At 40.0% G+C, this 128,306-nt stretch overlaps 26 protein-coding genes across 26 annotated transcripts; 14 read left to right on the top strand and 12 right to left on the bottom strand.

Annotated features, from left to right (window-relative positions):
- Window positions 1-10,704: 10,704 nt before the first annotated feature.
- BDR25DRAFT_358443 (uncharacterized protein) lies at window positions 10,705-12,058 on the top strand (the record flags this gene model as incomplete). Its single annotated transcript, XM_033695952.1, has 7 exons — window positions 10,705-10,800; window positions 10,884-11,057; window positions 11,108-11,118; window positions 11,149-11,278; window positions 11,329-11,525; window positions 11,562-11,947; window positions 11,988-12,058. The coding sequence occupies 7 exons, from the start codon at window positions 10,705-10,707 to the stop codon at window positions 12,056-12,058; spliced, it is 1,065 nt and encodes a 354-aa protein (XP_033544592.1).
- A 2,792-nt stretch (window positions 12,059-14,850) lies between these two features.
- On the bottom strand, window positions 14,851-15,450 carry BDR25DRAFT_155924 (kinase-like protein; the record flags this gene model as incomplete). Its single annotated transcript, XM_033683968.1, has 1 exon — window positions 14,851-15,450. A coding segment is annotated over one exon (600 nt), but the record flags the coding sequence as incomplete, so codon positions are not given.
- A 208-nt stretch (window positions 15,451-15,658) lies between these two features.
- Window positions 15,659-17,664, top strand: BDR25DRAFT_395198 (uncharacterized protein; the record flags this gene model as incomplete). The annotated part of the gene is made up of 14 exons (XM_033698358.1): window positions 15,659-15,705; window positions 15,812-15,952; window positions 15,987-16,055; window positions 16,118-16,206; window positions 16,265-16,316; window positions 16,377-16,474; window positions 16,526-16,560; window positions 16,593-16,639; window positions 16,692-16,780; window positions 16,810-16,926; window positions 16,964-16,986; window positions 17,035-17,144; window positions 17,176-17,269; window positions 17,304-17,664. 14 exons carry the CDS (start codon window positions 15,659-15,661, stop codon window positions 17,328-17,330), a joined length of 1,038 nt encoding a protein of 345 aa, XP_033544590.1. The 3' UTR covers window positions 17,331-17,664.
- A 1,242-nt stretch (window positions 17,665-18,906) lies between these two features.
- BDR25DRAFT_266747 (cytochrome P450) lies at window positions 18,907-21,016 on the bottom strand. Its single transcript, XM_033687008.1, has 5 exons — window positions 20,073-21,016; window positions 19,701-20,021; window positions 19,541-19,651; window positions 19,317-19,483; window positions 18,907-19,186 (listed from the first exon to the last, which is right to left on the bottom strand). The coding sequence occupies exons 1-5, from the start codon at window positions 20,871-20,873 to the stop codon at window positions 19,009-19,011; spliced, it is 1,578 nt and encodes a 525-aa protein (XP_033544589.1). The 5' UTR covers window positions 20,874-21,016; the 3' UTR covers window positions 18,907-19,008.
- A 2,648-nt stretch (window positions 21,017-23,664) lies between these two features.
- BDR25DRAFT_305465 (terpenoid synthase) lies at window positions 23,665-25,387 on the top strand. Its single transcript, XM_033690418.1, has 8 exons — window positions 23,665-23,967; window positions 24,024-24,147; window positions 24,197-24,215; window positions 24,280-24,465; window positions 24,511-24,667; window positions 24,719-24,811; window positions 24,856-24,889; window positions 24,939-25,387. The coding sequence occupies exons 2-8, from the start codon at window positions 24,142-24,144 to the stop codon at window positions 25,233-25,235; spliced, it is 792 nt and encodes a 263-aa protein (XP_033544588.1). The 5' UTR covers window positions 23,665-23,967; window positions 24,024-24,141; the 3' UTR covers window positions 25,236-25,387.
- A 698-nt stretch (window positions 25,388-26,085) lies between these two features.
- On the top strand, window positions 26,086-26,842 carry BDR25DRAFT_305464 (glycoside hydrolase). Its single transcript, XM_033690417.1, has one exon. The coding sequence runs from the start codon at window positions 26,144-26,146 to the stop codon at window positions 26,813-26,815; it is 672 nt and encodes a 223-aa protein (XP_033544587.1). The 5' UTR covers window positions 26,086-26,143; the 3' UTR covers window positions 26,816-26,842.
- Window positions 26,843-28,915: 2,073 nt separating this feature from the next.
- On the top strand, window positions 28,916-31,531 carry BDR25DRAFT_358437 (uncharacterized protein; the record flags this gene model as incomplete). The annotated part of the gene is made up of 7 exons (XM_033695951.1): window positions 28,916-29,059; window positions 29,137-29,225; window positions 29,252-29,508; window positions 29,557-29,584; window positions 29,631-31,175; window positions 31,227-31,414; window positions 31,476-31,531. 7 exons carry the CDS (start codon window positions 28,916-28,918, stop codon window positions 31,529-31,531), a joined length of 2,307 nt encoding a protein of 768 aa, XP_033544586.1.
- A 3,933-nt stretch (window positions 31,532-35,464) lies between these two features.
- On the bottom strand, window positions 35,465-35,821 carry BDR25DRAFT_358434 (uncharacterized protein; the record flags this gene model as incomplete). Its single annotated transcript, XM_033695950.1, has 2 exons — window positions 35,465-35,738; window positions 35,793-35,821. The coding sequence occupies 2 exons, from the start codon at window positions 35,819-35,821 to the stop codon at window positions 35,465-35,467; spliced, it is 303 nt and encodes a 100-aa protein (XP_033544585.1).
- Window positions 35,822-39,087: 3,266 nt separating this feature from the next.
- On the top strand, window positions 39,088-39,516 carry BDR25DRAFT_157711 (uncharacterized protein; the record flags this gene model as incomplete). Its single annotated transcript, XM_033683986.1, has 1 exon — window positions 39,088-39,516. A coding segment is annotated over one exon (429 nt), but the record flags the coding sequence as incomplete, so codon positions are not given.
- Window positions 39,517-56,919: 17,403 nt separating this feature from the next.
- BDR25DRAFT_291722 (uncharacterized protein) lies at window positions 56,920-58,062 on the top strand (the record flags this gene model as incomplete). Its single annotated transcript, XM_033688609.1, has 3 exons — window positions 56,920-57,400; window positions 57,540-57,744; window positions 57,800-58,062. 3 exons carry the CDS (start codon window positions 56,920-56,922, stop codon window positions 57,990-57,992), a joined length of 879 nt encoding a protein of 292 aa, XP_033544583.1. The 3' UTR covers window positions 57,993-58,062.
- A 251-nt stretch (window positions 58,063-58,313) lies between these two features.
- BDR25DRAFT_395189 (uncharacterized protein) lies at window positions 58,314-60,120 on the bottom strand (the record flags this gene model as incomplete). The annotated part of the gene is made up of 8 exons (XM_033698357.1): window positions 58,314-58,422; window positions 58,475-58,561; window positions 58,618-58,718; window positions 58,747-58,898; window positions 58,939-59,310; window positions 59,365-59,476; window positions 59,501-59,665; window positions 59,691-60,120. The coding sequence occupies 8 exons, from the start codon at window positions 60,118-60,120 to the stop codon at window positions 58,369-58,371; spliced, it is 1,473 nt and encodes a 490-aa protein (XP_033544582.1). The 3' UTR covers window positions 58,314-58,368.
- Window positions 60,121-60,184: 64 nt separating this feature from the next.
- Window positions 60,185-61,582, top strand: BDR25DRAFT_358428 (uncharacterized protein; the record flags this gene model as incomplete). The annotated part of the gene is made up of 10 exons (XM_033695949.1): window positions 60,185-60,281; window positions 60,355-60,386; window positions 60,440-60,485; window positions 60,517-60,715; window positions 60,779-60,961; window positions 61,017-61,080; window positions 61,113-61,168; window positions 61,195-61,307; window positions 61,378-61,438; window positions 61,474-61,582. The coding sequence occupies 10 exons, from the start codon at window positions 60,185-60,187 to the stop codon at window positions 61,580-61,582; spliced, it is 960 nt and encodes a 319-aa protein (XP_033544581.1).
- Window positions 61,583-61,608: 26 nt separating this feature from the next.
- Window positions 61,609-62,281, top strand: BDR25DRAFT_358427 (uncharacterized protein; the record flags this gene model as incomplete). Its single annotated transcript, XM_033695948.1, has 6 exons — window positions 61,609-61,758; window positions 61,806-61,855; window positions 61,900-61,980; window positions 62,007-62,111; window positions 62,158-62,182; window positions 62,216-62,281. The coding sequence occupies 6 exons, from the start codon at window positions 61,609-61,611 to the stop codon at window positions 62,279-62,281; spliced, it is 477 nt and encodes a 158-aa protein (XP_033544580.1).
- A 193-nt stretch (window positions 62,282-62,474) lies between these two features.
- BDR25DRAFT_266735 (uncharacterized protein) lies at window positions 62,475-63,592 on the bottom strand. Its single transcript, XM_033687007.1, has 2 exons — window positions 63,137-63,592; window positions 62,475-63,084 (listed from the first exon to the last, which is right to left on the bottom strand). The coding sequence occupies exons 1-2, from the start codon at window positions 63,437-63,439 to the stop codon at window positions 62,536-62,538; spliced, it is 852 nt and encodes a 283-aa protein (XP_033544579.1). The 5' UTR covers window positions 63,440-63,592; the 3' UTR covers window positions 62,475-62,535.
- Window positions 63,593-64,456: 864 nt separating this feature from the next.
- BDR25DRAFT_374590 (MFS general substrate transporter) lies at window positions 64,457-66,291 on the top strand (the record flags this gene model as incomplete). The annotated part of the gene is made up of 4 exons (XM_033697337.1): window positions 64,457-64,932; window positions 64,983-65,371; window positions 65,425-65,784; window positions 65,837-66,291. Exons 1-4 carry the CDS (start codon window positions 64,496-64,498, stop codon window positions 66,289-66,291), a joined length of 1,641 nt encoding a protein of 546 aa, XP_033544578.1. The 5' UTR covers window positions 64,457-64,495.
- Window positions 66,292-67,178: 887 nt separating this feature from the next.
- Window positions 67,179-69,224, top strand: BDR25DRAFT_374584 (FAD-binding domain-containing protein; the record flags this gene model as incomplete). Its single annotated transcript, XM_033697336.1, has 2 exons — window positions 67,179-67,961; window positions 68,010-69,224. The coding sequence occupies 2 exons, from the start codon at window positions 67,179-67,181 to the stop codon at window positions 69,159-69,161; spliced, it is 1,935 nt and encodes a 644-aa protein (XP_033544577.1). The 3' UTR covers window positions 69,162-69,224.
- Window positions 69,225-69,350: 126 nt separating this feature from the next.
- BDR25DRAFT_171319 (uncharacterized protein) lies at window positions 69,351-69,635 on the bottom strand (the record flags this gene model as incomplete). Its single annotated transcript, XM_033684135.1, has 1 exon — window positions 69,351-69,635. A coding segment is annotated over one exon (285 nt), but the record flags the coding sequence as incomplete, so codon positions are not given.
- Window positions 69,636-71,461: 1,826 nt separating this feature from the next.
- Window positions 71,462-73,077, top strand: BDR25DRAFT_291713 (epoxide hydrolase-like protein). The gene is made up of 4 exons (XM_033688608.1): window positions 71,462-72,157; window positions 72,216-72,398; window positions 72,454-72,549; window positions 72,603-73,077. The coding sequence occupies exons 1-4, from the start codon at window positions 71,545-71,547 to the stop codon at window positions 72,848-72,850; spliced, it is 1,140 nt and encodes a 379-aa protein (XP_033544575.1). The 5' UTR covers window positions 71,462-71,544; the 3' UTR covers window positions 72,851-73,077.
- A 12,754-nt stretch (window positions 73,078-85,831) lies between these two features.
- Window positions 85,832-86,662, bottom strand: BDR25DRAFT_316718 (uncharacterized protein; the record flags this gene model as incomplete). The annotated part of the gene is made up of 1 exon (XM_033691623.1): window positions 85,832-86,662. One exon carries the CDS (start codon window positions 86,660-86,662, stop codon window positions 85,832-85,834), a length of 831 nt encoding a protein of 276 aa, XP_033544574.1.
- Window positions 86,663-88,113: 1,451 nt separating this feature from the next.
- Window positions 88,114-89,362, bottom strand: BDR25DRAFT_327268 (uncharacterized protein; the record flags this gene model as incomplete). The annotated part of the gene is made up of 2 exons (XM_033692321.1): window positions 88,114-89,127; window positions 89,360-89,362. 2 exons carry the CDS (start codon window positions 89,360-89,362, stop codon window positions 88,114-88,116), a joined length of 1,017 nt encoding a protein of 338 aa, XP_033544573.1.
- Window positions 89,363-102,389: 13,027 nt separating this feature from the next.
- BDR25DRAFT_374575 (GroES-like protein) lies at window positions 102,390-103,729 on the bottom strand (the record flags this gene model as incomplete). Its single annotated transcript, XM_033697335.1, has 3 exons — window positions 103,328-103,729; window positions 102,672-103,253; window positions 102,390-102,554 (listed from the first exon to the last, which is right to left on the bottom strand). The coding sequence occupies exons 1-3, from the start codon at window positions 103,655-103,657 to the stop codon at window positions 102,390-102,392; spliced, it is 1,077 nt and encodes a 358-aa protein (XP_033544572.1). The 5' UTR covers window positions 103,658-103,729.
- A 238-nt stretch (window positions 103,730-103,967) lies between these two features.
- On the top strand, window positions 103,968-106,894 carry BDR25DRAFT_358419 (uncharacterized protein; the record flags this gene model as incomplete). Its single annotated transcript, XM_033695947.1, has 20 exons — window positions 103,968-104,237; window positions 104,302-104,478; window positions 104,534-104,543; window positions 104,582-104,718; window positions 104,793-104,851; window positions 104,921-105,000; window positions 105,072-105,157; window positions 105,214-105,370; window positions 105,409-105,490; window positions 105,534-105,541; window positions 105,583-105,624; window positions 105,654-105,745; window positions 105,777-105,841; window positions 105,904-105,943; window positions 105,989-106,078; window positions 106,168-106,278; window positions 106,319-106,391; window positions 106,447-106,470; window positions 106,523-106,805; window positions 106,831-106,894. The coding sequence occupies 20 exons, from the start codon at window positions 103,968-103,970 to the stop codon at window positions 106,892-106,894; spliced, it is 1,950 nt and encodes a 649-aa protein (XP_033544571.1).
- An 86-nt stretch (window positions 106,895-106,980) lies between these two features.
- BDR25DRAFT_374571 (uncharacterized protein) lies at window positions 106,981-109,127 on the bottom strand. Its single transcript, XM_033697334.1, has one exon. It carries the CDS (start codon window positions 108,915-108,917, stop codon window positions 107,226-107,228), a length of 1,692 nt encoding a protein of 563 aa, XP_033544570.1. The 5' UTR covers window positions 108,918-109,127; the 3' UTR covers window positions 106,981-107,225.
- Window positions 109,128-109,917: 790 nt separating this feature from the next.
- Window positions 109,918-111,065, bottom strand: BDR25DRAFT_61962 (uncharacterized protein). The gene has a single exon (XM_033698833.1). It carries the CDS (start codon window positions 110,917-110,919, stop codon window positions 110,047-110,049), a length of 873 nt encoding a protein of 290 aa, XP_033544569.1. The 5' UTR covers window positions 110,920-111,065; the 3' UTR covers window positions 109,918-110,046.
- A 147-nt stretch (window positions 111,066-111,212) lies between these two features.
- BDR25DRAFT_233907 (uncharacterized protein) lies at window positions 111,213-112,421 on the bottom strand (the record flags this gene model as incomplete). Its single annotated transcript, XM_033685457.1, has 2 exons — window positions 111,213-112,033; window positions 112,103-112,421. The coding sequence occupies 2 exons, from the start codon at window positions 112,419-112,421 to the stop codon at window positions 111,213-111,215; spliced, it is 1,140 nt and encodes a 379-aa protein (XP_033544568.1).
- Window positions 112,422-113,319: 898 nt separating this feature from the next.
- Window positions 113,320-113,676, top strand: BDR25DRAFT_358416 (uncharacterized protein; the record flags this gene model as incomplete). Its single annotated transcript, XM_033695946.1, has 3 exons — window positions 113,320-113,333; window positions 113,399-113,599; window positions 113,661-113,676. 3 exons carry the CDS (start codon window positions 113,320-113,322, stop codon window positions 113,674-113,676), a joined length of 231 nt encoding a protein of 76 aa, XP_033544567.1.
- Between the last annotated feature and the right edge of the window lie 14,630 nt (window positions 113,677-128,306).

The following is a 128,306-nucleotide window of genomic DNA, read 5'->3' as shown; positions in this document are numbered from 1 at the left end:
CTAGAGATACAAGAAGACTAACTTAAAAGCTAGAAAGTATTAAGAGTTAAGGCAGCTGCATTGCTAGCTATAGTTAATTTAAACTAAAACAGATATCTGCTAAGAGAATTATTTATCCTTAACTTAGGCTTAACATGCTACATTATAAATAATTCTAATTAGATTTATAACTATTGTTTACTAACACTAAAAGACTTTATCTAGTCTAGAAACTCTTGCATATAAATTTAAAGCTATAAATTAATTATACTAAGCTTAAAAAGCAAGCATAGAACACATAGTTAAGCATACAGTCTTGTACTTTATAACGCTGCACTGTGCCTAGACCTGCTGTGCAACCTAGTCTTGTTCTGCCTACTGCAACAGAAAGGAATCTAGTAGGACACACAAGCAGAGCTAACTACTTTAAAGGCCCTAGATAAGATAATAATTAGAGATCTTATAAAGATCTATAGCTAATAAGTGTTAAAGTACTATCTACTACAGAAGGGCTTATATTATACACACATAATTAACATAAGAACTAAACATAGTCTATAAAAGGCATTAGCAGAGCTATAGCATAAGCGTCTAGGACACTCTAGACTAGCTACACTTTAACACCTTATATAGTAAGCTAAGGGGGTGTGAATTAAAGAAATTATAACAGTCTAATGTAACTTATATAGCAGAGCTAAGATACAACAATAAATTAGCTGCGCACTATAAATTAGTAATAGTAGACCTAGTAAGAGACTATTAATTAATTTCTATGCATATAAAGCACAGAGCATTATAAAAGAGTAAAGTTAAATGCTAATTACTAACAAGTATTCTAGCCTCTAGTAAGACCTCTACTTTAAAGATAATAGGCCTACTAAATTAATTATTTAAGCTTTTATAATCTTTATCCTCTTTCTAAAGAACTATTATAATATTACTATAAAAGTTATTAAAGCTAATAATAAGATTACAATAGTAAAACTAGAGGTAAAACGCTAGCTAGCATTACATAGAATAACTATTAAGCCTTTAGCACTAGATACACAAGCCTAGAATAGAGAAGCTAAACACTTAGAGGGTGTAAATAAGAAGAAGTTATAGGCTATGCAACTAGATGCTAACCTACTATAGAATGTATAGCCATACATTACTAGAGCCGGCGTATACCTATACAATTAGACGCTAAACTATGCTAATAACTAGAAGACACTATATAAAATCTTCTTTACATAAGTAGCTTTAAATAATAAAGTTGTTATATTAATTTAAAAGCTAAGCTTTACACATCTAAGAGCTTATAGCTGCAAAGCATTTATAATAACTAATAACACACATTAGAACAAATCTAGGCTATAAAGGCTAGACCTAAAGGCGTGGATTAGATATCTAGTTAGGTACTAATTATTAAACATTTACTGCGTATAGATACTACTGCTAGTAAAAGTAATCTATACACATAATATTATTTTTAACAAACACTTAATCTTTAGTAGTAAGCCTAAAGACCTAATAGATAACCTTATGTATAACATAGTAAAAAAAATTACTATATATATTAAAATAATTAAGCTTTTAACACCTAGTTATTAGCTAAAAATAAAGTTATTCTATAAAGACAATACTATAGATAATACATTAAATTTTAATAAAGTAGACCTACTAGGCTACTATTAAGAAAAAAAGATTAGAGATAACTATCTATCTTCTCTAAACACTCTGCTACCTACAGCATTACTTATGCAGTTAATAGCTAAAGCAGCACTAAAGCTAAGCTAAATAGAGTTATTAAAGACTGTACTATAAGCTGTAGCCTTTATAGCTAGCATAAGATTTAGAAGTGTAGAAAAGCATAGCAGCAAGACACTAGATAAAGCAGCATTAATAAAAATACTATTTAAAAGAAAGACACCTTATAAAAGCTAGCTACTACCTCTGCTATTAACTTAAAAGCAACTAGAGGAGCACTCTCTACATAAGATGTTTAAGGTAGCAGAAAGAACGCACCTAGATAGTTATTAGACAATAAAATCTTAGACAGAGGTCTAGACAAAGCTAATTAAGGCAGCTAGACAGCAGATTCTAGATTATATGTAGGTGTACACCTACAAGCTTAACAAGCACTATAGATTGCAAAGATGTAAGGCGTAACTAGTAGTCTACAGCAATTAACAGAGAAACATTACTACACAAGATACCTACACTGCCACTCTAGCAGGACGCTTATTTTAAATGCTAATAGCAATATCTGCACGCTTTAACCTAGAGCTTAAATAATATAATATAACTAACATGTTTGTACATGCAGCAATTAACCGCAATATCTACATGCAGATGCTAAGAGGCTATTAGAAACTAGGTATAATACTAAAGCTTTAAAAAGCACTATATAGCCTATAAATTTTTTCTCTACTCTAGTAACACTATTTTATAATAACTTTTAAAGGCCTTAGGTTCTTAGCTGTTCTACATAAACTCTACTACATAACTAAAGCTAGAATATTTGTCTTCTTCTATGTAGACAACTTTATTGTTACATATAAAAAAGGCTCTAAAGCAGATGCACAGCGTGTAGTAGACTAGTTACAAGAGAAGTATACCCTAATAGGAGGTAAGAACCTATAATAGTTCTTAGGAGTTAAGATTATTAGAGATTAACAGCAATAAATAATTTAGCTATTATAGGCATTATATATTAACAAAATAGCTAGGCTAGCTAATAGAAAGAACCTGCAGCACGCTACACCTATAAGTAGGATTAAACTTATGCTGCAATCTAGTTTTACAACCCTATTAGAAGTAAATTAATATTAGCAGAAGATTAGATCTCTGCTCTTTACAGCAGTTACTATAAGACTAGACATTGCCTTTACTACATCACGCCTTGCACAGTTTCTTACAAATCCCGCATCTAACCATTAGGATGCAGCTAATTAAGTCATCCTGTACCTACATGCAACACAGACGTACGCACTCTAATTAGGAGAAGAAGACTACCTTGTAGTAGCAAGTAATGCGTTATTTATAGATAATACACTAAATAAAAAGAGCTTTTAGGGCTATATTATTTAACTATTTAGCAGATAGATTGCATAGTAAGTAAATAAACAAGATATAGTTATAACGTTAATAATAAAAGCAGAATTACTTGCACTGTTCTAAGTTGCTAAGGAAGCTATGTTTATAAAAATGCTTCTTAACAAACTACAGGTTAAGCTGCCTAATTTAACTATTATAATTTAGTGCAATAACAAGCAGATAATTTAACTAGTAAATAAAGAGATATCTTAACTTTAAACTAAGCTTTAACATGTTAACATCTATAACTACTAGCTCTAACAGGAAGTCTCTTAACAAATAATTAAGGTTGTCTATGTCCCCTCTAGTAAGATGCTTGTGGATAGACTTACTAAAGCACTTCTAGCTAGCAAATAGCTAAACTTTCTTTAGCAAATTTAGCTAGTTAACGTTAGGGAGAGGATAGTTAGTTAGAAAGCAGATATAGAAGAGATTAAAGCAAGAATAAAAGCCCTAGAAGCATACTAAGGTTGCGCAATTAGGGACTAGCTTAAAGCATGTCTAAGCTAAGGGGGTGTGTCAGATATGCGCACCTACTGTCAAGACAGGAGGAACGTTTGACAAAAGCTGCTATATAGTACAAGCAATAAGCTTAAACAGTATGTTGCTGCAAATTGCTGCATTTTACAGCATGTTGTAGGCTAGTCGCGCATAGGGCTAGTGCGCAAGGGACTTGGATTGGCAGAACAAAAAGCCAAGCAACACAAGTAGAGCAGAAAAAGGATTAATAAATAAACACAATTAATACAATTAATTAATCATCCATACATCACATCCAAACCCATCATTCATCTCAGGAAGCCTAGAAACAGTGCTTCAATCTGACAGCAATGTTTACACTGTGCAAACCTCTCTGTCTTGTACACATTTGCTAACACTAAGTGCTAGCTAGCAGAGAGTCTATTTAACACTAATTAGTAGTTTAAATACTATAAAAAAGGAAGCTCTTCTTATACTTTTCTATTTAAAAGTTTATGTATAAGAAGAATTTTTTTCTTTACTACTTTAACTATAAATTAGTAAGAGTAAAGACAGAGTCTAATTTACATGTAAGTAGCTGTAAATCTCTGTTTAGTTACCTAAGCAAAAGTAAGAAACCTGTCTGTATAATACTATTTAAAGGTATTATACAAATAGTAGTGCTTATTTAACGCTAAGAGGTCTGTTTTATCTTTTTGCATAAGGCTGTTTAGAGGCAGCGTACAACAAGAAGTAAGACAGCGCGCAATAACGCATAACTAACCACTATAGAGCAACAAGCAACGCTAGCTTTATCTATAACTAGCTAGCATAACATATTAACATATAACTAATACATACCTCTTATAGGCATCTTAGCAAAGACTCTAGCAAAGCAGATAAATATTAAAGATTAAGTAGATAAGATTAAACTATTAAATAACACACTTAAAAATAAGCTTAATTTATACACAGCTAACTTAATTATAAAACTCTGCGTGTTAAGTATAATAAATGTATAAACTTTTAAGAACTTCTAAGACAACTTTATAAAGTAAAAGCTTATACACTTTAAAGATCTTAGCTAATTATTTTTACAAGAACTTATTACTACCTTATAGAATAAGAGCATTAGCTTTAAAAAGAACAAAACAGAGGCTATTACACTATACAGACTTATAAAAAAAGAACATGCTTTTACTATTTTATTAGACTACTGTACTAAACTATTACTACTAGCGCTAGTTCTAACGCTATAGAGGATGTCTCTATATAAATTACCTATAGACTTAATACTTTCTCTATAATTAGTACAACTACTTTATAATAGCTTACTGTACAAGAGCACAACTAGGCAGCTACATATTCCTGTAGCTACAGCTCTGCATAAGATTCCCTAAAGCTTGTACTTACTATATACAATTTAATTACTGTATAATCTATACTAACTTCTATCTACACAAAATATTACAGTAGAGAACTTTACGCCTAAGAAGGTTGTATAATTCTAGAAGGCATAAAGAAAAGAGAACAACTATATAAAGCAACTATATAATATCCTAGCTAATAAGGCTATAGTATTTATTAAGCTCTGCTAACACCTTACTATCTTTAAGGCATTATACGTAAGCATTTTTCCTAATATTCTTAAAAGGCACGCACACATGTTCTACCTTTATAATATTAGTCTAGGATAATTATAGAAGTTACTGTACAAGTAGCTTAGTAATTACTTTAATACTAACATAAACTATAACTAGTATTAGATAGATTAGACAATAATAAGCTTTACATAAAGTAAGTAGAAAAACTTTATAAAAACTTTATATAAAGCTTTTAAAGCTATAATTAATAAACTTACTTTTACATAAAAAGCTCTTAGTCTATAATTTTAAAGTAAGATACTACTTTACACTACTATTATATAAGCATGCTAAGGGCAACTTAAACTTAAATAAGCAATGTTCTTAATTAAGCCTATATATAAGGCACTATATAGTGACCTCTGTTTAGCACTTTAGGTTATAATTAATTAATAGAATAATGCATTTATAAATAAATCCTAGGACGCGTACTACACTAATAGGCAATATAGCTTACTATGTATATATAGCTATTAACAATGTAGAAGAAGCTTAAAAGGATATAGAGAATTATTTAGACTATAGTCCTCTATATAATTAAAGCAATGCTTTATTTGTTATAAGGAACAATGTTAGTTAATAAATTATCTTTATATAAATTAATTTTATATAAAATGCTAATATATCTTTTTATATAAAGAATTCTATAACAAGACACTAATATGTAAGGAGGTAAATATGTACATTTAAAAGTTTAAAAGTAAACTAAAGTAAAAAGAAAAGAAGTTGCACAATAATAATAACTTAAATAAAAAAAAAGGTAAGAAAATTATTAACTACCTTACTAATGCTGCATTTCTCTACTACGCAACTGCAGAGGACATATACAGCCTAGAACCTAAAGGATACGCAGAATAGTTTATTCTTAAGGATTAATATTATACAGTATACTAAGGTAAACTATAGAATACTAGCACTATAAGGATTTCTACTGTAGGAAAGTTATAACTTAAAGTATAGCTGTAAAAATTCCCTTATATAAAAGTAGATTAGACACTAAATAAGAAGAGTATTAGCTTTAAAAAATAAAAATTAATAAAATTAATTAGTACTATATAAATTACTAATCTAGTTAGTAGTGTTACATATTACATACTAGATACGCTAACACCCTTCTTACTATCTCTTGCTAACGCAGACTAGATAAATGCGTACTTTAACAACATGCAGAATGTAATTGTATAAAGTAATAAGAATACTGTTCTAGTTATATAAAAATAAGGTTATCTATTTTTTAATATATAAAAGAAGGAATTAATGTTTTTTTTTACTAAACATAAACTTTAATAACTGCATAGAAGATTTAGCTATTCTTATACAGAATAACTTTACATAATGCTTAAAAACGCTAGACATAATGTTAATCTCTTTATACTTAAGAAGATTAAAAAGTTCTGCTACATATATTAGCTACATAACCTAGCACTATAAAGATTTAAGTTTATAATTAAGAACAACTTACACTTTAACTATAAGATAGTAATTAACATTATATAAATTAGCAACTAAGACATACTATATATAATTAACATAGATACATTATTCTAAGCAGTAACCTTCTTAAAATTAATGTCTACACAAGATACCTAGAACGCGCTTTATAAGTGTTAGATTAACACATACTAAGGCTTACCTAATTATATTATATATAACTTTAGTACAAACTTTGCATCTAAAGACTTCTAGAATTACGCAAAGATTGTAAGAGCAACATGTTAACAGATGCTAGTAGAGGCCTATTAGGCTCTAGGGAAGATTAAGCGCGCGCACGCACTACTGCAACATGCGTATAATATCCTTTATACAGAATTAGATAATTGTATAAATAATAAGTTAGTGTTATAGATAGCTGTTAAAGCTCTAAATAATATAGTAGAACTAAACAGTCTTATACCTATATTACTTATGTTTAGAATGTACCTAAAAATTAACATAGATTCTGCACTATCCCCTAATATTATTACGCAAGCTAATGCTGTATAAAAGGTAATAAAAATGCTTTAAAGCAAAAAAGTAAAAGTTAATATTAATTATATAATTAATACTTAAAATAGCTTAACTTTATATAAAGTACTAAATCTCCTACTTAGTTCTAAAGTAAAGACATAGCAAGAAAAGAAAGAATAAATAAAACTACACATAGTAAAAGAAATTAAGGCCCTAGATGTTATTATTAAGATAAAAAACAGTCTAGTAAAACTCTACTACACATAAGTTATACTATATTATTATATAAAAGATAAGAATAAACTTACATAAAAATTGCTAGATCTAGACAAACTAGCCCTAGTACAAAGGGATCCTCTACAGGCATAAAAGAGAGGTTGCCTACGCAAGCAACTAACTCTAGTTAATAGACTGCATAAAACAGCCTTTTAAGCAGCATTAGATTTATTGTATAAACTAGAACTAGAACTACAGCTAGCTAAAAAAGACTAAAGAAGACTATGTAAAAATCTATAGGCTACAACATTCTTAACTTAAAAAAAAAAGAAGACTACACGCTAGCAATTAAGCTCTGTGTAGACAGTATAATTACAACACTTAAAAGACTATTTAAAGAATTAGACTATATAGAAATAGAGAGTCTAATTATAAGTAGCATATTTAAGGTACTTTTATATAATTTATTAATTTACAAGAGACAAATCTTTAACTTTTAACTTATATATAAAGTTAAAGGGAAATTAATAAAACTATATAAAAAGTTATAACTTATGTTTACAAAATATTTAAATAAGAAGAAGAAAAAGATCCTTATATAGTTTTCTATAATTTAGAAAATAAGTTAGAGGTTAATTTTAGCTATTAGCTTATTACTAATAGCTTTATATAACATGGACTATAAACTACATAATATTACTTAGGCATATATATAATTAATAGACAAGCTTGTTTACACTCTTTTTACATAACTACTAAAAGAACTTTATAAAAGCTTTCCTCTACACATAATATTTAGAGTTGTATAACTACTATACAGCGTAGTAGAGTTAGGCTTATATTAGTTTAAAACATACTATAACTATTATAAGAATAAACTTTTTATAAAAACTTTATTATATAATTTATGCTTATTAATTACACATAAAGGCTTAATAGTGTTTAGTATTATAGGACTATAAATAGATAATACTCTTAGTATTATTACAGCTAATTTTGCATAAAAAAAGGAAAAAAAATTACTTAAAGCTAACTTCTAAGCAAAGCCTAAAACTATACTATTACATAATTAGGCTATTAAATTTAATAAAGAAAAGATTTACTTTATATAAAATAATATTATTTTTATATAAAAGGGTTAAGCTAGGAATCTACACATAATAGAGTCTAAGGTAGAGGATGCTGCGCAGAAGTACGTCAAACAGCGCGCGCAAGGTGCTTATATTGCATTAGTATGTTAACCTAAGGCAGCATTTAACTTGTCTACTGCCGCTTAAGTTGTGTTACTGTTGTACAATAATATTAAGGCATTAAATGTATAAATCTAATAGCAAATTAATAACTAGAATAAAAAATTATTATATATACTACTTAATCTCTCTTATACAAAGTTGTTTATCTTTACTAACAAATTATTTATAAATAATAAGAACTTAAGTTTATAGCTTAGCTTTTTTATTATTCTTAGAACTAAGCAGTAAACTAGGAACTTATATAACTTTAAAATTATAAGTAATATTATACACTAAAACTTTTCTAAGTGTAAACGCGTTACCTGCTCTGTCCTAGCTAGTAAGCTGTACAGAATAGTAGAAGGATTTAACTATGTAATTGCACTAAGTACAACTATTAACTAGATTACACGTATGCTTAGAATACCTCCTATACCTATTGTACTATGCATAGATTTAAGATCTCTGTATAAATATTTTATAAAGCTTAAGACAATAAATAAGAAAAGACTTATAATTAATATTATATTAATTTAAAAATTATATAAAAAGAGGGAGATTATAGAGATTAAGTAGATTAATAGAAAAAATAACTCTATAAATGCCTATATAAAAAAGGCGCTAAACTTTACTCTTAAAAAACTAATTTTATACAACTAACTAACTGTTAGAGTTTGTGACGGCGTGTACCGCCTCACATGCTCTGCGGCATCAGCTCCCTCGCTTGCGCAACGAGTAGCACGCTAGTGCTACGAGTAGCGCCTTGGCAGGGGGCACACATGTATATTAAACTCGCAGAGCAGCTCCTCTGCTCCTTAGTTTAATCTAGTTGAGTTACACCACCTCTTGCTTGTAGCTTGAGCATGCTGACTGTGACAGAGTTAAAGTGTTAGTTAACAGACTTAAGCCTGTACAAGATAGGTAAAAAGGGCCCTATAGCAACCTGTCTACTGTATGTGTAAATAAGGCAAGTCTTATATAAAGGAAAAATAAAAGGTTGCTAATGTCTAAATAGTAATATTTAGGCGCCTAGTTAATAGTCACGTGGCTTAGATGCGCCTAGATCCCTGTGCACAGAGATCTGTGCGCAGAGTTTAGGACTATATTAACCTCTTTCCTTTGTACAATAGAAATAATAAGAAGCAATTAACACTAGTTACCTAACACCCCTGTGCGATGTTTACACCGTGCAAACCTCTCCGTCTCGTACGCATTTGCTGACACCAAGTGCTAGCTAGCAGAGAGTCCATTCAACAATTTTAAACAAAATATAACTTTACTATATAGCAGTTTTACTACTATAATCTTTAATTAAGATAAGTTATTTATAAGTTATTTCTAGTAAGCAGCTATAAGACACATAAACATAAAACATTAAATGTCTACAGCCTATTACCTGTAAACAGATAGGCAGACAGAACAAATAAACACTAAAATAAAAAAGTACTTATATGTAACAACCGGCTATCCAGGTGTTTCCTAGGCTGTCGTAGACTGGCCTAGACTGCACTAGGCAGTCCCGGACGACTCCCGAACCGTGCCGTTAACCCCGCACTTCCCAGACAATGCCTACCTCGCCTAAAAAGCCGGGCATCCTAGACAGGTAATACTTTGAACTGGACCTACGGCATACTAGATCTGTCGCTACCAGCGCTGCCGTGCCTGGCTCTCTGGAGAAGTATATAGCCAGTTGTAGAAGCCCTCTTTAGATAGCAGAGGATCGCCTTAGGAATTGGGCGGGTACCAATCGTACTCCTATGTCACAGTCACGCCCTTGTTGGTCAATACACCTCTTGATTGCGAAGTGTATACCCTGTTTTTTACATTATAAAAGTATATCTTTTACAAATAAAATAACTAAGTAGAGTAGCTTCCTATAGCCTAGCTAGCTATAAACACTTAAAAAGTCTTGTCTATAAAAAAACCTTATAACATACTTTATAGGCAAGTTACTTACTTACCTAAGTTACTTACTTTTACTAAGACCCTACTAAACTACTTTTCTTACACTAATGTATTTTTAATAACACTACTTAGATGTGCTAAAAAAATGTTAGATATAGCTTATACTCTAAGCTTTTAAATAAAATATAAAACTTTTAAAGAAACATGCTATAGCTATAGCGCATTTCCTTGTAGTGCTATGCAACATGTGTCCAAATGTGAGAATGGAGTACATACTGAACCGAAACTCTGGATCTAAAAATAGGGGAGTAGATTCGATCGAGTTTGTTGGCATTGCTTGGGTTCGGATTCTAGAGTGCTGTGAGTTGTGACGGTTTTGAATGAGTTCGAATGCAGCTTACCACCGGCCATCCTTAGAACGTAGGGGAGTATCTCTGGCGGAGGAGACCATCACCCCGACGCACCATTTACTAGACGAGGCGCACTAAAGAAGGCGAAAAGAAATACAGCGTATAGCAAATCCAACTATGTCTTCGACAAACATTTCACGGTTTGCAGTCGACTCTCAAGGGCAGGGCATCCTATCCGCGTCGCAATTGTGCCATATTAAATTCTAGTTGGAGAACCTAAGTGGGTGCAGGGATTCAGCTACACGCCAAGTCGCTGTGCTTCTTCAACTGACCGATCAGGCGTTCTCGGACCTGCATTTTTGGCCTTAAGGCGGGACTGAGCCGCGTCATTCATTTTCTCCTCATGCGGCACAAATTTCAAGCTTCACCAATATTATCAGTCAATAACTCGTCACGAGCACTAGAACTCGTAGGCGCACAGTATAGCCTCCTAACTAAGCGATCAAATTGCGTCCTAAGGCCTCCTGTCGGTTTCAAGGTGTAAACTCCATCTCTGCATCTAACGTCAGCTACACCACAACATCACATTCTGCTTTATTTGACACGCGAATTCAACTCCGCTGTTTCCGGGACATTCAATCTAGTACTCCAAAGTGTTTCGACAGGCGGGCCGATCCGAGACCCGGCGACCATACCAGGCAGGGAAGCATTTCAGGGTGATGTCTCCAATTAGGTCCATCTGGACTATAAAGTGCGCTTCTTTTCTCAATGGCTAGGGCTCTAGACGACATTGGCCCAATTTCCTCTTTACCTCTCACTCTACCAGCACTCCTAACCAGCAATCAACTTCCGATTTCGATTTTCGATTTCACCAACATGATTTCTTTTATTTCAACAGTTAGCGTCCTAGCGCTCTCCTTTGCGTTAACCGATGCTCGCGCCCTTGCCGTACATCCTCTGCAAACTAGACAAGGAGGTCTGACCTGTGCTAATGGGGAAAGAATGGCCGCCAACAGATTTCATCAGGCTGCCCGGGAGTTTTGCCGCATTACTGTTGGACACACCATTCCAGACTCTATTGTTGTCAACGGCGGTATTTTCGTCGTTGGAGGGAAGGGAATCTTAAAAGAAGACAAATGTAATTCCGCTTTTGCTACTATTATTGATGGGTGTGCGAGCAGCAGTATCCAGTAAGTCAAATCTGCCCCTAGATTGCTTGCGGAAACTTTTTGACATTTTGGTGAACTAGAAAACCTGGCGGGTGGCTTCAAACTGGTGATATTACTTGGCAGGCAGGTGTGGTCTTAAAATAATAGTGGAAAGGGGCATGTAGCTTTTTAAGTGGTTGTAGAATTCATCTACCCTTTTATGTCACAAAGCTAGCCCGAGGATAGAGGGTGTTAGAGGCGAGCTATCAATTAGGTGGTGAGGGCCAAACTAGGTAGGTTGGGCAATCCTGGGAAGTCTGAGGAGCGAGAGAGAGTCTCGAGGTGAAAATATAACGTACAAAAATTCGTGGCCTCCGTCCCTGCAAGCCGAAGCCCTACGTACCAAGAACCGGCCGCACATAATACCCGCTATGTTAATCACAGCCGCCTTAAGATGAGGCCAGTCATCAAACAGCGCTAACTGGAAGCATTCAAAGCCTGTATCTGTCTAGTTAATGTAGAATTACGATTGCTAAGCGGCCTTAACTCTTCCCGCTTGACCGCACGAAACGCGGGCTTAAAATTTGCAGCATATATTTATCATCCTTATAGCCAGTCATTAGTAGGGAAATTATATTTCGAAGACAGGCATATCCTAATTCCCTCTTCCCACTGTGCTGTACACATTTTCGACCTGTGCCGAGCTGGGCGCTGGTTTTTAACATTTTATGGTTCATATGTTGAAAAGTCTTCAACGAGGCGTGTTGAATCATTCTTATAGGACCTTCGCTAGTCGCGTTGCTTATTTGGCTAATACTGGCACAGTAGCCTACAGGCGGCAAGCTAGGCTTACGCGGACTAGGGTCGAACGAATAGTCCAGCAAAGACGCTTTATTGGTAGCTTTTAGGTAGGGTATCTGTGAAGCTTGTGGTAGCACCAGAGGCATGAAGAACTAGATTGATTGGCAAAGGAGTGTACCTAAGGGTCTATATATATGCAAGAAAAGGGGTAAATCTTGGGAACATGAGACTATCGTGTGAGCCATGCGTGACTCTGTAAACACCATCTAAAGCTCGAACACTCCGGCTACTATGTCTAGTAAATCACTACCACTTCAGCCCCATGACTTGCCACAATACAAGAGGTACTTCTTAACCGCAGTTCAATCTCGCAAGCCTGTGGCCTGGGTAGGTCGTTCGTCCGCTTCTAGTAAGGTCAAAGGGTGGCAGATCTTTAAGCTTAAAGGCGTTCTATTACTACAGTGGCCGCCTTGTCACCAACCTAGAGGGTTCTCGAAGCTTCGCTGTGGCAAATTACCTAACCATATAGACAGTCTTATTCCTGGGTCCCGTTATAAAGTTGGAGGGAAAAAATTGGTCGCCTCTACCTAGGGCTGTCAGTTGATAAGATTAATCGAGCCCCACATTCGTATATTCGTACCTTTCTAGAACATACACAAGATTGTCTTTCCTGACATCACCGAACAGAATGGCAGAAGCTTTAAGAGAAGTCACACCAAGTTCTCTAAACTACGTGTTGTCCATCCTCGATCTAATCCCAAACCCACACCTTGATATATAGGATTTTGAGGATTCGTAACGATAGGTATGATATTTGTAACCAATGACGCATCATATTTATCAACAACGATAGCACCAATTTCAGTGTGATACGAGCCAGTGGGATCAACCTAACCAAATCGTTATGGTGGCAGACCCTCACCTCTGCTCGCAGTGTGTCCAACCGTTAGTTACGGAGCCTTTTGGAGGCTGTATAGTACAGTTACGGAAGAGGAGGCTGTTACTAACTAACTGTACGGAGGAGATGACGTCAGTGTACGGTTAGGATACAGTAACTGAAGTATATTGAAGTATTATGAAGTAATTGCGCTGAAGCTAAAGACTATACCCAATTAGGAAGTTGTGATACCCCTTGTGAGATCTACTGTTGTTGATCTCACTGTTTTAATGTACTCTGTAAGCTCAGTCAGCTCACTAGTAACAGCGTTGTTACGTAACTAATTCTTCTGCAGTTGAAGAGCCTCTATTGTCGACCGCGTCGTTGATTGGGATAGGAATTAGGACATCGTAATGGGCAAAAGAATAACGTAGATGGCATAGTTGCTGAATTTGTTAGAAGATTGCTAACAAAACAGGCAATAACGGCATTCTCCGCATTAATCTCCGAACACGAGCCCCCTGGCCCTCAGCAACCTGCCTTCAACCGCCCAAAACCACCAAAAATCCTATATAACTACCGTAAACGGTTAGTACAGCAGCCTCATGTATAGTACAGTATACTGAGTAGATGCCCTGTACGTACGTACGTGACCAAAATCAGTGTACTGCAGTACTGTACTATTAGGTGTACTAACGGTTGGACACACTGTCTGCTCGCATCCTGGATCTTAACCGTGTAGTCGTACGAAGCCTACGCGAGCTGGGCTAAGTCGTGAGAGAAGGTGATTAAATAAGCTGGGCTACATTGTTACTATTGTTGTGCATAGCCATCTCTCAAACTCATCTCACCAACTCATCTCACCAGTGACCAAAACCTACCGGAAAGAGAACTCTGTAGTGAGTCCAGTATAGTAGCGTGAGAAAGCTAGTACAAATCAACCATCTCGAACTGGAAATCTCCACCGTCCTGCCCATTATCCTCCATATCCCTCCGCAACAGCCTTATCTCATCGTCGTCTGAAAAACCACTGAAACTAGAGTCAGCGAGCTGCCAGTGATCGGGTTCACTGCTGCTGGCAACGAATTCAGGATCTATGAAGACCTTTGTGAGGAATGGGGTTGTTTTGACGAACAGCGTGAGCTCATTTTTCAAGTGGGGTAATTCGGCGACATCGTCATCTTCATAGCCAGGTAGCACAGTTCTCATATGAGGCGGGGTGAAAGGGGGAGTTACTACCTTTCTTCCCAGCGCATCCCAATCGATGTCACTGAAAAACCAATGGTCCATTAACTGTTGTGAGCCACCGGCTGCTCCTGGGCGATGCTCCTGGTTTCGATTGAGCAGGCGCTTGATCAGATCCTTTCCGTCACTTCCCCAAGCGTCCGAATGAAATCGCGTCTTGCCAAAGGGAATGTTCTTGCACATCTGTTCAGTACTTCCAGAGTAGGAAGAGCTCCATCCGCAACCCATGTCGAATGGGAGGACTCCTAAGCTCCAGAAATCAACCGTCATTATGTATTTTTCATCCGTAAGGACTATCTCTGGGGAAAGGTAATCGAAGTAACTATCATCCGCTCTGTCCAGTTTTGATACGGAAAGACCAAAATCAGACAGAACGATGTGGCCGTAGTTGTCGAGAAGGATTTTCCCTGGGCCGAGATCGCGATAGACGATATCGTTATCATGCAGGTGACGAAGCGCGAGAATGATTTCGGCGATATAAAACCTTGCTTTCGGCTCCGAAAATCTACCTTCCTTCTCTAAATACCAGAAAATCAAGCCACTATTCTTGTAATCTGATAAGAAATATAAAATTTCTTGTCTCTAGAACCAGAACTTCCTGTCGACCCAGAAGTTAGATGGACCTATACGTTTTCATACAAAGACCTTGTGTTTCGAAGTTGTTAGAACGTGTTCGGTGTCATAAATCAATTTCTTTTTGCTGATAGCTCTCACAGCGTACATCTTCCCCGTGTCTAGCTTCCGCATAGAGAATAAATCTCTATTGATATCTTTACCCATGAGCTCGATTATCTCAAAGCCCAGGGACCGAGCCGGCTGGCATTAGTGGCCTTGATAGAGAGGTCATATTTTCATCCGATAGAACCTTCTTTTCCAGGCTAAGAGGTAGTCATTGCTGCTAGTCTCATGAATAGGTCCATTAATTCCCTAGCCTAGAAACCTCCCGGGAACGGTACGATCTCGGCACGAGAGAAATCGACGTGGTTGCCTCGTTGAGCTCCTGTCCAGTCAAAATCAACGAAGCCTGGTCAGACGGCGCAGATGATGCCGTGGGTATGCATTTTTGCATCTTGTGGAGGTTGAATATGACCGCCTATCGGCGTTAGTGCAATATTGGAGAGGTCCGATGTGAGAACTGAAGCTGCAGGTGGAAATCACACCGTGCTTATGTGGATGTGACGTTCTTGCCTTATTCGTAATTCGGAAACATCGGCAAGTGCGTTCGAAATTAAAATAGAGTTGGCACATGGAGAGACTGTGTGTTGACAAGTTTGAGGTCAAAATATGCTGGGAAGGCTGAGTTTTGGGTGAACCTGGGAAGCCGAAGTACCAATCTATGCTGTTTAAGCTGAGGTTATGGTAATTCGCATGCAGGACAAATGAGGGTCGTACACGGCCTCGCCACTACTGGCAGGGACGACGGCTGACCTACTTTGGTAGCAGAATCTTGAGGTTGAACCGTAAGTAAGAAAGAAGAGCCTCTGAATCGTGACTAGTCATGTACCAGAGTGGTGGCGCCTTACATTTCGCTTCCGAAAATTAGCTTTTGGGCTTTCCGCCGAGGCCTTAGCGCATCTGACCCTCCGCCTGAAACGTACTATTAGAGAGGTTTAAACAGTATTGCTGACGATTACACCGAATTTAGGCACGAAGCACAAACTCTATGCACAGCTAGCCACAGTGAGGTGTTCTTTGTAAAATCGTTTTAAAAGCCCCAAGTCCAAACCATGTTCAAAGACCGAATACAAATACCCGTGCTGTGAGTGACACAAGCTGAAAATGCTTATGAGACTTTGCAGGTGATTCTCCAGTCTCAAAAGTATAATTTTATTATGGACGGATTTCAGTGCGAGCGATGAACACAAAATACAAGCGCCGATCTTACGTTTCGCAAAGAATCGTAATTATAGATGGACTTGATGGACACAGATTTTGCCTCTAGCACTGAGCATTATTCTCCCCGCTGGCTTCATCTTCTGGCACCAATAACAGAGGCTGTGCGCAGAGAGCGTGAAATGCTTCTTGGCACGCAGGGAATGGAGAGACGTTAGTCCTAATAAAGACGGATCTAGTCCTAAATTAGTTACTACCGACCCAAATTTCCACGTGATTTAGCCTCCCTTCCAAAATTTTAATCAACCCAACCCCAAATAGACCCTCTCTCAACGCACATTCCAAACCCCTTTTGCAAAAAGGCGAACGGTCTTCCCCAACAATTCTCGCCTAGCCACTCCTCGCCGCCAGCCCCGCGCGTCATCCTCACTGTCAAACTTGTTTCACCCGCATCCGTCCCAGTCGCCTGATCATTTTCAACGCTTCGATCAACATCGAAATCCCTCATGGAGTAACACTCGCACAGAGGCCTCCACCAATACTCCAGATATTTAAGGTCGCGTAGCTTTGGGTCTCGTGGCCCTCTAAAGCCAGATGGGTTTCGATGGCTGCGGTAAGGGAGACTGTTACTATATCAACGCGGCATCTTAGGCAAGAGGGCGTAATTCAGATGGTAGCAAATCCTGAGCGCGGAGACCATCTAGATAAATGGGAGCACTGAGGCTATTCTTAACACCCGTGCGAACAATGTATACAAACCGCGCTCGCGAATCATCATGCAGACTGTTGCGTCTATCAGAATCAAGAGGCGGATACAACTCCTCTATCGAAACGCTCCAATACGGCAGAAAACTCGGAATAGAGCGGCTGGAGGATGTAATTTATTCCTCTCAAATCTTCCTTGCGATATTGGGGTTCAATGATTGTATCAGCTCTGTCCTCCTATCTCACTAATAATTCCCATCACTTGTTTCCAAATCTCCCGACGCGCCTTGAGAACTCATTGTATCCTACTCGGCCCCATTGCAGTAATCCTGACCGGATTCACGAAGGAATGGCCGAATTCGATATCTGTCGCACGTCCATTTCTTCCGCCTATATATATTCTTCTGCTGTGCATGGTAGAAGATTGACCTTTTGCCCCTTGCAACAATATCAACCCTGCCAGAACAACCTCCCCACCCATCCTCATAAATAGCCACGGGAATAGTACCCTGCGTTTCCTTTTTTCCCTCCATCCTACGTCCCGTATTGCATCATCTGCATTCAATGCACCGCCGTTGGTTTGCTACGCAGAAACTCAAGCTTTGCAAGAGAAATCGTACCCGCCGCCCGGACGTCTTCTAGGACTACACATTAGCCGTCGACTGTTGACCAGCGAGATTGTATATGCCAACGGAATTCTTCTTCAAGTCAGAAATGCCATGCTTGGTGGAGGTTTGCGCGGACCGATACTTTCATGTAGTTATATAAGGGCTCTGGTGCGATGCTCTTGTGCGATGACCATGGCCGAGTGTTTGTCGGTTTCGAGACGTTTATGGCGGGCGCTTTCGGGGGATGGGTCGTCCGGATATGGAGAAGCGAATGGTGTAGGTATCAGATCGAGAGAGAGGGATAGCTATGATGAAAAGCGGGTTAGCCGAATGCCCTGAGCGGTGTCTCTGTAGCGACTTTAGGCTCGTGAGATGTGATGGATGGATGCAGTGTAGATCGTCTGAAGACGGATGTTGGTTGTTCAAAATCGAGTTGTTTCTGCAGCCTGCTTTCAAGCGTTCGGAAAGGTTGCGAGAGCAAGTTAGGATTTGACCTTAATGAGCAATCGTGGTGAGAGGAATGAAGAGACTTAGCACCGAAGTCAACAAAGATCTGAAAATAGTGACTCACCTTCCATGGTACCGGCTTGATCATGGACGGGTTGCGACTTTACCAAACAGCACCTAGAGATTATGGTAATTGCCGCGTTAGGATGAACGCATCTGATCTGATCTATGTCAACCCCCTTTTGCAAGTATTGTCGACGAAGCAGTTAATTTTATCACCATGACTCTCACATATTTGCCGCTTATTCGAAATTAGCGAACCTTAATGATAAAAGCTTCCTATTCCAAGCCCCTCTCCAGTGACCCGGGGGAGGTTATTTGCTTACAAGGACTTTAATTTGGATGTTTTCTAAGCGGTAGTATGATTTAGATCCGGACCTAGGTCACCTTGGGATCAACCATGCGCAACCCACTCGTCCAAAACTACCATCGACTCTTCACAGCGCGTGCTCATGCGGCCCTGCTATCGAAAGTTTTACCGGGCCTCCTCCGCAACAACCTTCATTCTCACGCCCAATGAATCATCCCTTGGCTCACCCAAAAAGCAATCCCGATAGTTATCGATATCTCTCTCCCTCACAACATCGTACAGCTCAAAGTCAAATCTGCGAATCAATTTCGCAAGTGTCAGGTACATTTGACACCAGGCCAGACTAAGAATGTCAGCCGCACATACAGCAATATGCACGATACTAAAGAATAAAGAAGCATGCAGGGAATGGTAGGAGGAAGACATTAAGACGCGAGTAAAGGAAAAAGAAGAGAGATGGACTGCCGACTTACTTAATTCCAATACAATTCCGATGTCCGCGATGAAACGGGACAAAATACCCCATATTGCGCTTATACTCCGAATTCTCTTCCATCCATCGCTCAGGGATAAATCTCATGGGCTCAGGCCAGGTTTTCGCATCCAAAGCCATGGAGCTAAGCGTCATGCTCACTGGAGTCTGGCACAGTCTCAGTAATAGTTAAGTGGCAAAGAGTGGAGAGTAGGGGATGCCTACATTTGGCGGAATCGCCCATTCCTGATATCGCATCCACTCAGTTGGCGCTTGGAGAGGAGCGCGTGTGGTTATGAGTGCGGCAATGCGGAGAGATTCTTTGAGGACTGCAGTCTGTATTCGAGGATCAGGTATAGCCGAAGTCCGAGTTTGATTAACTTACCAACCAAGGCAGCGCTTCCAACGTCGCCAAATCTACGTGCGCATATGGATTAGGCATTGCTTGCTTCAACTCCTCTTTTAACCGCTTGAGCACTGGAGGGTTTGCATGAAGGTGATACATGGCTGCGGTCATAGATCTTGCAATGGTGTCGCCAGATGCCGATAGAATGGAAAAGCCTTCTTGTGCCATGCGTTTGACCTCCTTGTCATGGGCTTCCAGGTTGCTAGAAAGGATGGTATGGAAGACATTCGCTCGGACCTTTTGCTCACCCTCCAACGAGTCATGTTCTGCAATTGCTGCTGCGGCTTGAATCCGGAGGTCCTGTCACGAACTGGTTAAGCGTTCGCATTGCGTTTACTGCGGAGTGCTTACCCTGAAGATTGACACTACTAGTGCTAGCTCTTGACTTATGGCTTTAATGATCCACATCGGAAGCTCCACCGCAAAAGGCATAACCCACGAAAACTGCCGAACAACGGGCGTCCAATGTAGAAGCGCAATGATGCTCGCCCTCCAAGTAGCCGCTCTATCCCAATCTTTCAGCAAATCCATACATCCTCTTGGCCCTAATGTGTGCTGACAAAAGACATCCGTCCCCAGTGCAAGCAACGGGACCCTGATATTAAGTTCTTTCCCCTCTCTTTTCGCTTTAGAAAAGACATCACACAAAAGTTCAATCTTCTCATCCACAATCCCCTGGTCCTGAAGAATACTCTGCTTGGAGAAATAGCCACTGATCGCCGCCCTTCTCTTTCGATGTGTTTGGTGGTCAACTGTACCGAAAATCCCCTCTGGCGTCCCCTGTACATGTGCGGCGGGAGGATACTTGTCACGTCGTGCGCTGCCACCAGCATACAAAGTATCGAAGAAATCAGGGTCTGAGACGTGGATCTCGTGAGGATTGATGCGCACGATTGACCCGTAGCGCTCGTGCATGCGTTCAATAGCAAATGCAAAGGTTTCTCCGGGGCCAGCAAAGAAGTCTAGAAAGCATTCATACCAGCCAGTTACCGCCGTTAGTTTAGGACCAGGGAAACGCGCGAGAGGGTGCAATGTGACACGATAGATTGCTAGTACAAGGGCATAAAGGATCGATATGGCGACGAAGGCGGCGAGGAGGATTGGGATGGAAGGAAGAGACTGCCACAATGCTAAGAGAGGAAAAGCTCCCATCGCGCAAATCTCTAGCAATCAATGACCGATCGTCGAAAGTGGTAGAAGAATCTGGCTGGGATGGTGAAGTGTGAAGTATTACCTGACAATTGACCGTGAATTGGGGAATACCCTAGACCCCAACGCGTGCATGGAAGCTAAAGGCTCAGGCTCGCTTTCAATTTTTGGTGGAGCAAGGTAACGCGCGGTTCATTTTTAGAGTACCAAGGAGTCCATCGAGACCGGAGCTCAAGGCTACTTCCGGCAAAACGTCGTACCCACTTTTTCGGCCATTTCCAGCTAATGATTAGCTGATAAACAACTGAATTCACATGCACGTTCTATCCCAAGTTGGTAACAAACGTTTTAGACGGCTTCGTTGCAGGTCGAATTCTGGTCGCCGACTCCCATCATCTGCAATTGATGAGGATGCATTGAGATAGCGGCAATTCAGCTGAATCGCGGGCCGCGAGGCACAGATGCCGTCCCGGCAAAAAGAAATCTTTGACACATTCCCCTCGCATTCCCCGCCAATTGCCAGGCCGTCTCTCCTGATATTCTGCAAGCCAGTTGAGACGAGGGGTAAAACGGGAAAACATTCCGTGGGGGTGGAGCCGAAAGTTCCGGCGCTTCCTCGGGCGAAGAACGAGCCGCGGCTTGGGGATCTTTCCCAGGTGGAAGGGTGAGAGTTTCATGGGTTCTCACGCTAGACGAGGATCCCCTTCAGAGTACAGCTGGTATCACGTGTAGGAGTCAACATGGAGTCGACATGGAGTGTCGGAGGTCTAGGCTAGAGATGCAAGCGTGGGGGCGAAAGAGGAATCGTGAAAGTCTAGTAGAGACAAGGATTGAGAAGGGAAGAAGCGCTGTTGCGGTGGTGCGCATGCCTCAGCGCCTTCCGAATCGAGGAACTAGATGTTGGCCCACAGCTACTAGGGTATATCTAACACATCTAAGAAGGTAGAAAGAGACCAAATCGAGCACGAGCACACTTCAGTGCAGGATATGAGTGCTTCGAAGTCTGCAGATACAAGGCTTGGAAGCCTCGGTGGTTCGTCATCCCGCTAAGGGCGGTGAGCAATGATCAACCATTGTCAGATGAGTGACAAACCTCAACCCAAATTGAAGAGCTTCGTCGGTGATAGTATCCACCGTGAGCAAGGTGAAACTGGGCTGCGAATCATGACCCTTGCCTAAGTCCCTTGGGGCTTCGGTTTCTGCGGAACTATCTCCATTTTGTTGGTGTCAGATAGATAAAACAATGGGAGGAGGTATTAAGAGCGTTTACCAGGAGGAGAGTCATGGACATATCATCTGAGCCATCTAGCTTAGTTGTGCTACAGCGAGTACCAGTGGCCAGAATTTTGCGTCAGACGCACGAGCATATTGTGGACCATCAATCTGAACTTGTTTCTGAGGACCTCACACGGTTCAGCGGGTGATGTGCAGCAACGGACGGAGCGAAGAGAGTGAAAACGTCCCGCGCTGCAGATGCGTAGCACACACGCAACCAATGGCGGGGTTACACGATATTTGCCTCTTCGGCTCGTGTCTCCAAGGATGCAAACCTCATGCAGTGCCAAACCCAAACGTCAAGCGCGGCCTCAACCGTGCGCTAACCGCTGCAAGCGCGAGCTGTGGCAAGATAACAAAGAAAAGCGAACGTCTAATATAGCTAGTAGAATCCAAGGTGCTTTGGCTGGAAGTACGACAGGGATGCGTCTAGCGGCAGGTCCTGACTCTGTTCCAGAGTGCATCGTGTTTCTTCCATGCCATTGGGCCTCTCAAAGAGCATTAGATCAATTTGGAAGAAAAGGTTGGTTCGGCAGGCGCAGAAGACGTTCGCGGCACAGCAATGGTAGGCTGAGCATGGGGTGACAGTTCGAGAGAGGGAAACCGAAAGTCGTTTGTCATGAAGAGGTTGCCAAAGTTCGCTGTCGTCCTGACTTCTATTCAGCTGAATGGGGTTTTCGAGATTAGATACGAAGCACTGGCGGATAGGCGATCACAGAGGAGGAGGTTGGAGATCTGGTTATCCACAGACACGGTCGGTCCGCGCGTCTACCTCAGCCCTGCAGGTCGCAATCACCCAGATGTCTGATCAATAGTGAGACCACAGCGCGTGTGAAGCTCCCGCGTGTCATATTCCTAGTTCTTGGAAATCAAGCTTGGAAGTCTAGAGGGAGCTTCCAACCCTCAACTAGATTTTCCATGTAATTTCTTGCGCAAATAACTTTGTCGAAGATATTAACGTGGCGTTTTTGAACATCCAACACGGATGTACTATCCTCAATGCGGGGCTAAATGTCATCGCGTACAGTACTGCAATGATGAACCAAACACCAATCGCGTCATTCCTGTACCTGGTCCGTGGAAGCAATATTGCCACCTGCGAATTGTGATATGTCGTTGATCTTAATCTCATGAAAGGCATTTGCGAGAAAAGAACGTGAGCCCCGTTGTCGTTTGCACTACGCAACTACTTGAATCAAAAGCTCCATGGTGTTATATCTTGTCGCAGTAATGCGCCGAGATTTCTAAAGACGAGGACCTTCCAAGATGGCCGCAGTAGAGTGGTGGCGAGATATGACGACGGGGAAGTGTTACAGCCGGTGATCCAGCACAGATATCTTGCAGGGTCGAGGTTCTAAAATACCGTGCTCGAAGCGAAGGGAGTTAGCGGCCTCGCAACGTCCAAGCGCAGCGGAGGTGAGTTCCATATCGATAGGCAGGATTGACCATGCAGCTAAGCCTGCTAAATCCTAAGCTCCGGGTAACTAGACCAGGATAGACACATCCGAATAAAGAGTCACTGCGGAAGCCCGTGTTGATGGTCGAGCTAGGATGATAGACGTCTTGAGCCCCAATCCAAACACCCATCAATCGAAGTCTGCATCTTGACATCCTCCTTCCATCCATCCACTTGGGTTCTACGAGTTCGGGTGCGCTTCGGCGAGATGGCAGCTCTCTCAGATTCGCGACAGCAGTTGCTTTCGTCGCTCAAAGGCCAGCAACTCCACATTCCGGATCTCCGGATAATCTTTCAGCATTGGCCGCAGGCTGTATCTCCACACCTCGAAGGATTGAGACTTGATGTGCCAAACAGGCTTCTGAGGTAGAGCCCAAAATGTGGTGACGGATAGTTCGAAAGCTGAGCAAATGGAAATATAGCCTAACGTCCTCGTCGAAGAAGCTTGCGAAGTTGCATAAGGCGGAGTTTGGGCTATTTTCTGCAACGTGGTGGCCAACAGCGACACTCGAACACGGAAAGATTTTGGCTTGTCTAGTGATGTGGGCAAGTTCTTCCCTCCAGTGCAAGATGACGTGAGACTGACCTGGGTTAGCTTTTCATCTGGGATGATGGTCAGTGATACAAAAACTTACAACTCGAGTCGATTCGTAATAGCATGTACTGACGAGCAGTTAGAGATCGATGCTGAGGTTGGACGGCTATCAAGTGACCTCAAGGCCGCACAGAACTTCCGTAATGACACGATCCGATATATGCAGTTTTGCTTAGGACTGGGCGACGACGACTGTCCTGCACCAGAAAACCCCATCATTGCGTTCTTTAAGGTCATCGGGGATGCTGCGCTCGAATCGTACACACTTGGTGAGTTACAGGTGGAACCCACCAGGCTGCAGCTGACAGGCGCAGAACAACGAGAACTGCTCTTCAAGGAGCTGGAATTCTTCATGGAGACGTCGGAAGTCGAACAACGGCGCCGTTTGAGCGAGGAGCTCCCAACTTTGGATGAGTATATTACTTGCCGAATGGGGACGAGTGCGGTTGGTGTTACGTCGGCGTTTAATGAGTATGCGGCAGCAGCTTGAATTTTGAGCATCTTACAGACTTACAAAAACAGGTTCGCCCAAGGGATGGCACCTTTGCCTTCCCATGTGATAAATGACGCCGATATGCGAACTCTCTGGGATGAGACAAATATCATCATTTGGGCGTAAGTCGGCTGTCCCTTCACATCCAAGACTAACAAATTCCCAGCGTCAATGATCTATTGTCCCTCAAGAAGGAGGTTGTAAGTGTAATATTCATTGCAGCAACCTACTTTTGCTTATGCGACGTAGCAACAACAAACGGTGGACAGCCTAGTGCCGCTGCTTTACCACAGATTCGGAAACCTGCAGCTAGCAGTGTCGCTCATTGTGGAAGCGGTCGAGAAGGCAGTCCAGAATTTCGACAGTACCGCCGAGACACTCATGCGGAGGTACTCCGCTGATGAGAAAATCGCTCGGAAACTGAAGGCACATATCGAGGCAAACCAATACAACTGCACCGGAAATCTGTTCTGGAGCCTACGGACCGGACGATATGGCGTTTGCCAGAAATCAATCGTTGGAGGCGTCGTCATTCCCCTCGAATAAATGTTGTTCGATGTTGAATGCATGCACGGGAAAAGGCTGTCTCTTCACGGGTGAGGGTTGTCCGAGGATTCATTACCTGATTCAAGTGATACCTAGCAGGTGTTGCATGCAAGGCGGCGCGATTGATCAACAAACATCTTGCTACTTCAAGTATCGTTCTAAGCCTAGATATAGATCATGTTGCTTGCATCGTGGTCGATATATGCGGGGAATGCGAAAACACGAGCGCTGTGTCCAAACAGGAGCCTTCGCCAAGATCTCAGCTGGTCGTTGTGTAAGATTCTTGGCATATCAATCTTGGTGTTTCAGCCCAATCATGAAGAGCGTTTCCGCCAATGTGTAGCGATTTCGCTTGAAAAAGGCTTAGAAAATGTGGTTGATTGAAGGCATTTCCCGGTTTCTTTTTGGCCCCTGAATTCAGCAAATGTTTTTAAAGACCCTCCATTTCTCATTTCACCCCCGGCCTTCAGTATTCTTGTCGCTCTTTATTCCACAAAATTTTTTTTACCATGCGAATTACGACCGTTTTCGCCATTGTGGCGTCACTTGGTGTGGCGTTAGCCGATCAGGCCTATCTCGGCTTCAACTCTGGGGCCACTACGGACAGCAAAAAAGCAAAGAAGCAGGCGGATTTCGAGAAGGAATTCCAGACTGCACAGAAACTCCAAAACTCCCCCGGCCTCTTCAATAGTGTTCGCTTATATACCAACATCCAAGCCCAGACGACTGACACACCTATCGAAGCGTTTCCCGCTGCAATCAAAACCAATTCGAAGCTCCTACTCGGCATCTGGTGCTCTGGAACTACATCGATCAAGAATGAGCTCAGTGCGCTGTCGAAAGCCGTCACTCAGTATGGCGCCAACTTTACAAACCTCGTCATTGGCATTTCGGTGGGCAGCGAAGACATGTATCGCATTTCGGACAGCGGCATAAAGAATAAAGCTGGTGTCGGCCAAGGCCCCACGACAATGGTCAAGTTCATCCAAGAAGTCCGTGATAACCTAAAGGGGACCCCGCTCAGCAAGATCCCCGTTGGCCATGTTGATACGTGGAGCGCGTGGGGAAACAAATCGAACAAGGCGGTGATTGACGAAGTGGACTTTGTCGGGACGAACCTATTCCCCTACTACGAAGACGACAAGGGCAACGCCATCTCCAACGCAACAGCCGTGTTCAACTACGCCCTCAACAGCACGAAGAGTGCGGCGGGGAAGAAGCCCATCTGGATCACCGAAACCGGGTGGCCTCTCACCGGTCCAGACTTTGGGCAGGCCAAGGCCTCACTCGATAATGCACGAGAGTTCTGGAATACTATTGGGTGTACGCTGTTTGGTCGAACAAACGTCTGGTGGTACGAACTGCACGATTCGAATCCGGACAATGCGGCCAAGTTTGGTATCACCAAAGACCTATCCACGACGCCGCAATTCAACCTAACGTGCTCTGCAAACTCTGGGGCTCCCGCCTCGATTAACAACAAACCCACCTCTGTGGGGAACATTTCTACGGTCACTCTTGTGAACTCCCTGGTGGTTGGACTATCGATGCTCTTCGCTGTCGCAGCCTGGGCTGTGTAGAAGTGAGTTGGGGGATTTGGCGAACAATGATACCGGATGCTTGCCTATAACACAGGTTCCCAGTGTTGATTAGGGGTTTCCTGGTGCCATTTATTATAGCAGACCGTTACCAGGTGAAGGGGCAAAACTTATATAGTACTCTGCTAACTATAGTAAATATAAAAATACTATAATTTGTTAGCAAAATCTAAGTAATTTTACATTTATAATATAACGTGTTTTGTATGCGAGCGTCGCACCCAAACGAGTGTCGCAGCATCCCTGCTAAAAAACCTACGCAGCAACCTTGCGCAACAGTACAACAATTTTCCATGCTATGTAGTATAGTATAGCATTACTTACAGCTATTACTATTCTTTATATTTCTAATTTCTACTTTAACGTATTTCACAAGCAATCAGTCTACACAAGTAAATAGTTTACTCTAATAAAATTTTAGTACTTAAATTCCATTTTACTCTAGTTATAACACCTACATTAACATAATCTACTATTAAGTAACTTAAAGTCTCTTAGAACTACTAGCTTATTTTAAAGAACATTAAATTAATTACTATAAAATAAAAAACTTGTAGCTAATATAAACTATTACTACGCTAGATAAAATCTCTTAGCAGAGACTAAAACTATAAATAAAAACAAAATTGTATTTACAACTAACTGTAGAACTTTTACATAATAACTTTATATTTAATTCTAATGTTTTTTTTGCTTATTATACTTATAAGTGTTATGCCTAGCCTTTGTATAGTTCTTATAGCGCTGTTAACCTAGCAAAGTTAGCTTAGAATAATTACTACTATAAGTCTTCTTAGATAATTAAAACACTGCTTACACTTTAGAAGCTACGTGTAATACTATAATATCTTTACACTGTGCTTTATTATTTTACTTTACTAAATTATTTTTTTTTATACTTTTATATATACTTAATTTTACTACTTACTTTTTAAACCTTTTAAGTTTAGGTGTTTTAATAAGCTATAAGAAACTCTCTTAAGATAAAGTTAATAATTATATAAAAAAATTATACAAAAGCTTTGATTATAATTTAAACTTATATAAATTACTTAACATCTTTTCTTATTATAGCGTTTCTAGGAAAGTTGCTAGTAGTAAAGTATATAGCTATATGTTAAAAGAATTGAAAACCACTTCTGTAAAGATAGAATATGTCACAGTTATGTTACAGCTAGCCAACCCCTGAGTACCCCAAGGGCTTGGAACGGGGTATATAGGCTCCTCGGCCTCCTTACCTCTGCCTCTGACCCTAAGGTTTACTCTCTCTTTTGTAGCTCTGCTACACACCCCCTATCCTACATTCCCTCCCTGTACCTCGTGCTTCCCGCTCGACACCTCTTACATAAGATCTGCTGCTATCTTCTCTACTAACTAATCGAACAACTTAATTAGGCCTACTATGTTCTCATGCTTCTTAAGTCTACTCGCGCTTATATCTAGACTAACCTAAATTAAGCTCTAGTTTTAGCTTGTTAAATAGGAATACAATGTGATAGGAAGGATATAAGTTAAGATAGGGTGCAGCAGGTGCTTTAGCAACTAGGTTTAAGTGCTACGAGTAAAACGCTGTTGTTGCAAGTGTATATAAAGGTGAAAAGGCCCTGCGTGCTTTTATGATACATCCGTTGTACAGTTAAACAACAAATAGCGTCTTGTATGAGCACTACAATCGTTGGGGTCAGGGAGAGGTGCTTCAGTTCGACCTCTGAGAGTCGTGGGGAGTTTTGGGTTGTTCATGTTCATACGGGATAAGTACTAGCAGACCTGTGGTGGCTCCGCAATCTAGAGCTTCATACAGTACTCTCCTCTTTAGTCATATCTACAAATCGTCGCCTCCAGTACAAGATCATGGCTGGAGCGGTTCGGCCGCCCTCCCTGCTTGTGGTGGCCATTTGTAGCGGCAATTGACTCCTACTACTGTTATATAACACTAGTTAGCATCCTTACATACCTTAACCTGTTCTGCAGATGGGTTAGCTTCGTTTCTTCACACATAAAAGCGGCATTAGATTCCTCTCTCTATATTCTTAATTTGCAATCTATTAGAGCCTCAAGCAAAGCTACTGTGTTAGGATGATGATGGCCAAGGATGGGCTGCTGTTGCACGTGATAGTGGGCCTGAACCCGTCCAACGACATGCACAGCCTTTACACAGCCTTGCCCTCTACAACAGATGGTGGCTGTAACGGGTCTCGTGGGAGGATGTTTCAATTGAAATTTTCGGTCAAATAATATTTCCAGAGGTAGAGGTAGAGTCTCGAAAATACCTCTGGAGAATTATTTAAGACAATTGCAGTTAGATAGTGGGACTAAAGTTAAGTACCCGCAATGCTGGTCCCCGCGGCAGAGCGAGAGATCTTCCTTCTCCCTCACTACTGAAGCCAGATAAGTATCATTTCTGAGGTTTAATTCGAGGTCTCTTTTGGGTTTCGGTCACTTACTGCCAACCACTGGGAAATTTATGGGTTTATGGGCGCGTCACCATTTGCGGGACATCTTTCACCGGCTTCTCCGGCCCAGCTCATCTAGGCATCAGGGGGCCAAATTGAACCGGGATCCCCTCGAATGGTCTCTCAAATCTCAACGCTTTCACCGGAGCTGCACTGGTGGCGGTGCGAATGTCTGCACCGCCGATCGTCTTGGCGGGCTCGAAGAAGTAATTACGGCCGGAAGTCGACCGCGCTAGGTGGCCAATGATGGGAGAGGGACGTAAGGCTGAGAACGACACATCTTCAGGTATTGGTTATGGTGAGTTGTACGCGCTTACTTGCTTACGTTGCTTTCTGTTCCACAGGTTGTGCACTTCGACCTTGCCACCGATAAGCAGCTATCAAGCTGTGCTTGTCTGCAGAAGCCTAAATGGACTAATTCTTATATATACGTCCTGTATTGGTCGCAAAATTCGCATACTGGTTCTTGGACATCTCAAATTCGCTTCACAGCTTACAATGGCCACAAAATCGTTCACGAACCACCTGATCACAGATGAGCTCTCGTACAATCTTTCGAGAAAATACCCTTTCGGCCGAGCCTTTAAATGGTGGGTTCTTGGAGTCTTCACCTTCTTCATGGTGCTTCTCACCGTGTTCAACGTTGCCGTGAACGGGTTCGACAAAGACTTCAGATACACCACGGATCCGAACACAACAGTCAGCGACACCCACTGGTATAACAGTTTAGTTTTTACGTGGGGCTCCAATAGTCTCACTCCGACATGCCAGAGTTTACAAATCCCGGTTGGTTACCGATTCATCACCACGAATCTGGGCTTTCAGTATACAGTATCGAAGATAGCAGGATCAGGCGCGAAACCAAAACAACAAAGAGCTTCTGTGTCATATCATAATAACACTTTGGAGAATTGCAACATCATCAACATCAGCATATATCTGAAGAAGTCCGATTCGTCCCCACCTAAGCGGAACCAGGAAAATTTTGCTCGCTGGAGCTGGATGGAAAGTAATGCCATTGCCATCGTTCATTGCCAAATCACGAACGACGACGACAGATTTACACTAGAGTTTCGAGTTGAATATACCCCTCAGATCTATGACCACTCCTTCATCGCGTCTGATGATCTCGAAACGAACGCAGCTCTCTGGTGGGGCGCTCGGCTGTTGAACGCGTATTTTGCCGGTATACAACATACTATGTTGGGATATCTACCAGACGATTACAAGGACACTCCGATATACACGCGAGCGAAAATAGACTTTCACACTAGATCCGGCGGAAGTAACAGATCGATCCATGACTCACAACTTTACAACCTAGATTATAACTTTCTTCGTTCAGATGGGGTAGCGATCTCGACAAACTTTCTTGGACATGACAGCAGCTCAGTATACAACAACGCGAGTGTCCCACTGTCCCGCCCGCTGACCGAGGCTCTCATGTGGAACAAGATCTTTCGATCCGCCATCCTCGCTGACCTCGGAAATACGGAAGCGGAGAACCTGCTCACTAACGAAACTCTGTTACGATATGCTCTCGATCCGGACGATGATTTCAACAGAGTGTCTGGCGCGCCGCTGAAGCCCGACGAGATGGGAAGTTGGAGGTGGATGTTCGCCGCCATGCCCTACCCTGGTAACTATTCTAAGCAGCCTGTCTTTCTAAACGAGTCTTTCGACATATTTGAGGGCCACGCTCACCCTCTGAAGACAAAGCCTGCATTTATATTTGCAGAATATATCTGCAATGTTCCGGGAATGAGAAATCCGTTGGCTATGGTTATGTTCACGCTTGTTGCGAATTTGGCGCTTTTCCACTCGGCTTGGGCGCTGTTCAAGTATGTGGCTGATAGGCGCGTGTCGTGGATCGATCAGGAAAGCAACTGGTGTGAGGGGTGTATAGACATGCGTAGGGTCCTTCATGGTCGCGAAATGAGTAAGAGCGCCGAAACACTTCAGGGAAGGGAGATGCAAGAAGGAATTGAGATGATTGAAGGGGAAGAGCTTTCTAGAGAGGGGAAAATCCCTAAAGAAGACCAAACGCACAAATACAGCTTCTCTGAAGAGGAAGACGATGCAGAGGCTTCGATCAATATGGGAGGCTTGCTGCGTTCGGAGTCAAGCAGTACTCAGAGGCTAATTCCGGACTAGTGTTTTACGCCTAGATTGGGGTTCAATGATCATAGAAGATATGAAGCAGGAGAGACTTTACAAAGACCCTAATACATGCAAGGCAGAATAGGCAGGAGGGAGGGTAGTTATCTACGTTCTACTCTTGCTGTTGCAGGGAATATGCCCAGGTGTAGAAATAATAAGCGCAGTATTTTGCAATGAACCCCCGGGGATCGTCCTGTCACTTTCTCTATACACACGTTACGGAAAATCTAGGCGTTATCATGGACTACGGAGAGACCATCTCTGCGCTTTCATACACAGGACCTTTCGAATTTGTCCTAAACTCTCGCAATCGACCAGGGAACCACCACCAACATTCGACGGGCCATCATCTCTACTGTACACCCGCCTGGGACCCTGATCTAGGCCAACCTAGCACACACGTGGAAGGCCCAAAGCCAGAACGAAGAAGCTATCCCGCTGATAGAAAAGTGCTTCGAACTACAAAAGCGGATACTTGGGACTCACCATCTAAACACAGAGACTTCACTAGAAACTTTAGACTAGTGGCGAATGAACGATAGGGATGAGATCTAACGCTGCTATTATTTCTGAGAATATGAAGCTGGTGAACATGCCGAACAGGTCAAGCTGTGTAAGCATGCTTATTAGTGATAATTTAGAGTAATATGAGAAGAGTAATATAAGAAGTTGCCACTAGATATCTCCATGACGGACAAGGAGGACAGCTGACCCGCTCTGGCTAGGATCTTGTACTGGAGGCGACGATTTGTAGATATAGCTGAAGAGAAGAGTACTGTATGCAGCTCTAGATAGTGGAGAATCTTGCCAAGCATGGCCACCACCATACCTCTGCTAGTACTCATTCCGCATGAACATGAACAATCCAGAAGCACCTCTCTACGATCCCAGAGATTGTGCTAGTTGTTTGACCGTACGACAACTGCATCACCAAAACATGTACACCCTTTCCACCTTTGTATGCGCTTGCAGCGACGGTGTTTCGATAGTAACGCCTTGTTGAACCCACCCGCCGAACCGCAGGCTTCGATTTCCAAGGTCGCCGGGTCCTATCCTATCCAATATCCTTTCCATCACATCGTATTCCCCTCCAACGAGCCAAGACTAGAGCTCGCTGCGGCTTGGTCTAGGAATCGGCGCCGGCGGACTCGGGATGTAGAAGGATATAGTGGGCTCGCGTTCTGCATCGCGACGTGAGTGGGATTGCTGTGTCGAAGCTGGTTTCGAAGCTGGAAGAGCGTTAGCTGACTAGATAAGCACCTGGCCATTCTTAGTTATTACTGCTCCCAACCCCAAGGCAGATTTATTAATAATCCGAGAGCTTATGACATCCGCGCAGCCCCCCATCTTACGGTAGAAACCCACAGGTGTATGAGGTCATCGCGCATTAGCCATGATTAGTGGTTCGCTTCCGCTGGAAGTACCAATCAACAGGACGACGCTGTATAGAATCGCGCCCCGCAGCGAGCATAGGGCTGCGATGACTTCCTGATAGCGGGGGAAGATTTCAAAGTAGGATAAAGCTATTCTGCAAACATATAGAGTGAAAAATGCTTAAGGTTAGCGCTATAGAAAGGGAAGCCTATTATATTATAACACAAGACGTTGTACAAACTAGAGGTAGTGGCGACAGTTTAAATGTTATTTTTAGGAAGAAGTGATTAGAGACATTTAGCATTATCTATAGCGGATTATTTTTATAGAATTATAGCTAATTTATTCTACTACTAAGCTAGCAAAACTACTAAAACAGCTAAAGTCTTTTAGCCTAACTAACTCTATATATAAAACATAATACCTAAATAATAAAACACTATACACACTTAGTAAAAAAGTAGAATTAGCTTTAGACTTTAGACTTACTGCTTAGGCTATTTTAAGTGTATATAACATACTGTCGCATACAATTATCCGCCTATATATATCCTTTTACTATGCTAGCTAGAAGATTAACCTTTTAGCAACGCAACATATACTTTATTAATAGCTTTTTAACTAGCTTAGTAAAATTATGTTTTAACTTAAAATAATATAAACTAATATAAAGCTAAAAAATTACTAAGCTAGATAAACTCTCTTAGCGCAACTTATACTATATATAAAACGTAATGTTTAATTAACATAACGCTAGACTAACTTAATAAAAAAGTAAAAGTATTCTTATAAACCAGCTTAGTAGGTGTATTAAGTATTATTTAAAACTTAAAGAAAAGTGTAAGTATAACTATTACTATAAAAAAGCGTTTTATAAAAATGATAAAGTAATTTAAAGCTAAGTAGAGTGTCTAAACTAACAACATATATCTTTCTTTAATAAAATAAACTTTATAATAAGCTAAATATTTATAAATTATACTTACACTTAAACTTTACTTTAAGCTTTAAATACTACTTAATAAAAATACTAAGCTAGTTTATACTAATATTGTAAGGACGGAGCTCTGTACCACTACGCTAATACAACTAAAAAGGTGCGAATAATCAACCAACAGTTAATTATTGCGTATAGAATAGTATATATACCCGTCGCACGTAAGCACCATCTTAGCCTTACAAATATAGCCTTGATTATAATTAGTGTATAAAGAATTAGCTATATTAGCTACAGCTACTAGCTAAAAAAATTCTTATATATTTAGCTAAAGTATATAGTTAATAATTACCTAATTTTTATTATTATTTAGCTTTTATAAGTTAGCTATAAAATTAGCTTGTAAGAGTTATTTATTAAATAAGTTATTTATTATCTTTTAAAAAACTTTATGCACAGCTATAGTATATTTCTTAAAAAGTATTATATTTTATTTAAATATTTAAAGTGTAAGCTATGTCTAATATTCTTTTAACATATTTAAGTAGTGTTATTAGAAATATGTTAGAGAAAAAAAAGTAGTTTAGTGTAGTCTTAGTAAAAGTAAGTAACATAGATGTGTAAGTAACTTGCTTATAGAGTATGTTATATACTTTATAATAACTATTTTTTTAAACTAGTAAATTCTTATAAGTTAGCTATATAATTATATTACTAGAATTAACTATTAGTTAGTTGTTAACATCTTTTTAGTTATATTAGCAGAGTAGTATAGAGTCTTGTTCTTACGTCTATCTTAACGTACACTATAGGCAAGTTGCTTTCACACCTAAGTTGCTTACTTTTACTAAAACTCTACTAAACTACTTTTCTTATACTAATGTATTTCTAATAATACTACTTAAATGTGCTAAAAGAATATTAGAAATAGCTTATACTTTAGACTTTTAAATAAAACCTAACACTTTTAAAGTAACATGCTATAGCTATATATAAAGTCTTTTAAATAATAATAAATAACTAATACACTAAATACTTTTTATAAGCTAATTTTATAGCTAACTTATAAACACTAGATAATAATAAAAAGTAAGTAATTATTAAGTATATACTTAAGCTATATATGTAAGGATTTTCTTTTTAGCTAGTAGCTATAGCTAATATAGCTAATTCTTTACACACTAAGCATAATCTAGGCTATGTTAGCATAAACTAGCTTAGTATGTTTGATTATAGCATTAAAGTTTAGCTTAAAGATTTTTTAAAAACATTGTTCTAGCTAGCGCTAGTCTTAATTAGGGGGCGTGTGAGAATAGTAGAGGTTATTATTATATACTCTATACTATAACGTCCCTCCATGCGTGCTAGAAAACCCATTGTGCTGGAAAATACTAGAGGTACTTTGACTTTAGACCGGTATAACTCTGCGCACAAGTCAAGTTTCACTAGACTTATGCATATATAATGTACTGTGGTTGTTTGCGAATATCTATGGCGACTCTTGCCTATAAATTATGTTTGCATTGTCGCATTCGCACCTAATTTGCAGAGACTATACTTCAAAGCGTGACAGAGTTTCTTCCTTACAGCACCACCATTAAGATCCTACTACTTTATAATGCTCATGAACGGTCTTACTAAGTTTTAGAACCTTGCTATAATGCTGAGAAGTTATCGTCGGCCTTGTGCCTGCTGTCGCGCATAGATTCATGCGAGGCCGCTACCTCGGTCAGTACTTTCAACCGACCGATTTTGGCTAGTGCAAAACGACTCCGCACCTGCATAATCGTCGCGGTGTAATTTACGAGCAGGTATGAGCCTTCCTTTTCGGAAGCTTGGATGAGGAAAATTTAGCAATAACAAAGGAAGAATAGCGATATAGACAAACAAATCTCCTGTGCCGCCGACAATGTTCATACGGAGCACCGCGTCGGTCAGTTGCAAAGTCAGGTTTGACATTCGGAAGACAGACGCCGACATACTGATTCCGGCTTGGCGACACCTTAAAACTGTGAACAGTAACAAAGGGGCAAACTTTAGCCCACCAACAACAGAACACGGCATTATAATATTGCATTAAAACACCTAGAATATAGTAATAGACCTAGTAAAATATATTTATTTGCCTTAAAAATCTAGAATATTTGCAAAAGTGGTGGAAAGTTTTATAGGCTAATTAGACATTAATCCGGCGCTTTTTTAAACCAATAAGAGAAAAGACTTGGCAAGATGTACAGTGAATAATAGAGATTTGTGGTGTCTGTTAGGCCTGTGGCTGTGCGAAGTCTTGGCGGGCGGGCGGACCTCAGCTGTACCCTTTTGTGGGCCAGCACATGGCCGAGTGGTGTAGAGCTAGTCGTGACAGAGTTGCCAGAATACTGCCTAAGTATTGGGTGGGTTCGAATCCCGCACTTAGTTCAGCCAGGCTCATTTTCGGGGGGGAATTGAAACGTGAGACTGTCTCTTCAGCGCCACGATGTAGTGCACGTATACGTGGCAGCAGCTTAGTGATGGATCACCTAGGTTGTACGACTTCTCTCCAGATTCTCAATATATATAGCATAATGTGGTTCATAGGTGGATACTTCACTCAGAGTCCTCCTGCGCCAATTTTCGACTGGGCTGCACGAGGCCGACCCGGCAACATAAACTCAATGGACTCCACCGAGCTCGAGGAGATGACTGCTATGGCAGCAGGGATGGAGCAAGACGACCTCGAGGAGTTCCTGCAAGTCTTGGTCGATGGTTCTCCGCCCGAAACACTCAGCCTGATATCTTTGGCGCTTTTCACCAAAACGAACACCATGGAATATATGGACCGAGCTCTTCGCTGGGCGGAAGAAGCAGCAGCCGCGGCTACATCTGACCGCGATTATGTAGCTAGACTGGGAATTCTCGGAACTATGCTCTCTCGGAGCGGTGAGTCGTTCCTACGTGCCATTCAACTAGGGCTGTCAAATATACTGGACGTGCTTGTGGAAGCTGGATTCGACATTGAGAAACAAGGTATCCAGGGGCAGGCGCTTCTGCATGAAGCCTGCAAAGGCGGAGACATATCAGTAGCGCGTGTTCTCTTAGAGAGAGGGTTCAATCCTAACGCGAGGAACGCGAGGAACGAAACGGCACTAATGGTTGCTGCGGGGCATGGAAATGATGCGATTGTGCGTTTGCTGTTAGAATACAAGGCTGACATTGAAGCTGAGGATCAAAACGGTGACTCTGCCCTCCACACCGCTGCTTATCATGGATTCGAAAGCGTCGCTCGGGCCCTGCTGGAAAACAGAGCCAGGCCGGCGGTCTGTAGCGGTTCCGGACATACACCGATGCAATGGGCGCTTAATCGGGGCCACCTCGGCGTAGCAAAACTACTATTAGATTTCAAGGCTTTCCCAGACCTTGCAGATGATACCTGTGTGCCCTTAAACCAAATATCTGGCGGCGATATCTATGGACAGATCGAACTCGCCCAGAAAATCATATTCCCGGCTTCTTTGACGTTGGGCTGGTTAGACCATATGCGGTTCGTTGTCGCTGCTGGAGAAGGCTCAGATCACGATTTGGAACTGATCGAACCCGGACCCGGTGGCACGATGGCCGAGCCATACGTCGCCATCTCTTATTGTTGGGGCCGTACTCGGGGCAGCGATGATCCTCTCTCGATCCTCGTTCCGTCTCGGGACAGGCCGGGTTCAACCGAGGTTCGCAAGACTAGGGCGTCCCGAGATATTCTACTACGAAGCCTTGAGTACGCTGCGGCCAAGGGAGTGAAGAGGATCTGGATTGACCAAGAGTGCATTCATCAAGATGATGCCAAAGACAAAAAGGATGCGCTGCAAAACATGCACCTCGTGTACCGCCAAGCAAAGACCACTCTAGTACTCCTTGACCGACATGTTCGAACACCCGCCGAGATTGCTTCTCTACACGACACCATTCTGAGGCTCGATAAATGCCCAGATCTGAAGGCAAGAATTGCTGGGGACAGGTGGTTCACTCGCGCCTGGACCTGCCAGGAATACGGAGTCACTCCGACAGAGAACCTGCGATATCTGGTTGGGTGGGACAAAGACTTGGATGTATCGGGACACCGGTGGGAATTCGCCAGCGCCAGTTTCAACTTGAGGTCCGGGGACATCGTGCAAAATCTCCCAAGGTCCTGGGAATTTAGCCACCGCGAGATCGGCGGAATATCCTTCGAAAGCAGTACACAGAATCCCAGCAATATTGATCTCTCGAGCGAGATTGGTGTATTCGGCACGGGGGGAGATGATGAAATAATATACACATTGACAAGCGACAGGGTTGAAGAAATGTATTGGTGGAAGCATGGTCTGAGGTACGTGCTCATATACACGATTGCTACCATAAACTTTATACCACTGACCACCATACTTTGTCATAGCTTCAGGTTCGGCGCCCGGGGACGCGATATTCTCCCCGACGTGGCAATTCCCGACCGCGGAGACCCCAAATCTTCCCATACTCGACGGGAATGGCTGAAGCTGCAAATGAGCATCCTGGCTGCCCTGTTTACCCAACGCCAAAAAGCATGCACCGTCTTTTCCGACAAGCTCGCGATCCTGGGCAACCTCACAGGCTATCTATACCGACTTCACCCAAGCGAAGCGCTTCGGAAACAACTCAGCTTCTCCGCCTGTGTGTTAGCTATGGCTTTGTTCAACGGGGATCTGAGCCCTCTCTTCACAAACGACTTGGCATTTCTAGAACACAATGGTGAAGCAGACGTTACGCAAGGCTTGCTTCTAAGCCAGACTCACCTCTATATGCTCGCAAGTGGACGCTCTGCACATTCCAGGAACAGAGCACAAGTCACGGCAGGGAGTAAGTGCCTCGTTCTTGGGGGCAAGCTTCTTGTTGAGGGAATCTTGTGGCGAATCGTTCCATTCACCGACCTCGAGGGTCTAGAGAAGACGACCGAGCCGATAGCAAAAGAAGACAGCAGGGACCCCATTCGGTTTTATTTCTTCCAGACACTTGTTCGCAGGCTCGTCACCCTCGAGAGGATAGACCTGCTAGAGTTGGTGGTCGCCTCCGTTATGCGGCGTCAGTTGACTTCGCCGCTGGAATTGGTTCACCTCCTCAACGAGCTACAGGCGTGGTCTTGTAACGAGCGGCACTGGCCCACGAACATCTCCGAAGAGTCATTTCTCGAGCAGATCCCCGTACCTCGAAAAATCGAGGTTGTTCTTTCGAACGGACGGACGAGGAATGTGGTCCGGTATCTGAAATACAGGGACGCGAGAGGGTTGGACTATGCCCTCGGGGAGTTGGAATCTGACGACTCCCAGCCAAGGGATCTACTCTCGCACATACACCATGCTGTTCTGCATGGGCGTCCTTTAGCCCTTGGGGAGTGTAAGGTCGGAGACCAGACGCTCGTGAGCCTCTTCATGTTTGATCCCACTCAGCACCAGTGGATCCTGACACCAGTGAACGAGTTAGAATACGAGTTCGGCAAGAATCCGTGGTTGCATATGCATCCCAAGGACACATTTTGGTGTGTTACAAAGGGCGAGCAAACGGTTTCTAGTGCTGACTCGCAAAGAGCGTCGGAGATTTTGAATCTTGGAGCGGATGGAGAAAAACTCTTCTTGAATGAAACTCTCAAAGTGGTAACTTCGGGCACGAGATCGTCTATTACCGGCACATGGTCACCAAGGCTGTCAAGACGGGGAGTTCTTACTATTGGAGACGATGGTTCGTGGAATATGATACCGTTGGGACAAGGTACGCGCTCCGTACAATACCAACTAACAAGCACCCGTCCGTACTAATGCTACACAATAGCAGCTAAATACTACTGGCTCATGGGAGTGTAAAAATGTGATGCCTTACTTTGTCTGAGTCGCAAACGTTTTTAATTCTCAATACACATTCACACTCTGGCTTGACGGGTCCCGAAGTTACACTCGGGGAAGCTCCCATACCCTTCCAAGAAAGATAGCAATCGTGACTTACGTCGGGCAGTCCAGTTGATCCGTCGATAATATGAAAAGAATATAAGCCGGTCAGCCTTTCTGCAATGCTTTCCTCAAACCGCGCCGCACCAGTACTCGGCATCTTACGTTCCAACTTGGGAACGTCGGCGGGGGTCGTCGCTGCTTCGCTGCAACCGGAGCTGGACCGTGCACAAACACTTTCGAACTTTGTACTACACAACAATGCAACGATCGTTCGGCACTGAAATACGGGGTAATCGAGGCAGAAATGGTGAATTGACAGAGTCGCAAAGAGGTAGAATATTATCTGCAGTTGAGGCTGGAGAGTCAAAGAGCTGGGCCTGCCCTCCCACGAACGGACTGATAGCGCGCGTCAGTGCGTTTCCATTCAAACAGACTTGTTCAAATGCCTAGCGCGATGCACGTACCCATAATTTGCTGACTTAGCGTCCCGTGGATTTTCGCGCCACAGCCTCCGGATCAGACCTAGCAGCGCACGGGATAGCTATTGCAACTATTGGACTTTATGGCTAATATTCCACAGCCAATTTTAGCAGTTTAGATGTATAATTGCTAAACCCTGAGTCCCCGGACATTTAGTCATACCAGAGACCGAGATTACGCGGCTCCTGCATTTCTCACCCTCTACACACTTTGTTTACAACGAGCAGGTATTAGCCTTCCTTTTCGGAAGCTTGGATGACATAATCAGGCGTCTCGCTTAGCGCACAGGCCAGCATCTAATATATGTCTACTAATTGCCTCTCTTACTTCTTTACTTAACTATAAAACTTTAACAAAGGGCTCTATGTTAATAATAAGTAAGAGTAAGTATATATAACTAGTCTAATGCTAGCAGATAATAAAATACAACTAACATTAGACAGTAAACAGGCCTAACGCTCTCTGCCTAAGCCTTAGCAATCTTAATAGTAAGAAAACTAAGAAAGCTAAGTCTAGTAAAGTAACTACTAACTTCTAATAACAATCTAGCTGTATACTATAGAATTGTCCTAGATGCTAATGTTTTTAAGTGCTTTAATCTACGCGCACTAGGTTTACTAGCAAAAAACTTCTAAAACTAGCAACTCTAATAGCTAATCCTAATAAAATAAACATAAATAATGTTTATAATAACTAGGTAGTAGATAATAATAACTATTTAAGTAATAGTTACTTATTATAGTTTAGTCTAAGTAATAAAAAACTGCAGAATAATAATAATAATGTAGATAAAAGAAATACTACTAAAAGTAATAGTAATAATACAACTAGTAATAGTAAAGGTAAAAATATTAAGAGAGGTAGTAATAGTAATAATAGTAAAGCGCAGAAGAACTACTAAAATTAGCTAGATACTAGCATAAACTAAAAATTAAAGTATGCTCTTATATTCTAAAAGCTATATTAATTAGCTAGAGAAAACCTAATGTAAAGATAGAATCTTATAGGTTTCTTCCTGCCTAAATTTAGATAGCAGTTACTAGGAGATTTTGCATAACACTAAACCCCTACTAAATCTAGCTACACTTTGCCTACTTAAACTAATCCTTTTTATAAATCTAAGAATATAGCCTTATCTAAATATAATCTGTCTAAAAAACAGAGGATTATTATAGTTAATAGTAAAAAAGTTATTTAGAACAACTACTAGACTAACCTAGTAGCAAATAGTTAGATTATTTAGAATAAAAAAACATTTTTTAATGCATTCTATAAATTACACTAGTTTTTATAAAATTAGCTAGTATACTTTTAACTACAGGTAAATAAGCACAGTAATAGCATTACTATGTCTCTAAACATAGATAAATTGCAGAGCGCTAAGGCTATCTAGGCGTTTATAGTAAAGGCTAAGTAAATTCTTTATAAATAATGTGCAGCATCTAGTAGAAAATTTTTAATATGTGTTACTATTTAAAGCTTTTTTAAAGGTTTATGCACATGCTGCTATTATAAAGGTAAAGAGGCTAAGTGTTTATTCTATAACTATAAGCATTAGATACACAGCTAACTTTACTAGACTTTTACAGTATATAAAATATGCATCTAGTAGTAATTAGTAATTAATTAACACTACACTTAAAAAGTATAAGATTTTTAGAAATAATCTCTTAGACAAAGAACTTAAGCCTTTAAAATACTATTAAAAGTAAAAGTAAGCCCTTTTAACTCTAGCTGCAAGCTACTATAATTCTAGCAGTAATATTAGCATAAATCTTAACTATACTGTTAATGTCTATTAGATGTTAATAGCTAGACGTTCCTAACTTATGCAGAGTCTAGTAGCAGGTATAACTAATACTATTAGTAAGATAGAGAACTCTATTAGCTAGCTGTGCAAATATAGTTGTAAGATTAAAAAACAGCATAATCTTCTACTATTAATTGCCTAGGCTAATTAGCTAGAAGCAGAGCTAGATTTAGACTAATTAGAATTAGAGAAAATAGATAGTAAGGTTAAAATCTAGTTAAGTAACATAAAGTCTAGCAGTAAATATAAGAAATCTAGCTGTAATATTAAGAACTCTAGTAGCAACATATAAAAATATAGTAGGAAAGTTAGCAGCAACACTAAGAGCAAAAAACGCAAGTAGTATAAAAATAACTTTTTTAGATAACAGCAATCTCTAGCCTAATCTAATAGATTTTAATACAACAGTAATTACTACACAACACTATAAAAAGGCGCTTAGGCCTATAAATACCTAAAAAAAAAAAAATTTATATAAAAAAATTAGAGACTACATGCTAGATAGTAGGCAGCTTTTAACAGGATGCTACCTAGCAAAGCAAACAGATAACAGTATAATACCTACTAATAATAATATTTAGCCTTAACAAATGTAACAGATATAGAGCTAATAGCAGCTTAGGCTTGTTAGTAAATAAAAGGACTTTAAATAAATAAGTGTAAAGTAACTTATAAACTTTAGTAAATTAACACTAATAAAGAATAAAATTAAGTAAAATAACATACTTTATAGGCAAGTTGCTCACACACCTAAGTTGCTTACTTTTACTAAGACCCTACTACACTACTTTTTCTACACTAATGCATTTCTAACAACACTACTTAAATGTGTTAAAAGAATGTTAGATGTAGCTTACACTTTAAGCTTTTAAATAAGATATAATACTTTTTAACTAACACACTACAGCTATCTATAAGGTCTTTTAAAAAATAATAAGTAACTAACACACTAGACAACCTTTCTAAGCTAATTATATAGCTAACTTATAAAAGCTAAATAATAATAAGAAGTAGGTAATTATTTAGCATATACTTAAGCTAGATGCGTAAGGATTTCCCCTCTAGCTAGCAGCTGTAGCTAATATAGCTAATTCTTTATATGCTAAGTATAATATAAGCTATGTTAGCATAAACTAGCTTAATATGTTTATTAAGTGTTACTTAAAGCTTAAAGTAAAGTTTAAGTGTAAGTATAACTATAAAAAAGCTTTTTATAAAAATCTTATAGTAATTTAAGGCTAGTTTAACTTTATAAAAAATATTAAAGCTAAGTATAGCATCTAGGATAACAACATATATAACTTTAACAAAATAGAGTTTATAATAGGCTAAATATCTACTAGAGTAGTTATTATAAGTTTAGAGAGTGTCACGATTGTGCACGAGTAAGGTTATAGAGCTTCACGGAGGTCTAGTTCAATTACTACGTGAGGTATTATAGTAGGTACAAGACGTTGTGTGAGGAATAGGAAGGTTTAGAAGGAAATTAGTAATTAAATACTTAGCTTAGAAGTCTAAGCGCTTTAAGTATAAATTAAGCTTATTTTAAGTTTAGTTAGTGTTAAGGCAGTTTGTGCTTAAGTTTATGTCTATGTTATGTTATATTTATGTTAGACGTGCACTAATAATACTCTAGTACACGTCTAATACAGTTATGTCTAGGATCTAGGGAGGATACTGTGACAGTACCCCCCCCCTTATTAGGAAGGGAATTCTTTACATTAGTAGTTCTAGCATTAGGTTGTCTTTATTAGGGTATAAGTTTAGTTTAGATAGGTATTAGGTGTAGAATTAGGTTACTGCAGAGTTTTTTTATAAGGCTTCTGCAGGTTTTTATAATAGTTTGTTATATCTAGTCTATTTTATAAAGTATTTATAGATATGTTTTTTTTATTAAACTAGATCTATTTAATGTCTTTTACAATGTATTCTAGTTTGTTGTTTATAATAATAGGTTTAGGTAGCAGGTTTAGCTGTCTAGGTAGATAGTTAGATTTAGGGGCTACTTAGCGCAGCAACAATACATGGAACACAGGGTGTATCTTTATGCTGTTAGGTAGGATTAATTAGTAAGCATGTAATAAGACTATATAGGCTACTATAAAGGGGCTAAAGTTCTTTTAATTAAGTTTTTTTAATTATTAGTTTATTTAAATATTTCTAGCGTCTAGCTAGACCTTCTTGCCAGCTGCATACGCAGGGGCAGAGGTTTAAGATTAGTTTACATACTCTTATTAAAAAGCTTAAGCCTATGTAAGCTTTTTATAAACATATTTAAATATGTTTTAAATTTTATTAATAAGTCTATTTACATCTATTACTTATATAAATTAATAAGTTAGTTAGGGGGTATTTATAAGTAGTTTAAATCTTATTTAAAGGTAGTATCTATAGTTTACTAAAAATAGAGATACTTATGTTAATTTAGATGTTATGTTATTAGCTTTAAACTGTGCTGTAGCTAACTATTTTACTTAGTTATTCTGCTAGTAGTTTATGTACACTTGTAAGACTTATTCTATTACAGCATTTATGTTTTTAGTCTAGCTGTTAGTCTCTAAGTAAAAAGCTGTAGATAGATAGAGGATAATTTAGAGCTGTTTACAGAGTTTGTCCTAGAAGGCTAAGACAAACTACGTACCTCTGTCTAATATAATTATGTTAGGCAGGCTATAGTAAACTTATATGTATTAGTAGAATAACTAGGCTATATTAGAGGCAGTTATAGAGGAATATAGTATTAAGTGTTAATACTTAGTTAAGTAATTAATAACTACTATAATATTTATGTACCCTTTAGATAAAGGTAGGTTTATAATAAAATTAATTAATATGTCTTTCTAAGCTTATTTAGAGATTAAAAGTAGTTTAAGCAGGCTATTATACCTTTCTTAAAAGGCCTTTACTTTATAGTAAGTATAGCAACATAATACATATTAGCGTACAGTATAGAACATGTAGGGCTAGTAGTACTCTCTCTATAGTAGGTTAAGAGTTTTTCCTCTGCCTAGGTGTCCTCTAACAGGCGAGTTGTGTATAATTTAGAGTAGTTTAATTCTTAGTTTGTTAAAATTAAAAATTATAAGTTAGTTACAGTAATACAGCTTACTATTTTAGTTTTTATAGTTAGCTAGTGTTACCTTTTTTAACTAACTAGCGCTATTTTAGAGCAGGTCTAAGGTTTCTTAGATAAATTTATTATTTAAATACTTATTAGTAATAATCTAATTAATTATCTAATTTATTTTATTTAGGTTAAGGTCTAAAAATAGCTTAAGTTAGAGTAGAGTTTAGTGTTAAGCCTTTTACACTTCTTTCTAAGCAAGAATGTCTTAGAATTGCCTTATAAAAGCATCTAGTTTCCCTCTATCTTAACTAAGATAATAAGTAATTTTAAAATTAAAATAAAATAAGTATTTAGACTAATAGGCTTATTAGTAGCTAAGTTGTTTTGTAGTTATAAAGTACTGCAAGTTCTTGTAGTTAGATAGAACCTGTATTAGATGCGCTGCACCTTCTAGTTTAGGTTGCTATTATTTAAAGTAGCGTACTATAGCAAGTAATTTCTTATTATAGATCTTATAATTACCTTCTACAAGACTTATTCTTTTTAAGAAGTATGCAATAGGCCTAATAGTCCTGTCTAGCTTAGTCTAGAAAAGAACTCCTGCTACTATGTAGTCTAAGGCATTAGCTTCTACAAGTATTAGTAGTTTAAGGTTAAAGTAGTAGAGTATTAAGGCTTTAGTAAAAGCTTTCTTTAGCTAGTTAAAAAACTATTAGTAATTTAGATTAAAGTTAAATTAAACCTTTTTTTTAGTAAGTGTAATTATAAGGCTTACTAGCTATAAGAAGTTGTTAATAAATTATTAGTAAAAGTTAGTAAATTTTATAAAAGCTTAAACATCTTTTATGTCCTTTAGGTATTACTAATCTAGCATAGTCTAAACCTTAACAAGGTCTATTTAGATGCTATCTGTAAAAATTACATATTCTAAATATGTAACCTTTAATTAGTAGAACTTATATTTATCTATATTAAGTTATAGACCTGCTTCTTTTATAGCCTTTAGCACTAGGCGTACATGCTGTTTATGCTCTAAAAGGCTATTGCTGTAAATTAGAATATTATTAATATACGCAGTGCAGAACATGTCTAGGTAGGGTTAGAGCAAGTTATTTACAAAATGTTAAAAAGTACTAGGCGTGTTAGCTAAGCTAAAGGGCATTACTAGGTACTTAAATAGTTTATATTAGGTCTAAAACACTGTTAGCTACTTATTACCCTTTACTATTTTTAGCTTATTAAAAGTAGCAATAATATTTAACTTTATAAAATACTTTGCTTTACTTAGTTAGCTTAGGGTTTTCTATAAAAGGGGAATTAAGTATTAGTTTTTAATAGTAATAGTGTTTAGTCTTTAGTAGTTAACATAAAATTAAAGCCTACCCCTAAGTTTCTTTATAAATAGTATAAGTAACGCTACTAGTAAAAAGCTAGCTTAAATAAACCCTTTCTCTAGGTTCTTATTAAGGTATTTTTAGAGCACTTTTAATTTATTTAGTAACATCTTATATAGTAGCCTATAACTAGGTTGTTTACTAGGCTTAAGAGTTATCTAGTAATTATATAGACATTATATTAAAAGCTTATTAGACTTGTCTTAGAAAAAAATATGTAATAAGTTATAGTAGTTTTAAGGGACTATTATTCTTAAGTTAGTGTGTTTTTAGGGAGCTAAAGCTTAGTCTATATTAGAAATTGTAACTACATAGATTTTGTAATCTAGTTATTAAGCTAGGGTTATAAACAGGGCAGGTCCTATGTAGCAGATGTCTATCTGCTGTTTAAGTCCTAGTTTATGTTTAAATTAAGTAAGTAAAGGTTCTTTAAAAGCTTTTTTTTTTTAAGTTTAAGTAGTTGTTAAATTATTTTACATAGCCTATCTTAGTAAGAGGCCTAGCTTATTAGCCTTACTTAAGTAGTTCTTCTCTAAGTTATTAAAAAGTAGGTCTAGAGACCTTCTATATTAAGTGCTATTTAGGTGTTGTTTAAGTGTAAGTGTAAGTATATATCTTAGCATTAAAAAGAGTTAAAGTTTAGAACTTACTTTTAGTAATTAAAAGTAACCTTATGCTAATACAGCTATAGTTGTCCTAGGATTAGGTTATAACATTTTATATTTATTATATAGAGTTTAATCTGCTTCTTATAGTGTTAGTAAGTAATTATAATAGTTATAGTATAAAAAATAAAACCTTTTTTAAGTTATTTTCTATTAAATCTAGTTAAGTAAATTATTTAAGTAAGTAGTGTTAATTAAAGATTTAGTTTACGCGCTAGTTCTTTATTAATATAACCTATGCTATTTACTCCTAAGTTAATAAAAGCTTATATTAAGGCTAATATAGTTTCTTGTTATAAATATATAAAAATATTAACTTAGTACTTCTAGTTATTAGTAGGGGACTTAGCCTATAGGTTAGCAAAGATCTAGTGTTAAATTAGTCCTAGAGGGCAACTTAGCCCTAGAACAAGCCTTTTTACAGGCTCCTACTGCTATAGCTGCAGCTACATTAAGAGTAGCAAGAGGGATTAGGGCTTAAATATAAGTTAGAGCCCTTATAAAAACAAGATTAAAATAGTAAGAATCTTTAATAAGTACTAGCAGCGCTACTTATACAGACTTAAAAAAGAGAAATAAAGTAGTTTTAAAAGATATAACTATGCTTACTACACTTAAAGCATTAATTTTTTTTTTATAATCTTTACACTTTCTAGAACTAACTAAAGCATAATTTAAATTAATTTTTATTATATTAGAGTTCTTATTTATAACTGCGCTAGTTTAGGGGTGTATTAGGGCTTGTACAGGGAGGAACCTTATGTTATTATTATAGGTAGCAATTAGGTTTACATACGCGTTAAGGTTGTTTAGAAGGGGTTCTCCTACTATAGCGCGTTGCAGTTTAGTTAAGAGGGAGTTATATAAGGCTATAATTAGACCTATCTTATTTAGGCCTATATTAAATGTAAGTTAGTAAAACTTAGTAAAGTGTAAAGTAAAGCTTTTCTTTTTTTATTATAAGGTGTTTAGGCAACTTAGGGCTATTAACTCTTTGTTTAGGTCTTTATAAGTTACTTATAAAAACACTATAAATTAATTTAAGTTAATAATATTTTTATTTATTAGTAAGTTAATTAAAGCTGTTACATTATAGTTAAGTTAAAAGTAGGCATATAGTAACTAGAAGCGTTTAAAGAGAAATTAGTCTACATTTCTTTTAAGTTTATATTAGAGCTTGTGTAGAAAGAAAGGTAGGTCTTTCTATTTTCTATTAAATAGCAGGGGATTAGAGAGTTAGTTAGATTTTATTACTAGATTAAAAAGGTTACAGGTTGTAGGCAGTGTTAGGCAGAAGGGAGTTAAGCTATCTCTAGACTTTTAGGTAAGCTTTAAGGCTAGTAAGTTCTTAGTTCCTACTACTATAATAAAAGTTAAGGCAAAAATAAACTGCTTAATAATATAAAGCTGTTCTTTAAAGTCCTTTTAAAAAGCTTTAAAGCTTATAACATAGCAGCTTTTTTATAAAGTAAGCGCTTTTTAGAAAGCTTCTTAGCTTGCTTTAATAGCTTAAAGTTATATAAGTACTAAGCTTATTAAATTAGATTTAGAGGCTATTCTTAGCTAAAGTTTTAACATAACATAATATTATAATTGTGCACAAGTAAGGTTATAGAGCTTTACAGAGGTCTAGTTTAATTACTACATAAGGTATTATAGTAGGTACAAGATGTTATGTAAGGAACAGAAAGGTTTAGAAGGAAATTAGTAATTAAATACTTAGCTTAGAAGTCTAAGCGCTTTAGGTATAAATTAAGCCTGTTCTAGGTTTAGTTAGTGTTAAGGCAGTTTATGCTTAAGTTTATATCTGTGTTGTGTTGTGTTTGTGTCAGACGTGCACTAATAATACTCTAGTACGCGTCCAATACAGTTATGTCTGGGATCCGGGGAGGATACCGTGACAGAGAGATAAGGACAGCTAAAAGCAGTCTAGCTAGGTAACTAAAAGTAAACAATAGCTATCTAAGGCATTAATGCTAAAAAGTAGGCTATTCTGCTTTTTATTATCTTTTAGAGTAGTAACTACTTTTTAAACTAGTATAAAAAGGAAAATCTACTTTAAAATTAAGTTATTATAATCTCTAAGTGTAGCTAGACTACTAATTAGCTTAGTCTAGACTAGTTAAAGCACTTTAACGTGCATATAAAGAAGTGTACTGTTAGCAGCTACTGTCTGCTAGTTATTAATAGCTATAAAAGCTATAACTTACTTTATTTTTAGTAATACTATAAAGATAATAAGATTATTACTATTTATATGCTTTTTTACTTATTACACTTTTTATAGCTACTTAATATAGGTTGTTTTACTTTTTTAAAAAAAGTATATAAGTACTAAGCTAAAAACCTTATACATAACTAGATTACTTATATTATAAAAATAAAGTTTCTACTATGCTTTAAAGTAGCTTATAATGCTATAATTACTTTTAGTAATATTTAAGAAGGGTTTTAAAGCGCTAGATTAGTTTCTTTTAACTTATAATAAGTTATAATAAGCTTTAATGTAAAGTTACGCACTCTATTACTACTACTACTTATATATAATAAGCCTTAGTAGTTATAAACCCTAAGCAATACTCTAAAACTTAAGTTGCAATTAATACTTATAAAAATAAAAATTTAAAAGTATATAAATAGTTTACTAACTTCTATAGTTAAGGTGTTTAAGAAAGTCTTAAAAGGGGCAGTAATAATTACGTATAAGCTAGTGTTAGTGTAATAGGAAATTACTAAGCTTTAAGCAGCTAATAAGGCTACTACATAACATAAATTATATAAAAGAAAGCAGATTAAGGCAGAAGAGACCTTAATAATTTAGAAAAGCCTATACTTAACAGCTCTAAAGGAGTTTAGGGCGCGCAGTAATAAGAAGAAGGCAAAGAAGCAGGTGCAAGCTAAAGTAGGTAAGCTATCCTAAAGGCGCTGCAGATAGTGCAATTAGACTAGGCATAACACGCAAACGTGTAAGCAAGAAGTAGAAGTAGTATCTAAATAATATTCTAGGCTGTACTGTACTATATAGTGCTAGAGCGGGTTGTTATGGGCCATAATAGAGTTTGTTAGGGTGGGGTCTTGGCAAAAGTGAGCGACTTAGGTGTGTGAGCGACTCGCCCATGAAGTACGTTAATAATTATATAAACTATCCTTACGCGTAACTATAAGATGCTAGATATTAGTTTAAGTTAAGCAGGTTATCTAATCTATAAATTAATATTTCTGCTGCTATAAATGTTATATCTCCTATTTTTTCTCCCTTTTTTACTAAATAGTATTATTATTAACTTAGGTAATAACTTAATATTTTTTCTATGCTATCTAATAATTATTATTAGTCTCTAGATTAAAATATTTACTTAAAAACATAAGGCACATGTTATTAGATTTAAAGCATATCTTAGGTAAAATACTTTTATAGTCTAGATTATTATCTATAGGTAAGAAGAAAAGTAAGTAAGCTAATTAACTAGAATACTAGTTAGCTATAGAAAAACAACATAGATTATAACTAGAGAGTGTACAGGCCTAGGATTTCTAGTAAGCAAATAGCTAAACTCTAGTAGATATAATTACTAACCTAATGTGCATAAGGCTAAGTCTAAACATTTAAAGGTTTAGAACTATAAAATTCCTCTAACTACGCCTAATAATAATAGTGTCACGGTCGGCATGCTCAAGCTACAAGCAAGAGGTAGTGTAACTCAACTAGATTAAACTAAGGAGCAGAGGAGCTGCTCTGCGAGTTTAAATATACATGTGTGCCCCCTGCTAAGGCGCTACTCGTAGCACTAGCGTGCTACTTGTTGCGCAAGCGAGGGAGCTGATGCCGCAGAGCATGTGAGGCGGTACACGCTGTCACAAATAGGGCATAACCTTGTCTATATAAACATGCTAAAGGAAATTAAAACTATTAGCTTTAAACATTAGCCTTAGTAGACACTAATTATAGATAAATTTAAATAAAGAAATGTTAGATCTAGTACTAGATAAAGTTAGAACACAAAGCAGACTATCCTAAAGAGGCTACTCCTAGACTACGTTGTTCTAACCCTAGAAAGATGTCTACAAAGTAAGTAAATATTAGAGGTTAATATCCTAATAATAACCCTACTATGTCTAATTTATAAAACTACTAGAAACATTAAATAGCTAATTAAGTAGACAACCCTAATGTTCTAGTATATACAGTAGGGGACAGGTGGATGACAGAGAGATGTTATATGCCTAACACTATTAGCTTAGTAACTAAAGGAGTAATAGTACATATGTTTATATAAAAATAGTCTACTAACTGCACTTTTTTACTAGTAAGACTAAAGTAAAGCGCAACTAATTAATAAGTAGCCTACTAATACTAACTCTGTAGATCTCTCTTAAGGTTAGACTATAGCTTACTAGTAGTATAACACTTACAGGCAGGAACATAGCAGAGAGTAGACACATTAAACAGCTTATAAGTAATACCTATAGTAAAATAAATATTAAAGACAAAAAATAAAAGCTATAAAAAAAAAAAGTAGAAAAAGTAAAATAAAATAAAAAAAAAAATAAAAAAAAGCCTTTTTTAAATTACGCCTAGCTAAATTAGCTAGATTACGCCTTAAGTGCAGCAGATTGTAACCTAGGCATTACTAATACATGCATAAAACACAGCATATAACTAAGTAGATTATAACAACACCTCTTTATACATAACATTAATAACACGCCTTATTAAATTAGCCTAGTTTAAAATACATATGCTAGATACAGTTATAACCTTAGAAAGCGCAATATAAAGCTGTCTATGCGTAAAGACTAGATGCCTTAGGTCCACACCTACAATCTTTATAAATTAGCCTTGTAATTTATTAATAGACATTATAAAACACAACTAGATAAGTATCTAATAGCGTATAATAAAAAAAAGTAAGATGTTATAATTTTTTTATACTAATTTAATTTAAGTAATAGTTTACATTTATTTATTAAATTTACTTTCTAGGATCTTTTTAGTTATAAACGCGTCTTATTAACTTAGGGCAGTAACTAATAATTAGGTTTTATTACATAAACCTTCCTTAAGATCTAGATTCTAAAGTAAAATAACTAGGACCCTAACTTTTAAATAAAGTCTAGTAAAAAGTAAACTAGGTAGATTAAATGTCTATAATAAATTCTTTAAAAGTTAATTAACACTATTTAATTCTATTTAATATACCTTATTTATAAACATAAATTCCTAGACATTACTCTTAAAATGCCTAAAAAAGATATTATTAATCTCTATAACTACCTTATTATAGACTATAAAGATACAGTGCTGTTAAAAGAAGCACACAGTAACAGCAAGGTCTAAAAATACACGCAGCATATCTAATAAATACACATAGAAATAAAAGCAACTTGTAGAGACAAACTTTTAGACACTAGAGAGCAGATTAACATATGTTTACTTATCTCTAGATATAGAGAGTATCTAGTCTACATAAGCCTAATTTGCAGCTTTAGTGTGCATTCTTATGTTTTTAGTTAAAGTTAGAACTATAAAACAACACTAAAGGGGGAACTATTAAAGGCATGCTTACACTATTTAACTCTAGCTACTTTTAGGTATAACTAGCAGAATCTGCAAAAAATTACTGCTAAATACTAATAAAATGCTACTAAAAAGTAGTTTACTTTATAGTATATTATAAAAACTTTAATTAACAGCCTTAAAATATAACTAGTGCTGCATAGAAACTTTATCTTAGATAATAAAGCTAGTTTTATAAAGCAGCTTAGAAGTAGAGAAGTTTATAGTAAATGTGCAAAAGAAATTCTTTATAATCTTAATAAGTATTTTAAACCTTAAGTGCGCAGTTCTACTACCTAGAAGAAGTAGCGCTGTAATACTAGATAAAGCCACACAGAGAACAATCTTACGCTAAGACTAAAATTAAAAACATAATGTTTAATAAAAAAAGTTTTACTAGTACTACTAGAGCCCTAAATAAAAAACTAAGCATTATTTAGATCTAAACATATAGTAGACTTAATAGTATTAAACACTAATTTCTAACTGCAATTTAATTAGTTATAGGACTTAGTAAAAGTAGTATACTTAGCAATATTATTATATAACATCTGCTTATATACTAAGAAAGGAACAGTAATAAAAATTTAATTATATAAAAGCATTAGCATTTTAAATTAAAATAGTGTTTTACTATATAACTTTAAAAGCATCTAGTTTAGAATTTATAGGCTGTAATTTTATAATAGCTTAGATTTAGTAAGAAGAGAATTAATAAAGGCTATTTATAAATGTAGATTATTTAAGAAGTTAGCATAAAACATTATTTAGATAGCTACTAGATTAAGTATATTACTAAATACTAGCGCCTATATAAATATTTATTATAATAAGAAGCTAGTAGCTATAAGTTAAAGTTCTTAGAAAATATAATTCTAAGATTAGTCTTTTTATAATAAACTATAAGCTAAATAAGTGTCTTTAAACATTAAATAAAGCTTACTTTATATAGTACATAGGTTACTAAAGCTAGTTGCCCTAGAGATATAAGTTAACAACATTTACAAATAAAAGCGCTCCTCTACAGACAGACTACAAAAATATATACACTTAATAGACATTATAGTTTTATAATACTAAGTCTAAGCATGTGTAGCTAAATTTTACTAGTAATCTATAAAAAAGTCCTAGTATAGTAAATGTAGCTTATTAGTGTGCTAGAAATTATACTAAAACTACATTATTAAAGTTAACTAAGCGCCTTTTATACAACTATGTACTACATCTATGTTGTTATTATCTTAAAAGAATACTACATGTTTTTCTAGCAAATAAATTGCTAGACAAACTACTAAAGGCTACTTCTTATGTATAGAAAAACTAAACAGTTGCTATGCTACCTTAGTAGAGCTAATATACTAACACTGTAGGTAGGATGTAACCTTGTCTTAATCCTAGATATAAACAGTAACCTAGTTAGTGCTCTTATATATATACTTATAAATGTATTTAATAGCCTTAATAGATGCGCAGACTTTTATATTAACATGCGCATTATATTACCTAGATAGGAACAAACTATAAAAAATAATCTACTAATTATTAACTATAACTTTATATTGTTTATACTTAACTATCTAGACTTAGCTATTATTTTACTAATAATAAATTAAATAACTATTCTTCTTTACTATAGTTTTTATAGTAAAATTCTTTAAAAATCTTTTTTAGTAAAAAGGCTACTCTAACTTAAGAAACACCTGCATGCAGCTAGTAGATAGATTTAAGTTGCTGTAAAGACTGTGTACTATAAACTTTATAATAATATTAGTTAGAATACTATTAGAATTCTAGAACTGTGTTAGACGCTTAGCCTATATAACATAATTAATAAAATTAGGCAATAGAAGCTAATCTCTATTATCTAGGTGCATAAAGAGTAGGATGTAGGCATAGAGAAGTCTCTACTTTTAATACTTAATTATATAAATAATGCTAGTAAAGCAACTAAACACTTGCTATAACTTAATATCTTTTATTAAAAAATCTAGCTGCAACTTAAATATTTAAGTAATTATATTAGGCTAATCTAAAGCACACTATAGCTAGTTAAGTTCTACTATTATCTTAGGCTACTTAGGATTTATAGTAAATATAATAAATAAAAAAAAGTGTTTAAGCTTCTAGATAATAGCTATAGAATTTTAGTAACACTAAGATATAAACTAACTACTACTAATGTAACTTAAAGAGAGTATAGTATAAATACTAATAAATTATAGGTTAAAATTATTCTAGTGTAAAGCATTACTAATGCTCTAATAGAGATCTGCTTAGAGTTTTAACTAATTATTATAAACCTAATAAAGCTTTTTTTATTTAACTTATACCTAGTAATTTATTATCTACTGTTAGAATAATTAGCTATAAGTAAAGAGTACTATGTTATAACTCTTCTAAGGAAATAGATAGAATTAATAAAACATAGTATTAGTAATATAAAGATTTTTCTAGACTTTATTAGAATTATGTAGCATAAGCCTAAAAAAGAATCTAGGCTAACTAGTAGAAAACATAAGAACATAATAAAGAAGCTAATAGGTAAGATAAAAAGAATAGACTTAAAAGTAAGATTAAGTAGAGTTATTACTATTATAATAATGCAAAATTAGACTATAACTTATACTCTTATTAAAATTCTTTATAATTAAGCTAGTAACTTTATTTAAAACTAGCAGATTTTTCTATTGTTAGTTAGCACTAGCTTTAATAATAAGCTTTAATTAAGAGTTTATAATAATTTAAATATTTTAACTATTACACCTAGCCTTCTTTAGTCTTTTATAGGCAGTTTTATAAATAGAAATTTATAAATTATAGGCATCTACCTCTAATATATGCATAAGCTTCTATAACAAAGTTAGGTCTAAGTTTAAATTCTAGTTACGCTGCAGCTAAGTACTTAAAGTAAACTTTAAGTTATAAAAGTATAACTACACGTAGCTAGCAGTAACTCTCTAAGCAAGCTTTAATAAACCTTATAAGTAGTAAAGTTCCTCTATAATCTAAAATATCCTAACACTATTCCTACACATGTTGTGATCTGTAGTAGTGTAGTTAGTAGAAGTAAAAGCTAGAAAAGCATTATATATATAAATATTATTATAAAAATATGCACTTTTTATATAAAAACTATTTAATAAACTTTAGATAATAACTAGTAAGTTTTAATAAAACTTTAAATAAATATCTTTTTAAAAGCAGTAGAGCCTATATTTTAGCTAGCTAGTAGTAGACCTAGCTAAACATTTATTAATCTAATAATAAGCACTACATTTTGTACACATAGCAGTAGGATTGCGCATTAGGCTAAGATTAATAGGCAAATAGTAAAGTACACTTATAATATATACAGCTAAGCATAGTTTTTTAGTATTAATTAGATTAAGCTTAAGAAATATAAAAAGCTAAAAAGTAAATATAATTAGAGTATAGTAAGACATAGTAAATAGTAGAGAAGTTAACTAAAGTTAAAAGTTTAAATAGATAAAAAAAATAAAGGTGTAAAAGTTAAAGTAAACTAATTAATATTTAAGTAAATAAAAAAAAAGTAGGTGTAAATATTAAAAAAATATAACTAATTAAGACAGAATTAAACATATTTAGATGCAAAGAAGTAGGAGATATAGTTTATATCTATTAGTAATAAAAAGATTGTTTTTTATAAGCATTGTACTATACTCTTTGTATTAGTAGGTTAGAATTAATTTTTTAAAAAATGTGTTATTTTTTTTAGAATAATTTAGCAATAATAAAAGAAAAATAAAGATATAGACAAATAAATCTTCTATGCTACTAATAATGTTTATACAGAGCACTATGTTAGTTAGTTGCAAAGTTAGATAATAGGCAATAAGTTTAACATTCTTTATAGTAAGGCTAGGAAGACATACTAAGCCTAAGTAATAGTGTTAGCAGATATCTACAAATATCTAGCTAGAATTAGACAGATATAACTAAGAAAAGGGGACAGTACTAGAATACAGACGCTAACACACTAATTCTAGCTTAGTAACACCTTAAAACTGTAAACAGTAACAAAGGGGTAAACTTTAGCCTACTAATAACAGAACATAGCATTATAATATTGCATTAAAACACTTAAAATATAGTAATAGACCTAGTAAAATATATTTATTTGCCTTAAAAATCTAGAATATTTATAAAAGTAGTAGAAAGTTTTATAAGCTAATTAGACATTAATCTAGCCCTTTTTTAAACTAATAAGAGAAAAGGCTTGGCAAGATGTACAGTGAATAATAGAGATGCCCCCGCCACCCTTGCATTCATCGTCAAGCAAAGCTACGGAACAAAGTAGCCGTATCATATGGGCTCCATCAATCCCCTCCATCGATTGGAGCGAGCTACATCAGACCATCTCTACCCGTGGTATCTTGGCACAAGCGTCCAGGTTCAGGGAGGGAAAAAGCTGTACTTTCGTTTTTGAATCTGATACGAAACCGTTTTCAGGCAGCCAATCCATTATTTTTGTGGTTGGGTACGCAGACAGCATTAAGTACGCATTTCGGCTCCCTTATCATCTCAGAAAATCTAAGAACCGCGACCGCCTCTTATCCAATGAGCTAGCACAATGGGAGGCTTTCATACAAAGCCGCATTCCTCTGGTACCCCGAGTGGTTGGTTATAGCTTGTCGATTGACAATCCAATCGGCTTCCCTTTCATTGCCTATGAGTGGGTTGAAGGAAAACCACTGGTTTGGAACGACTATGAAACCGCAAAATACAGTACAACGGGAAAAGATAATTAAGAGCTTAGCTGTTTCACGATTAACACAGCCTGTCGGTTGCAAAAGCCGGGTAGGTCCCTAACTTATTATTCCTATTCCGGTTAATTAAAGAGAAGTAGGAAAAACAACCGCTGAAGTCTATGTCGCTGAGGCGATCGACCGTAAGATCAAGCGAGTCCTGAATGGACAGCTCCGTACGGCGAAACTTGTGGACTGCCTCCGACAGCGAAGCCTTATCCGCAAGTACATGATCCCCGAGCTTGATAGCTCGCCGTGGGTTATGGTTCATGGAGATCTTTCCGGGACAAACATCATCACAGACACCGAATATAATGTTTCTGGGTTGGTTATATCTCCATCGACTATTCTACTGTTAAAGCTGACATAGAATTTCTAGAATTATCGACTTGGGCTTCGCCGAATATGTTCCATTACAATTTGCAGCATTTTTCCCGAGGATCCTCGATCACCAATCATACCAGGATCAAGATGATATTGATATTGCGCCAGAGCTATCCGATGACCCTGAGTCCTCACTGGTCTGGCGGAGTAAAAACTCCGAAACGCCGCGATCGCCAAATATTTCTTGAAACAGTAAAGAGCCTGTGCGCCACGCACGGGGAAATCTGTCAATCTTTCTACCGTGTCCTTAACTCGAAGGAGGAGACCAGGCGTTATTGGTGGTTCATGGCAATCAGTAACCAAAAGTTACACCAAGTCATGGTAAAGGTGAATTGGTTACTACATGATGCGGAGTGGGTGGATGAGAACCTCTCAAACGAATGGAAGCTGTTTCAATTGGCGAATCCTTCGGTAGTTTCAAACAGCACTAGCGATCTTTCAGGCTTCTCGTAGCGAGAGTGTGCAGCTAGAAGCTAGGCAGACTTATCTGTGCAATATATACGGAGTGGCCCTATTTTACGCTTAGTGGCGCCCTCGTAAAAGGTAGCAAATCTAGGCAGAAGTTTAGCCAGGGCTAAAGGGTGAGTGAAGTACGAATTCTAGACCAGAAGTTCCTAGCTGATGCGACAAGGGTGGTGCATAGCACATATTCTTGAACGTGCATATAGACCCCAACAGCTGCAGATACTAACTCCCGTTCATCGCTCTTCTGACGCATATTTGGGTCCATGATTAGATACGCCGCTGCTACTCCAGGCTGCAAAGTTGCAGCGTAACACCCAAAACATGTTCTGCTTTTCATTTACCTGTGACAGTGATATATCTACACCAATCCCCTGCAGAGGTATATGGAGTTGGACATTGTATAGTAGCATGTTTAGGAGGCGTAGGGGCTAGGCTAGATCGAGCCGGTGCTGTTCGAACGAGGCGGATGGCTGAGACTGATGCTGTACGTGATCTCGCTTAGCCAGTTCTGCCGGGCGAGAGATGGCCCCGGGCCCACTTCCTGCGCCCATAGTGTTGTTGTTTTAAGGTGTAGGAGGAGGTAGGATAGGGAAGGAGAGTGGCGGCAGTCTTCCTGAGACGAACTGCTGCTGTAAGGCAAACAGGTGCCGCGGGTCCCCCGAAGTCCACCATCCCAGTGCCTTGATATGGTCCTCGCTGAGGCTATTGTCGTGCGCCGTTTGCGCGGCTCCCCGGCGGAAGCTGTGGCCCTTATACCTCTCCGGCATGGCGATGTTGCAGCGTCGTAGCTGATTGCGTAGGAGCTGGATAACATTCTGCTGGGAGAAGGGCTTCTCGTGTAGACAAAATAGCGGCGCGTTTGCCGGCTGAGGGTTCTGTCGATACAGGTTGAGAAGGTGCGTCATTGGGCAGCAACCATCCGAGAGGAGGCGATTACAAGCTGGACACCTGCGTTGGAGGTGTCGGCTGTACTCCGCGGTAGGAACAGCCGGTAGTGATTGAGCGATTGCGAGATCGCTACGCACCGACGGGTAGGCTTCTCTACGGCGAGCTGACGCTCGTTATGTAGTTGCTTAGGGATGTACGTGAACTCACCCATCCGCAAGAAGCCGGCGAAGGCCATCGAAGTCGTCCACGAAGCCGGCAATGCGGGCGGCGAAATGCTTCTTAGGCCGAAGGAGTAGGGCGGTCATTTTTGCCACCCAGACTGATATTCTTAGCGCCGACGTACGGGGTTCTAGACGTGGAGAAGCGCAGGGTCGGGCCGTGAATGTGGTCGTACGTCGCTTCGGAGCGTGACGTGTGAAGCGTGTGGTGATGCCGACCGAGGAAGCTCCATGAACCCTGGAAGAAGTGGGTGCCAAGAATTCGGCTTCGAGACCCTTTCGTGCCGCAACTGCGAGAACCGGTCACACCGCGACGGCCGAGTTCACCCACCTTGGGCCAGACGGCACCCTCGTCACGAAAGAAGTCTCTATCCGAGTTGGCGACCCTAGGGAAGCCTATGTGTTGATTCCCACAGAAGTTGGCCATGCTCTGCAGGCTGGCCGCTGCCTCACTAATAGCTCCTCGGCTCTCCCCACGCGCCTGGATAGCCGCTTGCTCACGTACAAATGGTATTCCATCTTTACCGTTCAACTCTAGGTCATCACCTTCATTAACGGCTAATAGGCCATGTCTTGAGTTGTGGAGGCCTGCCGGGACCGACGTAGTGATAAAGTGGGTGAGCTTGGGGTGTGTCTCCGCGATTGCTAGAAGCGCCAGAGTCTCTTCGTTCATCCCTGCTAGATAGATGTTCAAGAAAATTGTTTCGAACCCCATCATCACAGGAGGGAGATACGTGGCCGACATGATACATTTGAGCCTATTAGAATTAATAACAAGTGATCATCGTCAAAGATATGGATGGATCACCATGGTCGACAGTGATCCTGCTGTTATGCCTCGAAAACCTCCCCTTCCGTATCATGTCAAGGCTCGGCTACACCAGACCCCTCGGGTTTGGTATGAGAGTTCGAGAAAATAAAGTGCGAGAGAGAATTAGAATCTAAGGATGTCAGCTTATTTCCTCGCGACTCTCCTAAGACGTCAACGCTTTTCCCAAGCAGGGGCATACAGTATGCCGCAGGCGGAATGTTAGTCTACGGTAGCAAGTCCAAAAGACACGTAGATTGAAAGAACTCGAGCGGCAAGTGCACTGTTGGTGACTCACGGATGTCTGGTGAGGCTGAGAGAGGATGTGTTCAGCTAGTGGTGGTTTGCGCTTGCGGGGCCTTGACGAGCCTGATTGGACCCTAACCGAATTGTCGTGTGCGAAATTCGAAGGATTCTTGCCAATGCTAAGTAACCACTTGCCACTTTCTACTTTCCCCTATAACGAACGTTTAGGAGGGATGCTAAGGTCGAAAGTTGGACAGCAGAGCCACTTTCGGGCAACGCGAGCCAAGTAACATTAACATTCTAGGCACAGTTCTCCAACTCGTTTTTGCCAATGCGCGCCTTGCTTTAGCAGCTGTCTCGAATTCAGTAGGTTTAAAGAAGCCCTCTGTTCCCTAGGTTACTCGTTTGCTAAAAAGAATCCCAGGTTTGTGAAACTAATCATAGCATCGTTCAAGATAAACATCGTAGCGAAACGGAGAGTTGGGAGCATTGCGCCAGAGCCTGAGTCTATTGAAGATGAGATGAACTTCATGTGCGGATCCGTACCCTGATATTGCATTCTGGAAAGGCAATGTGCCAGTAGATAGACTTGGGCTTAACTTACCACATGTTCAAGTGGATATTCCATCCTTCAGTGTCGGATGGTCTAAGGTGTTCTAGAAAACAACGCCAGCCATCAATAGGCTGAGGCTCAACGTACCACCTATTTCGGCGCATATTCCAGAGACCCCAAGAGATTGTGCCTGCGGCTGAACGGCGATAGAGCACCAACATTTACCCAGTATCTCCTCGCGTTCAACATGACCAATTCGAATTATTCGGACACACTCACTTACCGATAAACAATATTTCCAGATCCCTTATATTCCCCTTCTCTAGTAACCCAATCCTAGACCCCATTCCCCCCATTTTTCGAACCTGATATAACTCCTCATTAATACCCCTTAGTGCTAACTATTCCAAGTTTCCCTCGGGCAAGGCTCCCAGTTTTCAACAACCTGATTTCTCCGTCTTCGCTAAAATGGGGCTGAGGTCATTTGCGAGAGCAAGGGACGTGACGGATGGTGTGTTCTTACTCGCTTCAGTTTCTGTGTTAGGGTTCGAGTTCAAGTTGTTTGGGTATGCGGCGATGTTTCATGATGGGAAGTTATAGACGACTTGGGCTAAGCGAATAAACTGATGGATTTGGATATATGCGACAAGCTCATGCCTTCAATTGCCCTGACTAATAACAAAACGGGATCCGGAGTTGTTCTGCACGCTGTCCCTCCCAGCCGCGACCTTGAAGCATTCCTCAATGGGGAGGATAATCGTAGGGCTGGGCATGTAGTCGAAGGGGTTATACTAACAGCTCCAGCACTGATTTCTTCGGGGAGCGGGGTATTGCTCTCATAGCCTCTGGGCAAAGGTTTCCACAAACCGTATTGTCATGCTACCACCACCTTCTAAAAAAAGATGATGGCATCCAAGCGAATTTGATTCGTTTGGCGAGTTCGCAGAGCTCGTGCTTCACACCACCCTTAGCGTAAACGGGTCATTGACGCGGGTCTTGTGATAGGTGCAACGTTCCTTGCTAGTTGTAGCTTAGTTTCTCGTACCGTAGCTGCACCTCCCAATCCAGCATATGCTCAATTGTCAGAAACTTCGAAGCAAACCGGGATGCATACGGAATTCTTATCATGGTATAAAATACTAGCGTACCCAACTGTGAGGGGGAGATCCTATGAGCAAGGTCAAAGATGGGGTGGAACTCGTTGCTGAGCACCTGCTCTGACTCGATTGGTAGGGCGTGGAGGTTGCCTTTCTTGCGGATGAAGATGGTTTCTGGGTGTCACTCGATATGCCAATCTGATGTATATGGAAGCTTAGCTCTCTCAGAATGTTGGCGATAAACTTTCTAAACCCCGTTGAATATCGTATTCCGTTATGTAAGGTTGTAGATCAAATAAGGGGAAGCAATGCAGATTAGAATGAAGTAGAGATGAGTAGGTGATGCATGTCGATCAGCACAATGGTTGCTCAGGATGGTTGTAAGAAAAGTAGGGGCGGTGCATTACCCTTCGAAATGATGACATTGCGTAGAGCAAGATCTCACTCACGGTAGTACTATAATTTCGCCTTGAAAGGCGCAAAGGTCGAACCCTGGCCACCCCCCAGCGCATCGACAACCTCGTCCACCTTCTCCAAAGCCCACGTGCAGCCTTCATCGGTGGCCAGCCAAAGCAGACCCTCCTCCTCGCCGACATTCGGCTCGTCCTTCCACGTGCCATCCTCGAACGCCTTTCTCAGCCCAAAGACATGACTCAGCACCTGCGGACCCACACCCTGTTGTGCTCTTAAACAAGCAATCGCGACCAAACTAGTGGTTATCCGCCCGACGTTCGCTCCAGTTTTCCGAGGAGGGTCCGTGAATAATGCGCCATATTCGCCACTAATTATGAAGACGGGGAGGTCGGGGTGGGCGTCGGCGAGCTTAGCCTCCAGCTTGTTTTCAAGAGGTCGGTATATCGAGTTCCACAACCGGCGACCACGATTGTTTATCGAGTCGACGTTCGAGGGTGTGGGGAAGCGAGTCGGGGTAGTGGAGAGCGAGGAGACGACCGAGGACGGTAGGGCGCCGCGGAAGGCGTTGAGCATGTTTATTGTTCGTGGGACCTGCCGCAATCAGCCCAGGCAGCTTCCTTCGGAACAAAAAAAATTGACGTACCCCATTAAATCCTATACACTTTAGCCCGACCTCTCGCATAAACTCTGCGATTGCAACGCCTTCCTCCACTGGCTTCGACGCGCTGGCCACTTTGTATAGGACGAGCATTGAGTCTGGTGAGTTCATGGTCATGGTTGCCGCTGTTGAAAGAGCTAGCCATGACGGTCTCCCTACTCTCCTGGCTATGGCTTCGCGCTCAATCTTGTGGAATAGCGATTCTATATGCCGTGGTGCAGGCACTGGGCCAGGACGGGAATGGGCGGCATTTATAAGGGCCTTGAGGCTTGGTGAGAGCTTCGGCATGGAGAACTAAGAAGCGGGAGGCACCAATATATTCCAAAGTTCACGAGCGAAGCAACGACGCTTAAATGAGGCCGGGCTGCTATATTTCTGCCAATTGGGGCTAGGTGTAGGATGTGGCCCCAAATGTGCACGGTATCGCACGCGTTAAGCTAGAGACGTGTCGGACTCAAGGTAGTGTTGCGGGGCGTTGGCGATGACATTATCGAAGTGCCGAGGTGCGGCTAGTTCCGCGCAGGTGGGTCTTCACAGTCTGCTTGATGTCTTGAAATACTCTGCCATTTTTGGCGGAGGGTTGCAACCTTAGCCAAACTGTTAGCGTTGGCATATCGCTCCAAGAATCCATCAGCACTTCATACCGTTGAGGCTGAAGCAAGCACTCCGAGTCGCAGTGTCATGGCGCGCTAAGCTTAATCGAGCTCGCATCACCCCTCCGATCTCGGCGCTTCGGATAAAAACTCCACAATATCACTCCGAAGTGAATGTACTCCCTGCCATCACCACCAGTCCTCCTCAACTTACAGGCCCTTGTACTAGGATCTCCTTTTGGTATTCTGTGTTTCTCGTCGCTATCATTGCCCCATGCTCGTCAACTTTCCGACAGCTTCGGCTGATCTACTAGCTTCCAGCACCAGCCCCCATCAAAAGGTGCATCTCAAGCCATGTCGCTTTCAGCAAGTCGTCGCGTGGTATGAGAATTTTGGCGATTTCCTTTCGAATGCATTTCGTCTTTCCTGAAGTATTCTGTAGTCAACATTCAATCCTGTGCTGTTCTGGTCGAAGCACCACTGTGATCCCACCGCCTTCGCTAATAGGGTAGTTCATCTCCCTCAAACTCATGCCAAGTACAGACTCAACATGGCCTATTTCCGCAGATTGCACGGCTATCGGCACTTGTCAACTAGCTTCCCCTGCTGTAAAGTGGGACACCTCAACCCGGCTAACGATAGCAAACTTCTCCAAGATCTCCATAAAGAAGTAAAATGTCGCGCAGCTTGTTAATTTATCCATGTCACATTCTCCAGACACCCGCAGCCACTCCTTCCCCCAGCTGCAACAATGGCTTCCGCAGATGCCATTGGCATCCACGACCAAACGAACCTTCTGCCGAAACGTGAATTGGTCATTGTTTTTGTGGCTCTTGCCTTCGGTCTCCTTGTTACATTTATTGACCAGAACTCTATCGCCATTGCTTTGCCAACCATTGGGCGAGAGCTAGACTGTACTTCAACAGTGGAATGGGCGGGTACTTCATCGTTGATTGCCAACACAGCTTTTCAGGTCCTGTACGGCCGCTTCTCAGATATATTTGGCCGTAAAGTCATCATCATCGCCTGCCTGCTTCTTCTCGCCGTAGGAGACCTCCTCTGTGGCTTTGCTCAAACCGGGCCTCAGCTGTACGCGTTTCGGGGCATTGCAGGGATGGCGAACGGTGGCATCATGGCCTTGTCTATGATGATAGTATCAGATGTCGTTACTTTGGAGGAGCGTGGAAAGTAAGGAAGCCTCCCAAAGAGACTGTAGCGCACTGCTAACGTCGCAGCAGGTATCAGGGCATTATTGGGTCCTGCGTTGGATTAGGTAACACTATCGGGCCATTCATAGCGGCTGGCTTCACCCAGCATACATCGTGGAGGGACACCTTCTATTTGCTCTGCCCGCTTTCGGTCCTTGCTGCCGCCGTGCTGTTCTTTAGACTCCCTCCCCAGAATATGCCCAAGGAAGACTTCCGCGTGACGGTGGCGAAGGTCGACTGGGCGGGCATTATTCTCGCTTCCGGCGGCACTGTCCTACTACTGATCCCCGTGTCCGGTATTGGGTCCCAATTCCATCCTGACAGCCCAATGGTCATATCTATGCTAACTCTTGGCGGCTTCTTTCTCGTGGCGTTCATATTCAACGAATGGAAGGTGGCCAAATTGCCCATGATACCTCGTAAGTTAGCCTTGTCCCTACTCGACACTCGACCTTCTACTGATGTGAGAAAGTTCGTCTATTCAAAAACGCTCCTCTAGCAGCTATGTTAGTGCAGAACTTTCTCATTGGCATTGTTTGGTACCCGGTTCTCTACTTCATTCCTGTATACTATCAGTCAGCCAGACAATTGTCTCTCATGACCTCCGCTGCGCTGCTACTTCCGATAGTGATCGGACTCACGATATCTTCTACGTCCTCCGGCTTCTACATTTCACGGATGAACCGCTATGGGGAAGTCATCTGGACTGGATTCTTCCTATGGACTCTCATGGCAGGATTGCATCTACTCTTCGGCCGCGATACACCCATTGCAACAATCACCTTCATCCTATTCCTGGAAGGCATGGGCGTAGGATGCGTTTTCCAGCCGAGTAAGTCAGGGCCTTCGTTTACGTATGCGCAGACTACTTAAATTACATATAGTCCTGATTGCTGCGCAAGCTCATTCGACGAAGTCCGATCGCGCGGTAGTAATCTCGGCTCGGAATTTCATTCGCTCACTAGGCGGAGCCGTTGGTCTAGCCATATCTTCGGCCATCTTCTCCAATTCCCTGCAGTCACACTTGCCGCCACACCTACCAAGGCCTGTACTAGACGCTGTACACAAATCCACTTTCGCGACGCCGAACCTCACGAAACTAGACTCCGCAACGCATGACCACATTCTCGATGCGTACGCTTCGGCTTCGAGAAGTGTGTTCATCATGTGGGTGGCGGGCATTGGTGGATGTCTCATGCTGATGGTTTTCATTAAAGACAAGGGTCTACAGCGCAAAGAAGAAAGAGTCGATACAAATATCGAGGTGGGCGAGACAACAACGGACACGGACGAGAAAAACACTATTTCGGGCGGGAACGGTGCAAATATTAAAGTTTAAGTGCTCGCCTTCGCGTTCGGTAATTGCCATGGTCTACGAAGTGCTCCATCTGCCACCTACTATGGAGGGCCAATTGACAGGTCGTATTTCCAACACACAAGTATGTGTGACACCCGCCAGATTTAAGCTCATCTGATCCTCACATCAAAAAAGCTTGTCTGCGATCGAAAGCGGCCGCGCCCGCACGTGACACACGCTCCGAAAGCGCTTTGTGATCGGGAGACGCTAAACCAATAATCTCGAGTATATTACATTCAACCGGGGCACATCCGGCACATTACAATCCTACCCGCTATAGTGCCTGCTCTCGCTAATGTTACTACACGCTCGTACATTCACCTCAAAAATGCCACCGTAATAATTACACGCAAGCAAGTGTGGCCTACTTTTGCAACGCAGCGTCGAGACCATTACCTCTTGGCGACAGCGGTTACAAGACTTCAATCGTGCACTCCTACCTAGATTAAAGCAAGTAATATAGCGAGGATTCTCGAACAACCTTATACCCGGTTACTCGAATCTGGAAGAATGGAAATCCTCCGCCACCAACCAGCAGCCACCACCCCAATAAAACGTGGCGTCCATGCTACCTGCTCCCCGCAGATATTCATTTGCACGGAGACGCACTTGCGTATCTCCAAATTATGGGGAAGGTTGTCAGGCACCGTAAGAAAATTTCGGACTCTCACACATCTGATCAGGATGATGTGACGGCTCGCCTTTAAGACCAATTCATCCGGCTGCATTTGTTCTGGCCCTCTCTCATACTTAACTTTTAGGTGCCGCTGCTATCCGTATTGGAAAATTGGCATGACTTAAGTTACCCGGTACATCCTTACGTCCTGCAAGATTGCCAGATCCCCGGCCAAGACCGCCATCTTGCTGACATGTCGCTCTTTCTTTCCTCCCTCCTCCTCGCGGCGTCGCTTCTCCCGGCGTCGCAAGCTAGAACGCTTTTCAAGTACGAGCGAGTGCAATTGACGACAGAATATCTCCAAACGCTTCCGGAAGAGGATGCGCTACTGTTTGCATTTGAGAACACCTTCGAGGCGGCGGCAGTCAATAAAACAGTATACCGGTGTCGCTATTATCCAGGAGACGGAAAGTGGCCTTCGGAGAAGGCATGGACGAAGTTGTCTAAACAGTTGACTACGCCTGACCTTCTCATCAAGGCCACTCCGCAGGCAGCCGTGTGCTACCCCGGGGATGCACAGAATGATGCCAAGTGTCAACAATTGACCTCGAATTGGACAAACTCATACACTCACGTCAATGACCCGACCGAAATTCTTTCGCCAGTATACCAGGGCTTAACGTGCCAACCGCCATCCATATACAACAGCGGAAACTGTACACTAGGAGGGTACCCGGCATACGTTGTCAACGTGAAAAACGTGCTGGATATTCAGGTCGCGATTAACTTTGCACGAAACGATGGAGTGAGACTGGTGGTTAAGAACACAGGTCACGACTTTGCAGGGAAATCCGCGGGTGCTGCAGCATTGAGCATTTGGACTCATGGCTTGAAGGATATACAGTTCTTTGATAGCTATGTCGACGACTCAGGATACAAGGGACCAGCATTCAAAGCAGGTGCTGGGGTACAAGCTTTCGAATTATACAAAGCAGCGAATGACCATGGTGTCGTTGTCGTCGGTGGCGAGGGACAGGTATGTGCATGTTGAAATTCCAGATCACCCTCCTAACCTTTATCCTAGACTGTCGGCATAATGGGCGGCTATATCCAAGGTGGAGGACACTCTCCCCTCAGCTCGATATACGGAATGGCTGCTGACCACGTTCTTGGGGTGGAAATGGTAACGCCGACGGGAGAATTTGTGACAGCAAATTCAAGCAGTAATACAGACCTCTTCTACGCAGTCCGCGGGGGTGGAGGAAGCACATTTGGAGTCGTCACGTCCGTAACCGTTAAGGCATATCCCGATATGCCGGTCTCCGCCGCTACCTGGAATTTGGACAGCTCCAAGATCGGAAAAGATAGGTTCTGGAACGCCGTTCGTGCCTGGGTCGACCGATTCAATGACAACGCAGACGCAGGGATCTACAATTACTTCATCATCGCACCAAACGGCACAACTGTCTCCTTCATTATGCAGCCCTTCTTCGCCCCCAACAAAACCTCCGCCCAAGTTACCGAACTCTTGAAACCTTACTTCTCAAGAATGACGTCCCTTAACGTCCCCTTCTCACCCAAAATCACCTCCTACAAGGGCTTCTACCCAGCATGGCAAGCCGAATTCCCGCTCGAATCCCAATCCGACGTCCAAACAGCCGTTGGTTCGCGGCTCTTCCCTCGCTCCAACTTCGCGTCAGAAGTTGGGCGCAACCTCAGTTTCAGCGCTCTCAAAGACGTCGTTGATGCCGGTCAAAGTATCATTGCATTCAACATGGCACCCACGCTCGCCCGCGGCGGGAACCCAGACAATGCCGTAAACCCTGCTTGGCGCACCTCCGTCCTCCATGCCATTACAGGTCGACGGTGGGACCTCAAGTCTTCTACCACAGACATCCTATCCGTAAGAAAAGCACTTACGAACGGAACGATGCAGAAATGGCGTGATATCACTCCGGGCTCAGGTAGCTATCTAAATGAAGCGGATCGGTTAGAGCCGAATTGGCAACAGAGCTTCTGGGGGGATAAGTATGCAAAGTTGTTGGAGATTAAGAAGAACTGGGACAAGAAAGATGTTTTTTGGGCCGTAAATGCGGTTGGGAGTGAGGGTTGGGTGGTGGAGAGCGTAGATGGCTTGCCGAATGAGAATGGGAGGCTGTGTAAGGTTAATGGGACAGCGACGACAAGTAGTGGGGTAGTGGGGGCGACGCCGGCACCGAAGTTGAGGGCTTTTTAAGGAAGTTGGGTGGAAGAGGTAGAAGGATGGGGTTCATGGAAAGACGGATTTGTAAATATTTTTTTCTGCGTATTGACAGAATGTTTTCTAGTAGAAATACTATGGCCCTACATTTACATTTACTTCGAGGCTGCCCCGCAGTGCCAAAGCCTATGCGACAGAGTCGAGCCACGGTAGCTTCACGCCGACGACAGTATGGGCAGCGTACCCAAGTCCTGATGCGACGGAGCCATTAGCTCGAAGTGGTGTTGTAATCATAACCATTGCAGGCGCCCCAAGCATTAGAGCAGTCGAAGAGAGTACAGCTGTTCCACCAGGCACGTACGAGCCTACTCGCTCAATGGGATGGGCGAAGCGCGAACACACCATGCCAGGCATTGGCTCGACCACGAGGGCCTTGTCTTCCCTTTGAGACGGCGTGAGACTTTTGGATACTTCAAAGGACATACCGATAGCTTTGATCGTCTCCGGCACAAGTTGTATGAGCGATTCCGGGAACGGCGCTCTCAAAACAGGTGATGTCAATGAGGTTGCGTTCTCGAAATTATGTGGTACTCAAGCAACGTCGCATCATCTCGAGTCTTCACTGCATCGATGATTGCAGAGGGCGATTATCTTTTCGTTTGACCGTTGTGATAGATGCTACGGCGCGGCTTGTATGGTCTCTAGCACCCCCTTTGCGTTAAAGTAACACTTGATGGTTATCCTACCACTATTTAGCCTCGTTTACTCATTGGGTTTTCGACTTTGATACACTCTCCTTTCTGTCTTCAAGCTCTTGGCGGCGCTCTCTTCACTGGCGTACACTAGACCAGGTAATTCCTCGCTTGTCAGTGACCAAGGTGGAGAAAACCCCGGCTGGGCGATCGCTGGTCGCACTCGTCATGAGTAGCTTGGCTACACTCACGAGACTCAGACCCTTCTGTACCTCCACCGTGAGTGATTGAGCGGGTATCACGGGAATATTTGCAGGGAACACGAAGGACGCCATCTAAATTGGCGCTAGTGAGGGATGCAAATACACTTCGCCTGTTTGTGTCGTGCTCTTTTAGTTATCCCTCGATGAACTAGACATCCTTAACGTGATGAGAGTATGCATCCACTTGTGTTCCGGAGATGGTTTCTGTGGCCTCGTTTTGGTGTTTCCTGGCAGACAGAGCACAAGCCTATCTTGGTCGCCTCAACACGACAAGCTGGTTGAGCTGCGGGTGTGTCACAAACACTTTTACGGCACTGGTATCGAGAGGCAAACCGATATCGCCGATTGAAGTTACGGAGGCAACACTAAGATACCTCCCGCATGGGCATACAGACTCTTAAAGGTGATAAAGGCATTGGTCAACGGTGTCGGGTGTGACGCACGCGAAACATAGCTTGCGAAGCATAAATACTGAAGGCTAAGGCCCTAGATGATGTAAGTGTAATCTAGCAAGTCAATTGCATCAAGCAATGTAAGGACCATGATGGGCAGCGTCTGTGGCTTCTCTGAATTGAGCAACCGTGGGGTCGCAGGGCGCCAATACGAAGAAAGCATATGAACAGGCATTTTAGCGTGAGGCTCAACGAATCACGGACTCAGTTATCTGAAGGGTAACGTTTGGTGCTCCCCCCATTCTAACACCCCTTGCTAAAATAATCTTCCTAGCGCGTCTAATTGATTGCAGAAAGGCTCTGAGCCTAACAGTCTAGTACCATCTGGTACAAATGGGATGAAAGTAATGGCACGTGATCTGGGCGAATTGGAATGCTTCGATCCTCTACTTATTGCTAGAGAGGGGAGACTGGGCAAAATGTGATAGAGCTGCGATCTTGGGTCGGGCCCGCCGTCTAAGCGGCTCATGACACTCTTGACTCAGAATTCAAGGGGTTCATGATCGAATTCCTAGCACGTGTGTCTTCCATGCAATTCGACAAGTTTCTGCAGCACACAATCCTGTCTGGGCACGGCGGCGCCCTTGGAAACCTGCTCATGCTCCGCCCTTGTAGCATGAACAGGCCGCCCTCTCCCTTCCGCAATTCTAGAAATACTGGCTCTTGATTGGCCCAATCCCACTTTTCTTCAGTGATCGGCTGGGACGCATCCCCGTTCCTGTGTCCCCTTGCACCTAAATTAAACACATGCTAATAATTTCGCACACAGGAATCCTTTGAAGCACTTTGAGCAGCATAATTGGCTTCAGGCTTCTATGCAGAGCTAAACTTGGTGTGAATCTGACCGCAGGCCGCCTGACAAGATACCGAGAATGTCCTTGGCCAACAACATTTGATCCATCAGCTACCCCACCCGCTTTTAAAATCGCTGAATATTCACCAGCTTTTCACATTCCCCTTTCAATATATAAGCTCCTCAATCCCGCCCTTAAAATCGACATCCAACTTCAAAATGTCCTACTCACCACCTAGCTCTGCGAAGCCCTTCACCCTTTCCATCCCCGACCAAGAACTCTCCGAATGGCGCCAACTCCTCCATCTCAGCAAACTTGGTCCTAAAACATTTGAAAACCTCCAGTCCGAACGCTATTTCGGCGTAACCTACAAATGGCTTTCCGAAGCTAAAGACCACTGGCTTAAGAAGTACGACTGGCGCGTCCAAGAGAAGCACATCAACTCGTTCCCTAACTACATGATGATGATAGAGGAAATTGATGTGCATTTCGTCGGGCTGTTTTCCGAGAAAAAGGACGCCATTCCAATCATCTTCATGCACAGTTGGCCTGGGTCCTTCATCGAGTTCCTTCCCATGTGTCAATTAGTGAAGGATAAGTACTCGCCAAGGGACCAACCATACCACATCATCGTACCGTCTTTACCTGGCTACACGCTAAGCTCAGGAGGTCCTCAGGATAAGGATTGGTCGATGCATGACAGCGCACGCATTATGAACCAGCTCATGATCAACCTCGGTTTCAGCAAGTATATTGCTCAAGGAGGAGACGTAGGCAGCTTTGTTGCGAGGATAATGGCCACTTCATATGAACAATGCGTTGGAGTGCATTGTAAGCTCCTCCTTTTCACCAAGCTGTTTTGTGGAAGAAACTAGACTAATAGGCATAGTGAACATGCTTCCCGTCCTCGACCTACCAGACCCCTCCACCCTCGCCGGCACTGAGAAATCCACTCTCGAACGCGTCCTCGAATGGCGCCAAACAAACACCGCCTACGCCCTAGAACAGGGCACGCGACCCAGCACCATCGGCCATGTAGTCTCTTCAAATCCCCTGGCGCTTCTTGCCTGGAGTAAGTAATTACCAATTTATAGTTGTGTGCTAAGTATCAGCTAACTAGATTTTAGTCGGGGAGAAACTTCTGGAGTGGACTGACGAAACACCCGCCATGGATATCATCCTCACAAATATCTCCCTCTACTGGTTTACCCAAAGCTTCCCTCGTAAGGTCCCCCAATCCACCTACAAATACTACAGCTAATCGCTCCTCTCAAAGGCTGCATCTACCTCCACCGCACTATCTTCAATGGTCCCCCGCCCCCCTGGCCCCCTATCAGCAAGCCTACCGGCTTCTCTTTCTTCCGCTACGAGCTCTTCCCACCTATCGAGAGCCTAATAAAGAAAGATTGTAACCTAGTCTTCTCTAAGGAGCACACCAGCGGTGGGCATTTCGGGGCGCTGGAGAAGCCGGTAGAGATGCTGGAGGATGTAGAAGAGTTTGTGAAAATGGTGTGGAAGATGTGAGAGATATCCTTCAGTGAATAGGGGGACGCGAGAAGGAGAGAGGGAGATGTAGATGCAGGAGTGGAGATTATTGAAGGAACTATGCTGAGGGTGGCTGGGACAGAACTTCGGCGAGACTTTAAGTGGATGATGTGGCTTCGATGGATCTCGCAGAGTTCCAACAATACATGTGCACTTGAGATGGATTCCTACTTAGTCATATCGTGCTTCAAATCCCACAGAAGAATATCCTAGGAACTCGCTCCCAACCCTATAATGCACTAGACACGGCTATGCAACGCCTACCGACTCCAAATCATCATCACGCCGATCCAACCAAGCTCCGGTGGTGAAATGATTGCCTTAGAAGTCTAGTTTAAATAATATTAATGCATTCACAAGCTACGGCAAAACTCTCAACTAAGAGGAAAGGAAGAATAGAGTCTGCATGTATTATGGCATTGTCATACTCAATAACAACGTCCCTCCATGCTTAGCGAAACACCCTATGTGGCAAGACAAATGAGGAATATTTAGATTTTCAGCAACTAGAAGACCCCTGCGCCGAATAAATATTGCTATAAAAAATAAAATATAAAAAATAATCTACTCTAGCTAATTCTAAATGTCTAGAATCTTCTTTAAACTAAAAATTATGTTTATATTATTGCCTCTGCCTAATTCATAAAGCGCCTTCTTTTATAATGTAACAAACTTCCCCTCTAACAGCGCCAACGTTAAGCTTTTATCAATCTAAAATTTTCTACAAGGGCCTTACCTACGCCTTATAACCTCTCTTATATGCTAGGACATTATTATCAGCCCTAGGTGCGCTGCGGGGCGCAAATTTATACAAGGTTGCCACCTTAGTTAGTACCTCCAACTGAAGCTATTACTAATCCTAGCTAGTCTAAAAGTGCTACATAATTAGTATAGAGTATAAAGCTATTATAGATTAAGTTAAGTTAAGCTATATTATTATAATCTAACTTATAAACTTTATTAAGCGCACTATAACACTTAAAATAAAAATTTTAATATAACTATAACTATAAAAAAGTCTAATATAAGAACTTTATAGCTAGTTAAAAGTAGTTTACACTTACACAATATACTATTACTAAGTGTAAGATCTATAACTAAAAATAATATTTAATGTTTTAATAAAATAAAGTTTTAAATAAGTATTATATTTACTTATAAAGTTATTATAAGTAAGCTATAGCTTTTTAATGTATTTAGTAACTTTTTTATAAAAGTAAGTTACAACACTTTAAAAATGTAAACAAAGCTTTATATTATACTATAAAGTGTAAAAAAAAAAAAAAAAAAAATTTATATTTAAATAATAAGTAAAATATAAAGAAAATAGACTAGAGTAGCATAGAATTAGCTACTATACTATAAAATTAACAACGCTGCAACTAATACTACTAGTAAGGTTACTAAGTTAAAACTTATAGTATTTATAAAGTGTGACGGCGCGTACCGCGTCACATGCTCTGCGGCCTCAGCTCCCTCGCTTGCGCAACAAGTAGCGCCTTGGCTAAGGGCACACATGTATATTTAAACTCGCAGAGCAGCTCCTCTGCTCCTTAGTTTAATCTAGTTGGGTTACACTACCTCTTGCTTGTAGCTTGAGCATGCTGATTGTAACATAAAGTAAATAGTGCAGATTATATTTTTTTTATTTAATTAATTAATATAGGTGTTATAAAGTAAATGTAATTTATATAACAAGGTAGGCACAGTCAACCACGTGGCCTTCTCTCGCTTAAGAGGTTTAGGCTAGACTAGAGACAACCGCTAGTGCTAGTGCTAGCCCTAGCATTATCTATATATATATTATACTATGCGAGAATACTTAGCTTAAGTATTCTCGTGCGTACCTTTTAGTACAGCGGGGAAAGTTGTATATTATCGGCTTGACAGGCAGGGCGCCTAGCTTATTACAATTTAAGCCTAAAAATGTTGTTAGAGTAGACTGTTCACATGTGTAGACTACTTGCTTGTGAAATACGTTATATTAACATTTACGTTGTTTCTTATTTTTTTTTTAGCTTTTTTAATAATTATCTTCTAGCTAGAAAGCTTTAGGTTTAGATTTAAGTATATTACTATAAAAGCTATAGCTATAGTAATATAACTTTAATAAACTAGCTTTGTTACACACTAAGATTTATAAGTTTTCTAAGCTTTTATTATATAAGTTAAATATATCTAATGTTTTACTAGTTATATAATTATTGTTTATTAAATATAGTAAGCTAGAAAGGTAAAGAAATATACATATAGGTTTAAAACCCTATTACCTACGCTTTCGCTTAGCTACTAGAAGAGTAACTACTTTGTGTAAATAGTAATACTTTAGAAGTTTACTTTTTAACCTTTTTATTTTTAGAAACGTTTTACAATATTTATTAGTATTAGCTACTATAGAACTTTTAAAGGCAGTTTTTAATTAAATTATAAAAAAACAGTTATAATATTAAGTTACTTATTAAAAAAAACTGTTTAATTGTAAACTATCTACTTTATCTAGTTTCTATAAGTCTACTAGGCTTAGCTTAACAAAAGAAGAGAATTCTATACTAGTAGCTATAGCATTTGTAACAGCGTTTTTAATTACCTAGTTATACTTCTTTAAACATAGTTTTTTGTTACTAAAGTTTTCTAAAGTCTAGTTAGTAACATAGAATAGATACTACCTAGTTGCAACTTATATAGTTACTATTGTAGCTTTATTTATAGCTAGTATAAGTTGCTATAAGGTTTTAGATTCTTTTAACTTAGCTAGCATTTAATTTAAATCTTCTAGCTTTTGTTACAGTCTACGGTTGGACCAGCGTAACTCCACCCGCAGTGCTCCACAGTCTAGCTGAGTTGGGGCAAGGCTCGCTTACAGACCAATTGGAGGACACAGAGGCGGCATGATTACCTAAGATTATGGAAGAATGCGTTATCTAATAAGGGGACAGGCCGCGAGTCTAGGGAGCTAGAGGGAGCTTATAGGAGCCCCTTTTAGCAGGCTCCCCTAAGCTTCTACTAACTCCCCTTAGCACTCTAGCACATGTATATAGTTTCTACTTTAAATAACCTTTAAAAGGTGTGTTTAATGTTTAGTTTATTTTCTATATAAACTAAGTAGTATTTAGCTTTTTAAAGAGCTGTAATACTATTTATATATCTTGCACTATATATACCTCTAACCTTGTCTGTTAGGACTGTTTAACCTTAGCCCCTCTACTGCTGCACATAGGGCAAACTATAATCTAGTCGCTCTAAACCATTCTCCATTAGCCTAATAGCCTGTACGTAGGACTGTACACCCTACTAGATTAGCCTCTACTATCTGCCCTACTTCCCCCCTAGGAATATTACTAGACCTAAGTGCTTCTTAAAGTAAAAATTATAACATTAAACACTACCCCCTTTAAAAAGTATAGCTACTTTACAACACAACTTAGATTCTAACATAGCTTATGCTGCGCTATTAAGATTTATAGAAGTTTCTACCTAAAGTAAAGCTGTTCTAGCAGAACAGATTAACTTAATTTAGAACAATATTAAAAAACTCTAATAAATTAGTAATAAGGTTAGTAAGCTTAAAAAACTTAAGCAAGAAATTACTAACTTTTAATAAAAAATAATAAAACTATAGAACTTTTTAAGACTTTTAAGCCTCTAGGAAGCTACTAACTAAGCCTATTAGATACATAAATTATAAGTAGAGCTAGTAAAAATTTAGAACATCTTTATAAAGAAAGTAAGTATTATAGCTAAAAAAACTTTAAGACTAGCTCTTTTAAAGCCTTTTAAAAGATTATTAAAAGACTTTTAACTATTCTTTATAAGATATTACCTCTATATGCAATATAATAAAGAAGCATTTTAGACTAACGTAGAAATAATATCCTAGATAGGACTACACCTAAAAGGCCTCCCTATAATTTAGTTTTAACCTTATGTAGATAACTAGATAAACTTTAAGGTAAATAGTAAAGTACTTATCTCTAAAACTAAAGAAATATTTAGTAGCATTAAAAACTTTAAAGAAGCCCTAATAGCTATTTATAAGACTTTAGATAAAAAGAAAACTGCAGCTAATAAGCTAGACACTATAAGACAAGAAAACAACCTAGTTTAGAATTACGCAGCACGCTTTAGAAAATAACTAGCTATTTGCAGATAGATAGACTAAAAAGCCCTCTGCTGCATGTTCTATAACAGGCTAAGTAAAATAGTAAAGAATAAGTTTATGCATAATAATAAGCTAACTACTTTTAAAAATTACATTACATAAGTAATAACCTATAACAACTGCTATAAGAAGTGTAAAAGAGAAAAGAAATAAAAAGGAACTTTTTAAAAACTAGAATTTATTTCTAAGAAAAAAAAGCTTTTATAATATAATAAAGAACTAATAGACCTTAGTTATGTAAAGCATATATAAAGCCCCTCTTTTAAGAAAAGCTAAGTTCTAGGACATAATAGGCTACCTTTAATAAAGGAATAACAAAAGTAGCTAGAAAACAAAGCCTGCCTACACTATAGAAAAGTAGGACATTTCTGCTAAAATTACCTAGACTTCTAGAAGGGGGAGAATAAAAATACTACTGTAATAATAAAAGCTATTACTGCTAAATACAGCCTTATAGATAAGGAAATATTAAAAAGATTAAAAAATAGACTTTACTAGTAATATAAAAGTAACTATTCTTTAAATAACTGTTTTAAAGTGTACTAAAAAGTAGTTATTTAAAATTTTAGTAGCTTTAATATAGTGTTGTAAGACCTTGTAATTCTTAAAAGATATAAAAAAGAAACTTAGATCTAAAGATATATTATAAATATCTATAAAAAAGAAAAACAGTTCCCCCTTTAAGACTAAACCCTTAGCACTTTAGTAAAAGAGCTCTTTTAATAGTTTTAGAAATGTAAATGCTAGAAATGTAGTTTACAGCATAACTACTTAAGTTATTGCATAGTTATGCTTTACTAGATAAATATTAGCAACAACTACTTTACATTTAACATTATACAACGCATAGCTAAAGTTAAATACAACATTATAAATAAAAAAAAATAATAGTAGTTTTTTATAAAGGTCTAAAACTAGAAACTAGAAGGACTAGGTAGACCTGCTAGGTTTAAAGTCCCTAAGCTAGTACCTAGAAAACCTAAGATACTGCTTCTAAGCCTTGCAGTTAGCTAGAAGGCCTTAGCAATGCAATAAAGCTATAGTTAGTGTGTACTCTATAGAAACAAAAACTATAGTTGTAACAATTCTACAAATCGTTTATACCGCATTTAGACCCATTGTCTTGCCTGCGCTGTTACAACAGTACTAATAATTACTAATAAAAAGGACACCCTGTTTAGATAGTACAGACACAGGAATACTCTTAGTAGACTTAGAAGAGCCCCTTTAATATGTTACATAGACCTAATAATTGTCTATACCTCTAGTACTAATGCACGTGACAGTATTGCATTAAGCATTAGAATAATAAACATAGGACAGGCTAGTAGCCTACATAGAAAAAGAACTATAATAGATGCCTATAATAAGGAACAGCCTTAGCCTGTAAAACTATAAATTATTACACCTACTAAACAGCTCCTCTGCACAAATAGGATAGATAGGCAGTATGTAAAGAATAATACAACTGCAGGTTCTATTATTTCTAGTAAAAAGTAGCAAAAAAAGAAGACTACCTAATGTTATATTACTTAGTTAAAGATTATAAATGTAAGGTAGCTAACTGCTGTAATTAAAAACATTAAATTTATAAGAAAAGAAAAAATAAGTTTAATAATAACTTATAAGACATTAACTTATATTTTTTTCTTAATAAAAAAGTTAAGCACAACATATTAGCAGTAATTATAGTAGGATAAGGGGCAGGACACAGCCTTAAAACCACCTTCACGTACAGAGGACAGCCTAGACTAGCCCTAGTGGATAGCAGATGTACCTTTACTGCTATAGATAAGGATTAAGTAGATAAATAAAGTATACTATTCTGTATAAAAAAAAACTTATTTGAGGTAACTCTTACTAACACATTATTAATTAAATATAGTAGAGGATAGATTAACCTAGAAACTAATAAAAAAGACTTTAAAACTTCTAATATAAAAGACTAGAGGTTTATAAACATTCTTTAGCTAAGAGGTAAATATAACGCAATCTTAGGCTATAATTAGCTTAAAACGCATAACCTTGTAATTAACTAGAGAACTATAACTATAAAAACTTCTAATAACTACGCACACATAACCTAGTTAGCATGCTATAATAACTAATGCCTAGTCTATAAATAAGTAAAATAGGGCAGTAGTTACTACTCTAAGAAAAGGAAACTTTAGAGATTTCTCTACTAAAAGCTAGAAGCTTAAGTATTAAGGTTAATAAAAAAAAAACTTAAAGAAGTCCTTTATAAAAAAATTAAGGTAGATAAGAATGTAGAATAAATTAGTGTTATCTAAACCTAGAACAAAGGCTGCATTCTAGTTAAATATAAGGACTATAAAGACATGTTTAAAACACCTAAAGACCTAGAGGAGCTGCTACTATATTAGCCTTAGGATTACACTATTAACTTAGTAAAAAATTACAACCTTAAGACCTATAAACTCTGCCTTTTAATAAGAGCATAAAAGAAAGCCTTATAAGAATATATTAATAAGATGTTAGTATAAGGCTATATTTAAAAAAGCTACAGCTTAGTAGCTTTAGCTGTAGTTTTTATAAAAAAGAAAAAAGAAAAAATCTAGGTCTATTAGGACTATAAGACCCTAAATAATAACATAATCTAAGATTAGTTCCCTCTACTAATTATATAAGATATTATAAATTAACTAAAAGGAACCTAGTACTTTATAAAGTTTAACATATAAAACAAATTTAACAAAATAAGAATATAGAAAGAAAATAAGTAGCTTATAGCATTTAAAACTCTGTAGAGACTTTATAAATTACTAGTAATGCTATTTAGCTTAATAAACGCCCTAGCAACATTCTAGCGCATTATTAATATAGCCCTTAACTTATACCTTAATGTCTTTACTCTAGTATATTTAGATAATGTTTTTATTTATTTAAGGGATACCCTAGAGGACTATGTATAAAAGGTATAAAAAGTCTTAGAACAGCTTAGAAAATATAAACTCTACTTACAGCTCTTTAAATGTAAATTCTATGTTACTAAAACAGAATACTTAGGATTTATAATTAATAAAGAAGAAATAAAGATTAACTTAGCTAAAGTATAAAAAGTACTTAAATAGCTAGAACTTATAATAGTTAAGAAAGTTAAAGAATTTCTAGAACTATTAAGCTATGTTAGATAAATAATTAGAGACTATTTAAAAATTGCTCTACTATTAACAGACACAATAACTAAGAAATAAGTAGTAGTAAAGTTTGTCTAGACTCTGCAAATAAATAAAGTGTTTATAGCGCTAAAAAAGGCTATAACAGACTAACTAGTGCTAAGAATGTATAACTTATAACTAGACACTAAAATCTACATAGATGCATCTCTAAAAGCTAGCAGGGCTTCATTTTATTAAAAATAGGAAGACAGAAAATAGCACCTAGTTGCGTACTACTCTGCTAAGTTTTTAGGACCTAAGGCTAACTACAGCATACCTAACAAAGAACTAAAAGCAATATTAAATGCTGTAAGAGTATAAGCTATAGAGCTACATAGAATAGTAAAGCTATTTTATATTATAACTAACTATGCAAATCTAGTTACATTTCTAATAGTAAAGAAACTCTTACTAATGCACATAAGATAAGTAATAAAGCTTGCTTAGTTTAACTACATTATTAAGCATGTCCTAGGAACACAAAACTAGTAGGCTAACACCTTTAGCTAAAGACTAGACTACTTTAATAAAGAAAAGAAAGAACTTAAAGAATTTACACTTTTTAAAGAAACTAATAAAGAATAGATTTATAATAAGCTTTAACTTATAGAGAAATTTTACATGCTTACTACTAGTAAGTAAGGGTAGAAGAACCTAATCTAAGAATATTATAAATCTCTAATATTTAGATATTTAGGGATAGGCACTCTCTAGAAAAAGCTAAGGGCTGCTATACTATAATAAATACCTAAGGTAAAGCAACTATGCACAGAGGTTCTTAGAGAATGTAATACCTGTAACAAAAACAACCTATAGAGGCACAGATTATACAGATACCTTTAGCTAATTAAAGCACTAAGATTACTATAAATAATAATTATAATAAATTTTATTATAAAATTACTCTTGTCTAAGGAACTAGAAACAGACAGGATGTGTAATATAATTACAGTAGCTTTAGATAAAACTACTAAGTATCTACACACTTAGCCCTTAGAAAAAATAATAACTACTAAAGAATTTATTTATAAATTAAAATAAAACATAATATTAGTATATAAATGCCTTAAAATTATTATCTTTAACTAAGATAAACTGTTTACTAGCAGCTTCTAAAAAGCAGTAATAAAGCACCTTAGTATAACACATAAGCTGTTAATTGCCTACTACCTGCAGACAGACAGCTAGACTAAAAGAGTAAATGCAGAAGTAAAAAAATACCTAAAGAAGTACATTTCCTACACTTAGAATAATTAGGCAGTATAGCTTCTAATAGCATAGCTAGCTATTAATAACATAGAATTAGCTATAATAAAAGAGACACTATATAAAGCTAATTTTAGCTATAACCCTTACTTTGTGTTACATAGGAACTAGCCTATAGACTTATAGGAGTTAATAGATTAGCTAAAGAACCTACGCTAAATACATAAAAAGTTAGCTGTAGAAGCTAGATCTAGTAAAGAAGTAATAGAGAAATATGTAAATAAATTATAACAGCTAGAACTAGAAATCTACCTAGAAGACTATGTGTACTTTAATATAAAAAATCTTAAAATACTAAGACCCTTTAAAAAGCTAGTAGAAAAAAGAATAGAACCTTATAAAGTTTTATAAACTTAATAAGATAATTATAAGCTTAAGCTTCCCCTATACATAAAGATTTACCTATAGTTCTATATTTTTAAACTAAAAAAGGCACTTAAACAGATCCCTTTATCTATATAAGAATAAAAAGATAAGGAAACAGAATATAAAATTAAATATATTATAAGTAACTAAAAAAACTAAAAAGAATTCTTAGTAAAATAAAAAAAGTAGCTTACTAGTAAAAATACATAGAAACTAGCTAAGAATTTAAGGAATGCGTAGCTGTTAGTACAAGAGTACCTTTAAGCTTGTCTAAAAGAAACTAGCTAGGTAATAAGGCACCTATATTAAAAGAAATAGCTATATTATTACTAGATAGTAGCAGCCTTTAGAGACAAGTTCTAGCTAATAAAGGTTAAAAAAGGAAATAGCCCTTTACCTTAGCCTTAAGAGCTTTTATCTTGTCTAGAGAAAAAAGGTCCTTTTCTAGGTACTTTACATAACAAGCCTCTAGCAGGTCTAATAACTTTTAGATATAATTTTGTCTAAAACGCTTCTTATTTATTACCCTTAACATCTCCTCTTGCAAGCAAAGTTGCTTCTAGACCTAAGCCTACTGCTTGTCCTGCAATATGTAGTCCTAAGCCTATAAGGCCTTAACCTTCTAAAGAAGTGTCTCTCTCTCCTTCTCTTGTCAGATTGAAGCACTGTTTCTGGGCTTCCTTAGATGAATGATGGGTTTGGATGTGATGTATGGATGATTGATTGATTGTATTGATTGTGTTCATTTATCGATCCTTTTTCTGCTCTACTCGTGTTGCTCGGCTTTTTGTTCTGCCGATCCGAGTCCCTCGCGCACTAGCCCTATGCGCGACCAGCTTGCAACATGCTGCAATTTGCTGCAAAATGCTGCAATTTGCTGCAACATGCTGCAAAATGCTGCAAAATGCTGCAATTTGCAGCAACATACTATTCGAGCTTATTGCTCGTACTATGTAGCAGCTTTCGTCAAACGTTCCTCCTGTCTTGACAGTAGGTGCGCATATCTGACATCTCTAGACAATCCTAAGTAGCGTTAGAAACAAAGGTGTTACACTTACTATGCTTTTTTACACACTTAACATATTTGTCTAAGAATAAGGTTAACACATAAGACAACCTAGAAGATTAGTAAGCGCTGTAGGGCCTTATCTTTGTCTAGTAAAAAGGATTAAAATAAAAAGTAACATAAAGATAATAAAATAAGCAGGACTACTAAGCTATTTAGTATAAAGAAGTTAGATATTAATAACGCCTTCTAGCAGGTAGGCGCCTACCTTATAAACAAACCCTTACTAACACAGTTGTGTGAGCAGAGCGGCGAGGACGCTGCTAGGGAGGAGGGGCAGCGTGTTACAGTCTACAGTTGGACTAGCGTAACTCCACCCGCAGTGCTCCACAGTCTAGCTGAGTTGGGGCAAGGCTTGCTTACAGACTAATTAGAGGACACAGAGGCAGCATAATTACCTAAGATTATAGAAGAATGCGTTATTTAATAAGGGGACAGGCTGCAAGTCTAAGAAGCTAGAGGGAGCTTATAGGAGCCCCTCTTAGCAGGCTCCCCTAAGCTCCTACTAACTCCCCTTAGCACTCTAGCACATGTATATAGTTTCTACTTTAAATAACTTTTAGAAGGTGTGTTTAATGTTTAGTTTATTCTTTATATAGACTAAGTAGCATTTAGCTTTCTAAAGAGCTGTAATACTATTTGTATATCTTGCACTATATATACCTCTAACCCTGTCTGTTAGGACTGTTTGACCCTAGCCCCCCTACTGCTGCACATAGGGCAAACTATAATCTAGTTGCTCTAAACCATTCTCTATTAGCCCAATAGCCTGTACGTAGGACTGTACACCCTACCGGATTGGCCCCTACTATCCGCCCTACTTCCCCCCTAGGAATATCACCAGACCCGAGTGCTTCCCGAAGCAAGGATTGTAACAGCTTTATAGCTAACTACGTACTGTTTTTTCTATAGAGTTGTTAATAAGGCGGGTTATACTACTTTAATATATAAAATTCAGCTCTACCTATTCTTTTCTAGGTCTTAGAATAAGCTCAAAGAAAAAAGAAAGCTATGCTACAGTTATGTTCCAGCTATCTAACCCCTAAGTAATCTAACGGCTTACTACAAGGTATATAGGCTTCTTAGTATTTGTACCTTTGCCTCTAACCCTAAGGTTTAGTCTTTCTCTCTTTCTACCCCTATCCTGCATTCCTTCTCTGTGCCTTGTGCTTCCTGTTTGATACCTCTCACAGGGTTTTTGCAGATTAGACGTAAAGGCGACAATGCAAACGTAATTCTTAGGTCGGAGGGATTCCAGATATTCAGAAATACCCAGAATACAGGACATATAGTAAACTATTGCTGAAACTAACGCGTCTATAGAAACTTAGAAGCTTGACGTTAAAGTACCCCTTATTTGTCTCGCCACAGAGGGTGTCTCGCTACGCAGGGAGAGACGTTACTAGACTTCTGCTTTCTAGCTAGCCGGAACAGAATACAGCTGCGCCAGTTCTGGGAATGTGCCCCACATACTGCAAAGGTATTCACAAGCTAAATCTCCTCTGTTAGGTTAGAAGAAGGGAAACAAGGACGGAGCCATGTTGTAGCTTTCGCTTGATTAGATGCTAGCAATCCGTGGCAGGAATGAGATGCTGTTGGATCTCCACCTCATGATTGGAAAGATTCCAGAGGATTTGTAACTGTTCTACAAAACAATTACAGCGATTTAAAATGCATCGGTGACTTGGCGCCGCTTTTCAAGCTTAGCTTTCAAGCGGAAGAGAGGGTGGGCATAAGATGTTCATGGGGGCGAACGTTTGCACATCTCATCACGCCTAGAGACCAGGAATTGACATGCCACAGGACGAGCACAATCGATGATTGCAGCTAGCCAGAATCTTAATGGAGATTTTCCGATCTACGAATAAAGCTAGACTATGGGCGCACCTAGAACGATTATGTGATCGAAACGAACTTGTGCCGCCCTGCGCAAGGCGAGGAGGAACGGCATGGCAATCTATGGAATCAAGGAACAGCGGAAGTGACTTGCTACAGGGCGAGCCTCTTTTGTTGACCACAAATAGCAAGAAGCTGAAGTGGCTTATTCTGTTCTATGAACTGAGCTAGAGTAGGTGCACACCCACAAGGGATACATGATCGAAACTAAAACTGAGGGGCCGAGAACAAGGCGTTCCAATCTACGTCACGAAGCAGAGAGACATTACAGACTATCATCAAGTCAGGTGAAATAATGGCCAGAGAAGGGCAGACTCGGGGCTTCATGAAGAGCTATCTACCTGCAGGAACGAGACGCCCAAACGCATGTAGATATATACAACACCACGCCTCGCAAAAACAATCCAGAACTCAACCCCCAAGCCAAGCAGACCCTCCCTCTTCACCATAACAGCTTCTCCCGCGAGTAGGGAGGTCAAGTCATAGCTAATAAGGCATGGGAAGCAGCAAGAAGCCAGAGTCCGGATCAGAGCCGCGAAGCTAAACGGTTGCGAAGAAAGCAGAAACAGGACAACACTATGCCAAGCAACGACTATCCAGAGCCAAGATCCTAAGCTACAGTCCAGTCCGTTCACCAGGAAAATCTCACCCCACCAGCGGGGGATCAATCAAAGTTACTATGGAAAGTACCACTTGCCTGAGTCCCAAGTCTAGATCGAAGTTGCGTGACTACAGGAATGTGGGGAAAGACAGGAAGCAGCAAACGGAACGCCAAAATGAGGTGCATGGATATCAAGAAACTAAAACGGGGCAAGAAACGGACAGAGAATCACAATAGAAATCAGAACACAAAACCAAGACAGAAGAAGAGAAAAAGAAAACAGAAAGCAGAAGATAAATTAGAACGCCGAAAGAGGAAAACAACCTATCTACTGCCCTCGAGTTTTAGATTATCATACAAAAGACTGCTAGATATTGCAGGATGTGTACAACCCAGAACCAGGGTGCCCTAGGGGACCAAGAGCCTCTCAATACCTGCCGGAAAAATAAGGGTTAGGAGGAGGAGCAGGCCCGAAGCAATGCCGGCTGAGGTGCTGAATGACTTGCTCCTGGGCGGCAAAGCGCGCTAGGTACCGGCCTTCGAGATCGTCGTCGGCGAGAGTTGCGATGCGAGAGCAGTAGGCGTTGGAAGCGGCCTGGTTCGTCGTCAAGAACGGGGGGAGGGCGGCCACTGCGGCTATTCGGCGCGCTTTCTCGTCATCCTGTATCTGTTGGATCTGCTGGCGAAGTGTATTCTCGACGCCCACCCGGATGCTCATCTCGAAGTCTAGGCGCTCTAGGCCCGCCCATGCGCGCTCGAGGAGGTCATGAGTCGAAGTTTCGTTGTCGTTGTCGTTGTCGTCGTCATCGTCGTCTTTGCCGTCGCCAAAAGCATCGAAGTGCCAGGCACAGAGGCCGAGGAGTAGGAGAGACCAGGCGAGAATGGAGAGGGCTGGGACGAGGAATGCAAAGGTAGAGGCAGTGTCGTAGGGGAGGTCGGCGGTAGAGGTGGGGGTGGAGACGGCAGGGAGGGAGCGGTACTCGACCTTCTCGACGAGGTCACCGAACGTTGGCAGAGGGCAGGTGTCGGCCGAGACGTTGATGCCCCAGAGAAGCGTGTGGGGGGAGGGGTGACGAGACGGCGACGGCGGTGGCCAGAATTGTGGAACCGTGGGGAGTTCCACGGGCAACCTGGTGCCACCCAAGGTCGTCCAGAGGAGAACGATTCCCAAAACAGCGATCGAGCCCATTGCCATTGCCGGGCCGGCAACATCCGTCGTACCGCCGTAATTGGGCGGCAGGATTTCGAAATGGTCCATGTCTGCCAGAAAATAGTCAGGTAGACAGATATATAGAGAGAGAGAGAAAGAGAGAGAAAGAGAGTCAGCAGTAGGAGCAGCGACAGCAGCAGACTGAGGTGTTGAGAATAGGTTATTTGAAGAAGGCGAGATTTTGGGCGATCAAAATATAAGGTCCTGCAAACGCTAGCGCATCGAGCTAGTGATTAATCTATGTGGCGCCAAGACGCGTTTCGCGGCAAAGGAGTGAAAGATTTAGCTCACGTGGTTTCAACCGGCGGGCACCCAAACTAACCTATACCTTTCTAAAATTGCTGCCCGTGACCTACAAAGGGGTTATGGAAACAATAGAGTTACGACAAGATTCTTGCTAGGGAGAGGCAGTACAAATTTGGGACCTATCGTCATGTGTTCCGGAGTCACTGATACACTGCTTAAGCAGGTGCCGGCATTGCAACCTAATATTTTAATAATATCACACGTCGCACAAATGAGATTTATCGGGTTCGAACGGGAATAGTTAGATCCTTGCCCTATCAAGAGGAATAGCTGTCAAGATCATGCCTGCTGTGTTTACAATAGCTAAGAAACTGCCGGAGGTCTTTACACTGCCCTCTGCTACTCCAATAATACTGTAAGCCTTGTAAAGGGAATCAATTAGACTAGAATTAAAGGACATAAGACTCTTGCTGAACAAGTAGCAGGCAGTTGAGTTCCTGCCTGCTACGTCCCGGAGGAAACTGAGAGATTTAAACGAAGACAAAATGACAACGTTAGCTAGTACGCATTTCGAATGCAATATGTCATTTGGATTACACACACAAGTTATTAAGGTCCTGCCTGCTGTCCCTGGAGCATGCTTAGAAGAGAGCTCAATGCCTCAAGTAAACTTTAGAAAATAACCCTGCAAGTAGATTGACTACAAGACAGTATTTGAATAACGCTGAATGCAGCGTGTAGGGAGGGAATTGGATCGAGTAACCAGCTGTCCGAGCCTTGATTAACAACTTAGCGTAGTAAACGGGATTCTTCCCGCTGCGTCTAGCAAAGTGAAGAGTGACTTCAGCAGTTGAAACTCTCCTTGCAATGTTTAGATACTACCTTAAAAGCGGCTAGAAGTTGATACTGCTCGACCCCTACATGTTAGCATTAATGTCTCCATGGCACTAGAGATTGCAGTGTTGCGTTACATTTTAGACGATCTATTACCTGGGTTTTTGTTGCTCAAGCAAGCAGCAGGCTAACAGACGGAATGGGGAAAGACTTTTCCTACCCTTAGTCCACTGACATAAATAGGGACTGTAGGCAATTGAATAGGAAACAAAATAGTGAATAGAGTTAATCGGAACATATATATTGAACAAACATCTATATCTACAAGTGAAGCAAATATAACCTCAAGCACTAGTTTCATACTAGCAACCTAGAGTTTAAAAATAAAACGGTTAAATCTGGGCCCTCGAACCTATCTTTCAGACTTTCAAAATATCACGAGCATGCTTCCTGGATGTGCTCTTGTTAAAAGTCGACAAGATATAGTTGATCCAGTCCATGATGTCTTGGAGGGTAGTTCCAGCTGGTAATGGCTTGAGCCCAGCGGGAATGCCTGTGCCAGTTGGGAGGGCTGTAGGGAGGACTGAGGTTAGAATCTCGGATGGAATGATGGAAGTTGGGATCAAGCTGATTGATGGAGAGGCAACAACGGCAGATGTGGGTGTGGTGGCGGCGCTGGATGTCTGGATGTTTTGAGCTGCAGAGGCCGAGGACGTAGGAATATTGGTTTTGGAAGAGCCGACGGAGGGAGATGCGGCAGCCGATGATGATGCAGGTGCTGAGGTCGCAGGTGCCGAAGAAGCTGGAGCAGTCGATGAGACAGGCTGGGAAGGAGAAGCAGAGTTGCCGGCGCCAGACCCACCAACGGTGAAGTCAATACAAGACTCATAGGTCTGGTCAATGGAGCGGGCGTCCCAGTACCACTGAATCACACAGTCGCCGGCGGTAGCACACTGGCTACCAAGATCGCTGGGAATGGTGATATCAAAGTTCTTTTGATCATCTGGGATGGTAACGGCGTTCGAAGCGTACACGTCCCAACTGATGAGAGGGGCGCCGATGAGAGAGTGATCGCTGGTTTTGACAATAGAAACATTCGCAGTTCCAGTGTGGGGAGCGCGAATATCAACGGTAATTGGGACAACTTGGCCGGCAGTGAAGGATTGGACACTAGCCTTATTGTCGTCGAGCTTGTACCCCTTGCAAAGCCAAATGTCACAAGCTGCCGCGTTATAGTCTGACTGCCCGTTGGCAACTTGAAGCTCGCCCTGGATGTTGCCATAATTGTCTGACTCCTGGTTGCTAGCAACTTGTGCCCCACAGGCAGCGGCCATAGCGTCTCCGGGCATACGGGCTTGTGGAGAGGTAACGAAACCGTGACCGCAGACGGTTGAGAAGAGGCCAGCAAGCCCTAATGCGGCGGGGTAGGTGGACTTCATGATAGCCGAGGAAGGTCTGGAGAGTCTGAGATTGGACGCAGGCAAGGATGAAACAGTGATCTAGCACTTAAACAAAGATTGAATTGAATTGAATTGAAGAGAGCGAACGTGTACAACGAATGTATGGTCACAGACCCAAGCAGTACCGACGAAGAAACGAAGCCTAGTGAAAGGAAGTTGGGGAGTGAGAAAGAGCCAAGATATATCATGTCTTACACAATCTCGCCATCGTTTCTCAGATCACGCTGTAGGCCATAGCAATTAAACGTTTGAAACGGGAATGCCGCCTCGAAACATCGGTTCGCCGTCTTCGAGCGCAAATTGGCGATGAAGGATTGGAAACATCATGGATGTTGTGTCATGCATGTTTCCCTTTGCAGTCGTTCGATCATATTAACCCACCAATTGAAGACTGCCCGAGGTACCGAACGAGTGTTGAGGGCTGGCGGATAAGGTGAAGGGGGCATTAGGATGCATCTCTCGTCCCGCAAGTTGCCGCATCGTGGGAGTCGTCTAGCTGCTAGTAGTACTCCAAGCGATATCTTTCATTTGTGCGAAGCGCCGAGGACCTGGGTTGAAACGTTCGGCAATCGCCAGGCCGTTTCACGTTGACGGAAACTCATGCGAATCCGACGACGGGGAATCTTCTTGATGTAAGCGACCGCCGAGAACCTGGAAATCGACGTTAAAGGAGAGCGGCAGGCGCCAGGACGCGTGGGCTTAGGTAGTCTGTCTCTCACACATAATCAGAGAGGCCTAATAAAGGATAGCCAGGAGAAAAGGGCGCTAGGCTAATGGAGGAATGGTCGGCTTGGCAACTGAGAACCCTCATTATCTCAGCTAGCTCAGCCGATTGGGGAGAGAAGGGGCGAAGCCCCGACAGGGGCAGAGCCCCTGATACCCTTGCTAGTCAACATAAACCCATGCTAGTCGCGCCGGTGGCGCTCACGCTATCTTTCTGGCCAATAAGGATGCTAGATTTAGCTTCTCTCCCCAGCTGTCTAAGGGACTTTAGTAATTAATTATATAGACAACTAATTTTAGTGCTTACTTTTTATATAAGAATATATTGTATTAATATTTACACATCTTTTTTTCTTTTTAAATATCTCTAAACTTTAGGCTAACAGCTACATAACTTCTTGCTATTATCTATTAAATTATTACGCGTTTTGCATGTTGTTTACTGTACAAAATAGCCAATAAGTCTACTAGTCCTACCCTGCGTCTGCGCTAGCGTCTATAACCCTTTTATCTTCCTCTAGCAGATAAGCTGCTACCTTCTTTATTATTACCTTTATTATTACCTTCTTCTATGTTTTCTTTACCTTTGTTTATAGTTGCTACTAAGCTTTAAGCTTTAGTTCTAACAACTTATCTTTTTATAACTTTATAAGTAGCAGGTGTGTTTACTTAGTGCGTCTAGTTATCTGCACTTATTTACACCCTAAGATTAAGAAAACTAGAGTAGGTCTTAGCATTAATAGATAAGCTATAGATGCTAATAAGTAAATTTATTAAGTTATATTTATAAAACCTGCTATTATTAAAGGCTTTACTACCTAGTAAACATAGAATAATTCTTTAATTAGCACTAAAACAGCTAAACATTTATGTAGCATTAAGTAAAGATAATAAGGCTACTAGTGTCTCTAGTTTTATTATGTTTATAAAAAAACTTAATAGTTTTATTAAGCAAAAGTTTTTTAACTAGTATAATATAGCCTCTAGGCTAGATAAGGTTAATTTTACTAGGTTAGAGTTAATTATAGCTAATTAGGCTCTAAATTAGAGCAGGTTTATTAAGGGACTTTTACAGAATAAGTAGAGTGCTTAGAGTAGTTATAGTAAAGCTAAGAGTTTATAAAATAGTAAGGTGTATCTAATTACTTTTATTATCTTACATTACTAGGCCTAGAAGAGATGCAACTACCTTGCCTGCCTACTAGGTTTATATTTGCATAGTAGTAGTATAAAACAGCGTGTTGTAAAGATGTTGTTAGGCTTAGGTGTTTATAACTTATATAAAATTATAAACTAGAAGGTTAATAAAATAGCAGACTATATAAAAAGCTTATAAGTTATAATATTATATTATATAGCTTATGTCTTACCTAATGCTAGGCTACTAGGTCTTGCGCATAATCCTTAGTTAATAATTATGTATAATAATTATAACTTTACTAACTAGACTTATAACTACGCTGTAGGCGTTACAACAGCTATCTAGTAGAACCTAACAACAGCGCTTATTATAAGATGTCTATAGATCTCTAAAGACAGTTTAACCTAGTCTATGTTTAATCCTAGCATAGCATTGCAGCCTAATTAGATCTATATGGCGCCTAGCATAATTTAGGACTATATAAGCAAGTAAATTACATTATGCCATATGTTGTGCGCTGTAGCTGCTATCTACAGTGCTGCTGTATTAAAGGTCTTTGTTAGCTTAGAGGACTAGTTACTATTAATGCTAGCTGTTAAAGTCTTACTATGTAAAAAACTTAGCTAGGTAAATTATCTAGAAGCAATATTCTTTAATAAAGGTGTTATTAATAAGACTTATAAAGTGCATAATAATATTTAGCTTTAGTAGTTAAATATTTCTATAAATCTAAAAGAGCTAAGCTTTAAAACGCAGCTGTAGATAGTATAGGGCAACTAGAAAACTGCTAAGTTTATACACAGTCTTAAGAAAGAGCAGCGCGGCGCGTTCTAGCTATACAACAGGAGGGATTAGATAATTAGACTGCCTGTGTATTTTTATATCCTTTAGGCACTTACTTACATAATTATTTGTACGCACTTTAATACGCCTAAAGGTACAGACTTTTCTAGTAATCTTCTACATAATATTATGCGCTTAAACTGTGCTAGTATTAATTAGGGCAATGTTAAGTATTATATAGCTATGCTGCTAATACATTTAAGCTAGAGCGCCTAAATAGTTGCGTTGTTCTACTAGGAGATAGGCAATAGTAGATATCTCTAAGGCTAGGTGCTAGATATCCATGCAGCGGATGTCTAGCAATACTAGTAGGGTCTCTATAATAAGGCTATTAGTTAGCTCTTGCCTAACTAGTACATTAAGTTACTTAAGCAGATATGTAAGAAAGTCTTTATACTTACTATATAAAAAAGCTATAATAATTTTAAAAGTAACTAAATAATAACATGTTAGTTCTTTTAAAAGATTAAAATGTTTCTTACTTTATAGCATGTAGTTAAGTTTAGTAATATTAGAATTATTTATTACTTAATTAATTTATTAGCTGTATTCTTCTTTAGATCTAGTTAGGAGCGCTATAGTACTAAGCTGCTACACCTCTGCTAGTTAGTCTTAGATAAGGTGTTAACTCTAACGCTTTAGCAGTCTATACTTGCCTCTAGGTTAGTTAACGTACACAGAAAGCTAAACACTTTTTAAGTAGTTAATATTATGCTTAAGCTTATAAACTACGTGTATAAGCTTAACATACAGCACTTTAAAAATAGAACTTATAATGTAAACTTTACCTTTAGTTGTCTTACACTATTTTACTAGTTCTATATGCAACTCTATGCGCTAATAAAGGGCGCCTTTAGGGAGAAGAGTAAGAATAAGCATATGCAGCGCAACATTAAGCTAGAGACATTTGCCTTTACTATTTATCTGCTAAGTTGTAGGCGCTGTAAGCGCTTAACTAGTTAGATTAACTAAGGGCTCTCTTAGCCTATTATAAGCTTTAATATTATTGCTAGTAGTATTAAGTTGTTAATGTTAAAAGTTATAGACTTTAATGTTAGTAATGTTATATCTAGTAATTATATACTAGCACTAGATATAACTAATCTAGCAAGCATTAGCGCAGAGGAGTTGTGTTATATTAATGTAACAGAATTTGCAGAAATAGTTAAGGGCACAACTTATAGTAACCCTAAGGGTTTAGTTAATAATCTAATTAATAGTAATTTTAATAAGGGTCTTAACAAAGCCTTTAAAAATAAATAGAGTAATTATATATTTTTATTTTATATATACTTACAGCAAGCACTTTTGTAATGTATAACAGCGTTATAAAGCACTGTTCACTTAGTGCAGCTAATTAGACACTGTGCGCTATTAGTTGCTTACTAGTTTTAACAACTGCGCAGTGTTAGGTACATAACTGCTCTCTAGTCCCCTTGTATTAGCTTGTACGCCCTTGTCTAACCCACAGCCTATCTACATATTGCATGTATTAAGACAAATTCCTAGCCACAGATCACCTAGTTACTAGCATACTGTTGCAGTTTTACGCGCTTACTATTTCTAAAAGTTCTTTAATTATAATAATGCTTATTAGTTTAATAGTTTTAAAAGGTCTATAAAAATACTTATATCTTACTTAAATAATTTAAAGACATAGTAGCAGTAGATAAAGTTATATAAAGGCTTAACTATGTTAGAGTAAGACTATAGTTAAAAATTAAAGAAGCTAGAGCTATCTTAATTATAGTAATGTTATATTACTGCGTGTTTTAATTATTATAAACTATTTACTTATATTTACTACCTGCTGTTTAACATAGTTTAACTCTACAACACTAATTAATTAATTACATGCAACATATATTTACTCTAGTAAGACTCTCCCCTTTTTTTATTTACTGCTGCTGCCTAGCCTGCTTATTATTAATCTAATGCCTTATAATTACTTATATATGTTATATCTTACTTATTTTTACCTACTTTTACCTCTAAATTAGGTAATTTTTAGTTATAATTAGTAAAAAATAATTAAAAAGTTATAATTTTTTATGCTAGTTAAACACTAGCGCCTTTTATATTCTTCTAAATAATCTTGTAACATGTACTTTTACTACTAGGCAGAAACTCTAGTCTAGTTAGGTGCTCTTGCTACTAAGGCAAAAGCTAGGGTATATATAGGCCTCTTTTTTTTAGTTAAACTTTCTTTAATTATTTCTAACTTTTTTACTCTAATTAGCTAAGTTTCTTTTACCTTTTTAATTTAAGCTGTACTAAACACTGTATAGTTACTTTATTCTCTACCTTGCTTTATAAGTGCTTGTCTACCTCTATTAACTAGCTAAGTCTCCCCTCTGTCTATGCGTTAGGCTGTACTAAACACTCTACAGTAACATAGTTCTACTCTTCCTCCCTCTATTACCCTTTTTAATTAACTAAACTATCCCTTTACGCGCCTCTAAACTCTCTCTTCTTACTTAACTATGTTCTTAAACCTCTTCTTGCTGTACCTCTTCTTAATTAACTATATTTACTCTCTAACTGTTACCTATTGCCTCCCTGCCCTCTTTTAAACAGTTATATGTGTTAGATTTAGTTACTAGTATTATATATTAATAAGTGTATCTAATCTTCTTATATTTTTAGACTAACTATAATACAACTCTAGGCTATAACTGTTCTAGATTAAGTCTCTCTTTTTTTTTATTTATAGTTATGTATCTTGTTGTTATGCTTTATATGCTTATTTCTCTTTCTCTCCTTTTGTTGTTCCTGTTTCCTTCCTAGACGCTAGACCTAGACCTAGACCTAGACCTGGCTACCTTAGACAACAATTGGCAACAATTGGCAGGCACAAAGTCAAGACAGAGTTCTAGAAAGTCTAGTGCGTACTAGTTAGGAGGGACTGCATGCGTGCTAGTGCGTACTAGCAATTAGGCAACTGGGCACATGCAACGTTTGCTACATTGCTTTAGCAATGCTGTATTAGTAGGCAATTAGAGGGCAATTAGAGGGCAATTAAAGGGCTATTAAAGGGCAATTAGAGGGCAATTAGAGGGTAATTAGAGGGCATTTAAGACATCTATAATAATTAGTTTATCTAATTGCAACAATTAGTTTACTAATTGTTTAGCTAAGTCCCTCCTAAACCTAGTTTATTAGTAGGCACTAAGGGAAAAACAATTTAGATAATTCTACTATAAAACTGCTATCTAGCTTAGTCTATTTAGTTTTTATTTAAATTATTCTTAATAGTGCCTAAAGTTGCAAGGCTAAGGGCTAGGTTTAGGCTCTTTTACAGCTAAGTAGTGTCTATTAACAAGTCTCCTTAGTTGTACAATGTAAACATTCCTTAGTAAAGCACTATAGTAGGGGCATCCTTATAGTCCTAGGAAGATTCTAAGCAGACAGCAAAGCATTATATGCTAAAGGCTATATTGCGCAGAACTATCTCTTTTAGTTAACTAGCTCTTTAGAGTCTAGAAAGTCCTGCGCTTGCGTAGGATAGCCTAGAGGGTGCCTATTAGTTTAGATAGCTGTTACTGTCTAGCTAAGGGGCATATATAGTTTATATTATTTAATCCTTTTGCTTAGTTAGCTAAATAGGGCAGATTTAACACAGAAATAATTTAATATAGGTGTGTTTGTTATATAAGAAAGTGTTTATAGTGTGTTTATATAAGCAGCTAAGCGCTAATAGGTCTAGCGCGTAGATATAGCACATATTTTTAGAAGAACTGCCTAATTAAAGAATTATATTTATGCTTAGCATACTTTGTTTTAACCTTATTATTAACAACACCTGCTGTAGCTACCTATATACCCTCCTTTAAAGACAACAATAATAATTGCCTATAGGTTGCCCCACCTAGGCTTTTACACAATGCGCTAAAGATACGCAGACACATAATATATACTTATAACTATGCTAAGTTTCTCTATTAAATTTTTCTAGCTACTTTTAAATTTAACATCTATCTTACTAAGACTTTTTACTAAACCTTCTCTTTATACCTACTATCCCTACTTAGAACTATAGCTAGCTTTAGATCTACTACTAAGTTTATCTCTAGGCTTAATCTACCCTACAACACACTTGCCTAGCATAATAATATAAAGACATAGGCCTAGTAGCCTTCTTTTATTCTATAGGTCTTTTACAACACGCTTTTTATCTGTAAAGAGATGTTTAGTTAATAAAGTGTTTTTTTTAAAGTTAAAAATAAAGCCTGTTTATTGCATCTCTTTTTCTAGCCACACTATGCATAAAACCTAACACCCTAAACGCACGCACCCTACACTATAGGCAACCTCTTTAGGGAACCCCCTTATACAAAACAAGAGGATGCGCTAGGGCAGCTATAAAAACAACAACAATAATTGCCTATAAGCGCTGCTCTATCTGCCCTAGCGTACAGCGCTCTAGGAAACTAGTTTAAATAAGTAAAGCTATTACTAACACTCTACACCTAAACTACAGTAAGAATAAGCATAGTTAGTTTAGTATTTTAAAAAAGACTACTTACACCTCTATTAATATATCCCTAAGCTCTGTGTAGTTAGAGTTAATAATACATTTTAACAACACTTCTAACTATCTAACTACAGCTTGTTTGCATTATAATAAATGCGCACACTACCTATATTAGCTGCTCTGTTGTCTAATAAGCGCCTTTAACACTTATGTGTTAATCTACTTAAAGACACTACACTAGCTACTAAATTAGTGTGTAACACATCTATATTATGTAATAGGCTCTAATAAACTGTAGTAATTAAAGTATAGGAAGTTCTTAACTATCTTAGTGTATGTAGCATAGAGGACTAGCGCACAGCCTGTTTACCTCTACAACTTAGCTTAAAAGTGCACAGGCTAACAGTAATTTTATTTAATGTAATAAAAGGTAACAAGACTATTCTAGGCAGTAACAGGTAGTAACTACTACTAGTTAGCGTGTGTAGGACCTAGGCTAGCATAGGGCTCTCTACAATTACAGCTGCGCGTTGCCTGTTCTTTAGCGACATATACAACTCCACACCTAGTAAGTATAGTACGCTAAACGCAGCAAAAGCTGCTGTAAACAAACTATTTAGACTAAAAAGGTGTGCTATAACTATAAAAAAACTGCCTTAATAACTAGAAATATTACTAGGCAAGAGATTATTTTATAAAAGAGGGTTATTATTAAACAGCAACTCTAGTACTGTAGTTAACACTGTAGACTTAAACAACACATTAATTATAACTAGTTTAAGGGGCAGACTATATTACTCTAACTAGTTCTGTTGCTAGTAATATCTATGTTATGCAGCTTACATAGCTAGACTGTTATCTTACATATAACTACCTAATAAGGCTCTAGTAGCATTATGTATACCTAGCAACCTAGAGACGTTGCCTGTTCTAGGGAGCGTGTTGTTTTTATAAAACTTACTTTATACTACAAGCATAATACACTTAAACTTGCTTTTAATAAATGCTAGATGCAACTCTATAAACTTCTAGTCTAATAGTAGATAATTCTGTATACTACTAGTGCTATACCTGCTAGACTTAATAAGCACTGTAACTTTATTACTTTTAATATCTTTTTGTCTAGCAATAAGCCTTACTAGCTTCTATTAGTTTAGGTATAAAAAGAACACTAAAGATAAAGGCAAAACTAAAACATTATTCTTAAACACACTATAGACCTTTAAAAAGTACTAAAGAGCAGATGCCTAACATATCTTCTAGATATACTACAACATAAGGCTAGCCTTACTCTTTAGCATTAGCGCAGTCTTTTTAGCAGGCAGAGGTAAGGCGCTCTAATATAGCACAAGTGCTAGATTATAACCTATGCAATAGGCAACCTTTTTTAGAAAAAGTTGCTATATTAATTATATAAATAGGTTATTTTAAAAATACTAGAGCAAGTGCCTATAATAATACTTAAAGTTAATTAGGTTCTGCTACTTAAGCTTAATGCTAGCTTATTAGTTTAGCTATTTATTTATTTAATTAGAGGGTCTGCCTTTATGTCTATTATACTAAAATATAACTACATAATTCTATAAATTAGCTAAAGTGCTCTTAACCCTCTCTTCTACAGCCTTTAATTTAGGTTTATTATGTAGGGGTGTAGACCTAGGTGGAGGTGTTACAGCAGGAGTAACAGGCGTCTAACTACTACTAGCAGATGCCTAATCTAGCAACATTATAGTTATTATCTACTTTAATGTAAAAAGCTTTATTTTATAATAATCTTTTGCCTTTATAGGTTGCCTTTTCTTTATCTTTTACTTTACTTAGCTGCTAGCCTGTCTATTACTTGCATCTAGATTAGTGCTAAGACAGTTAAACACATAAAAAAGAATAAATAATATAGTAACTGCAGTTTTACTATAACTACACATGCTATAACTAAACTACTGCATTAGATTATTTATATTCTAGGTAATTAAGATGTCTTATTAGTATACCTGCTTAATTTTAGAGATATCTATACTTATCCTAAGCGCAGTTGTACAGACAACAATCTAGATAGAGGCATTAGCGCCTTTAAAATTTTAATATATCTTCTGCTAGTCTACGTCTGCAACCTAACTAGTATACGCCTAGACTACCTTTTTAGCATCTGCTATAGAGTAGTGTCCATCTAACACAAGATAAGATTAGAGGAGCCCTATAAAGTTAGTAATATAGGTGCAACTGTTAATAAACACACATGTCTTTAGAATAAGCTTTAAGTTACTAGGAGAACTAGTAGTACTAAACTTATAATTAATAATATGTAAAAGCTAAGTATACATGCTCTTACTATAATTATTAATTAGAATAATAGCATACGCAATCTTAGGGCAATCTACGCATGTCCTAATTACCTCTAGGCTGCCTATTAGATTATTACCTATCCCTAGACCCTCTGGCCTAAAGCTACTAAAACAGCGTACTACCTCTTCTGTCTGCTTGTTAAATGTAGCAGTACAAGTAAAGAATATTGCGTTAGAAAATAAACACTACTAGAGCTTATAAAACTATAAATACTCTTTTTAGAAATCTTTTTACTATTATATAACATAGCACTTGTCTAATGCTACTAACCTAACCTAAGCATAGAATATAGTGTTAGTAAATAGCTATTAGAATGCTAGTAATGCAGCCTACTCTAGACTTAGTAAAATATAAGTGTATAAAAGCTACTAAATCTCTTAGAATATTTTTAAGTTAGCATCTTTTATTTATTTAGTAACTAGACACAGACGCGCTTTAGAATACTAGTAGATTACTTTAAACTACTTATTTTTTAGCTTTAATAGTAGTATAATCTAGAGCGTAATGCTGCTTATAAACATAGAATACACATGCAAAATAATGCTCTTTCTAAAGCTAGTGTAGGCTACAAGGATTGTATCCTTAAGGCTATACACAAGCTAATAGATAGCGCGCACCTGCTGCTTATGTAGCTCCCTACTGCCTAACAACTTCTGCATAGCCTAAGTAAGTAATAGCGTTTAATACTAGACATTACACTTTATAAAACACTTATATACTAAATTTTATAAAGTATTAGCACTTAGAGTATAACAGGCTTTAACATAAAAAAGCATTACACTAGCTAGTCTGTATACTTAATTTAGCGCTGCATAGTTCTTATCTAGCACTAAATAAGTAGTCTTTTCTAAGTAGACAGCTAGAAGACTTAGCGCAAGCTATACTTATGCTAGCCTCCTACCTAAACCCTAATTCCCTGCGCGCTGACCTAGCCCTCTAGTCTGCATAGTAGCTACTACAGCAAATAATTAGCAGTACGCATTAAAAAGTGCATAAATAAACACATAGATAATATGTAGAAAGATACTTATAATATTTAGTATCTAAACTGCTTACTGCGCAAGCGTTAGTACTATTTTGCCTACCGCAATAGAACTATACGCACAGGACAAAATTAGCAGATCTAGAAGCTAGAGGTAGTTTATAATAGTAAAGATAAATAGCGCCTAAAATGTAAGTGCCTTGCAATACATAAGCGTAGATAATAAGAGAGGGGGGGGGTTTAAAGTAACACATAAAATTAGTTATAGAAAAGGTTGCGTTACGCGCGCAGATAGATTTAAATTACTCTAGACATTATTAGATTTTATTTAAAATATGCTTATAATGTTCTTACTAGAGTTTTGCGCGTTGTATTAACTTTTAGAGTCTATGTATAATATACTTATTATACTATTAAAAATTGCGTCTTTATTCTTAAGCAGTTAAAATTAGTTGTGTACACAAAAAATTACTAAAGTCCCTTAGACAGCTAATAAGAGAAAATGTTAGTTGCAGGGGTTTAAAACTACTAACCCTAGGTTATACTCTGTTAGGAGTAGCAGTATGCATGGTGGTATGTGCGTTGTCGGTTCTCTCATCAGCCGGCTGAGCTAGCTGAGATAAAACCCTCATTTCACAATGAACCCGGACCCACCTCGCCGCTTGAGGACAAACTGCATGGAACCTCCACTTGTGTGGCCAAAAACCCTGTGTCGCGCAATAGAATTGAGATACTTTAACCTCGAACCAACCCTCAGCCTACGACAACATTTATTTCGTATAAAAATTAATTTTAAGCTATTGATAAATACAACGATAGCTGGATAAAAGGCTTCTAGAGAACATACTTCTTTCGCGAGTGTTAGTGAGTGAAATCTATAATCAACTCTCTATACTAGGTTGTTCGTCGCGATTCTAAGATATGTAACCGTTAAGCTGCAGGCGGTGCTAGAGGAGAGAACGTAGAGACCGTGCGGGCTCGGCTGCTAGTCATATGAATTGTAATGAGGTAGGCGCCCCGCCTGCCAAGCCGATACTATACGACTTTCCCCACTGTACCAAAAGGTACGCACGAGAATACTTAAGCTAAGTATTCTCGCATAGTATAATATATATATAGGTAATGCTAGGGTAAGCACTAGCACTAGCGGTTGTCTCTAGCCTAGCCTAAACCTCTATGAGCGAGAGAAGGCCACGTGGTTGACCGTGCCGACCTCGTTACATGAATGAGCTTTGTACTGCCACCAGCCTGCTACCAGCAGCTTGTAGCGATCTCTCTATACTGAGCCATATTATCTTGACCTGCTTCTACCTAATAATCGCTTAGAATTGTATGCAATCTCGATATAGTTTAGTGCAACTATATATCTAGTTGCATCACTACGCTTTATAAAACAGTAGATAATTTAGTTATACTACTAGGAGTAGGAAATAGCCATGGATAATAATTGTATAGCTGGAATTTACTACTGCTTTCAATATTATTACTACTACTACTAAGTTATTGCTGTTGGTGTTGCTATTAACGTTGTAACTACTAGTTCTAACTTTAATCATTTAAACAACGCTACTAAAAAATAACAGAAACAGCCTAAACCGTGGTTTTCTAGATCTAGATGGCAACATTCTTTAGCTACAACGATGACTAGCCGACTTCCTGCTTGGTGGTGTAACGGGGCGCAGTTACAGTTTCTAAGCGCACAAGGTTGCAATAGTTATCAGTTAATTCGGATTAAACTTGGTCAAAAACCTTACTAAAACATTGAATCTCAATTTCGCACTAACCTTAAATTATCATACCTGTGGTTAACTACTACTAATTAAGATGGATCTAGAGCCACTTGAAAGCGCTTAGCTGCTCCACAAAATCTACTAAACCTACCTGCTCGTATTCAGGAGCTTCTGCTGCCTGCCATAGCCATATGTGGTCTACCCTGGTGCCTGTCACTCCTTGCATATATAGACCCTTAGGTACCCTCCTTTAGCAATCAATACAGTTCCTCATGCCTCGGGTGCTCCCAAAATGTGACGCTATTGAAAAGATTATCCCCTCAGGTATAGTCTTAAGGTTAATTAGAATAATGTATTCTGTTGTAATATATTAAGGCTTGCTTTGTTTCGAATGTTTTATCGCGTTTTCCTGTGTTGAGACTCGAACAGAAGAAATCAGATGGTGTTCATCTCTGCGTAGCCATTTTCGAAAGGAATAGAATGATCGACGGAGAGAATTTGGGTCCTTGCAGCGCGGCCGAAAGCGGGAGAGCAATTTAAAACTATTTCAATTTACAAAGCGCTTAACCAAGACGCTTATTGAATTAAGACAGTTTTTCCCCAGACGTTGAAAGATACCTTGCGCGGGCGACAAATGGCCGAAAATTACAGAGCGTGGTTTATAGGTTAGTGTTGCACGTGACTATGTTGCACGTGACTCCCCGTTAAGGATGAATGTGGTTGGTACGCAAGTAACCTATTTACAGTCACCTCAGAGTGCCCCCGAGCTCCTTGGAGCTTAGAACTTCTCTCACTCGACTTAGTTCGGCCCTTACCACCTAATTAGCTACTCCCATTCATATATGCCCTCTAGTATCATCAATCATCTATTACTTCTGACTGAGCGATAATTCTTTCAGCACGCTGGGTTTTTACGTGACGTAGGGGGGAGGGTACAATTATTTCCTTGCTTGTCCCTACCGGTGCACATCTTAATGAAATTGACATGATAAGCAGTCTCTACGAATCAGATACCCTCCATACGAGCCTTTCCCCGCTCGCCTCCTTTCTCCGCAGCATATTCATCGCCTTTTGAGCCCGCTCCAACAGTGTAGCACCCTCAATGATCTTCTGGTTATTCGGTTCGACAATATGCTCTTTCAGCATCGTATACATGATGTCCGGCTGGAGGTGGTACTTGAAAAACTCGTTCTGACGACAGTTAGCGATTGCTCAATCCGCTATGCGACTGCCTTGTGCCGCTCCTTTGACAGGATTATAGCACAAAATTGGTGTGCTTACATTCAGATAGAAATGCGTCCTCACGCCCCTAACAGTGACGCCCTCATCCCATTCCGCCGCCTTGCTCACATCCATCTCATACTCCGGATCCACACCCTCCCCAGAATCTCTCACAATGACGGGCAGCAAGATTGCCACTGTTGCACCTTTCTTAGCCATTTTGGCAATGGGCTTAACGCTCCCTTCCTGACTACCAATGCAATCCAGAATGAGTGACAATCCCGTCTTCTCGCTAGTCTCTCCTCCCACATTTACCGTGTTGAGGATCGAGGACGTAATATCTGGTGACTTATAGTCAAAGAGATATTTAGCACCGAATGACTGGAGTTTGGAATGATGTTTCTTCGACGCTGTGGTTATGATATTCTCATATCCGTAGTATCGGAGGATCTGAATCGCAAATTGACCAACCGACGACGAACCGCCCCATACCAGAATCCAGCCTTGCGCATCCTTTGGAACATAACCTTCTGGCTTAGGCCAAGGAGTCTCAATGCCCAAATCAATGGTTAGAGTATGAAACACGGTTACGAAATTATTCGGCAGGGTAACAGCCTCCGCCATCGTGAAGCCTTCTGGCAACTATCCACTCATCAGCCCGTGCCCTGAAACCTCTGATCTCCTTTCCTCAAATTTAGAAAGGCATAAAAACTCACAAGCGCAAACAGCCACTCTGGCGCGGTACAAAACTCCTGATGTGCCTTCTCCTGCTGCTCTCTCCACGTGAACCCAAATACTTTATCTCCTTTCTTCAATCTTTTCACATCTGGACCCGTTTCTACAACGGTTCCAGCTGTGCCATCGCCGAGCACTTGCGGATACTTGACGAGGAGTCCGCCGTCGTTTTGGTGCAGGTCGAGAGGGGTTGAGGCGGTCCATTGGACACGGACACGGACTTCGTCGGCTTGGGGTGTGATGGTCGGAACTTGGATTATGCCGAGTGGTCCTTTGAGTGCGATTGTTGCAACAGCTGTGTGAGTTGCCATTTTCGTTGGTGAGTAAGTAAAGTGTAAGGTTGTAATCTAGGGCGGTTCTGTTCAGATCACGTGTAATGCTTCGTTTTAGAGTCGACAAAAGTAGGAAAAGGATCTTGCTTCACTTTTCCCATCATACTCCTCTCCTTCTCTTATAATCCTCGGGATTTCTTCCTTACATCTTCTGATTACAAATGCCCTTTTACAAACTGAATTCCGGCGAGGATCGTGAGAAGCAGAAATTTGACGCTAGCGAAGTTTTCCTTTTTAGGTCTTAGTGTGCACGTATAATTCATTCAATGCAGCCAATCATGTCTCCATCATGTTCTTATTGCAACCAATAGCCTGCGCCTATGAGTCTTTATGCTGCACCGTTAAATTCCGGCCTTTCCCTACTGGCTGGCATCATACGGTAGTCTGTCCACAATTTCAAAATCCTTATGCTTACGATACCTCACATAGGACGAGTGTTCTCGTGGAGCTCCTTGGGATGGTGTCTGTGAAAGAAGCCGAAACCGAATTAACCAACAACGCCTGGGGCGAAACTTCGTCTTCGTCACAGTGCCATCTTGACCTCGCTTCAGCCTCTCAGGTAAGTAGGTCTTCCACCTTGTATATTTCTAACAATTCAACTTAACCAACAAAGTATATCCTAGCTCCCGAGATATGTGGATACACTACATATCATCACTACTCATCTGGATACTATTAGAACCATGCAAACAGACACTATTCTAACTTCGAAATCCCAAATATACCTCCAAACCAAGCCTCACAATCTTCCCATTAAATCTCCCCAATTACCATCTCCGGCTCCTGGACTCCCTAATCTAGTAATCAAATAGCCGCAGAGAAGAATCGATCCGGCTTCCCTCTGATCGAGGGCAGTTGACGCACGGTCAGGGGAGAATCCTAGCTCCATCAGTCGAGCGACAGCATTACCAGGAGCCTCTTTGAATGGTCCTCCGTCCGTCCCTCAATTAGAGAATGCCGACTGGGTAGTGTATTTTGAAGAGCCCAGAGAGCTGGTCTGGCTGGCTGGGGATGATTTACTCGTGCTCTCCGTCACAGCTGTGTGATAAGAGATTTTAAAGCAATAGGTCATCTGCTTCTACTCGACATCAACAGTTTCCATATTAACACATAGCGCGTTGTGTTATATGAGGAGCTCGAAGCATTGGTCTGGCTATCTGGGATTGGTTGGCCGTACGCTAGTTCCTTTCGAGGATTGAGATAATGCTCTCAGGAATGCTAAACTCGTACCCAAAGCGCTAGACGCACGCTCACTGACGACGTTCTTTTTCGAATCATCGCCATCGTACATAGACAGTCAATTCACGGCACTCTAGACCTCAGTAACTAAGTCTGGGGCTCTAGCGCAAGGACGACACCTCTAAGGTTAAAGCCTACATCTAGAATTTCCTAGGGGTGTCATTTCGCTCAACCTCAATCCTCATCGCGGAATGCCTCGCAGCACTGGGAAGCAGCACCACACAAACAATAAACCGACTAGTTTATACTTGCAATTCGCTCGATAAATCGCAAATTACTTGATGAATGCCAGATAGACTAAAATCATAGAAAGGCTAACAACCACTATCGCCCAAAAATATCATTTTCTCAAATACCAAAAAGGCTTAAAGAACTTTAATCTAGCAAGACGACAAGCGGAGGAAAAGAGCTCCAACAGCAGCACCAGAGACACACAAATACTCCAAAATCCAGGTTAAAGGTGGTTGAAGACCTCTGCGGTTGTCTATCAGCGCCTTCTTCTTTCTCTCCTTTCTCTATAGCCGCATACATAGCCCTTCTCTTCACCAAGCCGTTATATCCCCATGCAACGGGGTTGCTCCCATAAGCCTATTCTTCCCACTCGGTGTCGATGAAGCATGATCCGTGGCTAGCACCCCTATGCCCATTCGCGATGTCCCCAATAGTTTCTAACTGTCCAGCGAAAACTATCATATTTTGCACATATTGTTCGCGATTGATTGACTCATGGATGGAGTCCAGGAGCTCTCGGTTTTTGTTTCCAAGGGAGTTGAGACAGTCCAGGAGCGTGTGGTGGGTTTTCCAGACTCCATGGGAGAGATTTGTAAGGTGGAGGTGGTCAATTGAGTGGGGAGGATAGGACTTGGAGAAGCTGTGGCTGTCAGCGTGGCTGTCAGCATGGTTGGGGTTTCAGATGGAGGCTGAGTCTGCGAAATGAGGGATGGGTGCAGGCTGGCAGGACGCCATAACTGATGCTATACGGTGAGATCGCTGGCGCGCAACTCTTCAATCTCTAGGTCTGGAGAGGTGGCGTTGTTGCTCATTTTGTACTGTTATTGGCTAACATATTAGTGGCGTGGGGGTGTTTCTTCCAAGATCAGGCATCGAATTTCGTTGCAACTGAGCCATGTTGGGCGCGGGTTTGCGTCTCTCTGGCCTCTAGTACCGTCTACACTCTCTAAGCCTGCCTCCAATTTTCCATTCTAGATATAACCTTTCCGAATCTCCAATTGTCTAGTTGGCAAATCTAGGCATTGAACTCATCTTTTAACTCCACAAATGCGTGTCTCTCCACAGCTGTGCGCTTGAGTTCAAGCCCAGGAGCGGTCAAAGATAATCAAATATGCTCCATCTGGACGGAAGTCCAGGGCAATAGGTCCACGTGAATGAAATTTTCCACAGTCATGGTGCTGTCTTTCCGGAGTTTTTTCCTTGGCTGGGGCGCATGATGAGGAGCGAAGGATGGAGGTTATCGGTGGGGATGAATGAGGGGGAGTAAGAATTAGGGAAGGTGGGATAAAATGACATAGAAGACTTGACTTCAGGGATAGAAGGTGAATTTAAATTCTACAAAATATGGAATACCAAGTACACGAGAAGGATAAGTTCAAGATCCGTGCCAATATCTTGACATTAACCAAAAGAACAAGACGATCCAAAAAAAAGCAGCCATACCCAACAACTTCTCTACCCTTTCCATTAACCCCACCACGCCCTTTTCATTAGCCTCACCCCACCCTCCCCTTGACCCACTGCACAAAACACCGATCCCCATCCGCCTAATCGACCCACCTATAGCCTCAATTCCATATTGCATCAGCGCCTTAGCCTCTCTATCGCGGTTCATTCTTTCCCATTACGAAATTCATTCCTCATCTAGGGCGGCGCAGTAGGCTGCCTAGTCGCCGGCTGAGTGACAACGTTCGAACAACCCGTTTTGTTGAAATCCCCAAGATTCGCGGTGTAAGCACGGAATGATGCGCTCTTCTGCCGTAAGATAAGGATGTCGCGGAGGATATCCACCATCTTCTTTTTTTCCCTCTCACGCTACTTCTGGAGAGTTTGCTGCGTTCTCTTACGTGCGGATGACTTACTTTCAACAACGTGATAATGCTCTTCGCCCAGAATTGAGACGATCAAAGCGTATGCGAATATTGGGCTGTCCAGGCTGCTGCTCTCGTAGTACGCGTGAACGGGATTAGAGGTATTGCTAAACAGTGCCATTAACTAGCCTCGAGCGCAGCGTGCGTACTATTAATTAAATGGGATACCATAGGCAGCATTCCCGAAGTTTGGTGGTGACATCAAATCAACACGCGTTGGTGTTAATAGAGTGAACGTTCAGCTTCCTTCGACGTGCAACCTCACCCGCCGATTGTTCCGACATAGAATTCGTCGAATTGCATTGGGAATGGAGCGATGTGTTATCGGGCGGATTCGACTTAGAATTCATTGCAGGAGAGATAGATGGAGAGTGTATCGGTGATGCGAATGTGTATCCTGATCGATCTGTGGGAGATACGGCCCGCGTCCCTACCCCCAGAGCATTAGTAGGGATCCCTCTACGCCAATCGATAACCTTCTCCACTATGGAAGGGCACCGTTTTCGAGGCTTAATTGCATCTTGGAGATCTTCAGAACAGCGGCCTCCCGTCGATGGCGTGAAACTGATCCCCCCCCCTTGTTCTCGCTCGGGTTCAGTTCGGGTTGGCATTGTGATATACTCCCATTCGTGATCAGAAAAATCAGCCCCAGAGACAGACCTCGTTAATGAAACCCAATTCGTCTGATTATGTATTGGGTTGAACCGCGCTCGAATCTCATCTGCTGCTTGGTCTGGGGAGAGGACATATCTTGGGAGATTACCTAGGGCGGGAAATACGCTATCGTTCGCGAGAATCCACTCATCTCTTGCCATCTTCAGCCACTTTTGAACATCCTTACCTTCGTCTCGAGGCCTCAGATCACACTTCTCCTCGACATCGAGGACATTAAGCTGAATAGCCCGTTCGAAAGCATCGATTGCAGCTTCCCAGTCACCTCGTCCAAACTCCCCTCGCCCAAGCCAGTACCAACATCTAGCTTGGAGCTGACAATGACTGAGGTTTTGGGCTAGTGGTAAAGCTACATATTTTGCAACGCAGCAAGCTTTAGGGAAGTCTGGCTCCATCCAACTGGCTGTTCTTGATGTAAATGACACCTTTTCTTGAGCCTTCATGTTGATGATGACTGAGCATCGCGTCAGCGCGGCACGAACGCTCATATACCGCAAGCGAACGTCGATAGCAGTTCGCTCCTCGAAGAAACGTGGTACATTATGGCGCGGGTAAGATGGGGAGAAAAGCACGTTAGTGCGAGTTGACCAAGCAGAAGGCGATTGGGAGGAGGATACCGCAATTGCAAGCACTGAAGATGTAGTTGTATTAGTAGGTGAGAGTACGAAGCCATCGTCTTGAACTCCTCGGAAGTACGGCAGAACTGCGTAGGCGAAAGCGGAAACATGGGGAGGGCAAACGCCATTGACACTTTCTGTGTGAGCTGGAGATAAACATTGAGTGACAAAGGGTGGGGGCGGTGCATGAGATCTTCCCGACCCCTGGACTGTGGGTGATTCTGGTATCGTTGCATTCTGTGGGTTCGACGAATGCACTGAACCCTTGTCTCGAGACTTTGTTAGCTCACTCACATTTAATGCGAGGACGGTGGATGACGGAGACGAAGGTATGGCGTCTGAAAAAGAGCGGCTGTCCACGACCTGAGTCTCTTCAAATCCGGGAGGTGTTTCGAGATATGGAGTTCGTATCGACGTAGGCGCTATTGGAGGTGGATGTGCAGGAGAACTTTTAGAGCTAATCTCATTGGTCCCACAACTAACGTCGGATTCAGAAGATATCCCAGGCTGCTCATGCTTAATCTCATAATCCGCAAACTCATTGGAATGATGTGCAACCTGAAGGCGAGAACCTAGGTGAGGTTCGTTGGAGGCCTCGCTTTTTACCATTTCTTCCAGTAATCTTCTTGAAAGCTCACTGCCCCCTGAAACAAAATTGTGACCGTTATCATGAAGTCTAATCGTTCGGGTTCTAGGTGGCCCACAGAGATGGTCCCCCGATTTGGCTCCTCGTTCGGCTTCGTATTCTTTTGTTGAGCTGATGTTATCGATACCTGGTAACTATAGGATGCGCGTTGGGAGGTGGCCGATCCAATTCCTTCGAAGCTAACGGTTGACCAACGCCTCCACGATATTTACACGGTAGAGACAGCGCTTGAGAGGAGTTCAGAGATTAGAGTCGGAAATTAAGCATGTCCTGTTGCCAGGTCCGCTTCTGGCTGAACGACTAAGGATGCTGGCTTGGAATACCAGGAAACGGGTCTACGCTCACTCTTGTGGACGGTCCCGGTGGAGTTATTTCTTAGGAGTTTTGGGGTGGGGTTTCTGAACGAGTCTTGGGGCAGGCTGTTAGCGGACGTACGTGTATTAGTGCAATGATTGATATCAGTGAAATAACATGTGGAAGACAATAGCTGAAGCTTCATCCATCGTTAGGTGGTAAAAATTTACCACATCCATTAGAAGAAGTGTTTTCTTTTTCTGGGTGAGAAGGACTCGGGTCTTTGTTCGACCTTACGGATGACGTGCGGTCGAGAATAATTTTAGAAAGGAGACAAAGGATGATCTTTATGCAGGAAACTGCGCAAGAACAAAGCATACGAACACAAAAGACGGCCAGGACTTGTTTCTCCCGCAAATAAAGAGAAAAAATCGATTTACCAAGATGTTCATATCGTACTGCAAAGAGCCAAGCTGTGCGCGTGATTTTGCGCTGAACTTGTGTGTCTCCTTGAACAGCCTCTCCTCGAAGAGTAGCCATTTGCTGGGAACTTCGAAAAAAACCTGGGCGTTTTGTCTACAAGAGACACTTCCACAAGCCACTTTCTTGTTAATGGAGGCGAAGTGCAATATCCACCCTAACCCTCCTCTAACCCTCACCCTGTCCTTGTCGTCACCCAACGAGAAGGAAGAGGAAGGCGGAACGACTTAGACACTGGAAAGAGACTGATTTGTGTAGTTGGTCGCCTCCGCCTAGTCTGTAGAGGCTGTGTTAGAGATTAAGCTCTTGCGGTCATGTTCAACTCACAACACGTTCCTGTTCCTTGAATCTTGAAACGTAGCCTTCGGTATATGTCCGCTGCTCATCAAAGGCAGACCGGCGCTTTATAATGCTAAAGGCGTCCAATTCATCTCTGCATAGACTCATGTATGTGGCCACTCGACCCTGGGAAATATCGGTTGGCCCGACGGCCTCGAAGGCATTTAAGGCTTGTTGGAACATCTTCAGTCGAAAGTAACAAACTCCTTGGTGAAAGCGAATTTTTGGTAGAAAGGACTCTAGTGCAGAGTGCCGATCACACAACTCCAATGCCTCACTACACTGGGCAAGCGCATCGCAAAGCCAATCAGAGCCAGAAGAAAGCAATATTGCACTCTTGAGCAGGAGCGTTTCAGCTCGTGCCTCGAATGTGAGCGTTCCACGCAAGAGGACATCGACCTCGGCCAGAGCGGTGGGTATATCACCTTGGATGAGCAACTGATTCACGTGATGAGAAGGCGTTCGGACCAAGGAAGTTGGCAGCCAGTCATTGTGAATCCAGTTGGTGTCCAGAGTAGAGGTGGAGTCACGCTGGGGACGGACTTGTATATCGGCGATCCCGTAGCCATGGAATTCCTCACTTTTGCGGTCGCAATGTAGGCTAGCCTCGGCCAGCCGTCGAATGTTTAGCATTCGCTCGTTTTCTAGTTCGGCTTGCGTCGCAAAACAGATGTCTTGGAATTCCCGCAACTGGTCACTTAGAATCTCAAAGGCGCGTTTGTATTCGTGTGCCGCCGTCTTCCACATGTCCCGCTCTTGTTTGAGCTCCAGAATGGGTTGCCCAATTGACTCGATAAGTGCCTCCATCCACTCCCCGTCTCGGAAAAAGTCAAAGTGCTGAGGTGACGGCATTGTAGAAATGACAGTGGTGGGAGATGGGGGACAGGCGCGGGCAGGTGGCGCAAAGCGCTTGTCCGCCGGGGGTTGAGATGAATTTTGGATGCTTTGCTAACAGGATGGTGAGCGGTGCGAGACATTTTTTTTTTTTTGTGGCCTCTGTGGGTACGGGCGAGAACAGGAGAAGGTGCTATTGGAAAGTTGGAAGGAGCGGCCTTGTTTAACTTCGACGTGACTCCATCTTTTGCGAAGGTCAGGCTACCAAATTAGATCGGGGAGTTCAAGGGGTCGTGTCGAGTCCACGATTTTCAGATGTTGAAGCCGCCATGCTTTGCTGCCTCGACAAAACGCCACAGCCCAGCTTCTTCAGCTGCTTTCCTGACGGATGCAACTTCATCAAGGTCCACAGGTCGATTGATGTCCTCATACCTCACATTCGTTTTCGCCTCCGTGACAAGTATTCCCCCTGGCCCGACCACGTGGTCACGCGTCGCACCACCTCGTCGCAGCTTCCCAACATGGGCGCGTGGAAAGTACTGCTCCATGATATGCACCATAAGATCCGTAGACACACTCTCTGCCAGCCAGCGGACAATCTCCCTGCCCTCGTCTTCCTTGCCAGGCATCACGAGATGTCTAACCAGCACACCCTTCTTGGCAATTCCATCGGCGGTGAAGCAGAGATCGCCGACTTGGGCGTGCATAGCCTTGATGCTCTCCATGGCGGTTGCCGTGTAATTGTGGGCCTTCAGCAGCCTCCTGCTTGTTCCATTGCTCCAGACCTTGAAGTCGGGCAGGTATATATCAACTAGCCCGTCCAACAGCTTTATGCTTTCTAGAGAATCAAACGATGAGGTGTTGTATATGATTGGTAGCCGGAGGCCCAGTTCGCGGGCGTGCAGGATGGAGAGAACGACTTGCGGGACGACGTGTTCTGGTGTGACGAGATTGATGTTATGCACGCGGCCTACCTCCTGCAGTTTCATGTACCATTCAGCAAGCTCTTCGGGGGTGAGGTCAAAGCCGTTGCGCTGATGGGCGATGTCGTGGTTCTGACAAAAGACGCAACGGAGGTTGCAGCCGGAGAAGAAGACGCTGCCAGAGCCATTATGCCCCTGGAAACACGGTTCTGTAGTCAAATACGTCAGCATTCAGCTCGCACGTGCAATCCTCATGATGCGACGCTGGATGATCGTACCTTCCCCAAAGTGCGGTGCAATCGTGCTCACCTTCACCGTCTCGGCACCAATTAGACATACACCTGTCTGCTTGTATCTGTTCACACCGCAGAGCCTTGGGCAAAGATTACACTCTCGTAGGTGAGAATAGGCCTCAGAACGCTTCTTTGCGGCATCGATGGACGAGATCAGGTGGTATCGCGGAATGTAGTCGTCCAGCAACCAGGGAGGGGCCAGATGAAGGATGCGCCGGGCAGGATGAAGCGATGGCTTAGTCCGAGGCAATATCCGTTTGAGACATCTTAGGGCGGGTGGTAGCTGTGGTGGTATGTGAGGCATTATGCAGGCTTCATTAAATGCATTGCCAGACAACGGATAACGCTGTGGTATTAACTGGTGGCGGCACCGGGCATAGGATCTGCTCGCCAAACGCGCCAACTCTGAGCTTGTTGCTTGGCTCTGCGCGCAGCTCCATCATAATTCTCACCTCAACGTGACATTTTAGTAAGTTGTAAATTCAATTGCAGCGTATTAGTTTTTCCTCTTGGCGTTAACCTAATTTTCTTTTTAAGGTAGTAGCTACAGATTACAAATAGGCCTTTTAAAAGTTTTTACCTACGTAAAAAACGTATTGTTTAAACTAATTACTTAAAACAACTCAGCTACCTGGTTAGAGAAAGATAAGTATAGACAACCTCTACCCTTTCTAACCTTCCCTTTTCTCCCTAACTATAGTTACTGCAACTAGCATAGAATTAGTTCTACTATTAAGTAATGTACTAACTTAACAGCTAGCTTGTTAACAACACTACCTCTAGCTTAACCTAAGCTACCTAAGTGTTATAGTTTAAACCTAGTTTTTTTTTTATAAAAATATAGTCTTCTTTATTTAATTTAACATGGTTATTAGGCATTTTTTAGTTGCTCTAAGCTACTATATTAACAAGCAGTAACTATTGTAATATTAGTAGCATGTATGTGAGAGGTATCGAGCAGGAAACACAGGTCACAGAGAGGGAATGCAGGATAGGGGGGTAACGAGAGTAAACCTTAGGGTCGGAGGCAGAGGTACGGAGGCCGAGGAGCCTATGTACCCCGTGCCAAGCCTAGGGTACTCAGGGGTTGGATAGCTGTAACATAACCGTGACAATGTAGCTCTCTCGGATTTATTATAGCGTGTGTTATAAGATTAATAAAGCAGGTATTGTTTTCTGCTCTGTTACATTAACTACTAGTGATGTTTTTGCTTTAGTGAATAGTAAGAATAGAGATATTCCCACTTCTTTTACTTAACTTATCTACTTTTCCCTTGCTAGCCCAAGGGACCGGCTAGCTAAGCAAGGCTGCCTGTCCTCGCTGTTGGGGTCCTCGCTGTTTGTCTGCCTAAGCCCCTCCATCGTTGCAAAGACTTGTTATGACCTACCGCAACCTCCTGCACAGTTTTCTAACCTAGATCCTGCCACTACCAGTCTACTTACTCTAATGACAGCTTCTAGGACGAAGATTTTTTCGCTGCTGTTATAGATCCCTCTAGACTAGTAATATTTTTGCTGTAAAAGTGATATTCCCGAAATCTAGGGCGTCTCTTGACTAATCTCCGTCGCTAGCCCTAGGTGCGAGCATCTTAATAAGTTTTAATTAACACAACTTGCTATCCTCTATATATATTATTCTCTCTATTTCATAGAGAGCTGGAGGCCGACATAAATACATAGCCTGCCAAATTGCCACAGCGAAGCTTCGAACATGCTCTGGATCCAGTGGTGGTGAGAGGGTTACTTCTAGAGACTATGTACGCCTTGAAGATTGGCCAAGTCAGCATCGTTAAACGATGAAGTCCTCCGACCTGTTCTGGCCATGATCTTGTGCGAGAGAATTTGCTTTTATTATAGCATGGATGAAGGAAGGTGCTGAGATGTGGCCACTCGTGGCAGGTGGGCTCCCGGAGGTCCACGCACATCCTTCAGCCACGACCAGATCAGATGGATCTGGAACCGGGCTGCGGGCGACCAAAATAAGGCCTACCTTGAGCCATTCGCGACTAAGACATGTTTCTTGGGTGGCATGGAGTGAGCCCACTCACGCCCAGGGCCGCCTTGCGATTCTGACTTTGCCTTTGCAAATACTACGTTCCCAGAAAATCATGGAGGGAAAACACGCATTCCAACGGCAAGGCGTAAAATATGATTTAAGAACATGTTAAATATCGGGAATATACATCAGCCATCCACACCGAGAGGGCTACCTCACTGCCACTGCCACCCTCCACCCTAATCTTACCGATATCTATCTAGAACTAGGCCATATCCATCCCCAACTTTGGCTGACTTCTTTGAGAGCCCGGTCTCGAAGACGAACGGCGGGGCGTGCCTCGCAGCTGCACAATTCTCTCTGCATCCTTGTCCCGCTGACCCTCCAAAAACTCCCACACCTCGGTTTGCCCTTCTAACTTGGCGACATCCGCAGCCGTATGTCCCCCTCGATTCTTGATGTGTAGACTCGCTTTCCACGACACCAGCAGCTGCACCACGTCTAGGTATCCGTAGCTCGCAGCCCATATCAATGCTGTGCGACCGTAGCCGTCTTGGCGGTCGATTTGTACGCGGCGGGTTGAGAGGAGCGCTTCCACCGTCGCGGGGGACCGGATGAAGAGTGCCCAAAGCAGCGGCGTCCAAACGTCGACATCCACATCGTCCTCACCGCCACATTCATTCTTAAGTAAAGTGCGCAAGGTGTCTGTGTGTCCGCCTTGACAAGCCCATGAGATCGCATTCCGTAGGTCATTATCTTTGGTAGCTTTGTCGATACCCGTTTTGTGCATTAGAGTACTGACCACTTCTCTTTGGCCGTTTCCCGCAGCCCACGACAGTGGAGAGCGTCCCTTTGCATCTTTGAGATTGAGGTCAACAGAGGGGTGTCGAAGTAGGACTTTCAGAGAACCCCTGGAGCCTTCTCCTGCGGCCCAGGATAGGACTGAGCGTCCAGATTTATCGACTTGGTTGATGTCGACCGATGTTTGCTTCAGCAATGATCGCACGATGCTTGTGTGGTCTCCTTGCACGGCCCAAAATAGTGGCGTCCAGTGTGTGTAATCCTGGTCGTCCGGCCTAAATGCTCCATGGTCCAACAGCGCCTCGACAATTTCCAAGTGCCCATTGCCCGCTGCAAACGACAGTGCTGATCTTCCAGATTTTCCCCTCAAAGTAATATCCGTACGCGCCTCGTTAAGGAGTATCTGGACAGCATCTAGATATCCGTACTGCGCAGATATTGTCAAGGGTATTTGCCGATCGATGCCTATGCTGTTAGGGTTTGCGCCATGTTGAAGTAATACCCTGATAGAGTCTAAAGAGCACATTCTCGCTGCCCAGAACAGTGCCCGGTCTTTTCTTGCTTCGCTGCTAAATTCCGCCTCTTCCAATGCCTCGGCAAGCAGTATGGTCAGATTAAAGAATGCAGCTACTTCAATCGTCTCGAAACTGTCTGGTAACGGATATTCCATATTATGTTTAATCCAGTAGTACTTCAGCCAGTTTGTCAGAACGCAGCTGGGGCTCGCTGTCAGTCGACGAACAGCCTCCCGGATAGGCTTTGGGGCGATTCCCTCGCATACCGAGTAGTGCTCTGCCCAATGAGTCGCAGAATAGTCAAAAAATTTGTATTGGTGGGCGAGTAGAGTGCATTGCTCCTCGTCCATATTCTGTGGGTCCTTGAAAAAGTTGTCCAGGCCGAGATGATCGTCTAGGCCGAGAGGGCCGTCTGAGCCCGTCGTTTCGAATTCCATGAACGGGAGCGAAGGGAACGAAGTGGGCGAGCTAGTCTCGAGGCTCGTCCGTTCCGGGGCAAAAATATCCGATTGGAAGTCTTGGAGGAGAAGGTATTGGATACATGACTGGGATATGTTCAGCGCGGCATCTACTAAAGGAACCGCGAGGCTCTGGACTATCTTGTCTGAAGAACGGAGTGCGAAGTCTGTCAGATATTCTTTGGCGGACTGGTGTATGAGCGAAACCTTCGAGTCTTCGTTTGAGTTATGATTCACATCCTTGATGCGGACGAAGGATCCCACAATGCTCTGCAGCGTTGAGCTAATAGAGAGCTGTAGGTCATCTACCACATCGGCTACAGACTTATGCTCTTGATCAATTGTGAATGCAGTGTTTATCTCCATCAACGTCAGGTGTCTCGAGCTTCCAATAAGAAGCCGCAATATTTTCCCAGCGTCTTCTCGATCCTCAGAGGAGATCCCCAGTAAGGATCTGCTATAGGTAGCTTCGAGGTTCTGGGGGAATGTGTTGATGATCCGTTCAAAATCTCTTTTCGACGCCTTTGGGCTTCCTTCCAGGCTATGGAGCACCATGTTCAACCAGAGAAAACTCTGATCAGACTTAGAATACAGAACTTGTTCCAGATAATTCTTCGTTTCGTCGGTGCAGTGGAATTTATGCGCAATCTCGCCGACCTTGCTTCGAATGACCAGCTTCACATCTTCACTGATATTACTTTGGTTTTGCTCAATTGGAAGTCTGTTTTTCATTAACCCCGTGAGGTTGTACGAATTGCTGAGTGACGGACGGCTGGTTATCAGGAATTTTATGTAGTTCTGGGGTTGCCGATGTATATCCCGGGGCTCGTTTACTAGCTGCATCATTGCGTTCAGGAAGCTATTGCGCGTCCGTACTTCACACTCATCAATCGCGTCCACTATGACTCCGACTGGGCCTGATGTAGAATCATCAACTATTTTCAGGAACAGTTCCCAGAGCGCCGGAAAGGAGTTTGCAAGGCTGGGGCCGTCAACCTCGAACCGAGACTTCACATGCTTGATGAGTTTTCGATGTTGCTGTAGGATCTGATACAGGATACCTCGAAGTATGGCGTTTGCGTCTCTCTGAGACTTGACCTTGTCGTCGCAGAAGAAGAAAAAGACTTGAGGCCTGACAGTGGTAGCGCGACCCAGTCTTAGGTGCTCCGTCAGATAAGCAGATAGCATTGTTTTTCCACAACCAGGTTCACCCGTGACCCAGAGTAGTCTTGTTTCTTCTGTCGTTATCCAGGTCAGATATGCAGGGTGGCTCAGAATCCAGCTGCAGGTCCCTTGCACCGGCCTTGGTAGTTCTGCTTTGTATACTGCCAAGTAGGTTGAGTTTAGCAGGACCATGCAGGATCTTTCTGCTTCGCTTAAAGCTAACCAGCTGCTTAGCTCGTGCTAAACTGTGATTCGCCTATTGCTACATACACTGGTTGGATGATGTCCTGTTCCCTTTCGTTGCCATTTCTTGGTTTAAGAGGGCAGTTCTGGCCAATCGTTTGATGGCTTTCAAGGCGTAACTGTAACCATCATCCGTTGCCCCTTCGAAACGGCACATGGTTCTATGATTTGCGTAAAGTGGTATAATATCTTCACCTGGTATTTCCATTATGGCGGAATGATGATCAACGACCTAATTTAGGGGTAGATTAGGCGCTGCTTTGCAGAGATGCGTTCTCTAGAAGTGATCTCACCAGTTCGGACAGCCCGAGTATGGTTTCCGTTTCGTAGAACGTAACCACTTCCAGGTTACTCAAACGATTTCGGAAAGAGACAGCAAGATCGCTTAGTGCTTGGGAATTAGACCCTAGGGTTGTGAGAAGGTCATCCCGTATTGACCCAGCTATGCCTGCGGTCTGTGATGCGCGTAAACAAGCATTGACGACTCTTCCCACGATTTTCCCGATATCAGCTCCTTTTGAACCGCGATGTGGAGTTCCAAAGAATACAATACCTGACGTGGCAGACAGTATGTCACCATAGAGGCGGTCATCTTCATGCGCCAAAACAAGAGCCGAGAGAGAGGTTAGGATCTCATCGATATAGTGTTGTCAAGGTCCTCACCTGCTTACACACTATGCCCCCAAGACTATGGCAGACGAATATTATCGGACGCTGCTTTCCTTCCGAGACGGCTGTGAGCGAGGCCAAGAGATTCCGGGAGTAGTCTCGTAATTTGGCTGCTGAGTTGCTCCAGAAGAGCTCAGATGGATACCCGTAAGTGAATATGCGGGACCCGGGAAGGGTACTCGGGAGCAGATCTCGAAGCCACAAAGTTCCATTCTCGTGTTGCCATGTTGTATAAGCGTCCCCGTTCAGGCCATGTATGGCCACGATATCCACTCCTATGTGGGCTTTCGAGTTGTCAGGTGGCTCGTTCTTGCCGAGAAGGAAAAGCCCATAGGGCTTTGTGCGTATGGGGGCTGGCGCCGGAGCCTGCGTCTTAACGTTAGATATGCGTTCCGGCACTGCTTGCTACCTTTGTAGAACGGTTGGAATGTTGGTTCGGACGGGCACTGACCTCGGGAGCTAGCCCTTTCCGTTTTAGTTTCCGCAGTGTCTTGCGCAACCCTAGCATTACCTTCGATTCGTACGGCCTAGTCTTTGGGCTGCGCCAAATGAAGCGATGGGAAGCAGAGTCGAACTGATGCTATCTGGAGCAGTTGGGACAAGAAGGATCGCATCTTCCTTCCCCCTAGCCGCGCATTACTGTGCAGCAGGTATCCCGCACTAGTCCCGCTGAGTGGTGGTCTGCTCGCTCTCAGGCGCCGTTCCGTGGCAGTTTTAGTCCAATCACGATCCAGCGTTAAGCCCAGAGGCAACGTTACCTTTTCCGGTGGACTGTCACGGGAGCTTGGCAGACATAGCTGTACCAAGAATGGCATCTAACAACATCGAAACTGTGGCTACGACCTTGTTAGTGCCACAGCTTCGAGAAACATCCCGTTGCTATGGCTGACAGCAGTAGCTCGACAAATATACCCGACCATCATCGGGTCTGAGTCTGCCATGGCCGCACGAAACTTGATCTACATAGTGCTTGGTTCCATCCAGACTGTCAACCAGTCATGGACCGTTTGGCTTACATACGAAAGTGCGGTGGCATAGAGTTACCCGTGCTTGAAAAGCTGCAGAAAAAGGGTATAAACTCTCACAACAGTTGAAGGACACAAACGAGGGGCCGTACTTCTACACCCCGAAGCGCAGGGTCATCGTAAAAGGTATTCTTGCCATGATTAATCGAAGATGCATACTGTTGCGTGCGCCAATGACATGATATTAAGACCCAGACTTCATCTGCTAATGGCTTTCTCGTAGTTAATCAGCCTCTTTTAGCACATTTAAGTAGTGTTATTAAGAATGCATTAGTGTAAAAAGAGTAGTTTAGTAGAGTCTTGGCAAAAGTAAGTAACTTAGGTGTGTAAGCAACTCGCCTATAGTGTACGTTAATAGGCTAGTAAAACTTAACTTTAGTTATATAGTTAAGAAACACATAAATTAACTCTTTTACTTAATAACTATATGCCTTCTTTAATAGTACAAAATAGGCTACATTAAGTAGTTTAAAGAATAAGATATATAAAAAAGTATAAAAAGTGTAAGAAAATTTTTTTTTTAGTACACAGTACTACGCTAAAAGTCTAGTTCGCTAAGCTACTAACACCAGCTCCACGCATTCTACCTAGCATCATTGCATTGTAATTGTATATCAACTACATAGTAATTTTGTAACGGCCCTGCACTATTCGTGGCTAGTTAGTCACATTATACTAGGATCTATGTACATAGCTCAGCTCACTGCCTGCGACTAGCGCGGCTCGGAGATGGGTTCTGCCGGGCCGACAGGCTGGCTACTTAAGGCCCCAGCCCCCAACCCTTCCATCTCCTCACCTTAGTAATCTTGTGGAATATAGCTAATATATCCTATTAAGCTATTTGTGCTACACAATAGTAAAGACTAAGCTTGTTATTACAAATTTAATACAATTTTAAGATTTCTAGCGTCGCAATACGCTTAGTATTTAGTCTAGTGCCCACGCGCGCGCTGTACAGCCTATAGGCGTTAAGGCATACTGTAAATAAGCTTTTTAATATATAAATTAGAAATAAGTTACCATGCCTTCTTTAATGCAGCGTAGAACCTCTTCTACTTCTTTATAGAGTATCTAAGAGTATTAAGTTTAGGATGCTGCTGTAACGATTCTCGTTCCATCTCAGGTCGCCCGGAACCCATCTGAAGGGTCCCCGTATCGGCTCCGACCCTGGCTCGACCCTGACTCGACCTGGCCCCTGCTGTTACCCCTATTCCCTCATGTATTTAGTCGCACCTCGCCCCGTAGCTAGCTCGGTAGTTTTCTGATATCCTACGTACAAGGCCTATAGGTGTCATTGGTAATCCCAGGTCTCTGAGTCCCCACGCACTCCCATATGCCTCTGAGTGGATTCATACCGCATTCGGACCCATTGTCTTGCCTGCGCCGTTACAGCTGCTTATATAAAGCTCTTTTTAGCTACTACTATATACGCTTAATAAAGTTAAGGTTTAGTAAATAAAGTAAAAAGTTAATAATATTAATGCTATGCCTAGCTGTCTAATTATAAGTATAAAGAGTAGTGTAGATTTAAGTGTTATCCTCTAAAAATTAATCCTTATAATAATAGTTGCACAGAAGACCCCCCTCTAGCGCTTAAGTATAGCTGCGTACTAAGTATCCTCTATGTAGTGCGTTAAGGTCTCTTTTTATAATAATAAGTAAGCTCTTTTATATACGCCTTTTTTTATTAATTTAGATTAACACCTACACTATCTACTAGTAAAGTCTACTTATAGAATGCTTTTTAATTATCTTAGGCCTTTATTTTTTATATAGATACTAGAAGCACTATGTATAATTAGTACTAAAACCTAGCTAAACTAAGTACTTATTTTAAAACTAAATAGTTTACTTTTAAAAGTATTTTTTTAACTCTCTTTTCTAGCTACAGTGTAGTATAGAAGTTGTGTAAGTTATTTTTAGCTTTTTTTTACACTTAAACTTTTTTACTCTTTTATGCTTTAAAGTGTAGTATGCTATAGTTTTTAAAATGTGTTTATTAAAGCTTACTTTTTAAAAAGGTTTTAAAGACTTAATTTTTAAAGTTTTTTAAGTATAATAATAAAGCTGCTAAATGTTTTTACATATAAGCTTTAAAAGCTAGCTAGAGTAAACGTGTAATTAATTAGTGCTTATTTTAAAGTATTAATTAACAGTATTACATACATACTTTATTATATAGCTAAATTTATTAGCTAACTCTACTGCAGCTACGCTAGCTTTTTACTTTAAAATAATTAAATCCTAAGCTTTTATAGATAATTTAGCGTTGCGCTAATAATTTACGCTTATCTCTTAGCTAAAATAACAGCGCTGCATGGTTGCGTAGGTAGTAGTTGATTAACGCGTTTTAGTGTTAGTAGCTTAGCGAACTAGACTTTTAGCAGCTAGCTGTAAAAGTTAATAAATTATACTAAATTATAACTTTTATAGCTATTAAAGATTAAAAGCTACTATACACTAGTTATATACTAATTTATATGCTTTTTAAAGTATTAAATTTACTAAAGACTAATTTTATTTATTATTTAACTATTCTTACGTAATTTAATAACCTAGCTGTATAGTAAGCACTTGTTATATTAAAAAAAGATACTACTATTCTTTAAAAAATAATTAATAGTAGAATCGCCTAACTTTATAGGTTAACACTTTAAATAACTATAGCTTACATTGTCACAATTCTTGTTCCATCTTAGGTCGCTCGGAACCTATTCGAAGGGTCCCTGTATCGGCCCCGACCCTAATTCGACCTGGCCCCAACTCTGCCCTGCCCTCTACTGTTACCTCTATTCCCCTATGTATTTAGTCGCACCTCTCCCCTGTAGTTAACTTAGTAGTTTTCTAATATCCTTTGTACAAGGCCTATAGGTGTTAATGGAATTTCTAGGTTATTAAGTCCCCCCCACACTTCTATATGCCTCTAAGTGGATTCCTACCGCATTTAGACCTATTGTCTTGCCTGTGCTATTACATATATATAATTACCTAGTTAGATAAATTTTAGACTATAATGCTTTTTAATTGCTATAATAACTTTATAAGTAAATATACTACTTATCTAAAAAAAAACTTTACTTTATTAATGTTATAACTATTATTCTTATAAATTTTATACTTAGTAATAGAGTTGCATATAAGCATAAACTGCTTTTATATAATTATAAGATTCTTATATTTAACTTTTTTATAGTTATGCTTATAAAAAAAGTGTTTTAATCTTTAAAGTATGTTTAGTAAAGTTTATTATTTAGTTTACACTAATATAGCTTAAACTATATTAGTTTTATAGTTTATTAGCTTTATTTTTTATAACTAAAAGTAAATTCGTTTTTATAAATTTAAGTTTAGTATTTAATTTGTAATAACTTACTTTTTTAAATTCGTTAATTTTTATACATTAGCTATAAAGTTATATTATAAAACATACTTTATAGGCAAGTTGCTTATACACCTAAGTTACTTACTTTTACTAAGGCTAAACTACACTACTTTTTCTATACTAATGCATTTCTAATAGTACTACTTAGATGTGTTAAAAGAACATTAAATATAGCTTACGCTTTAAGCTTTTAAATAAAACATAATACTTTTTAAGTAACACACTATAGCTATTTATAAAGTCTTTTAAAAAATATAAGTAACTAAGATGCTAAATAACTTTTTTAAGCTAATAATATAGCTAAATAATAAAAGCTAAATAATAATAAAAAGTAGGTAATTATTTAGCACATACTTAAGTTAAATACGCAAAGATTTCCTCTCTAGCTAGTAGCTATAGCTAATATAGCTAATTCTTTATACACTAAGTATAATATAAGCTATATTAGCATAAACTCGCTTAATATATTTCTTAAGTATTACTTAAAGCTTAAAGTAAATTTTAAGTGTATGTGACAGTGTTGCTTGTCAAGCTCCGCTGCTAGTCACATGATCTCGCTAAGGGTTAAGCGAACGCGCTAGCGCCTTGGCGCTGCGCAAGCTTTTCTCTCGCGAAAACCCTTCGCCTCCTTCACTCCCCATCCTAGTTTAGCTGAAATAGAGCCAACCTACTCTACCTTGCTTCCCCAGCTCTATACAGTAGTAGAGATAGTGCTTGTTATCACATTAAACTAAAATTAATTCTATTTTAGCTAGAAGACAGCAACATAATATTAGGGGCCTACTAAGTAATTAGCCTATGTGCTTAATTTGCTAATAACTACTTACTAAGTAATTAGCCTATGTGCTTAATTTGCTAATAACTACTTACTAAGTAATTAGCTTATAAGCTTAATTTACTAATAACTACTGTAAAATCCTAGTTAGGCTAGGTAACTTAACACCTTTTAAAAAGCCCTGTGCTAAGTAAGACGCTTAGCTAAATTAACTATAAAAAAAAGCTTACATTACCTATATAATAGAAGAGAGTTTAGAGGTTTATTATACTAATTACTCTAGAAGAGATTACTCTGCTAGATCCTCTGCTACATAATTAAAAGCCCTAAGGTAGTAGGCATCCTATAGGCCTAAAGACAGCAGGCCTACTAACTAATTAGCTGCACTGCTAGCAGCACTACTGCTCTATCTGCTTTACCCTTTTAGAACCTAAAGTAGTATTACTAATTAATTAGCTGCACTGCTAGCAGCATTACTAACTAATTAGCTGCACTGCTAGCAGCATTAAACTAATACTAGCATAGAGAAACTCTTAAAGCTTAAGATGCAGGTGGACTCTACTGCCCTACTAACTAGTAAAGAGCACACGCTAGCACCTAAGACACTTAAAGGTGGCGCTAAAGTTTACAGTAAAAAAGTGTTTAAAAAGAACTACATAATTAAAAAACTTTATAAATAAGCTTAGTAAAATAAAAAGCTAATAGTAGTTAAAACTAAAAAAGTTTTATAAAGTAATAATATACATAAGCTTTACAACCTTACTGTTGTAACGATCCTCATGAATCGTTCCATCTCGAGTCGCCCGGAACCTCCGGAAGGCCCTCGTATCGGCCCCGACCTCGACCTGGCCCCGACCCCTGCTGTTACCCCTATTCCCTCATGTATTTAGTCGCACCTCGCCCCTGTAGCTAGCTTGGTAGTTTTCTGATATCCTTTTGTACAAGGCCTATAGGTGTCAATGGCATTCCCAGGTTCAGAGTCCTCACGCACTCCCATATGCCTCTGAGTGGACTCCCACCGCATTCGGACATGTGACGGTCCCAGTGCTGGCGGGAATCGGTCCGAATCGATTATCCGGAATCACGTGGCGCTATCCTGGATCTGGATCGGATCCATGAATCGATCCAGCGCTAAGGCTAAATAGGCAACTATTCTAAACAATTAGTCTTTTACTTAATTTTTTGTGCTATTGTACTCTTAATAGGTTGTACAACAAACATTTAATAAAAATTTAGCTTAGGACAATAGGATTCTATTTATAATAGAAGCAGTTAATAGCTTAAAATCTAAACAATAGAGGGAGAAATGTATATTAAGCCCTGCCTTATATAATAAGCATTATAGAAAGTATCTTCTTTTTATCTTATTATATAAAAACATAGACATTGCAATTTAGAACGCTAAGAAGAATAATAAAAATAGCTAGAAGCAGCATAGCGCTAATAGCTGCAAAAGATGTATCTAGGTTTTTCCTGCTGCCTCTAACCTAAACGTACAAGCAGCTCTAGGAGTTGTAGCGCATACTGTAAGTTACTCCCCCTATTGTACAATAAGCTAATAATTTTAGATCTAGCAGAAACAGGTTCTCTCTGCACCCTGCAACAATGTTAAATACTACAGCGGCACCTTTTATGCCTTCTAATTAAATACCTACTGCCTGTTATACATTAATGCAGTGTTAATTTAGACTTACAGTACTATTAACATAGAACCTTGCTATATGCCTTCTATTTTACATGTTGTACAACAACTAACTTGCATAGTAGAGTGTGCTAGCTATTCTTACTGTAGTCTATTTTTAGAGTGTGTTTTACTCTTGTCTGAGTAGGCAGCTGCTTGCGCTAATTACAAATTTAAAGATTAGGCTGCCTGTTGCAGTCACCACAATAGCTCTTAACCTAATTAGTATTGTCCGACACCTAATAATAGTATAGGTCCCCTAGCAACTTTGTCTTCTAGTGCAAACAACATTATTACAGATTACCTGTACAAGATTAAGAAGCTAGAGAGCAATAATAAGAATAGGCGCTAGAATGTTGTATAATAAATTACTTAGAATTAATAGTCTTTTTATAAGCAAAGAATAAAATAGGAAATAAAGATCTTTACCCCTTTAAATAGTCTACTTATTTTTAACTTAACTAGTAATTTAAAGATTTAATTACTTTAATAATATTAAAATTTAATAATGCTTAAGTCTAAGAGATTATACAATGTGCTCTAAAGAAGATATGTTCTAGTTTATTACTTATAGGTAGTATAGAGTAGATCTTAAGTGCAAGATAAGTAAGAAGGGGCTACTAAGATTGTTATATGTTATCCTGCTACTATTTTAACACATCTTTAACCCTCTTTGTTGCTAGCTCTCCTGTATACTCTGCCTACTTATCTAGATTCTCTACTAAAGCCTAATTGCTAAAAATTTACTTAGTTATAGCTTTAATTAAACAATCCTAGACTTTATAAATAATCTGTGCTATTATATAATAAGTAGCCTGTTGTTTTCTTTACTCTTGCGCTTTGCCTTAGGGAGGTGTTAATAATAAATCTTAATGTTTAGATTAAAAATTAAGCTAGAATTATTTTAGCTAAGCTTTTTATGCTTTTTAGTCTTTAGTAAAGAACCTTAAGGTAAGCATTACTTTATTAGCCTAGTTTGTATAATAATAAAGATGCAAAACTGTTGCAATTTAGTAAAGAGGATGCTTCTAAAGTAAGTCCTACTATTTTTGCTATGCTGTAAGTGCCTAGGTAGCTTGTACAATATAATTTTTATTAAATTATGTATCTCCTTTCTTATGTTTTGCTAGGAAAGCTATTGTGTAAGTCTGTAAGATCTATAGAGAAGGAAGAGCCTGTCTAAGGCATTTTGCATTTCCTTTGTTTTAGAGGATTACATCCTTAAAAATCTGCAAGAATGTTTTTATTATATAAAGCATTTCCTAATCTTTTGTCTCTAAAGTATTGCGTTTAAGATTAGGTTAGTTTTTAACATAGAAATTTACATGCATTTTAAGCTTAATTACTATATTAATTATGTAATACTAGCTGTTCTATCTTGTATAATTGTCTAAGGGTATTATCTGTCTAGCTTGTAAGATAAACTTATTTGTACAAAGCCCTAAACTATAAATATAGACCACAATGTTATAAAGTTTGCTAAGGGGACTAATAGCTCTAATTATATCTTGTTGTACAGAATTAGGGGGCAATCTATTTGCCTTTTTAAGGTCTACAGCTTTAAGATTTTTAAGATAACTTTTATATAAACTTAAAAACAGAAATGCTTGCATAATAAGATTAATAATATAACTAAAATAGCAAACTCTCTTATTCTTAAGATCCTAATGCAGATTAAGTTTGTTAGAATACTACTTGCTAATTATATAATAGAGAGTGTTATTAGTGCTAGCATTATCTCTAATAACTGCTTCTAGATTTCTAGTAATCTTGTACTCTTTAAGTACTGTACAAAGTACAGAGAACTGTTCTTTACTAGAATAGCCTAAGACTAGTTATAAAGTAAGAAGGTGTTTAGTAACAGTATTATCTAAGCTTTGTATAAAGTGTCTAGTAATTGCAATAAATAGGATTTAGTTTAGAGAGGTCTAGAGATTAAGTGCAACATTAATCTTTAAGGTTGCTGTTTAAATCTCGCGCTAAAAAATAAGCTTCTTTTTATACTAATAGCTTTAGATTACTGTATAAATAGTAGAGTGTAAAACTAGAATAGCCTCTCTAGCAACAGGATTTAATGCTTGTATAAAAGCCTAAAAGGACAATAATTTAACAACTAAAAGAGTAAGACACTATTAAATAATTAGTTGTATAAAAGCCTTTTAAATAATATCTTTGTCTAGATAGGCTCTAAACGCGGCATTCTGTATATCTCCTCTTGTGTGAGGTTCTGCGCAGTCCTATAGCTCTTAGAGTTTAATAGCACCTGCTTGTTATATAAGAGAAAGAGTACCCTTTGCTAAAACTTAGTAGTTAGATTTTAAGTGCCTTTAAAAGTTTGTAACAACCTCTAAAGCGTAGTTGCAATTGTAGAAATTGCAGTATTAGAGAAGCTAGCTGTTTTGTTTAGTGGGTTTATTAGACATTAGTGGTTGTACAAAGTTTCTAATGTCACTGCCCTTATTTTTAGGCACTAGAGTTAAGCTTAATTTATAGGATTCTATTGTACAAGACTTTTAAAGTTGTTTTGTTGATAGGGAAGCAAATTTTTAGCCAAGACTATGAATTGATTTGAGGATCCAATCCAGATTCAGGATAGCGTGGATTCGGATCGATCCACGAATCGGATCGATCTATCGCCAGCACTGGACGGTCCTACGCAGAGAGCTCTGTCGCGCGTCACATGACGAGCTGCCCGTGCAGCCAATCAGGATATAGGGGGTGCGACTGGCGCAACGCTATTAGTTTGCTTAGCGCTAGCGTCCTTGCTAGCGCCTTAGCGCCGCAAGCACTTCTTCTACAGAGCTGCCCTTAAAGCTCCCTTTCTCCTCTCTATCTTAGTGTAGCTAAAATAGAGCTAACCTACTCTGCTATGCTTCCTTAGCTCTATATAGTAGTAGAAATAGTGCTTATTATTACATTACACTAAAATTATCTTATTTAGCTAGAGGACAGTAACATAATATCTAGGTCTACTGTGCAGTTAGCTCTAAGAGCTTTATCTGCTAACTAACCTTTACTTAAACAGATCTACTAGTACAACTAGGCTAAGCCTTAGTTTGTTAACAATAGCTATCTGCCTTAAAGCCCTAGTTAGGCTAGGTAACTATAAAAGTAACACTAAGTAATAATTAAATTATTACACCTTATTAAGAAGCTTTAAGCTAGGAGCGCTACTGCTCTAGTTTAAATTAACTGTAGGAGGGGGCCTACTGTACTAACTACTACTGCAACAACGCAAAGAGAGCTGCAGGCTCTGTACAAACCCACGTACAAACCCACCACTAATTGACTATCAGCCCCACCGTCACTGGACCCAGGGCTTACACTACACTATACCTCTGCGGACCGCTAGACCCTAGAGTAGAGGGAAGGAGCTAAAAGCACTAGAATAGAGAAGCTGTTAAGAATTAAAATGCATGTTAATTCTACTGCCTAGCCTACTAGCAACGCCTATACGCCTAAACTAAGGACGCTGCTATG

Source organism: Lindgomyces ingoldianus (genome assembly GCF_010093535.1).
Source record: "Lindgomyces ingoldianus strain ATCC 200398 unplaced genomic scaffold BDR25scaffold_28, whole genome shotgun sequence".
In the NCBI taxonomy this organism is placed as follows: domain Eukaryota; kingdom Fungi; phylum Ascomycota; class Dothideomycetes; order Pleosporales; family Lindgomycetaceae; genus Lindgomyces; species Lindgomyces ingoldianus.
The sequence above is the reverse complement of the archived record's forward strand: the minus strand, read 5'-3'. Positions and strand labels throughout refer to the sequence as shown.

Coding starts and splice junctions, on each gene's coding strand:
- BDR25DRAFT_266735 (XM_033687007.1), bottom strand. CDS start 63,439: ATGCCGAAGCTCTCACCAAGCCTCAAGGCCCTTATAAATGCCGCCCAT. Junction 63,085..63,136: donor AGTGTATAGGATTTAATGGG/GTACGTCAATTT, acceptor TGATTGCGGCAG/GTCCCACGAACAATAAACAT.
- BDR25DRAFT_374571 (XM_033697334.1), bottom strand. CDS start 108,917: ATGGTAAAAAGCGAGGCCTCCAACGAACCTCACCTAGGTTCTCGCCTT.
- BDR25DRAFT_266747 (XM_033687008.1), bottom strand. CDS start 20,873: ATGGGAGCTTTTCCTCTCTTAGCATTGTGGCAGTCTCTTCCTTCCATC. Junction 20,022..20,072: donor TAGTAGTGTCAATCTTCAGG/GTAAGCACTCCG, acceptor AGTTCGTGACAG/GACCTCCGGATTCAAGCCGC. Junction 19,652..19,700: donor TGGAAGCGCTGCCTTGGTTG/GTAAGTTAATCA, acceptor CCTCGAATACAG/ACTGCAGTCCTCAAAGAATC.
- BDR25DRAFT_61962 (XM_033698833.1), bottom strand. CDS start 110,919: ATGCCGTCACCTCAGCACTTTGACTTTTTCCGAGACGGGGAGTGGATG.
- BDR25DRAFT_305465 (XM_033690418.1), top strand. Junction 24,466..24,510: donor GCTCGAATCGTACACACTTG/GTGAGTTACAGG, acceptor TGACAGGCGCAG/AACAACGAGAACTGCTCTTC. Junction 24,812..24,855: donor ACAAATATCATCATTTGGGC/GTAAGTCGGCTG, acceptor ACAAATTCCCAG/CGTCAATGATCTATTGTCCC.
- BDR25DRAFT_291713 (XM_033688608.1), top strand. CDS start 71,545: ATGTCCTACTCACCACCTAGCTCTGCGAAGCCCTTCACCCTTTCCATC. Junction 72,399..72,453: donor CCTGGCGCTTCTTGCCTGGA/GTAAGTAATTAC, acceptor ACTAGATTTTAG/TCGGGGAGAAACTTCTGGAG. Junction 72,550..72,602: donor GTTTACCCAAAGCTTCCCTC/GTAAGGTCCCCC, acceptor CTCCTCTCAAAG/GCTGCATCTACCTCCACCGC.
- BDR25DRAFT_305464 (XM_033690417.1), top strand. CDS start 26,144: ATGTATCGCATTTCGGACAGCGGCATAAAGAATAAAGCTGGTGTCGGC.